This window comes from Molossus molossus, unplaced genomic scaffold, assembly GCF_014108415.1.
Source record: "Molossus molossus isolate mMolMol1 unplaced genomic scaffold, mMolMol1.p scaffold_m16_p_2, whole genome shotgun sequence".
In the NCBI taxonomy this organism is placed as follows: domain Eukaryota; kingdom Metazoa; phylum Chordata; class Mammalia; order Chiroptera; family Molossidae; genus Molossus; species Molossus molossus.
In genome coordinates this window covers 91,462,004-91,602,040 of record NW_023425355.1, presented here as the reverse complement: position 1 = coordinate 91,602,040, position 140,037 = coordinate 91,462,004, and the positions used below count along the sequence as shown (strand labels likewise).

The 140,037-nt window shown below is 51.3% G+C and overlaps 5 protein-coding genes across 7 annotated transcripts; 3 read left to right on the top strand and 2 right to left on the bottom strand.

Moving 5' to 3' along the window:
• Positions 1 to 32,777: 32,777 nt before the first annotated feature.
• Positions 32,778 to 41,726, top strand: DUSP9 (dual specificity phosphatase 9). The gene is made up of 4 exons (XM_036271545.1): positions 32,778 to 32,946; positions 38,408 to 38,809; positions 40,639 to 41,088; positions 41,401 to 41,726. The coding sequence occupies exons 2-4, from the start codon at positions 38,443 to 38,445 to the stop codon at positions 41,724 to 41,726; spliced, it is 1,143 nt and encodes a 380-aa protein (XP_036127438.1). The 5' UTR covers positions 32,778 to 32,946; positions 38,408 to 38,442.
• A 15,339-nt stretch (positions 41,727 to 57,065) lies between these two features.
• Positions 57,066 to 61,820, bottom strand: PNCK (pregnancy up-regulated nonubiquitous CaM kinase). Of its 2 annotated transcripts, none has more exons than XM_036270798.1 (11): positions 61,652 to 61,820; positions 61,323 to 61,454; positions 61,022 to 61,096; positions 60,799 to 60,937; positions 60,522 to 60,645; positions 60,251 to 60,326; positions 60,043 to 60,155; positions 59,870 to 59,948; positions 59,678 to 59,765; positions 59,414 to 59,558; positions 57,066 to 57,125 (listed from the first exon to the last, which is right to left on the bottom strand). In XM_036270798.1, the coding sequence occupies exons 1-10, from the start codon at positions 61,717 to 61,719 to the stop codon at positions 59,421 to 59,423; spliced, it is 1,032 nt and encodes a 343-aa protein (XP_036126691.1). In that variant the 5' UTR covers positions 61,720 to 61,820; the 3' UTR covers positions 57,066 to 57,125; positions 59,414 to 59,420. The 2 variants fall into 2 exon arrangements, with proteins under 2 accessions (XP_036126691.1, XP_036126690.1); XM_036270797.1 differs by lacking the exon at positions 57,066 to 57,125 and adding an exon at positions 58,719 to 59,073.
• A 10,524-nt stretch (positions 61,821 to 72,344) lies between these two features.
• SLC6A8 (solute carrier family 6 member 8) lies at positions 72,345 to 80,010 on the top strand. The gene is made up of 13 exons (XM_036271000.1): positions 72,345 to 72,643; positions 74,275 to 74,406; positions 75,444 to 75,693; positions 76,199 to 76,331; positions 77,302 to 77,436; positions 77,520 to 77,623; positions 77,718 to 77,842; positions 78,394 to 78,506; positions 78,595 to 78,732; positions 78,805 to 78,907; positions 78,997 to 79,097; positions 79,173 to 79,343; positions 79,675 to 80,010. Exons 1-13 carry the CDS (start codon positions 72,382 to 72,384, stop codon positions 79,813 to 79,815), a joined length of 1,908 nt encoding a protein of 635 aa, XP_036126893.1. The 5' UTR covers positions 72,345 to 72,381; the 3' UTR covers positions 79,816 to 80,010.
• Positions 80,011 to 84,905: 4,895 nt separating this feature from the next.
• BCAP31 (B cell receptor associated protein 31) lies at positions 84,906 to 110,821 on the bottom strand. 2 transcript variants are annotated; one of them, XM_036271727.1, is made up of 8 exons: positions 110,692 to 110,821; positions 109,615 to 109,750; positions 107,513 to 107,613; positions 101,669 to 101,816; positions 88,449 to 88,584; positions 87,494 to 87,611; positions 86,623 to 86,723; positions 84,906 to 85,299 (listed from the first exon to the last, which is right to left on the bottom strand). In XM_036271727.1, exons 2-8 carry the CDS (start codon positions 109,704 to 109,706, stop codon positions 85,261 to 85,263), a joined length of 735 nt encoding a protein of 244 aa, XP_036127620.1. In that variant the 5' UTR covers positions 109,707 to 109,750; positions 110,692 to 110,821; the 3' UTR covers positions 84,906 to 85,260. The 2 variants fall into 2 exon arrangements, with proteins under 2 accessions (XP_036127620.1, XP_036127621.1); XM_036271728.1 differs by having other exon boundaries at positions 110,735 to 110,817.
• Positions 110,822 to 111,159: 338 nt separating this feature from the next.
• Positions 111,160 to 135,837, top strand: ABCD1 (ATP binding cassette subfamily D member 1). The gene is made up of 10 exons (XM_036271441.1): positions 111,160 to 112,472; positions 115,531 to 115,711; positions 126,073 to 126,215; positions 126,304 to 126,472; positions 127,062 to 127,156; positions 130,351 to 130,496; positions 131,012 to 131,157; positions 133,924 to 134,008; positions 134,258 to 134,383; positions 134,573 to 135,837. Exons 1-10 carry the CDS (start codon positions 111,564 to 111,566, stop codon positions 134,778 to 134,780), a joined length of 2,208 nt encoding a protein of 735 aa, XP_036127334.1. The 5' UTR covers positions 111,160 to 111,563; the 3' UTR covers positions 134,781 to 135,837.
• Positions 135,838 to 140,037: the final 4,200 nt, after the last annotated feature.

The window sequence follows — 140,037 nt, the reverse complement described above, 5'->3', positions numbered from 1 at the left end:
GAACAAGTCACAGAAGGCACTGGGGTTGCATTTGGAAGCTACTTCAAGGCCTCCAGGTGCAGTGGGCTGGGCCCACATCTGTATTGAGGCCTTATTTTCTCCCAACTGTTTGGCATTTTAAGGATTTTTAAAAAACAAATAAAAGATAACAAAACATTCCTTTTGGGGCAGCTAGCTTTAATCTGTGTTTCTAGAGTAGTTAAAGTGGATCTCCGGGCCAGCTCCATGGTAAACAGTACATGGATTAACAGGCCTCCAACTATCTGAAGGACACAGCAGCCTTGCCTCATTTTACGTGAGAGGAGGATGGCGTGAGCTGCCCAGGGTCAGGAAGGGCCTTTGACAGCAAAGCCGTTGGGTCCAGAGGCCAAGAGAAGCCAGGAGGACACTCAGCACATTTTTTACATCTTCTGCTTGTCTTTTTCTATTTCCTCTTCTCTGGAACACGTGAAGGACTTTTTAATTTTTATTTATTTATTTGGTTTAAAGATCTTGTCCTAAGCTTGTTTTGTCCTATGCATATTATATTTTATTAAGATATGCTGCACATCGTTTTGTGTCTCCCATCCCCATTTTTCTTTGTGAATTCAATATAGCGAGACATGGCATGCACCTGGCTCCCACTGGGTCCTTCGCCAGCCAGAACCAGAGGCAGGCAACTCCGAGGCCAAGGGCGAAGGAGCAGCTCGAGAAAACGCTGTGACATGGAGGCATGTTTACAGCTAAATGTAGTCTGCCTTTGAGAGAAGAAAAAGAGCCCGGAGGAGAGCAAGTAACACCTAACCCGGCGGCAAAGCAGTCCTTGCAAACACACCATAGAGACAGAAGAGCCTTTAGTGAATTGGTTTCAAAATGCTTAATTTTTTTTTAATTAGGCAAATTGATCATTAGAGAACTGATTAAGCTGGAGTCACTGTTAGAATAAACGGTGAAAATAAGCTCCTTCATTTGAATTCCAAATTCGGGCCTGAAGGTGACCTGGTAATTAGGTGAATTGGTCGTTAGGCAAACTGGCTGTGGGTGGATGGGGTGGGTGGGTGGGTGTAACCTTCAGTCTTCTCTCCTCCAGGAGCGGGGTGCGGGCCTTGCTGCAGAGCAGGAGCCTCAGGAGGAAGCACTAATGTTCCTCACACTTGACCCCACTGGCCCAGCACACAGGCTGCTGAGGGGCCCCCAGCAGGGTCTCAGAGGGCCTCTGCTGGGCCCCATGTGCGCGCTAGTGACAGCATCAGGGTGGGGGAGGGTCGGGAAGGGGAGGCTAGGGCGATGGGCAGGTGGAAAGCACTGAGCTGCGGTAAGCAAACAGGTACCAGCCTACCCAGGGTACCAGGTGCTGTGACCAACACTGCAGGGTCAGAGCACAGGGCCAGGCTCCCTGGGCAGACACAGGGGCCCAAAGGCAACTTCTGAGGTTCCCAGCCACTATCTGCTCACAGTGTCTCTCCACAGGTAATTCAGCAGAACTCTCCGGGTTGAGAATTGTTTTTCTTAGAACTGAGAAGACATGAAAGAAATTTATCAAATATATGTAAGTAGAAAGAACAATACCACGAGCCCCTGCATACTCACCACTGAGCTTGGAAAAAGAAAGGTGACATTACCTGTGAAGGACCTTGGGTGTCCCTTCTGGTCCCCCACCCCACCCACACACAGCCACCACACACACACACACACACACCTCTCTCCACTTCAGAGGTGACTTCTTTCTTAAATTTTGCATTTACCACTCCTGTGCTTTTCTTTATAGTTTCGCTGCCTTTATTGTTGTTTTTTTTATTTCTCACTCAAGGATACCTTTCTATTTATCATCAGATAGAGTGGGAGGAAGGGAGAGAGAGACAGACAGACAGAAACATCGATGTGATAGAGCCACATCGACTGGTTGCCTCCCGCATGACCCAACCAGGGCCGGGAATGAACCACAACCAAGGCACGTGCCCTTGGCCGGAATCGAACCCGAGACTCATTGGTCCACGGGGCCAACGCTCTAGCCTCTGAGCCAAACCGGCCAGGGCGTTTCACTGCCTTTGTATGCATCCCCAAGCGATATATGATTTCATTTTGCCTGATTCGAACTTTACATAAATGGAATCATGTTGTTTGTATTCTTCTGCAAACTGCTTTTACATGGAGCATGGAATTCCCAAGACTCAGCAAAGCCGCCCCATAAGAGCTGGGATCCATTTGCCCTCCGAGCGGTCTACTCTGTTTCGGAACTCATCTCCATTGTCTGGTCCACTGATGGGCTTGATGGCTGGTTGGGTTGTTTGCACTCTCCGTGCTGTTACAAACAGGGTGGCTCTGCCCGTTAGGGGACGGGCGTCCTGATGCCCAGCACAAGTTTCTCTAGTGATCACATCCAGAGGGAACTTCCTGGGCCGCAAGAAACGTGCGTCTTCCCCTGTGCTAAGGAAACTACAAATCACTTTCCCAGGCGGTTTTATCAATTCCCAGGCCTACCTGCAGAATCTAAGATTGTTTGCGCTTCCCCAGCCTTGCCAGCAGCTGATGTTGTCAGACTTTATTTTCCATAAGAATAACTAATTGTCTAAGTATCATTTATTGAAAAAACATCTCCTTCCCCCACTGGCCTGCAATGCCAGCTTTGTCATAAATTTAATTTCTACATGCGGCTTGTCTGTTTTTGAATTCTCTATTCTGTCCCTTTGTCCATCCTTTGCCAATGCTGCATTCCCTGTCTAAATTCAGTACCTTTAGAATAATTTTTAGAATTTGCTAAAGCAACTCTCTCCACCTCTCTCTTTAGCAGTGTCTAAACTATTCTTGGCCATTTGCTGTTCCATAAAAACTTAAGAGCCACTTTCTCCAGCCCCATTTAAAAATGGCCTTTAGATTACAATTGCATTCAATTTATAAATCAAATTGGAAAGAATTGGCATGTTCAAAACATTGATTTTTGAGAGGAGAATTTTGGGTAGCCAAGATAATGGCAGCCAAGTAAATCTGGAACTCTCCACAGAGCTTCCAAATGAAAATCAATTTTTAAAAAAAGACTAGAACAAATAAAACCACATACAACCCATACCCTTGGCATAACTAGAAGGCAGAGAGCATCTGAACTTCAAATTATCTAAAACAAATAAAATCACAAGGATAGTGGAAATGTCCTAAAACGAGATACAAATGGAAACAAATGGACCAAGCCGCACGCCGCACATCCCGTAGCCACCCTGAAGCGGCAGAGAAGAGTCAACGCAGGGACCCTTCCAATTCGGTCCTGGACTTTATGCTCTCAGGCTACAGTCAAGGAACTAGAAACAAATATTGAACTCTAAAGAGTAGTTTTCTTTTTTGCAAAGACAGGAGTGGACAATTCTGAAACCACATTCTGAGTATTCTAGGGTTGAGCAGATACATAAATATATTGTAGATGATGGAAGCCAGCTTTCTCACCAACAGAGAAAAATTACAAATAAGCAAGTGGGAAGATGGCTAAAATTAGAGGTGCTCGTATGAACTCACGGTGATAGATAGATGAATGGATGGATAGATAATTGATAGATGATAGACAGATTATATATAGTAGATAGATACATAGATGATAAATACAGATGTGTGAAAGTGTACATACATATCTGTATGTACACATCTACATATAGGCATGAATGTGTGTCTGTATATTCATATGTAGGAGTATGTGGGCAATTTCCAAATAGGTTTCTGAGTGCAATTATCCACTCAAAATGAACTAGAGAGCCTGGGCTGATTCTAGGGATGGAGGACAGGGAAAGTCTGAAGGAGCTTAGTGCGTTTTGTTTTTCCAGAGGAACAGAAATCCTTAAGTCCATATTTATATAAATAAATAAGTAAATGGGGAGAAGAAAAGCTCCTCCCCACAGTAGAAAGCCAAATAACAAATATAGAAGGAGTGATAGAACTGGAAAATCACCATTTGGCAACCGTCATAGTAATGACTGATTCAAGCAAAAATGATTAATGGATGAAAAAACTAGTGGGTGAAGATTTAATAAGGAATAGTCTCAAAATATCTCCCCACAAATGAAAAATAACAGCAAACAACAACTTGACAGTGGAGAAACCTGGTAGACACCACCTTAACCAAGTGATCCAAGTTACCATCACCAGTGATAGGACAATCTGCCATGTGTGCCTATAGATCTCACTTCTCCAACACCCCTACCAAAACTACAAAACCTGAATCTACCAGTGAGGAGGCATCAGACAAACCCAAACACAGGGACACTCTACAAAATAACTGGCCTATACCCTTGAAAAATGTCAATGTCATAAAACACAAAGACAACTGCTCCGGATTAAAGGAGACTGAGATATGACAACTGAAGGCAATGCATGAAGATGTTCCTTCTCTAGAAAGGACATTGTTGGGACAACTGGCAAACTCTGGATAAGATCTGTAGATTATAGTATTGTATCAATGTTTATTTCATGGTTTTGATAACTGTAGTGTGGTGAGATAAAAGAATGGTCTTTGTTTTTAGGAAACGCATACTGAAGTATTTAGAGAGAGAGAAGAAGAATGTCTCATTGATTTGAAATATTCAGAAAATAATTGTGGTCTCATTGATTTGAAATATTCAGAAAATAATTGTGTGTGTGTGTGTGTGTGTGTGTGTGTGTAGAGACAAGAATAAAGCAAACATAGTAAAATGTCAACATTTGGGAAATCTATATGAAGGGTGTAGAAGAAATCTATCTACTATTCTTTTTCTAACAGCTATATTGAGATATAATTCACATGGGATGTCTTTCTATTTATTTAGATGTTCTTTTATGTCCTACAACTACTGTTGTAGTCTTGTCCTTCTTTTGTTACATTTATTCCTAAGTATTTTATTCTTTTAATGCTTTATAAACATAACTGTTTTCTTAATTTTATTTGGATTGTTCATTGTTGTGTGTAGAAACACAATAGATTTTTGGGCACTGACCTAATATCCTGCAACCTTGCTAAACTTATTAGTTCTAATAGCTTTTTAGTGGATTCCTCAGGATTTTCTATATATAAGATCATGTCACCTGTGACTAGGGATAGTTTTACTTCTTCCTCTCCAATCTGGATGCCTTTTATTTCTTTTTCCTGAATAATTTCCCTGGCTAGAACCTCCAGTACAATGTTGACTAGAAATGACAAGAGCAGACATATCTGTCTTATTCCTGACTTTATGGGGAATTTTTTTCTTCTTTCACTATTAAGTATGAAGTTAGCTGTGGGCTTTTCATACATGCCCTTTATCCAATGGAAGATGTTTCTTTCTATTTATTTTTACTATTCTTGCAACTTTACTATATATTTGAAATTATGTTTAAAAGAGTTAAAAGGAAAAACTTATACATTCCAATCCATGAACATAGAATAGATTTCTATTGTGTTTTTTTATCTTTCCTTTAATGTCTTTCAAACTATTATACATTTCTACATAATGTTCTTGCATGTCTTTATTAGATTTAGTCTTATGTGTTATGCTATTATAAATGTTATCTTTCTTTTATTTATAAATTCTGTCTCTGTTTATTTTTATGTATTGATTATGTATCCAGAAACTATGCTAGATTTTTTTTGTTTATTTGATTAACTTATCTGTAAATCCTTCAGGGTTTTTTACATAAACTATCATATCATTGGCAAATAGTTTCTAAATTTTTGTATTTACTACACTGGCCAAGAACTCACATACAATGTCAAATAAAATTGGTGTTAGACAATTACCTTATCTTGTACCTGATCTCAGACATAAAGCTTTCAGCATTTCACAGTTAAGTAATTCAGTTTTTAACTATTTTACCCCAATATTCCCAAGTGTGTATTTCTCTTTATTTATTCTGGATGGAGTTTCTAAGCCCCTCCTAATCTTTGGTTTGAGGTTTACCCCCCCCCCCCCCATTTTGGAAAGTTCTCAACCACTATGTGTATCTCTCTCTCTCTCTCTCTCTCTCTCTCTCTCTCTCTCTCTCTGAAAATTTCTTTTTGGTGGAGACAGGACACAACTTACTTTTTTAAACTTAAATAAATTGTTACATAATAAACTTTAGAAAATAAGTTACAAATTGTAGTAAAAGGCAACATTCCTCCCAACATTCCTCCCTCCCACAGGCAACATTCTTACCCCTCTCTGAATATGCCTCTCTCTGATGTCGCAATCTGGTTGTCCGTGGTGGCTCACCATCATGGCAGAGCCTGGCACCAGGTTACTTGCAGGGCTGGTCATAATGAATAGCATGGTGACAAAAGCTGGGGAAGGAGGTCCTTTAAGGACAGGGACATGAGGAACACCTCACCCCCTGCTTGGGAAAAAAGCCAGATCTGGGTCCTGTTTGCAAGGGGAGAGAAAAGATGGGGATGCCCAAACTACTCCTGACTGGAACATGGCATCAGCCACAATGTCTTTTTTTTTTTCTTCTTCTTCTTCTTTATTGATTTTTTAGAGAGAGAGGAAAGGAAAGGGAGAGAGAGATAGAAACATGGATGAAGAGAACATTGATTAGCCGCCTCCTGCATGTCCCCCACTGGGGATCAGGCCCACAACATGGGCATGTGTCCTGACCGGGAATCGAACTGGTGACCTCTTGGTGCATGGGTCAACGCTCAACCACTGAGCCACACTGGCCGGGCCACAATGTCTTTTAATATTGTTTATGCCCCATTCTTTCTCTCCTCTTATTCTGGGACTCCCAGTACACATTAGATCTCACTGTACCCTCTCTCTCCCTCTCTCTCTTTTTATTTTCCATCCCTTTGTCTCTCCATGCTTTATTCTGGATTTTTTCTTCTGGCTTATCTTCCAGTCCACTGACACTCGCTTTGGTTGCACGTGTTCTCCTCTTATGTCCATCCATTCATTTCTTAATTTTGGTTATTGTCATTTTTAGTTCTAGAATTTTCAAATGGCTCTTTTTTTTATAGCTTCATTTCTCTGCCATAATTATCAATATTGTCATTTACATCTTTGGTCGGTGTATGCTTAGTTATTTGATAACTCCAATGTCTGAAACCACTGTGGTCTTTTTCTACTGTCTGTTACTTCCATTCCTTTTCATTCCTCTTGCCTTCTCTTCTCATATATCTAGTTTTTCTTGTTTGCTGAACATTGTGATGGAAAAATATTTGTAGCAATAACTTGAGAGCAAGGATGATGTTATCTTTCCCCAGAGAAGATTCCAGTTGGCTTTGAGAACTTCTGAGGACACTAGCAATAGGGTCATTCTAATCCAGTTTCCGGGATTGAACAGAAAAAAGCTACCTAAAGTCCTAGGAAACTCTGTTTCAGGGTCACCTTAATCCTAGGGAGCAGCTCTTCGGGGCTCCAACTAAAATGAGAGTGATTCACCAGGGTGCCCTCTTGTCAGGCCCTGGACTACAATGCCTGTCCTTCTAGCCCCATGTAGCTGTCAATAGCCCCTATGGTCTCCAACCCGCCCATTCTAGACTCTGCAGACACCCTGAGAGAATTATCAGTTCCAAACACTGGCCTCACCTCCCTCAGCTTCTGTCCTTCTCTGCAACCTGGCCTGGAAATTCTTCATCTTTTTTCTCTGTGATGCCTTCAAGCAGATTTTTTTTTTATTTTCCAGTTTTTAATTTTTTTTTAATCCTCACCCGAATATATTTATTTACTGATTTGAGAGAAAGAGAGAAATGTGCGAGAGAAACATTAACTGGTTGTGTCTTGTACATGCCCGGACCAGGGATCAAACCCGCAACCTTTTGGTGTACAGGATGACACTCCGACCAACTGAGTCACCCAGCCTGGCTACTTTTTCACCTTTTCTAATTTTCTTCATCAGGTAGTATGAATTAACTAATTTACCACTATCAAAAGTGGAAGTCCTTCATTGAATTTTTTTTTAATTTCTTGATTTTACAGAGAAGGAGGAGAGAGAAAGAGAGAGAGAGAGAGAGAGAGAGATTGATTTGTTGTTCCACTTATTGATGCATTCATTAGCTGCTTCTTTGGTGTGTGGTTTTTTTCTTCCTGTTTTTTGGGGGTTTTTGGTCGTTGTTGTTGTTGTTAATCCTCACCCGAGGGTATTTTTCCATGGATTTTTAGATAAAGTGGAAGAGAGGGAGGGAGGGAGGAAGGGAGGGAGAGAGAGAAAAAAACATTGATCTGAGAGATACATCAGTTGGTTGCCTTCTGCATGACCCCAGTCGGGGTAGGGGATTGAATCTGCAACTCCAGGCACGTACCCTCAACTGGGAATTGAACCCGACACCCTTTAGTCTTCAGGCCAAGGTTCTAACCATTGAGCAAAACCAGCTAGGGCTCGCTTTTAGAAGTATTGTTTGATTATTCTTCATTTTTATTTCTTAGAACTTCATAGTGGGAACACTTTGAGACATGAATTGAAGGTGAATTCCTGCAGAGGGGATTCGCATCAGCTTCTGAAGATTTTCTGAGGATACTCCAACCCAGAACCATTTCTAACTAAATTCTCAGTTGGAGGAATTTATGGGCTACCCAGGTATTGTAATTCCAGCTGCAAATCCATGTGGTGCTGCCTTGTGAGTACAAACACGCAGCACAGATATTTCCCCCTCCTTCTTGTGGCGGGTTTGGAAATAAGCCATTCTCCTGGAGATCCGGTGGGTGAAGAGGCGGTATGTCTAGCTCACCCTTGCAATGATGACATACCTTGTATGTGTCACCTTCATGGAGTAGGGGGAGGGATTGTTTCTTATTACACATCCTGTTTTGCAAGCCTTGGGCTTTGTGGCCTGTCCCCACGATCCATGAGGCCATAAAATCTAAAACTCAAGGTCACCAGGGTCCACAAATGCCCTCAGGGTGAAGGTTAGCCTCAGTATTCTGTTTACCTCTCTGAGTTCCTGTCTTGACTTAATTTTCAGACTCTGGGATTCCTTTACTGTTTCACCATCTCATGGGAGCATTTAGGAGCATCTAAAAGATGATTTTTAAATCTTTTATTAAGCAATTTCAGTTATTTTTATCACAAAGGTTATTCAGAGCATCTAGTTTACAATACTGACTAGAGGAAACAGAACTCAAGTGTGTGCTTCGAAATGTCACAAAACCTACATGCACGCTGCCACAAAAACAGCTTCCTTCTTGGTTTTCTGATTACCAAAATCCGGATCATTCATTTAAGATGAACTTTTTCTCACTCTTGGTTTTTTCCTGAGGGGCAGCCTTGTGTTTTTCTATTGCAGATACTTCTGCAATAATAATAACATTCTTACTTATTAGATGTGTCACCAAATGGTAGCCCCCACATACACACACTAAATAACAGAGACCACATCTGTTTTGTTTTCTCTTCTGTCAGTAAAGATTCAGTTCAGGTACACCTATGAGAAAAAACTCTTAATAATAGTGATTTAACCAAGGTAGACATTCACTTGTCTTTTTTTTATCCTCACCCGAGGATATTTTTCTATTTATCTTCAGATAGAGTGGGAGGGTGGGAGAAAGAGAGAGAAACATCAATGTGAGAGAGACACATCGATTGGATGCCTCCCGCATGACCTTGACCAGGGCCGGGGACCAAACCGCAACCAAGGTACGTGCCCTTGACCAGAATCAAACCCATGACTCTTTGGTCTACAGGCCAACATTCTAACCACTGAGCCAAACCAGCAGGGCTCATTTGTCTTGTGCATTAATGAAGTCCAGAGGTAAAACATTTAGGGCTAGTATAGATATTCCACACAATCATTAGGGATCCAAGGTGTTTCCAGATCATTCTAGCTCACTGCTCCATAATTCCTAGAGTGTGGCCTTCATTGCCTTGATCCAAAATGGCAGCTAGAGTTCCAGCCAGCACACCAGAATGGAGATGAGGAAGAGAGCAGAGGAAGAGGGGAACAAGGAGTGTTCCAAAGGTGCTATACAAAACTCCCAGTTAAGTCTCACTGGCCAGAACTGGTCATGTGGTCACACCTAGCTACAAAGGCAGCTCAGAAGTGGTTTTTATTCAGTCACTCATAGGCCCAGCTAAGGTTCTGTCACCAGAGAAGAATGGGGAAGCAACCAGTGGTCTCCACCATAACCACTGTGTCCAGGGAGCCTGGCCCAGGGTCTGGCTCACGACCAGCACTCTGCATATATTGAAATAATTAAGGAAGGAAGGGGCAGGGAGTCTCGCAGACCTATCAAGAGTAGGTACTTATCACTAATAGCAAAAAATTGGAAACAAGGCACCACGCATAACTTGAGCCAAGCGGCATCAACTGTGTTAGGCCTGTGCCTTGAAGCTTTGGGTAGCTGGATGAAGGGATGAGGAAGAACTTTGCATACCCCTAGATTGACTCCAGGACATAATGATACGTCCAAAAGCTAGGCACAGCACAATATGCTATCTTTAATATAATAATTGGGGGGTGTAAATATATAGATACTGTTTCATGAAAAATGTTTCTGAAATTTAAAAAAGAAAACCAAAGCAATTCCTAAGCATCAAAAACAAACAGAAACAAATAAATGGAACCAGTTGGTGGTATAACCATACCAAAAAAAAAAAAAAAAAAATTTAAAAAGCATCTCAATTGTCTTGAAAACATGGCCTTTTGATTGCACATACATAATGAGATATACCTTAAAGATAAAAGAACTGCAAGGAACTCCTGAACTGTATTCAGCAATGCCTACATGTGGTCTCTCTGAATTTCCTTTTCTTCTAAAAGGAACTATAGAGGACTCCTTGGAGAAATGTCACAATCCAGGTCTGAAGCAGGAAAGTACAAGATGCGCCTGGGCCCTGGCCAGTTTGGCTCAGTGGTTAGAGCATCAGTCTGTGGTCCAGAGAGACCCGGGTTCAGTTTCCGCTAAGGGCATGTACCTCGGTTGCAGTTTGTCCCCAGCCCTGGTGGGTTGTGTGGGTGGCAACCACTCGATGTGTCCCTTTCACGTCGATGTTTCTCTCTCTTTCTCTCTCTCTCTCTCTCTCTCTCTCTCTCTTTCTCTCTCTCCCTCCCACTCTATCTGAACAAAAAATAAAAAAATGTCCTTGGGTGAGGATAAAAAAAAAAAATGCGCCTGGGACATCCTGCTATGGCCGGAAGTAAGGAAGCCCTTGGATCACTAGGACCAAGTCTGGGGGACACAGGCGCCACCTCGAAGAAGCTCCCATAGGCCATAGATGGGACCATCTGAGCCTCAAAAGGAAGGATGACGGCAATGGTTGAAGTATGTTCAAAATTTTAATGACTGTTCATTCTGGACGTTGCTAGGGAGCCATGTCATTACTCTGGCGGGTAGTAAACAGAAAGAAGATTCATGCACCGACCCTGTTTTTCCTGGATAACCTGTATTTCATGATAACCACAGAACTGATAAGGGAAAGTTCTTCCATTACAGAATTTCAACTAGGAAAGGTAGGAAGAATTACAGAGTCAGAAAATTGCCCTTTTGTAATCCTAAATAATGGACTTAGATGGTGGTCGTCAATGGCTACTAAAACCACTGGGTATAAGGTAGCTGGGGAATTTTATAAAGGCTGGATCAGGCTGATGCCGCCTGAATTTGCTAATCCACCTTAACATCTTTGAAAGTGGGCAAACAGATGAGCTGTGCCTCCTGGCATCAGAGGATGGGCAGTGCTCCACTCTACCTGGGGAGTCATCTTGTCAAAAATGTTAACTTGAGCCCTGGCCAGGTTGGCTCAGCAGTCAGAACGTTGGCCCTCAGGTTCCATTCCCCGGTCAAGGGCACTTTACCTCGGTTATAGATTCGATCCCTGGTCCTGGTCGGGTCACGCAAGAGACAACCAATTGATGTGTCTCTCTCACATCAATGTTTCTCTTTCTCTCTCTCTCCCTTTCCCTCCCTTTCATTTTCTAAAAGCCAATGAAAAAATATCCTTGGGTGAGGATTAACAACAACAACAAAATTAATTTGAATCTAATTGTACTGCTTGCTCTATCAGTTGATAGGAAATGCAGAGCATAAAGGAACATAGTAGACATTACCAGATGCCATCAGGCCACATTCAGATTGTGAGAAATGCTACAGGATGAAGGACTTGGCTTTTTCATCAAATAGATGGCATGAAAATGGGGGAAGGAACTGTTATAGATTTTGATAGACACAAGACATATGAACCCCATGCTAAGTGTGCACCTTGCTGACATTCATATCTGAGTAAACCATTGATTTAAAAAAGCGTCTTGGAGACAATCAAGGAAAGTGGGTACTAGGTGACACTAAGGGCTTACTTTTCATGTGGATCTGGGTGTGATAATGACTTTGTAGGGTTGTTTCTAGAAGCCCTTCTCTGTTAGAAATCCATAGGGAAGTGTTTTTGTGTGAAATGACATGATGTCTAGCTTTTGACAATACTCCAGCCTTGGCCAGGTGGTTCAGCTGGTTGCAGCATTGTCCCATCCTGTGTACCAGAAAGGTTTCGGATTTGATCCCCAGTCGAGGTGCTTACTGGAGGCAACCGATTAATGTTTTGTCTCTCACATCAATGTTTCTCTCTCTCTCTCTCTCTCTCTCTCTCTCTCTCTCTCTCTCTCTCATCAATATAAAATATATCTTTGAATGAGGATAACAAAATAAATAATAATACTCCAGACTAAAAGCAATGTGGGGTGTCCTGGATGGGATCCTGGAAGACAAAAACAACATCAGTAGAAAAACTGGTGAAACCTGAGTGAAGTCTGGGGTTGAGGTGCTAGTATTACACCAACGTTCATTTCTCAGTTTTGACTAATGTACTGTGGTCAGGGCAGGTGTTAGCATCAGGGGAAACTGGGAGGGTGCACGGGAACTCCGCACTATCTTCACAACTTTTCTGTAAAACTAAAATTATTCCACAAAGCTCTTTTTATTTTTACTATTCCAGAAAAAAAAAGGGGGGAGTATAAATTAAAAGGATGGGCAAAACCCAACAGTAAAAACACAGGCAATCCACTTAGAAAATGGACAAAAAAACATTTCACCAAAGAGGCCTTGTGGGTGGCAGATGCACACATGAAAAGCTGCTTAACATTATCAGCCATCAGACAAATGCAGGTCAGAACCCAGTGCAATGTCACTCCGAGTCTACCTGAAGGGCTGAAATCAAACGCAGGGACAATAGCAAGGGTGGGCGAGGACATGGAGAAATGGGACAGCAGCTCTGGAAAACAACTGATCAGTTTCTTAGAAAACTACGCGTCTATAAAAGGTAGCCCGAGGACATGTGTGGTGACGGCCAGGACTGCATTCTGATTGCAGGAGTGGCACATGGATCTACACAGGTGATGAAATTGTAGAGGCACACGCACACACACGCACACACACGCACACACAAATGCAACCCCGAGCCACTCTGGGACGACACCAGTCTCATCTGCTGGCCGTGCAAGACTCTGATGCTGGGGAGCGAGCACCAGCCTCCTGGCCCTTTCTTTGCAACTTCCTGTGACCCTAATTACAGTATTTCAAAATAAGAAATTCCAAAACCACTCCAGGAAATAAAAAAAGGGTATAAATGAAAAATACAAGCAAATTGTTGATCATTGTTGACACTGGCTGATGGGTCCCCCAGGCTTCATTAACGATTCTCTCTACCTTTGCTTTTGGTTGACATTTTCCATGATAAACAGTTTTCTTAAGAGGCACTGCTAACCCAATGTCTGTTGAATGAATAAATGAAGGATTAATGAATAACCCCAGTCTAAACCTGTGGTTCTATAGATAATGGAAGCAAGACTTAGGGAGGGAGAGGCCTGCTCAAGGCCACACTGAATAGCAGAGCCAAGCCAGGCATCAAAAGCCAAGGCTCCTGATCTCCAATTTAGCTCTTTTTAAACATATTTTTTAAACTTTACACAAGCATTACGTAAACACAAGCTTTAAAAAAAAAAAGACCATAAACTGAGGACTCTTGTATGGGGTGAGGGGTGGGAACTAAGGGCTCCAACCTGGGGGAGTCCCCAGTAAAAGGCAAAGGGAGACCTAGGGTGCCAGCTGTGCCCAGGGACAGAGGCACTGGCAGCTAGACAGCCTGCAGCTGGTCAGGGATCTGCCATAAGAGGTTTTCTTCAAGATGAAATCACTAGAATGCCTGGTGTGTTTGAACGTCTTGAAAGAACATTTACACACCAGGACGAGTCTGGGGTTGAATTAGTGATAAGTGCATGGGAAGCTAAGCAAACAGCCAGCCAAAGGACAATTATTAACTCCTGGGAAAACAAAATGCTGTGCAGAGAAGAAAAGTAACCACGCTTGCATGGCTTAACTGTGAATGGCCTTTACGTGGCTGCATAATTCTCAAGGATGGGGGATAGGAGGGAGCGGGGAGAACAGAACCCTCATCTTACAGAGGAAATACTGAAGCGGGCTGAGGTTGTAGGGGCACCAGCCTCCGGGTGGGGCAACCTCATGAGCAAAGGTTTGGGGGCAGGACAGAAGGAAGCTTACTTGTAGTTTCTCAAGATGTGGCTGGTTCCTCTTCCAAAATGCTCAAAGGTTCAGAGGGTTGTACGTATCTTCACCTTTCTCATTCGTCCCCCCAACCCGTCATCCCCTGTGCCCCATATTTTCCTGAGGAAACAGAACCCACCACCTTAGCTGTGCCTCTTGCCCCTTGTTTCTTCCTGTCCCTCCCAATGGATTGTCATTGCTCCTGTCTAAGGCCAACCCCTCTGCAAAGGCACCAGCCCTTCCTTACCGGCCCCCTCCAATCAAGGATTTGGCCCTCCAATGCCCATCCCTCTCTCAGTCACAGAGACCTCAAACACCAACCTGTGCACATGCCCATCCAGATACCCAAGCCACTCTGAAGAGGAGATTCCTGTTCAGCTTTGTGCTGGGCAATGGCTAGGTGATAGGGAGAAAGACGACACTCGGTTCCCCACAGACAGAATAGGAAAGGACTACAGAGCACTTGGCTTTGGCGGTCATCCCTTTCCCACTTTCACCCAAGAACAGCCACCCCACAGAGCAGAATACAGCCACAGTGCAGTCCCCATTCTCCAGTGCATCTGGGGCCACCCAGGAACCCCCACAAGCCATTGTCCTCAGAAGTGGGGGACCTGAGAGTGTGACTCACAGTGGGTGTGGTGGGGTGAATGGTGGCCGCAAAAAAATATGTCTACATCCTAGACCCTTGTGAATGTGACTTTATTAGGACAGAGGGTCTTTGCAGATATGATGAAGTTAAGGATCTAAAGATGAGATCATCTCAGATGACCCAAGTGGGCCCGAAATCCAATGACAAGTATCCTTATAGGAGACAGAAGAGAAACAGAAAGACAGTCATGTGACGGTGGAGGCAGAGATTGGAGTGGTGTCTACAAGCCAAGAAATGCCTGGAGCCCCCAGAAACTGGAAGATGCAGGAGGGATTGTCCCCCGGAGCCTCCAGAGGCACTCTAAAACCTTGATTTCACAGTCTGGCCCCCAGGGCTGTGAGAGAAGACATTTCTGCTATTTAAAGCCCCCCAGCTGTGGTCATCTGTTAAGGCAGCCCGAAGACACTCCTACAGTGAGAGAGATGGGGACATGAGAAAGAGCCTCTTTATGCACAGGAGGGTGAGGGCTACTGGCCGCAGAAAGCCCACCAGGCCTCACAGCGAGGTGCCTGGTTGGCCACTGAGCCATACAGGCTGGGGCCATGGGTGCTGCTCCTGACCTGAAGGACAAGAGCCCTGACCCTTTGATCAATGAGCGCCCATTCTCACTGACTCCGAGGCTGGGCCACAGGAAAGGAGGGGCAGGGGCGCATGCCAACCTCCTCTAGACACCTCCTCTCTCGCTAACAGGCCTCCACCCATTCAGTCGCTACCTACTCTGACACTGCTCAGGCCAAGGTCACCAGTGCCCTCTATGTCACCAAACCTGGTGGCCACATTTCAGTCCTCATGGCTCCTGGCCTTGAAACAGCGCATCTCCAGCATTTGTCCTTGGCCCTTTCCTTTCTCTCTGCCGTGATCCTCCTCCCTGCAGGCCTGACAGCCCATCCATCTGTCCCTCTGTCTGAAGCTTCAGTTCCAAGATCTCTGACCTTGAATGGGGGCGGGGGGAGCAGGAGAGACTGTCCCACAGGTCCATCCTCTGAGGTGTCCTTGGGTTTGCATGTCGAGATTGGGGGATGGCACTGTGGGCAGGAGTGAAGGTCATAGCCAAGTGAAACAGAATGTTCATTTAATCTGAGGCACAAGGAGGCACAAGAAGGGGAAGGCTGGGGGGTCCAGGTGGGGGCTGAGCACTGCAGAGGGGTACATGCTGGCCTGAGCCCCAGCACCTGCCTCGGGGGCAAGCAGGCTTACAGGAACCCAAACTTACCATGAAACTAGGTGCCCAGAGCTTCCAGACCAAGGATGGCCTCACAGCTACATGGGTGTAGCCACCAAGGCCCGCCAGTCACCAGAGAGCAAGGGGTTGGAGAGTCGGGGACCTGCCACAGCCACACTGGCTCTAAGGGGCTCTGGAAAGGTGCCTGGGCCCAGGTACACCCTGGGCTCTGGGCAACTTGCCCTATTTCTGGGCCATCTGGCTCCCATGGTTGAATGTCAACACCATGACAAGTCACTTGACTTTCTTCACTTTTCTATCAGTACCTAGCACAGCAAGTGGCCCATCATAGGCGTGTCACTATTTGATGAATGAATGAAGGGACCCAACACTCCCTGCAAGTACAAGGAACAGAGAGTGGTCTGGGCAGCCCCTACAATGGGCCACTGTCACCAAGGCATGGCTGCTGTGCTCTCACCCTCTTTGAGGGGTGGCTTAGGGATCAGGGATGTGGCTGACAGTGCCCCAGGCACAAGGGACCACCTGCTCAAAGCCACACAGTCTGGAGCTTGGGGGCCCCTGGGAACATGTCACCCAAGTCCTGCTCCAACTCCTCGTCGCCCCGAATCCAAGTCTCTTCCCTGTGGTCAGGTCTCTTGGGCCACCTGTAGGGGCAGTGGCCTCTGAGCTAATGATCACCAAGCACCAAGGCCACATATGAAGGGGCCTTGGCCCAGCAGACAACAGTCAAAGGAGTGAGACAAGCACTGGTAAATGTCCTCCTCCTGAGGGAACAGATGGAGCTGGGGTGTTGGGGGAGTGGGTGAGGAGTTGGGGAGGAAGGATGGGGTGCTGGCCCTCTCCCCATCTGTTTGGCCTGACCATTCCAGCTCCATTCTCCCTTATCTGAGGTGTCCCAGGAGGGGCAGATAAGGCAGCTGGGGTGCTGGGGGCCTAGCAAGGCCAGAGGCAGCTTCCTCCTGGGGCAGGTTGGCATCAAGGCACCAGCTCTGCAGCAGGTCCTAGGGACCCGAGCAGGAAAGGGGCCTGGAGAAGGGGTCCAGGATGAATCAGCAGTGGGGAAGCCAGGCCTAAGGAGGCCATGGGCCAACTTCAAAAGGGGCAGGGGCCTGGAAGGCACCTGCAGAAAGCGCACACCTCCCCCAGGCCACTGCGGGTGCCATGTGACCTTGGTGGATAGGAGAGTAAATGTTCTCCTGAAAGTCCGTGGACGCACCAGTCGGCTGTAGTCCACACAGGGCCATCCGGTCCATCTCTCCTCTGTCCACCTCCCTTTATTGTGGCAGGTGGCCCAGGACCATCTCTGAGAGAAGTGGCCTCACCTCTGCAGGCAGTGATGGCACCCCGAGGGCAGCAAGCCCGGATTCAGAATCTCAGCCCACGTCTGCACCAGTCAGGGCAGGCAGCTGGCCCACTCAGCTGGGGACCCACAGGGGTGCCCCAAGCTAGGCTCAGGCTGCTGGGGGGAGGGGTGTTGCCTAGAAGCTCTGAGTTCACAAGTCAGCCCCTGGTCCTCCATGGGACAGATCAAACCCAGTGTGGGTTGGAAGTATCTACAAGGGCCACATGAGGAAAGTAGGGTCCCCCCGGCTGGTGTGGCTCAGTCGTTGAGCATCGACCCATGCACCAAGAGGTCGCCAGTTTGATTCCCAGTCAGGACACATGCCCAGGTTGTGGGCCCGATCCCCAGTGGGGGGCATGCAGGAGGCGGCCAGTCAATGTTCTCTCTCATCCATGTTTCTATCTCTCTCTCCCTCTCCCTTCCTCTAAAATCAACAAAGAAAAAAAATTCAAAAAAAAAAAAAAAAGAAAGAAAGCAGGATTCTAGGGTAGAGGCAGGTCCAGACAGCAATTCCCTCAAGCATTTGCCCTAAGCATTTGCCCACACAGAGAGAGAGAGAGTCAAGGGGAGGCAAGGTCGTAACCAGAAGAGAGGTATGTGCGTCAACTCCGTGCAAAGGTCAGGTAGGCCTGGAGCTGGAGCAGAGGGCAGCAGCCAGGAGCCTCCAGGGGCTAGCAGGAAGGAATCCAGGTGCTGAGCCCAGGACACTCTCTCCCACTGCCTGCCACTCCCTGCGACCAGCCCAGGCTTGCAGCCAAGCCCCGAACCTATGGCCCAACTTCCCGTCTGCCATCTCATGGGGATGCTCTGGGAAGGCCTGACATCCTCCAGCCCAGACTAGCCTTCCTTGTACGGACCCCTCATGCACACCTCCACCGAGCGCTCTCACCAAGCATCTGAGCCATCCCGGGATTCCTGGCTCCCCTCCACCCGCTGTGTCTAATGCGGCTCCAGGAGCAATTGCTTCTCTTCTTCCCAGATACCTTCCAGGCCTGTCCACCTCCCATCTCTCCGCTCCCTCCTTTGAGTGCATACACACTCAGGCTGGGTGATGGCCACTGCATCCAAAACCCTGCTCCCGGTAACACAGATGCAAGCTGCTTGGGGATTTCTGGAAGGCTGTGGTTTTCTCCCCTCCAGCAATTCTCTGAGGAGTTGAGTGAAGGTTGGGGGACACATACACACATTTGCCTTTGCCTTACATGTAATGAGTGGAAATCATTTAATCCCCACCTCAGGCAGGCAGGGAATCTGGGCCCTGGAGCCCCAAAGCTCTCTGCACAACCAGATCTTGGAAGAGGACAGCTCCAAGGGGCCTGTCAAATAGTCACCCTCCTGTTGGCCCAGGATGGGGCTGCTCCCAGAGGTGAGCTTCCTGGGTGAGGACTGAACTGGTGGGGTCAGCACCAGGCACTGGGCACTTATGGCCTTGCTGTGGGTCAATGGCAGCCTCCCTCTCTCCTTCCCCAAGCAGGCCTGCTCCACGCCACCTCATCCGGACCAGGCCTGCTGGGCCCTGCTCTGCCTTGCCTGGCCTCCCCTCACCCAGCCCTTGGAGGGTCCAGAGAGCCAGGAGTCAGCATAAGAGGAGACAAGAAGAGGGGTTGCCCTGAGGCTGCCAGCTAAAAGGGGCCCATGTCAGGAGTGAGAGGCAGCGCTGAGGGGTACCCCCAAGGACAAACATGTCTGCTTTCAACTTGACTGACCTGAAGAGGCAAAGGGCTCTGTGTGTGTGTGTGTGTGTGTGTGTGTGTGTGTGTGTAACTGTCTGTCTGTCCCAGAGACTCCAGAAGAGCTGGCATTCAGGAAGCATCTTAAGGCTCTTGAACGAAGGGGACAGCCTCTACTGTCTCCCTTCCCAAAGTGTTTTCTGCTAATGTAGCAGCCATGTGGCCATGTATGTCCGGCTCTCCTACGCCTCCAACCTTATTTATACCCCAAATACACACACAGGCATACATGCCACAGGGAAAGCCCCTGAACAGAGTAAGCATTTTCATGCCTCCATGCTCTCACCCATGCTGTTCCTCGTGTCTGGTATGACTTCTTTCCCTGCTCCACCTGGTGAACTTCCATTCCAAGACTCAGTTGCACGGCCCATCTTCTGCGGAGCTTTCCCAGGTGCCCCTATCTGAGGATTTTGTGGGCCACTTGTTGAAGGCAGTCTTCCTCCTCCCAGGTCCTTAGCTATCATATCAGTAATAACCCCCAGACCTAGATTATCCTTGGAAACCAATTGAGTCAGTTAATTCATTCATTCCACAGACATGTGTTGGATACCAACTATATTATGCTTCCTCCCTAAAGATAAACTCTTAATTCATGTAACTAATCATCAATTACTATGTTGCAATGCATATTTAGGAAAAGTTGTAATTTAGAGCAGGGTTGAAAGAAATGCCATCAAGTAAGAATAAACTAAGGACCTGTTTCAATATCAACTATGAACAGCTGTTGCTTGTTAAATCTGGCTCTGTCTTTGAAGCAAACACCTCTTTGTGGAACTATCAAAACTCCAGCCCCATCCACACTTCTCTTGCGTTGGAGTTCCCAAGCAGGTGAGAATGGTCACGGGTGGCTTTCTCCCTTTTCCATGGTGAGGGGCAGAGGAGAGCACAGGCTGCCCTCCCTTTTCCTTAATCTGGGTCTAGAACATTCAAAGAAAGCAAAAATTGTCTCTTTTGGGTTGAGTTCCCTTTCCCTCCAAGACCCTCTTCTGCTGTTGGACCCCCTACAACATGAAAACTATAACTGGTAAAAAGAAAATTCATCTGCATAATAATAAAAAATTCATGTCAACAACAACTGTTCATGATAAAGGTCATTCCACCAAGAAGATATAGAACTCTTCATGGGCATTCACCAGACAACAGAGCTGCAAAACATGTGAAGCAAAAACTGGTAGGACTGAAAGGAGAAATAAATAAATCCACAATTATAGTAGTTGGAGACCTCAATACTCCATCCAACTAGAGAGAAAATCAGTAAGGATATAGGAAAACTCAGCAACATCATCAGCAAACAAGATCTAATAGACATTTATAGGGCACTCTGCCCAACAACAGCAGATACCTATTGTTTACAAGTACCCATGCTACACATACCAATATAGATCACATCCTAGAACATAAAACAAGCCTCAACAAACTGAGAATAACTGGAATCAATAGAGTGTGTTCTCCAGTCACAATAGAATCAAACTAGAAATCAATAACAAAAATCTCCAGGTGCTAGAAAACTAAACAACACACTTCTAAATAATCTATGGGACAAAGAGGAAGTAGGAGGAAAAATTTTTAAATACACCTAAATAAATAAAAATAAAACTACAACATAGCAAAATTTGAGATGCGGGTAAAGCAGTGCTGAGGAGGGACATTTATAGCAAAAAAAGAGAGATTGATTGTTTCTCTTCTAGAAAGGAATCAACTTATCAGAAGTAGGACGGTGCATAGAGTAAGTGTGGGCAATTTGCCTTAACTTACTCAATTGATAGTATCTGTCAGGCTCAAAGCTTGAGAAATATACACTTTAAAATAAAATTAAAACCTGTTGATATCAGGAAGTTGGGAAACCTTAGCGCTCTTACTTTTCATTGGATCTAGATTTAAAATCACAAGAATTGCACTGAACCTTGGGTCTACCTCAAACTGACCAAATTACTCTGAGCAAGTCATTTAAATGTGCTGAATCTTATTGAAATACCGAGCATCCAACTCATAGGACTAGCTTGGCATTAAATGATACAACAGATGAGAAAGAAAACTGTAAACCTCTGTATGAGCTTTCTGGGGCTGCTGTAACAAAGTACCACAAACGAGGTGGCTTAAAACAACAGGCAGTTCTGGAGCCCGGAAGTCTGGGATCAAATTGGCAGCAGGGCAGTGCTCCTGAAGGCACATGGGAAGGGTCTGCTCAAGGTGTCTCCCCTCACTTCTGGTGGTGTGTTGGCTTGATGTTCCTTGGTTTGTACAGCTCTGCCTCCATCTTCACATGGTGTTTGCCCTCTGTGTGTCTGTGTCCAAATGTCCCCTTTTTATCTTTTCATAAAGACACCAGTCAGATTAGATTAGAGGCCCACACCGCTCCAGTATGACCTCATCTTAATTACATCTGCAATGATCCTATATCCAAATAAGGTCACATTCACAGGTACAGGGATATTAGGACTTCAGCATATGACTGGGGGGATGGGGAGAGACAATTTAAACCATAGCAAGCTCTATACACATATAAGCTTGGGCATGTGTGTATGCATCTCAACCTTCGCAGGCGGCTCCCTGCCAGTCTGCCTGGATGGCTCGGGAGGTGTATTTACACCCTGTGAAGGTTTGTGCACACCCACGTGTAGATACTCTGTGACTGCCCTGGTTCCAGCTCTGTGCTGCCACAGCAGTGCTGGTAGTGCAAGCCAGCAAGTGCATCCAGCCTTCCCCCTTAGGCCTGCAGAGTGCACAGCCCCATCCTACTCTGGGGCCCCTGCAGAGCCCTGGGACTCAGCCAGGCTCCCAACACGTACGTTGTGTCCCCTCAGTGGAATTCTGTGCAGTCACATGGACACCATGTCCCTTGTCCTTCACAGAGGTGCTCAGCTTGTCTCCTTACTCCCAGATGACAAGCACTGACATGAGGCTTTGGTTTCTGCAGTAACCAAGGCCTGCGGTTCACTGGTCATGGAACCCGCAACAGAGGTATCCCAGGGATCACCAATGGGATTACATGGCAGCTCATTCTCCTCTGTCTCCTGTCCATCTTTCCTCTTAAGCATATGCCCAGCAAGCACCTCAGGGCTGGACGGGGGACAGCCAGCCCCATCCTTGGAAAGCAAACACTCAGCTCTCTGAGCAGAAACAAGGGTGAGCAGCCACAGGCCCCACCCGGCTGCCTGGGATGGGGTGGGCAGGTGAGGGGCACTGGGAAAGAAGGTTGGGGAATACCTGGGGCCAGCGGGGCATCATGGCCATCCAATAATGCCTGCAGGGGTGCACCAGAGCACAGAGGAAGGGCTCAAAGCAGCTAACTGGGCACTATCCCAGGAATTCAGAGTCCTCATGTGGAGGTAGGACAGGGCCACAGTAATGAGGAGGCTGCATGGCATGTGCCAAGAGTGAGGGAGGAGGGCAGCCCCAAGGCAGGGCAGGGCCCTGGCAAGCAGGAGGAGCCACAGGAGCCAACCAGGTGGCCAGACAGCTGTGCGCCAGTTCTTGGACAGTGGAATGCACTGTGAGTCCCACACGTGGGCATCTCCCAGAGGCAGGCCGCGTTCCCAGTCCCCTCTGTACCCAGGTGGACTAGCTCAGGGCCAGGCACAGAGCACAGTGCTATGAAGGTCTACGTGGGGTTACACAGCTGCCCCAACTCAATATCATTCATTCGAAAGACGTTTGTGGAGCACCTGTGGTACCCAGGCCCAGTGCCAGGTACACTGGAGCACAGAGGCACCTGCAGTGCCCCTGGGCTCGCCAGCTGGCCAGGCACAAAAGGAGATGACAGGGAAGCTCTACAATGCATGAGAGGGGAGCAGGGTGACACCTGAGGCATGTGCTCCAAGCTGTGGGACCAAGGGAGAGGAGGGGAGGGCTCCGCAGACAGGGGACACCCTGTGTACCAGGGCTCCAAGCCAAGAAGCAGTCTAGTGAGGGTAAGGACCAGGCCCAGTGCAGGCCCAAGAGGGAGTAAGGGGTCGTGCAGAGGCAGGAGGGCCCCTCTCACATCAGGACACCTCAATGATAACAACATGGGGTCCGAGTTCCTCCCTCAGCATGCACCTCCCTGAGGTCCCTGACCCCTCTGGTCACGGCCAGGTGCCTGCTGAGGCCCAGGGCTGGGAAGGGGGTGGGGGATGGTGAGGGAGAAGATGGGGGAAGTGGAGCTGGGTTGGGCTGGTACAGCCAGGGAGTTCTGCCCTGAAAGTTCATCCCTGAGACCCTCCCATGGGGGCAAACCTGACACTGCCTGGAAACTAAGGGGGCCTGATACCAACTTTCAAGAGAGGGCTGCCTCTGGCTCTGAAAAGGAGAGGGTCCAAGAGCCCTGACACTGCCATCCCGTCCCACCCACAGACACAGTCACACTGGCCTCCCTGGGGGACACCGGGGCCTTCAAGCCAAGGGCCACAGGAGAGAGAGAAGATGGGGTGGGGGTGCCCAGGACTGGCCTGTGTCCCTGTCCTTCCCTCTGGTCCTGCTGCAAGTGCTGGGACAAATCAGGTGGGAGCCTCCCTCCGACTGCAGGGGCCGCCCCCTCACAGGGCAGTGCTCAGGGTCCCCAGCAGCCTGAGGAGCCCAGACCGCCTGGCCCTGGGCCACGCGCTTCCCTCCCAGGCCCGAGGCTTCAAACCAAGACAGGCTGGTTCACCCCAGGTTCTTCCAGGAAGAACGAAGCCGAAGCCTATGTGGGGGTGTCAGGGAAGGTCCCCGGGACCTGGTGTGGCAGGTGGAGGTCCGAATTCCACCTGGGAAGCAGGTGCCCGGGCAGCTCCCCACACTGGGCACGGAGAGCACTGAGCACTTTCGGCCAGACCTGTGCACTGTGGAGAAGGGCCCTCCCTGTGCAGGCACGCCCCGTGCCACCATCCTGGCCTGTGCCAGCGATCATGTGGACGGTGGTTCAGCAGATCCCGCTGCTCCATGAGCCTCCATCCTGGTTCAGTGTTTGTGTCAAAATGCAGGCCTGCAGGATGCCCAGTGTCAGGAGAGTCCAGGGACTGACGATATTCCCAGGTCAGTCCGAAGAAGTGACCACCGTGGGTCTTCTGAATGTGCTTCAATCAGAGCAAGCCATAGACATGACTCCCAAAGGGAAGCAAAAAGACCAAAGCCCTGTCCCCTGACTCTCCAGTAGCTGCAATGGAGCCAGCCAGTAGTGACCCCACATCTCCCTGTCCCTTCCTCGGTGGCCAGCTTTGTTTTCCTGTTTCTTAATCGGGAGGGTCTGGCGATCCTGTTGAAGTTATCTAGCAATATGAGCCAAGCTCTTGGATTCATCTCCTGGGCCTACACATATTGCTTGAGCCCCATCCTGGAGCCAGACTGAGTTCAAAGTGCTGGAGACAGATGCCAAAATGACATGACCCCTCTCCTCCACACGTTCAAAGAGGTGGCTCCCCGGCCAAGGACTGCAGTGGTCCAGGGCTGGGAGGACACAGCCAGCCTATGCCAGGTTGTCCCAGCAAAGGGAAGAAAGTGACATACCAGGCAGATGGGGGTTACAATGGTAAGAGGCAAGAGGTATGACCGGTGAAGACTTTGGAGGATGGCAAACGGCAGGAATGGATTTTACACATGGACCAGACATGAACTGGGGGCAGAGAGCAGGCTGTATGTAGCAGGCTGAAGAGTAGCCACACAAAATATATGTCTACCTGGAAACTCACAACGTGAGCTTGTTTAGAATAAGGCAATGGGACACGAGATATCCTGGTACATTCTGGCAGCCACCCACAGAAATCTGGGGCTACAGGAGTGACCTGGGAGAGAAGGGCTGGAGATGCCACAGGAGATGGTCACACAGGGCGTGCGAGCTGGCCACAGTGCTTGGACTTTGTTCTCGAGGCCACTCAGAACCACTGAAGGGTGTTGAGGAGGGGAGCGCCTGATGGCCTCTGCTTCAGGACAATCGCTGTGTCCACTGTGTGGGGGATGGGCAAGAGAGCTAAGGTTGGAGGCTTTGGACAGTGAGGAGGGGGTAGGGCCTGGCTAGAGACAGAAGGTAATGCATTTGCAAGCTCTTTAGCTGGTAAACTCAGCAGAAACTGGCAATATAAACAGAGAGAGGGTAACTGAGTACAACCCCTGAGGTTGAGATTTGGGTGACAGGAAGGGAGACAGCGAGTTCCCTGTGGGACACAATTCATCTGAAGGGCCATGGCAGCCAAGTGGCAATGGCCAGCTGGCAGTTGGAGCTGTGGGCGTGACCCCCAGGAGACACTGATGTCACAGTCATCACCCAAGAGAACAGCTGAGGTCATCCAGCGAGATCATGTAAGGGAGATGAATGAGGGTTGTGCAGCCCGAAAGAGATGGGACAACTGGCCAGAGTGGCAGGAAGAAAACTGGGTACATGGGGCGTCGCGGAGGGCAGAGGGGTGAGTATTTCAGCGGGAGAGCACCGAGGGTCTGAGTGAGAGCAAGACTGCAGTGGGCCCTGGCGGGTTTGGCTCAGCAGTTAGAGCGTCGGCCCACGGGTCAAGGAGTCTCGGGTTTGATTCCAGTTAAGGGCACGTACCTCAGTTATGATTCGTCTCCAGCCCTGGTTGGGTCATGCGGGAGGCAACCAGTCGATGTGGCTCTATCACATCGATGTTTCTTTCTGTCTCTCTCTCTCTCTTCTTCCCTCCCACTGTATCTGATGATAAATGAAAAAATATCCTTGAATGAGGAATAAAAAAAAAAAGACTGAAGAGGGCAGCTGGGCAGTGACACCTGACTGGTGGTTGAGGCACAAGTATAGAAATCAGTTTGGCACAGAAAGAGGACCCCATCTCTTCTGAGCCTGGATGCTGGTGACAGGAGTACAGCTGCTGGGGTTTGGGAGTGAGGAAGGGCATGGAGTCCAGGCAGCTCTCACCTGATTGACCTGAAGGTTCTTGATGATGTGGGTGGCAAAGGTGCCCATTGGGAGAGACCGGCCTGAGCTGGGCTCCAAGAGACTGGCGGAGGTTGAAAGTAGCCACTGAGGATTGTGGGAAGGAAAGTGGCCAGGAGCAAGTAAGGGATTCTACAGGCAGAGTGGGGTTCCAAATGGAAATGGGGCCAGGGTCACCAGAGAAGCACTGAGAAACAAGGGCTCAGATGAACCATCACAAGGATGAGGGATGACATGGTGTGAGGGAGGCCGCGAGCCCAAAGTGAAGAACCCAGGAATGGACATGCAATTGGAGGAGGGGCGCTGGGAAGAAGAGCCTCCAAGACCCTGGAGTTTGACAGGAAGGTGGACAAGTCACCTTGGGAAGCTAGGTGGCCCTAACTGGTGTTGGGCTCTGGATGGTCGGTGTGGGAGAACGTGCAGCACCCGGAGTTTAGGAGAGAGCTGGACCACGGGGGTGTCTCCACTCAGAAGGCACAAGTGGCATGGGAGGATTTTGAGAGCCATTTAGGGATTTGGGTGGAAGTAAGGCTGGTGCTGGGAGAACAGGGGCCAGCAGTGATGAGGAGACATGGTGACGAAAGCCATGGGGGAAGAGTAGGCTTGGCTAAAGAGCATTCCAGGCACCACAAGCTCCCTACCTGAAATTCTGGATACTTCTTTCTCTTGTAACCTGCAGAGCCGATCCAGGCCAGCCACAGGGGACTGGGACTAAGAGCTGGATCACAGCAGCTTTGCTCTGATAATTGGCAAACCCACCTAGGCTTATAGCCTTGGGGACCCTAAACTTGACTCCACCCTTCCCACCTTTCCTCTCTGGGACTGTAGAGCAAAGGCAGCACAGGCCAGAATGCCATAGGGAAGCTGAGGTCACCATCACAGTTCCTGTGGCTCTGGCCAATTGTCCAATGGCAAGTTGACAAATGGGCTCTGTGTTACCCTCATGGTCCCACTCCATGCCGGCCCAGAGTTGGGGTGCAGTGACGAGATGCTTCCACTGCTAGAAGACCAGTCTTGGGTCAGTACTCCAGATGGGTGACAGCAGAGTCAAACAGGACCCTAGATCCATGTGATAAGAAAATGGCACTGGCAATGGGGGAGGGGAGAACCAGCTGGCAATACAGAGCATTCACCGAATGCTGAGTGTCACGATGAGACAGGAGTCAGTGAGGAGCTGACTTACCACACTGCCCTGGCACACAGTGACTGAGGAGTCACAGTCACCTACAGGCAGAACAGTGAGGACCCCTGCAAGAGGCTCAATTACTAATCACAGCCCCCACACTGGGAGGGCCAGTGTGGAGAGCAGGCTATATGCCTGACCCTGAGTGAGAGGCCTTGGCTGTCCTCTTTCCACTCATGGAATCTCTCAAGGGCTTCCATTGATCCCTCTGGCTTCGCTGCCACAGGGTCCTATCCGCCCCCTCCCTCTGCTTGCCCCCTTCTGCCCAGGAGCTGGCCCTTAGTTGCCTAGAATCTGTGCTGGGTGCTCTCAGGATGCAAATGAGTCACCAATGTGGGAAGCAGGTACTGTGGCAGGGTAATAGCTACTCTAAATTTAGATGGAAAATCCCCACAGAGTTGGCAGAAATATCCCGAGCCTTCCCGGTGGCAAGACTCTCAAGCAGGAAAGTGGGGAGGGGGTAGCAAGAGCTGGGGGGCTTCATAGACAATGGGGGCAAAGCTGAGAAGGGGTGACAGAGGAGAAGGCCCTCATCTGGACTGAAGCACATCTGCTGTAGAGGCCCAGCTGTCACCCTGGAGCCACAGATTAGGGCCCCATCCAGGTGGGGTTGGCCTGGACTCAAAGGTGGACCAGGCCCTCTCCACAGTCCATCCAGACTTTGCGGACAGCTCTCCAGGGCCCCTCTTGAATCAGGAGCTGCCTCCTTCCTTGCTCTGACTGGCTATTTGGCACCCTCTCCTGCTTGCCCCCAAGAGCAAAGGCAGTTCCCTTTGTGGAGGCTGCAGCCTGGTTGGGTCCTTGACCCTGTCTCTCTGTGCCTCAGTTTCTTCATCTCAAAGGTTCATCAAAGGCTGCCAGAATGGTTTAGTAACAGCATGGTGGTGCCCATTGTCCTCACATCCGCATGGTGACCAGGAGCTACCATTCTCATCACCCAAGGGTTCTAGGATGGGGCCTTCCCTGCAAAACAGGAGGGTCCCACCTGAGTCTCCCTCTCAGCAGCCAACCAGCTCTGTGTGCTGACCATGCACAACACCCTTCTGCGTCCTGGGCCCTGAGGACTCAACCACAGTACCTGTTTTTGTTTTGTTTTCATTCCTCACCTGAGGATATTTTTCTACTTATTATCAGATAGAGTGGGAGGAAGGGAGAGAGACAGAGAGAAACATTGATGTTATAGAGCCACATCGACTCGTTGCCTCCTGCACGACCTTGCCCAGGGCCTGGGACCTAACCGCAACTGACGTATGTGCCCTTGACTGTAATCGAACCCGTGACCCATTGGTCCGCAGGCCGACGCTCTAACCACTGAGCCAAACCTGCCAGGGCCACAGTGCCTGCTTTTGTCACTATCTTACTCCTGCCATAGAAGGTGATCCCTGCCACCTGCAGCTCTGGATTCAGGCTCCAACTTCACCAAGAGGCTGTAGGGCCTTGAGCATGTCACTGCTCTGGGCCTTAGCTCTCTCCTGCCCTCAATTATTTCAGTCAAGTGTGAGAGACTTACTAGGGCTTCCAGGCCCAGGGCTGGTGCCACTGAGATGATCCCAGACCAGACCAGAGGGTGAAGACCTCCCCCTACCTCAGGAAGGCTCCAGCAATTGGGGGAGAGGTGCAGAGAGGTGCTGGTGCACTCTGACCCCAGAGCAGCACGTGACCCAGCCTGGCATCGGGCCTTGGTCTGGCTGCAGGGAGCCAAAGGAGGCCCAGCCTGGGCCTTGCAGCATTGGAAGAGGCAGGGAAGCAGTGGGGGGAAGCAGCCAGGAGTCATCTGCTTCCTTCTCTCCTCCCCTTCCACAGTGTGGGGGCTGGAGGGGCTCCCCACTCTCTCCCCTCTTCTCTCTCACCTCCCTTTGCCTGTCCAGCCAATGGGCGGGGGTGTCTGGCTCTCTCCTTGTACCAGGATTATATCATCTGTAATGTATATCCAGATACACACTGCTGCTTGGGAGGACAAGACAAGGAGAAGGAGCCTGCACAGCTGGCCAGAGGGAGGTAATAACCAGGTTATTGAACCTGAACCTGAGCCCTCCTGGAACGGGGATGTTAATGGCTCCTGAAGACCTGGCCCGTTGGAAATCAATCGCTGTACAGGCTGGCTCGCGGCCTTTCCACCTCCTCTCACTCCCCCCTGCTCCTGCCTGGCACTGCCTCTCACCTTTTCACCTCGACTGCAAGTGCAGATCTGGGAGCTGCCACAGGGCCATTTGGTTTAAAATATCCTGATGTGCCCTGGCCAGTTTGGCTCAGCGGTTAGAGCATCGGCCTGCGGTCCAGAGAGACCAGGGTTCAGTTCCCACTAAGGGCACGTACCTCAGTTGCAGTTTGTCCCCGGCCCTGGTTGGGCTCTGCGGGTGGCAGCCACTCGATGTGTCCCTTTCACGTCGATGTTTCTCTCTCTCTCCCTCTTCCTTTCTCTCCCTCCCACTCTATCTGAACAAAAAGTGGGAAAATGTCCTCAGGTGAGGATATAAATAAATAAACAAGCAAACAAAATATCCTGATGTAGCTCCCCCGAGAGCTGCTGCAGGCAGGTGGGGTGCTCTGGAACAGAGTCTAGAATGTGCTTCTGAAGGCATGGCAACTGGTATCACGTCTAGAAAATGCTGGCTAAGGTCCCTCGAATGGGAGCAGGGCAGAGTGAAGCCTGTTACCCAGTGGTAGAGCCATGACAGCCAGGGGGCAGTTGTAATGCAAACAAATGGCTTCAGCTGCAGACATTGCTCTTGGTAGGACCAAATGGTTGCCCAGAAATAAAGCCTCAGATGTGGGTGCACCCAAGTGCCAGAGCCCCTCGGATGGGAGCAGGGTCCAGACTGGGTGGTGGGCCTCTCCTCAAAGCTACACTCATTTGTAAAGTGGCCCAGAATCAGGACCTGGAAAAGGTGCACCCGAACAGGGTCTGTGCCTGCAGCCAAAGGCCCACCATAGCACAGTGTATCAAAGCAGGGCCAGCAGCTGGCTTGGTCAGGCTAAAGACTTCTCTATCTTAAGGAGGGCCCAGCTCTCTGCCCCTCCACCTTGTGAAGGACTGGCAGGTCCTAACACCCTGCTGAGAGCCGTGGGGTTCTCTTGGGAAAGGGGCAGGGCCTCAGCCGAGAGGGTGAGGGCTGGAGCTGCCCAGTCACTCCACTCTGAGATTTCTGTGAGGAGCAGACAGGACCTGAGCACATGGACTTGGCTGCTTCCAAGATGGAAGCCCAGCTGTACCTTTAGAACAACCTCAGTTCTGACATGGTTGGCCTTGAACTCGTCTTCTTCAAGAAAGTTCTCCATTTTATTCCTGAGCAGGGCACAGGCCAGGCCTTGTTAGCCAAGACAAGTCTCTGGGGATGAGGAGGGAGGGCCCATTTCCTGAGGTGGAGCAGGCCTGTGCCTTCACAGCTCCTCAGCCTGGCGTGGCCATTGTGTTCGCTTTCTTTTCCCCCAGCACTGGTGGGTCTTGTTGCCTGGAGAGCAGAGGCGCTGTGGGAGGACTGGGTGGGAGTTTTGCAGGGGTGGGGGGCAGCATCATTCAATCCAAATATTCCTCCTCCAGCCGTTCAGCCCTGAGTCACTAAAGCAAAAGATGGTGGGGGTGGGGGGGGGGTTGGTTATCCAATCTTTCCAGAAACTCCTCTGTGAGTCAGCTCCTCAAGCCTTTGCCAAGGGCCAACTAAATACCCAGGCATGGGCATAATCACTCTATGTCTTCCCCAAATGAGAGGACCACCAAGGGGTGAAAGCCAACTCTATCATTTTTGGTCTCCGTGTATTTTCATATTTTGGCTGACAAAATGGCCCTCTTGCTGTATGGCAGAGCTTTGAGCATATGGTTTCTTAGCAAAGGCCCCAAATTTCAGGACAACTGGCAGTGCTGTCAGAGCGCCAGGTCTAGTGGCAGGGCCCATGCACAGTTTCATTTGCTCACCGGTGTGGTTTGTTTTGGTGGTCTGGCTCCACTGGACCCCAGAGCCTTGATGCTGAAGGAGAGGAGAAAGGACAGTCTGCCCCACCTCTGGGGTGGGGGAGGGGCTGGACCTCTACCTGGCAGATGCACCTACCAACAGGTGCAGCCCTGAAAAGCCTCAGCCCGAGTGCCCATCTGCTGAGGCTAGAAAGGCCAAAAGGCAGGGCAGGCATGCAGGCTAGTGGCTACTGCCCCGACTCACACGTCATGGATTAAAACTGCCATGAAGCTAGGAGAGCCTTTGGAGATCAAGAGGTCCCCTCTCCCCAAATGTACAAAAGGGAAACTGAGGCACCAGAGACAAAGCTGTCTCTCTCCTCTCTTTTCAAGGGGTAATGACTCAGGGGAATCCAGTGCTGCTGCAGACATGAGCCAGACAGCCAGGCCTCCCTTGGCTGCCCCTCATCCATGGAGTGGCTGGCATCCCAGCCTTGCCCGTCTCCTTCGAGATGTCATCTCATCCTGGCCTTGCCTCATTCTGATCTCCCAGGGCTGAGAAGGGAACCCCTAGCCAGAAGCCAGCCCTTGCAGGCCCAAGGCCTCACGCCGGTTCTCAGCATCCCTTATGACTCATTTCAGGGCTGAGTCCCAGCTCACCAGCTACTGGCTTGGGAACCCCAATGTGCTCCCCCCTATCTCCCCCTCCCCACAGGAACAATCCAGTAACCATTGAGCCTTCTTGGTTCAGCTATGGCTCTGAAACTCAGCGGTCTGAGCCCACTCGGGCTCTGCCATGACACTGTTGCGTGACCACCAGAAAACCACTGCCTCAGTTTCCACAGTTGTCGCATAAGAACAGTCTCCTCTGACTCCCAGATTTGTATAAGGACAAAATTAGTTCCTTGGTGGGGATGCTGTGGCCTTTAGTGCAGAGAAAAGCACACTGGGACCGATGACCCCTTCCAACCCCTCCTCCACGTCCTGGCTCCACCCTTTCCAGGCACCAAAGCTCAAATGCTATTACTATTTGCCAGATTCTGATATGTGAAAATTGGGAGAAGGCAGTGCAGGAGGACCTAGGGGTGGGGGCACTAGCAGTGCTGTCAGCTGGACCTTAAGCCCTCTCCTCTGTGGTGGCAGGACTTGGCCCTGGAGGCCAAGCTGTGTCCTGTCTTCTATGGGCCCCTTCGCTTCTCTTGCGGGAAGCAGGAGCGACAGTGGATTCTTTGGTGCAACCCTCCGCCAGCCCAGGCCTAACATAGGTCAGGGCCCCCTACCCCACTTCTGCACCCCATACTCGTGTCCCCCACCCTGCAAGACTGTTGGGGGCCAGGGGCTGCAGTAGGTATCCAGACAGGGGCTTCGGCAGGCTGAGCAGGCAAAGGCTTGCAGGTGGGAGGAAGGCGGAAGGGGGTGGGGGATGGGGGAGGTGGAGGGAGACGCCGGGCAGGCCGCGGCCCCTCCCCGCTACCTCCCTGCGCGCCGCCGGCGACAGTGCCCCTCCTGGGCAGGGGGCGGAGAAGACGGCGACGGGAGGGGAGGAGGCGGCGGCGGAGGCGGGATTTGGAGTTTCCCTCCGCAGCGGCGGCGGCGGCGGCGGCCCCTAGGCTCCAGACGAGGCCGCCGCCCGAGGCTCCGGTGGCGCTCGGCGGCAGTGGCGGTGACGCTTCCCGCCGCCCGGGCTTCGGAAACTTCCCGACCGCCACGAGCGGAGCCGGCGCAGGAAGCCGAGCGGAACGGAGGTGAGCGGAGGTGAGCGGAGCACGCGGTGCCAAGGCACCCACCCCCACCCCACCCCCACCCGGCCTGGCCGCCTTCCGACGTGTGCTCCTTCACCCTGCACCCCCAAAGTCTTGCCAACGCACACCCCACGGGGCGGGTGCACGCGCCCCTGCGAGACCGGCTTGGTCCTGCCACCGCACACCCCCCGCATCCCGCCCGTTCACCTCCCGTGTCCTCTGACACGCACACCCCCTGCCATGTATACGCGCGCGCACAAACCATGCACCGGGGACCCAGGTCCCTGCAGTGCAAACAACAGCAGCCCCTAACCTACCACCCACCACTATCCCCAACTCAGGCCAGCACCCATCCCAGACCCTGCCACGCCTCAATACACACCCAGGCACATACATATTCCCACCACATCCCTGCACTCTGCACTACCTTAGCTCCCCTCACCGTGCCCCCACCATCTCCGACTCCCCATATGCTCATTACAGACACCCCACCCACATTCCCAGCCCAGAGACACTGCAATCCACCCACCCCAAGCGAAGCCCCACCACTAATCCACACCCCAGTGGCTGACACTCCCCACTTCCCGCAGCCAGGCCCACTCCCCAGCACTCGCTCTCAGACACCCCAACATGTATGCACAGCTGCTGGACTCCCGCTCTCCAGCACCCTGCCCCGCCCCCGTCACAAATAACCCTCAACAGCCCCCCAGCACATCCCTGAGTCCCTCCTACCACCACCCCCAACACCTGGCACGCGGGCTCTAGAGGCTGCCGCATTTGGTGACATCCCTGCCAGGCTCCTCTGACTCGCCTTAGGCAGCAGCTTGCCATCCTGAAAGCCCCCAGGTGCCTCCCTAAACAGACTTTGAGTCTCCCCAGCGACTGGTTTGGGCTCTTCCCTAAGAGATAAAGAAGGCACTTGGGGCGCAAGGTACCGTACTTAGATATTGGGGCGCCTATGGGGGGCGGGGAGGAGGAAGCGAGAGGCAGGCACTGAAATGGAGGCAGTGCACGTAGTAGGTGAGTTCCACAAAGACAGAAATTCACGCAGTGTGTGTGCCTGTCTGTGTGTGTGTTGGGGAGAGAAATGTGTGTGCACATGTGCTTGTGCGTGGGGGCAGGGGGGAGCAGTGTACAACCCGCTGAGAGAAAAAGCAGGAGCAGCACCCTCCTGGGCTCTCTCGTGCAACAATTGGTTTCATTCATTCACGGCTTTGTTAACGAGCATTTCTTCCCTGAGTGCCCGGCTGGTGCCAGGCCCTGCACCGGGGGCTGGGGCTAGCTTGGGGTCGGGCACACCCCGCTCCTGCCTTGGAGGAACTTCCAGTCCCACGAGGTGACCGACCAGGAAAAGCAGAAAGCCATCCTCAGAGGAAAGTGTATTTGGTCGGAAAAGACACTGGATTTGGCAGGAACGCTGTCGCTGGGAGTTGTGCTCCCGGCCATGTGACCGGGCCGCGCAGCCGAAATCCTGCCACTCGGCCCGGCGGGAACCGTGCATTTCGAAATGGGGGGATGGAGGGGGAGGCGGGGCGCCGCTCTCCGGAGGCTCTGGGGACCAGAGGGCGCACGCGGCACGCTAGGGGCCTACTGGCCCCAAGGTCCCAGTGGCCTCCAAGGGGCAGTGGCCGGGCGGGGCGGGGACCAGGGGCGCCCGGCGTGGGCTGGGGCTGCGGGCAAAGCGCCCACCCTGCGGAGAGCGCGCTGCCTTGCTCCGCCCGCCGGAGGGGCCTGGAGAGGCCCAGGCGCGCAGCCCGCCTCCCCCTGCCCAGCCCGCCCGGGAAGCAGGCGCGGGGCAGGGTGGGCGCCCCGAGTGGGCGCCCAAGCAGGCGCTGCCGGGGGGCGTGAGTGCGGGCGGGCCCAGAGAGGGTCGGGGGAAGGGGGCTTGGCTGCGCTCAGCCCTGCAGTGCGGAGGTGGCAACAGGTTGCAGTTCGTCCTGCTGCTGGCGCAGCGGGCGCTGCTGGCGCTGGGCACAGAGCACTTGCTTTCCCGGTTGGAGGGCTTGCCAGCAGGATTGGGAGCAAGGTGCAGGAAAGCCACTCTTCAGGCTTTGGAGACAAAGGTCCCATCACAACCCCTCCCTGGGGGTTTTCTTGGAGTCTAGCTTCCTCTCCCTTCACTGTTGCAGAAGTTGCCTCCCTCATCATCATCTTCCCAGCCAGGCTCCCATCACCTCCTCCAGGAAGCCCTCTCCAGAAAGCATGCCTGGGCATCTCAGGAGCTCCTACCTCCCTCAGGGTTAGCGACCCTCTCTCCAACCACACTGAGCCCCCATGATAGCGTGGGTGGGAACATGTGTTTCTCTTCTTCCCTCTCAGGTGGACCTTGCCACTTCCACTGCCTACAACACAGCCAAGCCAGGCACCCCAGGCTGGTACATTGCAGAACCTCTTGGTACCTTCAACCCCTACCATCCCAGGGTCCCACCCACGGGTACAGCGGACCTGAAGGGAGCCCCTAGGCTTGGGCCCCATGGCCAGGTGGCAGCCTACCTCTGCCTCTGTGAGCAAGGATGGAGGGATAAGAGACACTAGAAGACAGAGTCCCTGCCCAAGAGCACGTGGGACAGGGAAAATGGGCCCTGCTCAGACCCCAACCCCGTCCCCGACTTCCCAAACTTCTGTTCTTGGGCATTGCAGCCTCAGGGAACTGAGGTCTGGAGCACAGAGGAGGGAGACCACAGACTGGCCTAGGAGATGGACAAAGGCTGCCTGGAGGAAGGCACCTTGTGGGGGGAAGGCTGAAGGAACAGAATCTGGACAGGATGCAGAGAGAGGCCTGGGCTGAGGGAAGGGGGACACAAACCAGCTGCCTGGGGCCCCTGGATGCTGTTGATAGGACTCATCCCAGAGGCCAGGACATGGTGGGCTGTGGCCAAAGATTAGACCCAGGCTGGTGACCCACCAGGCCAGAAAGGGAGGGGTGACTGGAGGCCCCTTTGAAGCAGCCTGGCTCTCCCCAGCATTACCTCCTGAGTCTTCTCATCTTACTCTGGTCTGCGAGGAGTCTTTAGTAGTTGTCCTGGGCTTAACTAACCTACATTTTGGCCTTCCAGTGGCTTTGAGCCCTTCACTCCTTAGTTACACGACTGTGATACCTGTCCTATCTGCATAGAGCTCAGCCTTCTTTTACTTGGTTCCTTAGGGTAGATTCCCAGAAGTGGCCAGAGGGTGTGAATCTTCTTAGCTCTGCGTGCATATTACCAAATTAATTTTCAAAAAGGGCCAACAGAATCCTCCAGCAACCAGCAATAGAGCAGCAGGCCGGTTTCACAGCACCCTTGCCAGCACTGGGTGTTCTCATTTTGAGAACATTTTACTAATGTAATAGGTGGGAAGTGTTACCTTGTTTTCTGTTGTTACCTTGGTTTTTAAATTTGTTTTCCTTCCATGCCTGATGTTGAAACTTCCCCCAAACCTCTTGTACCCAGTTGGGTTTCCTCCTTCATGCAGTCTTTTCTGGTTCCTTGCCCATTTATCTATCGGAAGCTTAACCTTTCAATTAATTTGTATGAGATTCATCTTATCTGCTGTACATTTGCTCTGCTATTTGCTTTGGATGGGTTTTAAGCAGAGAAGGAACATAGAACCAGACTTTTCAGAAATCTTCCCCACCTCATTTAATTATCTCCACACTGATCACACCTGGTATTATATTGTTTGGTCCCATTAATTATGGACCTGTCCTACTAACCTGGGAGCTCTGTGCAGGCAGAGATCCTGTGTGTCCTGCCTGTTCATCATCCTGTGTCCGTGGACGATCTGGAGGCCACTGGCCTTTGTTGAACGAATGCTTTGGTGCAGGGCAGGGCAGGGCAGGGCAGGGCAGAGGATGATTGAGGCAGACAGACCTGGAGGCAGGGAAAGAGCTTTGGAAGCTGTGACAGTGACCTAGTCAAGAGCTGGCAAATGCAAGCCTTTGGCCAGAGCGAGGCAGCGAGGAGAATACAGATGTGAGTGAGACTTAAGTAGAAACTACTTGGCTCTTGACTAGACAGGAGGCAGAGGGAGAAGCTGGGGTGACTCCCAGGATCAATAATGTGATAAGAGCAGAATGTCCCGGTTTGGAGCTGGGAGCTCAGAGCTCCTGGGTGCCTTTGGTCAGGCCTGTGTGAATGAAGCCATTTGGGGTGCCCCGAAGCTGCCTTCTGCCTGCCTAGCCCTCCAGCCAGCCTTAGGCAGAGTTCTGGGCCAGAAAGCAGCAATGGATTTCCTGTTCTGTTTCCTCCTCCCCTCCACGATTTCAGTGGCATCCCATGGCAGCCCAAGGTGGTGGCTAGGTTGAGCCCACTATATAGATGGGGCCACTGAAATCCAGTCAGGGGACATGATGGTAGAGGGTCATCAAGTGTATAGGGCTGGAGGCAGCCTCTGGGGCAGGGGCACTGAGCTGTTGTCCCCACCCCTCCCCCTGCCTCCAGGGGCCTGACTGGCGCCGGCCAGGGGAGTTGTGGCTGGTCCCCTGCTGGGCCCCTGACCTGCCCTTGGCCTCTGCCCTGGCCCAGTCCCGCTTGGGTGGAAGTCCCAGCTCAGCGCGCCACTTGCGGGGGGCCCACCCGACTGCTTTCGCTGTCACTGGTTGGCTGGCTGGACCCCGGAGCCCGCCCCGTTGCCCCGCCCCTCTAAACGGTAACTCCTGGTCCAAACGCAGCGGCTTCCAAGGTGGAAGCCAGGTCCTTCTGCTAGGAAGCAGCTAGCGCGCGGGCGGCTCAAGACTTTGTTTCCACGTGCGTGCCTGCTCGGCCGCACAGCCTTCTTCCCAGCGGCCCGACCCGGGGACACCCTGTCCGGGGACTGCGATCCGCGTCCCGCGGTGGCGGTGGCCGAGACATCGGCGGAAAGCCACCCACCGCGGGATCACGCCTCAGGTCTCTCTTCTTTCTCCGGGCTTGGGGGGTGGGAAGGACCAGAGCCGGGTCAGCTCGGAGAGGGCTAGACAAGGCCCATCACTTCCACCCCACCTTTATTCCCTGGGCCCACCTGACCGCGGAGGGGACCTTATTCTTGATCACCGCTCACACGCACACACACCCAAAGTCCGAAGCTGGAACTTGGGGAGTTATTTCGGGGAGGCCGATCAAGAAAAGCAGAAACAAGGTGTGAAGGAAGGCGGCCGTGGTCTTGGAACACCCCAGGAGGGTCTGGGAAGGAACCCGCGGCTCTCAAAGGAGCCGCTGGATACCCAGGCTTGCTCTTCTGGGGGACCTCTCACACTTCCTTTCCCAGGGCGGTGAACAGTGACAGGGCACCCAGGTGGCTGCCTCAGGTGTTTTTCTTGGGGCGCACAGAGTGCCTTCTGAGTGTCCTCACTGTGAGAGGGGCAGGAGAAGAGAATCGGGGGTAGAGGGTGTCCCTGCGGGTGTTCTGGGCGCCTGCTTTCACATCTTGACCCCTGGGCTGCGCCCTATGGCAGCCGGATACGGAGGACTCAGGCTCACGACACGTGCCTTCCCTCTCTCCGCAGCGCCAGCGGTCCGACGTGCCAGAAGCCGCGAACCCATGGAGGGTCTGGGCCGCTCGTGCCTGTGGCTGCGCCGGGAGCTCTCGCCCCCGGGGCCGCGGCTGCTGCTCCTGGACTGCCGCAGCCGCGAGATGTTCGAGTCGGCGCGCATCATCGGGGCGCTGAGCGTGGCTCTGCCGGCGCTGCTGCTGCGCCGCCTCCGGCGGGGGAGCCTGTCGGTGCGCTCACTTCTGCCGGGGCCGCCACTGCAGCCGCCCCCGCCCGCTCCGGTGCTCCTGTATGACCAGGGCGGGGGCCGGCACCGGCGCGGAGAGGCCGAAGCCGAGGAGTGGGATCCCGAATCGGTGCTGGGCACTCTGCTCCAGAAGCTGCGGGAGGAAGGCTACCTGGCTTACTATCTACAAGGTAGGCGAGAGCGGTGGTGCGGTGGGCACCGGCCGGGGGAGGATCCCAGCCCGGGAAGCAGGACCCCATCTTCCGAAGGGATTCGCAGTTCATTTGACCTTGAGCAAGCCCCGCTTTTCTGTCTAAAGTGGAGGTGAGATACCCTCCCCTGAGCATGACCTTGGGCAAGTCCTTCACCCGTGGGAGCCTCAATTTCTGAGTCTGGAAAATGGGGAGAATCTGGCTGACTTGACCTGGCTGGCTCGCAGGGTGCTCAAGAATGGCGAACACGTGCAGGCTCCTAGCCTTCCAGAGATAGTAATACCACCTCCTCTAGCTTCTCAGCCATGGACAAAGGAGACAGGGGACACAGAAGGACAAATCATGCTCTGCAAAGGCTCTGGAAGCGGGGAGAGGAAGAGAGAGAAAAGCAGTGAAGGCAGAAGGAGGCCTGAGCAGAAAGTAGAGACCTATTTCCCCCGTATAGTCATGGCGGGGTTGGGGTATGGAAGGGAGACAAGCTGATACAGGCTTGTTGGCTCCTTGCCAACAGACATACACACACACACCAGAGGTCCAGGGTAGGGACAGGGTTCTCATGAACCTGCAGAGCCGGTTGTCCCCACCTCCCCACTGAAGAGGGTCATTGGGCTGTGTTCCCTTGCTCCATTCTGAATGCACAGTGATATAGAAAGACACAAAGTGCTGGGTTTCCAGGCTCCCACCACAGCTCAGAGAAATAGAAGATATCTGTAGACCATGGAAATGCTTGCTTCTTGGGACTTTGGAACCATCCAGGTGGAATGTCACATTCTCTCCCAGGCTCCCCTCCTCTTGGGGTCTCATTTCATCCCTGAAGACAGCACAGCCCTGCCCGGTTTTGCTCAGTGGTTAGAGCATCGACCTGAGGACCAAGGAGTCCTGGGTTCGATTCTGGCCAAGAGCACGTGCCTCGGTGGCAGCCAATCAATGTCTCTCTCTCTCTCTCTCTCTCTCTCTCTCTCTCTCTCTTTCTCTCTCTCCCCCTTCTTCCCTCCCTCCCTCCCTCCCACTCTGAAGATAAGTGTAAAAATGTCCTCGGGTGAGGATTTTTTTAAAAAGAGAGAGAGAGCACGGAGATGGCTGTGACCTGGCCCCTGCCATCAGGGTGCTCCTGGTTGAGCAACACAGGGAGACGTCCAGGCAGAGAATTCACATCTGAACCTTTCTTCTTTTTTTTTTTTTTTTGTTAATCTTCACCTGAGGATATTTTTTTCCATTGATTTTCAGAGAGTGGAAGGGAGGAAGGGAAAGGGGGGAGAAATAGAGAGAGAGAAACATTGATGTGAGAGAGACACAGATTGGTTGCCTCCCGCATGCACCCTGACCCAGGCTGGAGATTGAATCTGCAACCCAGGTACATGCCCTTGGCCGGGAATCGAACCCGCAACCCTCAGTGTATGGGCCAATGCTCTAGCCACTTAGTAACATCGGCCAGGGCACCTTTCCTCTTTTTTAACTCGTGGCCGCCATCCTCCCCAAGATTAGCAGTACATCTAGACTCTATTGAGCCCTGGTGCCTGTCTCAGCTTGGCCCTGGGAGTGGCTCTGCCTGGGTCCAGCAGCCACAGTGGGTACTTGCTGTCCAGAAGAGTAGCCAACAGTACGAGGTGAGGGTGGCTGGGCTGCCCAAAGCGCACCACACGGTGACATCAGTACAGAACAGGCTGCCGGCTTTTGAGTTCCCTTCGGGAACATCTGCAAGCCCCCTCAGGTGTCAGGGCTGTCTAGGGTCAGTCCCCTATCCCCAGCTAGGGGCACTTGGCTGCTCGGGAGGCCAGATCAGCAGAACCCTCCCTCTCTCTTCCCAGGTGGCTTCAGCAGATTCCAGGCTGAGTGCCCTCACCTGTGTGAGACCAGCCTCAACAGCCGTGGTGGACCAAGCATGGCCATGGTGCCCAGCCCAGTAGTGGGGCTGGGCGGCCTGTGCCTGAGCTCTGATTGCTCTGACGCAGAATCCGAACCTGACCGAGATTCCATGAGCTGTGGCCTGGATTCGGAGGGTGCCACGCCCCCCCCATCGGGGCTGCTGCCATCCTTCCCTGTCCAGATCCTGCCCAACCTCTACCTGGGCAGTGCCCGAGATTCGGCCAACGTGGAAAGCTTGGCCAAGCTAGGCATCCGCTACATCCTCAATGTCACCCCCAACCTCCCTAACCTTTTTGAAAAGAACGGTGACTTTCACTACAAGCAGATTCCCATCTCGGACCACTGGAGCCAGAACTTGTCCCAGTTCTTTCCTGAGGCCATTGCATTCATTGGTGAGTCCACCCTGCCCTCCCCTTACTCCCTCCTTCCCCCAGGCCTGGCTCCTGGCCTCTCCCAGTTCTTCCCCCTCTCCCTCACGAGGGCTCCTCCTGGGTTTAGCTGCCATCCCCAGAACCCACAGCCAGGACTGCACTTCTGGGGTTAGGCAGTGTTGGGGCAAGAGTCCTCTGGCCGAACAGGGCTCCCAGGCAAACCTGGCCAGGGCCACCTGGCTTGGAGGGCAGGACAGGGTGGGAGCTGCGAGGGCCCCTCCAGAAGGCCACTGGCCTGCACCTCACGCTGGTCCCCACTCTGCCCCCACCTAGATGAGGCCTTGGCCCAGAACTGCGGGGTGCTTGTCCACTGCCTGGCGGGTGTCAGCCGCTCTGTCACCGTCACCGTGGCCTACCTCATGCAGAAGCTCCACCTCTCGCTCAATGATGCCTACGACCTGGTCAAGCGGAAGAAGTCTAACATCTCGCCCAACTTCAACTTCATGGGGCAGCTGCTGGACTTCGAGCACAGTCTGCGGCTGGAGGAGAGGCGTGCCCGGGAAGGGGGCAGTGGGGGGCAGGAGTCTGCTGCCTCCGACCCACCCTCCTTCTTCACCACCCCCACCAGCGATGGTGTCTTTGAGCTAGACCCCACCTAGGGCCCTGCCCCGCCCCCCCCAATGGGTGCTCCTGACCACCCATGAGCTGGGGGAGAGGGAGGGAGGGAGGGACTTACATGTAAGCAGGGGTGGGGGGAGGGGGGAGGGGGATGGGGGGAGAGCACAATACCTCATGCGGGGGCTGTGGGAAGAGGCAGAAGCTGGGAACCCCTCCAGGGTGGCCACCGGGAGGGAGAGATATTGCCCTGCCCACTTGAAACATCCTCGGGAATCCTATTAAATGTGCCTATGGGCCAGCTGGGACCACCAGCCTGACCCCTTGCCGCTTTGGGGCGGAACCACGCTCCAGAAACTGCCTCTTCTGCGACTGTTATTTTTTTCTTTGGGGGGGGGGTCCCACTCCTAGGGACCATTCCAGGTGACTGCCTGTTCCCAGCCCCAGGCCCTGTGCGCTCTGCCAGTGCAGCTGGGCTCCGAGCCTCCCTGTGGTTTCCCCCTTCAGGAAGGGCGTGTGCCTGCTCTAGCCACCTCATTTGCCGCAGGGACCTGCTCCCAATCCCATCCCTGTCCCCAAATGGCTGTTTATGGGGAGGGGTTCACCACCACCACCAGTGCAGTCACCTCCCTGCTTCTCTGCCAAGGGCTTCCCAGGGGGTGTGGACTCAGAGGTGCAGTGGCCACCCAGTGTTCATGGGGACAGCCCGTCTCTGGGTGGCTTCTTGCTGGGCAGCACCACTGGGGAGACTGCTGGCCTGAGAGCCATTGGGAGGGTTCCCAGCCACACATCTGGCGCCCTGTTTATCCACTTGACATTTGAAAAGATGCTTTTTTTCCTCTTTCCCAGATGTCTTGACGGGATCACTGGGGCTCTTTGTGACTGAGGGTGGTCAAACTGCCACAGGAGAAGATGGGGTCTCAGAGCAAGACTGGGGATAGGGGATGGGAAGAAGAAGGCCTGAATTTTGATGCTGCGGGTCCCACACAGCCACACACACAAACACACACACAGCCATTCACTGCAGTACACACCCCACGTGGGCGGTGGGCAGCGGGCGACGGCACTTACACACCCTAGCCCAGTGACCATCTCACCCTTGGAAACCCACCCCACAGTTGCTTTCTTGAATTGTTCCTGAATAAACGGTTTATGTAAAATACTGAACTGAGTGAAGCTGCTTCCTGAGCACCTTGGAGGGTTTGGGGGAAGGTGGGGAGGGAGGCCTGGGAAGGGGGGAAGATGCTGGGTTGGTCAGAAACTCAAGCACCACCCCACCCCCATGTCCTCATTTCCCATCTGGCGCCTGCACTGCCTGTCAGCCCAACCTCTGGCCAAGTCCCCCATTTACTCACGACCCATTGAACCCCTATCTACCACACACAACTAATGACCAGGACGGAGCAGTGAACTAAAGAGGCCTGCCACCTGGAGCCAACTTCCTGGAGAGGGAGGGAAGACACCAAGCAACAGACCCCATAAAGCAGTAAATGACACTGGGTGTCCAAAGTGGCAGAGAGATCAGGGGAGCAGGGACCCAGAAGTGACCCTGAGTTTGGCAGCTATGCCCCAAGACTTGGTGCAGAGTCAGACCCAAGCCTCAGTATGAGCTGATGGGAGCCACAGAAGGATCTGAGCTGGGGAGGGACAAGATCAGACTTGCATGTCCCAGGACCTGTCCCTCTGGCTGACAAAGTGTGGAATTTGGACAAAAAAAGGCCCAGGCTGGAGGCAGTTGGAACTTGCTCCTCCCTGGCCTCCCTGCCTCAGCTCTGAACACTTCCAGTGCTTTCTGCACACCATAGCTGGAGTGGTCTTTCTAAAGTCAAAATTCTCGCCGGGCCAGTGTGGCTCAGTGGATTGAGCGTCGTCCCACGGACTGAGAGGTCCCAGTCCAATTCCTGGTCGGGGCACATGCTGGGGTTGCAGGCTCGATGCCCAGCAGGGTACGTGCAGGAGGCAGCCGATCGATGTTTCTCTCTCACATCCATGTTTCTATCCCTCTCTCTCTACCTCTCCCTTCCTCTCTCTCTAAAATCAATTAAAAATATATTTTAAAAAATCAATAAAAACACATTTTAAAAATAAAGTCAGAATTCTCAACCACAAAGATATGGCAGGCAGCAGAAGGAATGCTGAAGGGCGGGTGGAGACAAGTGCAGTATGAGAACGCAGCGGCGACTTGGTGAGCAATGTGGACAGCATGTCCAGGGAAATCTTTGTGGTCCAGAACCCCTAAAACAGAATGAAATCTAAAAACACATTGAAATGAATGGCTGTGCTGGTGGGAAAATAAGAGAAAGCCTCCAAGGTCAGAAACTGTGAGGATACTTGTGTCAAGAAGAGCCCTGGCCAGTTTGGCTCAGAGGTAGAGCGTCGGCCCTTGGACCAAAGAGTCTCAGGTTTGATTCTGGTCAAGGGCACATACTTCGGTTGAAGTTTGTCCCCGGCCCCGGTTGGGGTCGTGCGGGTGGCAACCAGTCGATGTGTCCCTCTCATGTCAATGTTTCTCTCTCTCCCTCTCTCTCTACCTAAAGATAAATAGAAAAATATCCTCAGGTGAGGATTAAAAAGAAAGAGAAAAAGAAAAAGAAGCCCTGGACGGTTTTGCTCAGTGGTTAGTGTCAGCCTGCAGACCAGGGAGTCCCAGATTCGATTCCATCCAAGGGCACATACCTCAGTTGCGGTTTGTCCCTGGCCCCGGTTGGGGTCGTGCGGGTGGCAACCAATCCATGCGTCTCACATCAATGTTTCTCTCTCTCTCTTCTCTCTCTCTCTCTCTCTCTCTCCTCCTTCTCCTCCTCCTTTTCTTCCTCCTCCTCCTCCCACTCTGTCTGAAGATAAATTTAAAATATCCTCGGTGAGGATTTACAAAAGAAGAAGAGTGAGCCCAGCTCCGGGGCTAGCACCTGTCCATGGGGAACCTACATCCAGGAGCCCAGGGCCACCCCTTCTTCCTCTGGCTTTTCAGACACCACTCATGGGAACTGAGATACAACACCTGGACCCCCACATAAAACCTGTACTTTATTTTTTATTTTATTTTATTTTTTTATCCTCACCCAAGGACATTTTTGCATTCATCTTCAGATAGAGCAGGAGGGAGAGAGGGAGGAAGAGAGAGAAACATTGACGTGAGAGAGACACATCAAGTGGTCCCCACCCACACGACCCCAACTGGGGCCAGGGACAAACTGCAACCGAGGTTCGTGCCCTTAGTGGGAACCGAACCCGGGACTCTCTGGTCTGCGGACTGACACTCTAACTGCTGAGCCAAACCGGCCAGGGCAAAGCCTGTACTCTTGAAGGGCAATGCTCTCAATAAGTGTGGTTGGCAGAATACTGGCCCCGTGAAGATGGCCACATCCTAATTCCAGGAGCATGTGAATATGGTTCTTTAAATGGCAAAGGGGACTCTGCAGATGTGATTAAGACAAGGATCTTGAGGTGGGGGACTGTCCTCGACTATCCGAGTGGGCCCTAAATGCCATCACATGCATCTTTATCAAAGAAAGAGAGAGGCAGGAGAGTGAGACAAGGAGGTGTGGTGATGGAAACATAGGCCAGAACCAGAGAGAGATTGGAAGATGCTACACTGCTGGCTGTAAAGATGGATGAAGGGGCCACAAGCGGAAGAAAGTGGGTAGCCTCTAGATGCCGGAAAAGGCCAAAAAAAAAAAAGTTTTTTTCCCTTCAGCCTCTTCAAAAAATGCAGCCCAGCCCTGGCCAGGTGACTCAGTTGGTTGGAGAGTCATCCCATACACCAAAAAAGGTTGCAGGTTTGATTCCCGGTCAGGGCACAAACCTAAGTTGGGGGTTCAATTCCTGGTTGGGGCGTGTAGGGGAGGCAAGGGATCAATGTTTCTCTTTCTCTCTCTCCCCTTCCTCTCTCTCTAAAAGAATCAATAAATACATATCCCCAGGTAAGGATTAAAAAAATGCAGCCCTGCCGACATCTCGATTTTAATTCAGTGAAATCTATTTTGGATTTCCATAACTACGATAATAAATTTGTGCTGTCTTAAACCACTAAGTTTGTGATAATTTGATACAGCAGCCACAGAAAACTAATACAATTGGTGACCTAGAAAAAAATACCCCACCAAAAGAGGCGAGGATGTTTGCGTATCTTGACCTTGGATCTGGGTGGAAGTGGAAAAAAAGGAAAATGTTGACCCTGAGAATTTATAGCCACAAGCTGCAATTTTAGCTTAGCGTGGTCTAGGCATAGAGTAGAGGAGGCACCAGCAATTCTCTATTGCAGGGACTCAGGCAGAGCAATCTGGTTGGGGGACAGCTCCTAGATTTGTCTTGAAGCTGCATCTGATTAGCTTGCACACAGATTTTACTTAGACTGTGACAGTCCAATAAAAATAGAAAAGTTTAAAAATACATTTTTTAAAAGTTCTAAATGAAGTGGTCCAGAGGGAGTATTGCCCGGGAGTGCCTGGCATAAGCAAAGCACAAATCCTCTGTGCACGGACGTCCTTTAAACACAGGCCTCAAAGAAGCCCTATAGAAAATTCTGAAATATATAATGGGGGAGGGAAATCACAAAATGTACAAGGAAACACGTCACCGTGTATGAGAGAAACATATAAATTTAAGCATCAATCCTGCAAAGATAGCACATTTTGAAATTTATATTTTTTTCACACAAATATAAAATAAGTATGATCAATATATTTGAAGAAACAAAATGAAGTATCAAAAGTATAACAAAAGAACAAGAGACTATAAAATGACCAGGTACTCTTGAAAGATGGACCAAATAAAACTTCTAGAAATTAAAAATATAATAATTAAAATTAAAAATTTGAGAAATGGGTTATACAGTATGTTAAACATAGCTGAACAGAGAAATCAGTGAAATGGAAGATGGATTTATATAAATTATCCAGAATGCAGAACAGAGAGATAGATTGAAGTCACACAAATATTTAGCTGAATTTCTAGAAGAAAACAGTTAAAGAGAATAAGAACTGAGCAATAGTAAAAGAGACAATGACTGAGAATTTTCCAAAATTGGTGAAAGACACCGTGGAAGAGAATGCTAGTATCCCCAGTATGTATTCACCCCTTCCTCCTTTTAGAAATAAAATCCCCAAAGGTTTATAGCGCATCTGGCTTCCCAGCTAGAAACCTCATTTCACATTCTCCCTGGTGGCTAACTGTGGCCATGTTCTTACATGTTGTCTACTTTTTCCATTAGAGCCCTTAGCATATTAACATTTTAATCATAGTATTTTAAATTGCTGATCTGATCATTCCAGTAACCCTGTCATATCTGAGTCTGGTTCTGATGCTTGCTCTGTCTCTTCAAGCTGTTTTTGTTTTGTTGTTGTTGCTGCTGCTGTCTTTTCCTTCAGTATGCCTTGTATTTCTTTTTTTAACCCTCACCTGAGGATATTTTTTCCATTGATTTTTAGAGAAAGTGGAAGGAAGGGAGGGAGAGAGAGAAAGAGAGATAGATTGGTTCCCTACTGTATGCACCCCAACCAGGGCTGGGGATTGAACCTACAACCCAGGTACATACCTTTGATCAGGAATCAAACCTTCAACCCTTGGGTCTGTGGGGAGATGCTTCACCACTGGACCACACCGGCCAGGGCTGCTTTGTACTTTTTTGTTAAAAGCCAGACATGATAAACTGGGTAAAAGGACCTGTGGTAAACAGGCTTTTAGTGATGTGGTGGTGAGGTGTGAGGAGAGGGAGCATTCTATAGACCTATGGTTAGATCTCAACCTTTTAGTGAGCCTGTGCCTCCATACTATGAACTTCATGGTGCTTCTCAGTTTCCCCTCCTAAGGTGGGACAGGATGGCCAGGCGGGGCTGGAGGAGGGTATTTACCTTCTCTCAGGTCTGTCAGACTCTAATAAAACTTCAATAGGTCAAGCTCTGAGATAATAGTTTGTCTTGAGGGTGGGCCTTGTTAAGAACAGAGTACTCTGGTGTATTTCAAAATATCTACTTCCCGCTCCCCTAACCTCAGAACCATGAGATTTTTCTCCAATCTTTATTGTGAGAACCTGGTAGGGCTCCTGGAGGTAAAACTCACAAAATTACGAGAGCCTCCCTAAGACTATTCCAGCCCCCTGGAGTTTTTAACTCTCAGACTTGTCCACAATGAGCCTCCAGCAATTCATCAGTTACAGTTCAGGTTTTCCTGCCCCAGCACTATTCCCAGTTGTGGGTTTTTGCTCTGGTAAATTGTGGTTCTCTGTATTCGCCTGTCTCTCTAGTTTTGGGGGCAGTAGTTAGTCCTGTGACCTCAATTCTCTGATGGATGGATGAAGAGCTGTTGATTTTTCAGTTTGTTCAACTTTTTACTTGTTGTTAGCATGGAGTCATGACTTCCAAGCTCCTTACACGCCACACCAGAAACAGGAACTTCCCTGGGTCTGCTGTTTTGAGTGGCTAATTTTTATCATTATGAGTTACATTTTTATGCTTCTTCTACTTCAGTCAGAAAGTCTGGGTGGTGGAGTTCACCTATGTGTTTCCTTTCTTTCAGACATCATGGAGTCTTCACTGTCCACCACCTAAAAACAGTCGATTCAAACATTTTGCTAAGTTTTCCAGTTGTGTATGGTAGGAAGATAATTCTGGACCTTGTTATTCCCTATTGTCCATGTCAGTATTGAATGACTTTAAACTTTGTTAGGTAAATAAGCATGCTAAACTTTCTAGAATAACTCCTAAAAGAATATAGAGTGCACTACTTCCAAACTAGTAGAGAAAAAATATCAAATAATGAGAAAAAAAATCTCAATCCAAAAGAAGTCAAAAGAGGAAAATGAGGAAACAGAAACATTGGAATAAGTAGAAAGTATAAAATAAGATTTTAGAAATTAATCCAAATATCACTAAGCAAAATAAATAGACAAAATTCTCCAGTTAAAGACAGGATTTTAAAAAATCCAGCTATAGTCTGTTTGTAAGAGATACATTTAAATGATAGGACCAAAAGAACAGATTAAAAGGTCAAGACTTCCAGCTATGGCCAAATGAGTATTGACAAAAACAACCCTTATGATCTGGAAAGCAGCCAAAGGTATATCACAAACGAAGAAGCTGAACTTTGGGAATTTGTGTCATCCTGGCCTAGGGCTACTCACGTCCTCCCAGCCTAGTTGGCGTGGAGGTTCTGTATGAGCAAGGCAGCCCATGAAGACCAGAAGCTTCTCCTCCTAGTTTTGAAGGGGGCTAACTCAATTTGTTTTTTGTTTTGTTTTGTTTTGTTTTTTGTTTTTGTTTTTTTTATCCTCACCCGAGGACACTCTTTCCATTTTTTTGTTCAGGTAGAGTGGGAGGAAGAGAGAGAGAGAGAAACATCGACGTGAAAGGGACACATCGAGTGGCTGCCACCCGCACGACCAACCAGGGCCAGGGACAAACTGCAACCGAGGTACATGCCCTTAGCGGAAACCGAACCCGGGTCTCTCGGGACCGCAGGCTGATGCTCTAACCGTTGAGCCAAACCAGCCAGGGCTGGGGCTAACTCAATTTGAAGTGTTGGGCAATACTCACACCCAAGGGCATTGTCAGTGGAAGTGACTTCTCAGAGGCAGGGAAGGACAACCCTACTAGACCGAGGTTGTGAGTGTGGTTGGGGTAAGCATATTCCTGTCTAACCAGAAAATGGAGAGGTCCCAAGCTATTCACCCTCTCCTGGATTACTTTGAGGCTATGCACATGTATATAGGAGACTCAAAAGGGCCCAGTGGAAAGAAAACCCAGGGCAAACTTTAAAATAGCTTAAACATTAAAAGAACCCCCCTACCCACACACAGATCCATCAGCAGAGTACACAGGCCTTGCTGGCTCAAGATGTCTGAGCACAGTTTCTGTCCAATTATTGGCTGGCCACTAAGTTAGGCAGATACAGGGGCAGGGGCAGCCCCAAGGAAACCAGGCTTAATATTTTAAACTAGAATTAAAAAAAAAAAAAAAAAACTAAGCAGAGACACTAGTGACTGCATACTGCAGGGAGATAGATTTCAGAGATTTCATCCAGAAAAGTTACACAACAAAGAAACAAACAAGTTACAAAACACACACAGCAAAAATAGCCTCTAGGGGGTAAAGGGAATATCAGAATCTAGATCTGCTAGAAAATATTATCTAAAATGTTCAATTTTCAACAAAAAATTATATGACATGCAGAGAAATAGCAAAGTGTGACCCACATTTAGGAAAATAGTCAATAGAAACTATCTCTAAGTGTTCCCAGATGTGGGAATTAGAAGATTAAGACTTCAAAGCAGTTATTAGAAATATGTTCAATAGCTTGGCTGGTGTGGCTCAGTGGTTAAGCGTCGACCTATGTATCAAGAGGTCACTGGTTCTGTTTTCAGTCAGGGCACATGCCCGGGCTGCAGGCTCGATCCCTGGTAGGGGGCATACAGGAGGCAGCCAATCCATGTTAATACCTCTCTCTCTCATCAATGTTTCTTTTTTTTTTTAACTTTTTAAAATATATTTTTTATTGATTTTTAGAGTGAATAAGGGAGAGAGATAGAAACATCAATGTGAGAGAGAAACATCGATCAGCTGCCTCCTGCACACCCCCTGCTGGGGGTCGAGCCCGCAACCTGGGCATGTGCCCTGACCAAGAATTGAACCAGGACCTCTCATTCCATGGGATGATGCTCCATCTAATAAGCCACACTGGCCAGGCTCTCTGATTGATGTTTCTCTTTCTCTCTCCCTCTCCCTTCCTCTTTCTCTAAAAGTTAAATAAAAAACATCTTAAAATAAATAAATAAATATGTTTAACATACTAAAGGAAACCATGTTTAAAGAGTTAAAGAAAAATATGACAACAATGAATTAACAAATACAGATTTTCAATAAGAATAATGAAATTATGAAAAAACAACTAAATGGAAATCATGGAGTTGAAAAGTATAACTGAAATGAAAAATTCTCTAGAGGTATTTAAGAGGAGGTTCGAGATGTCAAAAGAACATATTAGGAAACTTGAAAATAGATCATCCATTCCAAAGAACAGAGAGAAAAATGAATGAGCCTCAGAGACCTGTAGTACAACAAGCATACTAAAATATGTATAATGGGAGGTTTTGAAGAAGAAAAGAGAGAAGAGGGGATAGAATAAATATTTGAAGAAATAATGGCAGAAACATCCAAAATTTTATGAGAAACATTAATCAGATCCAAGAAGTTCAATAACCCCAACTAAGGCAAACACAAAAGAGCTAGTTGTAGATATGTCATAGTAATACTGTTGAAAGCCAAAGATAAACAATTTTGAAAGCAGTAGGAGAAAAATGGCCCATGCACAAGGGAACCACAATAAAATTAACAGTTAACTTCTCATCCTTAGCAATGGAGGCCAAAAGACAGTAGCATGATATAATCAAAGAGCTAAAAGGAAAACAAATACTATTCATCAAAAATTCTATATCTAAAACTATCCTTTAAAAATTGGAGGTTATGCCCTGGCCGGTTTGGCTCAGCGGTTAGAGCGTCAGCCTGCGGTCCTGAGAGACCCGGGTTTGGTTCCCGCTAAGGGCATGTACCTCGGTTGCAGTTTGTCCCCGGCCCTGGTCGGTTGCTCGGGTGGCAGCCACTCGATGTGTCCCTTTCACATCGATGTTTCTCTCTCTCTCTGTTCCTCTCTCTCCCTCCCACTCTACCTGAACAAAAAATGGAAAAATGTCCTCGGGTGAGGATAAAAAAAAAAAAAAAAAAATTGGAGGTTATAAAAAAAAAAAGACATCCCCAGATAAACAATGACTGATAGAATTTGTTGCCAGTATACTTCCTTACAAGAAATACTAAAAGAAGTACTTCAGGTTGACAAACAGTTAGTAACTTGAATTCACAGGAAGAAATGAAGAGCATCAAAAATAATTAATATGTGGGTTAACATAAAAGTCTCTCCTAATATATTTTCCTCATTTCTTCCCTTAACTTCTTTAAAAGGTATAAGATTGTATAAAGAATTAGGTGTAACACTGTATTTTGGGGGTTATAACCTATGTAGATGTAATATACATGGCATTAATGGCACAAAAGAGGAGGGAAGGAATGAAGCTATCTTGCAGCAAAGTCTCTACATTTTACCAAAATTAAGTCAGTATTAATATGAAGTAGATTGTGATTAAGATGCATACTATAGCCCTGGACAGTTTGGCTCAACGGTTAGAGCATTGGCCTGCAGAACAGAGAGTCCAGGGTTCGGTTCCCGCTAGAGGCACATACTTCTATTGCAGTTTGTCCCCAGCCCCGGTTGGAGTTGTGTGGGTGGCAGCCACTCAATGTGTCTCTCTCACGTCGATGTTTCTCTCTTCCTCCCTCTCTCCCTCCTGCTCTATCTGAAGATGAGTGCAAAAATGTCCTCGGGTGACAATAAAAAAAAAAAAAAGATGTATACTATAATGCAACTGCAGTTAAACATATATATGTATATATAGTTAAAAAGTGAGCAGAGGAAATAAGGTGGTACATTAAAAATATTTAACACAGAGAAGGCAGTCAAGCAAGAAGAGAGGAACAAAAAAGACAGGAGATATACAGAAAACAGCAAAATGGCTATTATATTACTTATAAAAGACAAGTCTTAGATTCAAAGATACAAATAGATTGAAAGTAAAAGGGCAGAAGATCTTTCATGCAAACAGTAACCATAAGAGAGCTGGAGTGGCTATATTAACATCAGATAAAACAGACTCTAAGACAAAAGCTATTATAGAGAAAAAAATAAACATTTCATCATGAATTAATTAGGAAGATATAACAATTATAAACATATACACATCTAACAACACAGCCCCAAAATACATAAAGCAAAAACAGACAGAATTGAAGACAATTCAACTATGATAGTTGGAGATTTCAATACGCAACTTTCAATAATTGATAACACTAGAAAGAAAAGCAGCAAGGATATAGAAAACCTGAACAACACTAACAACAAATTTTGGCATAACTGGAATCTATAAAACACTCCACTCAACAAATGCAAAATATTCACTCTTTTCAAATACATATGGAACATTCTCCAGGATAGAACATAACCTAGGCCATAAAACAAGTCTTAATACATCTAAAAGGATTGATATAATATAAAATCTGTTCTCTGACCACAACAGAATTAAATTAGAATTTTTTTTAAAAAGAAAGAAATATAGGAAATTTAAAAATATTTGGAAATTGAACATCAAATTCCTAAATAACCCACAGGTCAAAGAAAAAACTTAAAATGGAAATTAGAAGATACTTTGAAGAGAATGAAATGAAAATACAACATGTTAAAATTATGGGATACAGCTAAAACAGTACTTAAAATGAAATTTATAGCTTTAAATGTCTATATTAGCAAAAAAGAAAGATCTCAAATCAATAGCCTAATGATCCACCTTAATAAACTAGAAAAAGAAAAGTAAACTAAATCCAAAGCCAGCAGAGGTCAGATTAGTGCAGAAATAAATGAAATAGAAAACAGGAAAACAATAGAAAACATCAATTCAAACAAAAGTTAGTTCTTTGATTTACCTGGAATGATCAAGATAAAGATTATCAAGATTAACAATAAAAGGGGGACATTACTACTGACATATAGAAATTTAAAGAATTATAAGGCAAAGTTTTAAACAACTTTATGCCAATAAATTAGACAATTCAGATGAAATGGACAAATTCCTAGAAGGATACAAATGATCAAAATTGACTTCAAAATAGAAAATTTGAATAGATTTATAACAAGCAAATAAATTGAATTAGGAATTGAAAATTTTCCCACACAAAAAACCCAAGCCCAGAAGCCTTCACTGGTGGATTCTACCAAATAACACAACTGAAAACATATGTCCACACACAAACTTGCACATAAATGATCATAGCAGCATAATTCACAATAGCCAAAAGGTGGAAACAACCCAAATGTCCATCAATGGATGCGTAGATAAACAAAACATGGTCTATTCATACAATGAGACATTATTCAGCTATAAAAAGGAATGAAGTACCGACATATGCTACGATGTGGATGAAAACATTATGTAAAGCATAAAAAGAAGACACAAAGGGACACATATTGTATGGTTTCATTTATGTGCAATATCAAAATAGGTAAACTCACAGAGATAGAAAGTAGATTAGTGATTGCCAGAGGCTGGGGGTGGGATGGGAAAACTGTTGAGTGACCACTAAATAGGTACAGGAATTTCTTTTGGGGTAATGAAAATATTTTGTAGACTGTGGTGATAATTGAATAACTTTGTGAATATACTAAAAAACAATACATTTTACGTTTTGAAGGGTGAATTTTATGGAATGTGAATTACATCTCAATGAAAAACAAATTTTAAGTTTGACAGGAAAAGGATTGAACAAGATATACCAGGCAAATATCAACCAAAAGAAAGTTATAGTTGCCATGTTACTCTCAAAGTAGACAATAAGGAAAAAGCATTACCAGTACCAATGTATGTTACTACATTTTTTATCAAATGTTTCAATTCTAAGCTCATCTGCCCTTAATAACTTCACTTGAAAATACATAAAGCAAGAGCTGAGAGAACTACAAGGATAAACTGAGAGAAGCAAGACCTCTACTGGAGTATTATATGAGGCAGGCTTGGCTCCCTGGTGTGAGGGGAACTATCAAACTCTCTATGGAGCCTGGGGAGGGGACCTGGAGATGAGGTTTTTATATTTATCAAAAGGGGACAGATAAGGTTGGGAAATACTGAAAAACTCTCCTAAAGCAAAAATATGATCCTGTCACGGTGCTGCCTAGAATCCTCCAGTGGCTCCCCAGTGCCCTCTTGAAAAAGTTCACTTTTCAGGCTGATCTCTAGCGACTTCTCACAAAAGATTTCAATCAACCAAACTGGATTGTTTGTTATTTCCCAAACATTCCATCTGAGAAGACAGGAATGTAATGGAGACATCAGGGCCTGGACAAAGCTGGGGTTGGGCAGAGAACCTGACTGGAAGAAACTTGGCTTAGAGTCAAAACAGGGGCCTGGCTTGGCCTCTTCATGTCCTGAACAGGCCTACTCTCCTGAGTTCTGGAGCCCTGGGGGTGGGGGCATCCTTGACTCCCGTATAGCCTCTCCCTGCCATTCATTCCACCAAGATTGATCTCCATCTTTCCAGTCCCACTTCATTCCTTTTGTTGTTGTTAATCCTCACCCGAGGATATTTGTTCATTGATTTTTATAAAGAGTAGAAGGGAGGAAGAGAGAGAGAGAAAAAAACATCCATGTGAGAGAGACATATCAATTGGTTGCCTTCCCCACAACCCTACGGGAGCTGGGGATCAAACCTGCCACCCAGATATGTGCCCTTGACGTGGAATCGAATCTGAGACCCTTTGGTCTGTGGGCTGATGCTCTCTAATTGCTGAGCCAAAGTGGCCAGGGCCCAGTCCCACCTCAGCAGCCTGGGCACAGGCTCTCTACATCTCTTGCTTTGCCCTCCACGTGACCCACACACATGTATACCTGACACCAGCCCTGCCCCACTTCCCGGCGTCCCTCACACTGAACTCCAAAGGGGTCTTTCGAGGGCCCAGGTGCCACACCCCACCTCCACCACCTTGGAAAGACCTCCCAGGTTCTCATTTCACTGGAAATTTAAATAAATGAAACTGAGGCACAGAAGACTTGAAAGGTGACAAAACCTCCTGCAAGGCCCAAACTCAAATCCAGGGCAGTTCCTCCAGCCTCGTGTTCTTTCTCTTTCCTCACAGAGTTTACATTCACAGAGAGAAGGCCCGAGAACTCCCTCATCCTTTCCTCAAGTCCCTACACAACCTTCATGTTCCCAGCGAACCCTCCTCACTTGCACCGAGGCACAAGGCTGTGTGGCCTTGTCCCCCAGTTACCTGGTCACTCTATGCCTCAGTTTTCCCAGCTGTAAAGTGGGGCCAATGAGAACCAGAGTGGCTACTTCCCAGTTGAGGTGTGAGTGACTACCTGGAAAGCTTTCTGGAACAGGGCCTGGCACACAGTGGGTTCTCAATAAGAGCTCTCACTGAGCTAAACATATGAATCTGCTACAAAGCCAGATCCATATTTGCAGAGAGAGGGTATGAAACAAGTCTCTTGCTTTACTTCCACTTCAGATACCTCCAACTCACCATGTCCAAAACCAATCTCACCATTGACTCTCCCCAAACCCACCCCAGGTGAACCCCTCTTGGTGAATGGTTCTACAGTCTTCCCAGAAATGCATGGACCACCCCAGATCCCTCTCTTTCATTTCCCACCTCAGTGTGGCCCCCCCAAGGTGAGCCTCCCCAAAACACCTGACACCTACAGGTTTGCTCCGAGACAAAGTGTGTGACCAACCCTGTATGGTCCAAAATGAGGGAGACAGCCCTGGCCAATTTGGTTCAGCGGTTGGAGCGTCGGCCCGTGGACAAAAGAGTTGTGGGTTCAATTCTGGTCAAGAGCATGTACCTCAGTTGCAGTTCATCCCTGGCTGGTCGGGGATCTATGGGAGGCAACCAATCGATGTGTCTCTCTCACATCGATGTTTCTCTCTCTCTCTCCCTCCCTCCCAGTCTATCTGATGATAAATTAAAAAATGTCCTCGGATGAGGATTTTTTTAAAAAAGAAAATGAGGGAGACAGCTTCCTCTCAGGACACCCACATAGCTCCCCCCTTGTTCTGGTCTGGTCCCCAATGCCCAAGAAGGCGAGCCTGCTGAACTCTGCTCCTGAACCACAGCACCTGAGTTTTCCAGCCACCCCCAGCTCAGTACCACAGACTAGATAGGGCACTCTCCGCTCCAAGCCCTCCAGTGGCTCGCCATTGCTGACTCTTACCCTGCCAGGCTCTGATGCCTCCAGTAGCCAGCCTTAGCGCCTGAGCACGTTGTTCCCTGAGTGTGAAATGCTTTCACGGGGACCCCAGCTTCCTCGTTATCCCACCCCCCACCTCTTGCTTAGGCTGAACCAGTCCTTTCTCTCTCCCAGGCCTCATCCCACAGCCTAGCTGACCCAAAGCTTTCCTCTCACAAACTGCCTCCTTGGATGGGAAGGGCTCAGAGGGATGAATGAAGGGTCCCAGTCTCTTCCTGCACCCAGATAGGCAGGGCAGGACCTCTCTCCCAAGTGAGGACTTTTCTGAGGCGGGATCTTAGGAGACTGGGTTGAGTAGTTGCCCCAGGTGCTGAAGAACAAGGGTGGTTGATGGATGTGACCATGGTGCCGCCTTCTGGCCAGAGGCCAAACTGCACCCTGGGTCTGGACAGCTGGAGACCAGGCCTCAACTCTGCAGCAGGCCTGGGCTGGAAGAGCTGGCCCCCTCTGACCGACTGCGATTCCTTCTCGAAGGCTGGTTGTGACGTTGCTGCTCCAGAGCAGCCAGCATGCCGCGTTCCCCACGCAGATCACTCCTATCCTCCGAGTAAGCCCACCCCTCCTCCGTGAGGGCGGGCACCCTGATTGGTGGGCTCAGCACCTGGCACAAGAGTAGAAGCCCAAACAATGTTTGACAGACATAAGAATGAGGCGGTGTCGCAGGGTCTAATGTGAATTGGAAAGAGGGGAAGGAGAGCCAGCAAAGGGACGCTGGTGAAAATGTCTGAGGTGACAAGACAGAGACAAGACCTCAAATGCAGAGCTAAGAAGAGGCAGAACAGGTCGTTGGAGGTAAGAAGGTCAAATTGTTGAGACCTGACCGTGGCATTAGCTACCTAAGGTCCCCTAGATTGTGTGACCCCAAAGCCTGGAGTGAAAAATGGCCCAGAATTGGCTGTGGGGACAGAGGAGAAAGCTGCCCACCCTCCTCCAGACTTGCCCCCAGGCTAAGGGACCTGTGGGAGGGGTGTGCATGGGGCAATGTGGAATAGCAAGGTGGTGAGAAGACGCTGGGAGGCCACAGAGGGGCTTGTGGGACTGGGAACCCACAGGCGGGCATGCCCACCCTGGGCTATGCCGACCCCTGGCTAACCGGGGGCGTGCTGTGCATTGGCTGCTCTCCTCAGTAGAAGCCAGGCTCCTTGTTTCCAACCCCAATCCTGATCTGGTCCCCACCCCTGAGACCCAGGCCAGCCCTGCGTTGGGTCTCATTGCCCCCCATTCCAGTCCCAAAGGTTAACAAGAAGGTTCTTCTCCATCAATTTCCATGATGGGAGCTGGCAGGGGTCACAGTGTGGAGGAAGGAGTAGCCAGTTCACCCAAAACTCTGAGGGTCCTCTCTCTGCTCTGGCTAGGGCTGAGGAGTGGCCCCAGAGGACTTCCCCTGGTGGGCACCGGAGAAAGGCCTAGTGGAGCCAGGAGAGGCTTGGGCCACTCCAGAATTGGGGTGTGAGGGGCAGGGACCATGCAGACTGGAGGACCGGCCACCACCCTTCACACCAGAAGCCATAACCAACCAGCCTGGGTTCCCCCAAGCCTGGAGCCCATGGGTTCCAAAGCTGAGCACAGCACAGGAATTGAGGCCCCAATGACGCCCTCTCCTGGCCAAGGGGCTCCCCCTCCACTCTCTGACACTAGTCTCCCCCATAGGAAGAAGGTGTGTCCTGGACATGCTGTCTGGCCACAGGCACTGGGAGGGGTAATGAGGAGAGGTTAGAGCAGGCCAGGACTCTGGTTGTCCTCCAGGCTACAGACCTCCACTTGCCTGTGAGTCCTTCCGGGCCTGGCCCTGAACAGCAGGGGCACTGTAGCCTATCCCTGGGGTCCTGGACACTTGGGCCCCCATTAGGCCTCCCGCCACCCCCCTCAGCTGGCAGCCCAGCCAGGAGCCAGAGCCACACGCACATGCAGGCCCACCTCTAGGCTGGCAAAGCTGGCCGCTGGGTTGCCTCTTGCTGGCACTTTGGGGGTGGGGCAGGAACAGAAAGTTCTTGGACAACTGGGAATTTGTCTGCCGTGATCCAAGGGAGCAAAAGTTTGGGTGGCAGTGGGCTAGATGGGGTGGTGTGGTCCCATGGACAGTGGCTCTGCCTCTTTGGTTTCTTTCCCAGAGGTGATACCCATCCCCTCCACACTCATCCCCCATGCCTGTCCCTTACCCCTCCCTCCAGCTCACCACTGTCCCATTGCTCTGTCTGTCTTTATTGATTTGGGGAAAACTGGAGGGAAGCTGGAGGCCACCACACAAGCGGGACCACTACAGTCAGCGAAGCGCAGAACAGCGTGCAGGAAGGACAGTCCCTGGAGCCTCTTCAGCTTCTAGAGGGCTTGTGGCGGGGACAGGAGAGGGGAGCCCCTGTGGACATGCCCCACCAGCCCCTGGGGGGCAGAGCCTCGGGGGTGCCCCACTCCCACCCTAGTGCCGTGTGCCACACCCACACATCTCAAACTCTCCAGCAGAGGCCAGCCCCGGGGCACAGGGGCTGGGGGAGAGGACTGAAAGGGTCCATGGGAAGAGAATCAGGGGTCAGTGCACTCAGCCTCGGCATCTGCCAGGGGTGGAGGGGGAGAGAGAATTGCACAGGGAAGGGGAACAGTCAGGAGGCACCCCTGGCCTGCCCTGTGCCCGAGCTCCCAGTCAAGGATCTCAGCTGTGGTACCCACTGGGTCTTGGCACTGGGCCCCTCCCGGATGCTCACATTCCCTGCAGTCCCCAGCCCCTCTCTCACCTACTCCTCCCAGAACCCTGGATACTCCCTACCATCTGAGCCCTCAGCCCTCTGATCTCTGGGGTCCACCACACTTAGCTCTTGGCCACATGGTGCTCGACACCCTCTAAGCTCACCAAGGATCCACCTCCCAGGGGGTGCAGAGCCCACCCCCACGCACCTGGGCATCACCAGTTGGGGGGCTGGCCAGCTCGGAGGCCTGGGTGGCTGTGGCGGGCCATCCTCCGCTCTGAGGCATCCTCGCCCTCTGGGCTCTGACCCAGCTTTTGGATGTGGCGCAGGAAAGAGGTGGCATTGAATGCTCGCTGCGGGAATACAGGGGTAACAGGCTATGCCCAGGCCATCCCAAGGCTGAGGGACAGAACAGGTGAGGAAGGGAGGCAGCCTCAAGCTAAAAAGCTCCATGGGCTCTCCCCATACTGACCTTCCAGTGGGTCCGTGCAAAATTCTTCTGGATCTGCTCACTGACTGAGCCCAGGATGTCTTTGTCAAAGGCAGCATCCCCAGAGATCCTAGCCGGAGGCCAAGGGTCAGTGGGGTGGTGGGGGGTAGGAGGTCTCTGGAGATGTGGTCCCTCCCTCTGGTCCTAGGACAGCTAGGTAGGGGATCTACTTACCAAAGATGTTGTAAGGCCTGCTGGCAGGTGAACCTCTTTTGGGGGTCTCGCTCCAGAAGGTGCCGGATAAAGTCTTTGGCTGGAGCAGGGAGGCCAGGTGAGCCCAACCCACCCCCACTGCCCTTATCACTCCCCCCTCCCTTCCCTGAGCTTGGGGCCAGCCTCAAATTCACCTGATTCTGAGATGTCATCCCAAAAGGGAGAGTCAAACTCGTAGCTGGCCCTCAGGATCTGGCTGAAGAGTTCGGGGTCGCTCTCGTCGTAGAAGGGAGGGTACCCACACAGCCTGGCACCCACATATGAATCACCCAGCTGTCCAACCCTCCCCAACCCAGCAGGGGGCACGCAGGCAGAAGAAGAGCCTTCCCAGTGGTCACTCACAGAATGTAGGAGATGACACCCAGGGCCCACACATCTACAGCCTTCCCGTAGGGTTTCTGCTCCAATAGCTCCGGGGCTGGGGGGGGCCAGAGACAGACAGACAGACAGACGCACACCCGTGCACGCGCACACCAGCCTTCAGTGCCGCCTGGCTCAGCCTAGTCAACCCCAGGGATGGCCCGCCACCTACCCTGCCCCTGGCACCACAGCTCCCACAGGGTCCCCCAACCCTCTGGCCCACACTGAGCTTCAGGAAGCCCCCTTCACATACCCACATATCCTGGGGTCCCACAGGCAGTGCCCAGCATGTTGCCAGCCTGAATCTTGGAGAGGCCAAAGTCGGAGACCATGATCTTGGAGTCCTCAAATGGCGTGGCATAGAGGAGGTTTTCAGGCTATGACACACCAGTAGCCAGAGGAAGCGCCAGGTCAGCCCTGGCGTGGCCCCCGAGGCTGGAACAAGGGGCTAGGCCCCTTCAAGTCCCCCACACCCTTGGTACACAGGGAGGCTGGATAAGGCCTGAGCAGGCGGGCAAGAGGGCAGGCACCTTGAGGTCACGGTGCACGATGCCCAAGCTGTGCAGGTAGGAGACAGCACCAAGAACCTGGCCCACCAGGTGGCTGGCATCCTTCTCTGTGTAGGAGCCACGCTCCATGATTCGGTCGAACAGCTCACCCCCTGTCACCCTGTGAGGAGCGGATGCTCATTTGACCCAGGCACCTCGGCCCCCACTCATCACCCAGCCCCCAGCCTGCCCCTGCCCTCCTTACAGCTCCATGGCCAGGTAGAGGTGGGAGGGGCTCTCATGGACATCCTCCAGAGCCACGATGTTGGGGTGGCTGACCCTACAATCGCAACAAAAGGCACTTATAGGCCACTGTATCCCCCTCTGGGCCTCAGGGCCTTCCACCTCTGCCCCCTTCCCTACTACAGGCCCCCTCTGCCAAATCCAGCAAGGCAGAGCCCCATGCCAGGACTTCCTGGGGACACAGAGGAGGCAGGGTACTCCACCCCAGGGCACTGCCCCACAGGCCTTAAGAAACAGTAACCTGGCCAGGGCCAGACACGCACCTGCGGAGCACTGCAATCTCGTTCTCCACCAGGGCCTCCTTGCCTCGAAGGGCCTTCTTGGAGATGCACTTGAGGGCAACAAGGTGTGAGGAGCCCCGCTCCTGGGCCAGCACCACCTCAGAGAAGGCACCCCTGCCCAGGCAGGAAAAGAAGGGGAAAGGTGAAGAGGAGAAGGAGAGGAGGGGGAGGGGAGAGAGCAGAGGTGGTGAGAGGGAAGGGCCCCCCTAGCTGAAGCAGAGGGAGAGCCCGCTCCATCCCATGCCACTCATCCCACACACACACACTCACTGACACACATGCACACATATCACATTCACTGACACACTCACGAGCCCAGCTTCTCCCGGATCTCATAGACGCTGCTGATGTCCTCCGTCTGTTTCTTGAGCAGCAGCATGTCTGGGGGGCAAGGGAGAGTTGGAAGGAGGTGCTCTGGGTGAGAGGTAGCCCTGTCCCCCACCCCAGGCCCAGCAGTGCTTCAGTCACCCTTAGCGACAGCCCCACTCAGGAACACATGTCTCATAAGGACCCATACACCCTCCCCCAGCCGGAGTACATCTCGCCCCTCCCCCACCGCCCAGGTCAGCACTCCCAGGTAGATGCCTCCCAGTGAAGCCACCGCATACACTCCTTCTAGCTCCCCCCAGATACACCAACACGATCCTGAACTCCCCCCCACACACACACACAGATGGCGATCAGTGCCCAGACATCTCTCTGCCGCCACACAACCGAGTCAGCTGCAATAGGCCGCCTTCCAGAAGGCTCCATGCACCCCCACTCCGGCCCCTCCGAGCCCACCCCCATCCACAGCGCCCAAAGGGCCCCCCCTCGCCCCCAGGTCTAGACTTGCCACGGGTTGCCCAGCGCCCACAGGACACGCCACCCAGGCCACCAACCCGCCCAAGATGCACCTGCGACCCCAGGGCATAGCCACCTGCCACAGCCACTGCCACCCACGCGGCTGCCCAGGCGCACCCCGCTCTCGGCGCCCCCCCGGAGCAGGAGGAACTCCGCAGCCTGGGCCTCCCGCGTCTGGAGCTGCGTGGGCAGCGCGCGTTCAGGCCAGGGTTGCGCTGAGCACGACAGGTATGCGTGGGGACGGGGGGGGGGGGGGGGGGGCGTACAGCGCCTGCTGTGGACCCTGCACGCCCCCGCCTGTAAGCGCTCGGTACGGACCTGGATCGGGAGCTGCAGCGTTGCCTCACGCAGTGGCAGCAGTGCTGAGCCCCCAGCCCGCGCCCCGCCGGCCCCGCCCCCTCCGCGCGCTCCCGCCAATTGCTGGCAGCCAGCCCTCGGTGGCCACTGCCCTGCAGGGAGCCTTGTAAGGCAATCAGCGGGCGCTGGTTGCCATCTCCCTCCTTGGTCATTCATATTGGTTCCCACTGGCTTCAGCCCTCTGGCGCCTGGCTGAGCCAACCCCAGGGCCTTTGCACCACCGATGTCCTCCATCCCAAAGTCTCTTCACCAACATGTTGACGTGGCTCTGAGCCTTCAGGACTCTGACCCTTCCAGGCCATCTGATCTAAAACAGCCTCTTTCCCTAGCCCAGCCCTACCACTGCCACTTGGCCCCCCTGGCCTGAGCCCCATCAGCACTCAGTTGGACAGCCACAGCCTCCTCACTAGGCTCCCTCTGCCCTCTGAACCCAGCCTTAACCTCTCCTACCCCAGTCTCTTCCCCACCCAGCAGCCAGAGCATTCCCTTTATTGAGATCATGTCACCCCTGAGCTGCAAACCTTACCATGGCTTTCCATGTCATTCCAAGTCAAAGCATGAGTCCTCACAGTGGCCTAATGATTGGTCTGTATGATTGGTCCCCCTTTCCCATCACTACTCTGGCCTATCTCCACACACTTTCCCCCTCGCTCAAGCAGCAACAGCCAACTCCAGCCACACTGGCTTCCTAACTGGCCCTCAAACACACTATCATGCACCTGCTCCAGGGCCTTTCACTCGCTGCCTCTCTGCCTGGAATGCTATTCACTCAGATATCTGCTTAGTTTGCTCTCTCACTCCATCGGGTCTCTGCTCAAATGTCACCTCTTCAAATAGGCCTCCCCTGGTCCCTCCCCTGGCCCTGTCTTCAGAATACCCATCACTTTCTGTGTCTTTTCCTCACCAGAACATCCACTCCCAAAAAGTGTCTCTGCTGACTCAGCCCAGGAGAAGTGCTCAGGAAATAAGTGCTAGGTGACCAAATTCAATCCTTCAACAACTAGTGGATTCCTCCCACTCAGTCCCATGGGTTCTGGCACACTGCCCAGGGGATCCAGGCCTCGCCAGGGATGGGGGTATAGGTGTTCTGGCTGTTGACAGGAGCACATCCACACAGGCCAGAGCTGCAGGGGCTGCATAGAGTGGAAGGGCCCAGGAGTGACCTGCTGACTCCGTCTCACAGGGGTCTGCAGGCCCCTGGTTTGATACAAATCTTTAAAAGGGTCCATGGGGGCAGGCAGAGGTTTTTGTTTTGCTTTTTTAAAAATGTTTCCATTGATTTCAGAGAGAAGAAGGGAGAAGGAGAGAGAGAAACATCCATCGGCTGCCTCCTGCATGCCCTCTACTGGGGATCCACACCACAACCCAGGCATGTGCCCTGACCAGGAATCGAACCAGCAACCTCCTGGTGCATGGGATAACACTCAACACCTGAGCCACACCGGCTGGCCGGCAGAGGTTTTGAAAAATCATCTTTCCAGATTTCAACTCCATGTACTCTGTCCAAAAATTGGTAAGTCTGAGAAGGCCCCCTCCAGTTCTCATCCCCCCACCCTTTCCCAATTGCCCCTCCCAGTTCACTCAAGAAGGTTCCAGGGGCCGTGTGGGTGGGCCTCACTTCCAACTGCTCATCTCTCCAAACAGGCTTCCTAGGGCTTACACCTAAAAACATAAAAGAGGAATGGGACTGACGGTGAGCTCCATCTCACACTGTCAAGTCCTATATGACACAGACTGGAGCCCATCCATCTTGTTTGTTTATTTGATGATTATGCCAGAAGAAACATGATCAGAGCCCCATGGTCACGGGTTATAACAAGAAATGTAACTTACATACATTTGTGTTTCGGAGAAGTATGATGGAGGAATAACAGAAGACTGCCCACATGGAAAAATGGCACATGGAGAACTCTCTGAGGGACAGCAGATGAAAAGTGGAGGCAGGAATTAAAGGACCTTCTTCCAAAGTGAGCCTGGGAAAGAAGAGCCAGCGTGTGGAGTTTGAGATGGACACACGTATCAGCAGATGATTTTGATGCCATTGGCTTCGTGTAAAAAGTGATATCACAATTTTTGTTTTAAGTCAGTATTTACAATATACCAGAAATTACACCCTTCACAGCTATTTAAATATCTGTTGAAATATTGTAGATGTGGCCCAGCCCGTGTGTCTCAGCGGTTGAACATCAACCCATGCACCAAGAGGTCACCAGTTCGATTCCAGGTCAGGACACATGCCCAGGTTGTGGGCCTGATCCCCAGTAGGGGGCATGCAGGAGGCAGCCAGTCGATGTTCTCTCTCATCAATGTTCCTACCTCCCTCCCTCTCCCTTCCTCTCTCTCTCAAATCAGTAAAGAAAAAAAAATTTAATAAATTTAAAAAAAAAGAAATACTGTAGATGTGAACTTCAAAATGTGTGTGTGTGTTAGGTGGTGGGAGATGAGCTTTCAAAAATCCTTTCAGGGAAGACAGAAAAATCAACTCAAAGTGTCTCATAGACCGAAATGTAAAATGCCAAACTTCTAGAACAAAACACAGGAGAAAATCTGTCTTACCTTGGTTTGGTGATGAGTTTTTAAACACAATATGAAAAGCATGGTCCATGAAAGAAAAAAAAGATAAATTGGACTGTATCAAGTTTAAATGTTTGCTCTGTGAACCGCACTGTTAAGAGAAAGAGAAGACAAGCCACAGGCCAGGGGAAATCTTGGCAAAACACACATCTGATAAAGGACCGGTATTCAAAACATACATGGAGCTCTTAAAACCCAACAATAAGAAAACAAGCAACTCAATTAAAAATGGGCAAAAGATCTGAACAGACATGTCACCAAAGAAGAATTACAAAGGGCAAATAAGCACATATAAAGGTGTTCCACATCAAATGTCATTAAGGAATTGCAAATGAAAACAATATATCACTATATAACTATGAGAATGGCCAAAATCCTAACATTGAGAACACCAGCTCTGGCCGGTTTGGCTCAGCAGTTAGAGTGTCGGCCTGCGGTCCAGAGAGACCTGGGTTTGGTTCCCACTAAGGGCACGCACCTCGGTTGCAGTTTGTCCCCGGCCCTGGTTGGGTCGTACAGGTGGCAACCACTCGATGTGTCCCTTTCACGTCGATGTTTCTCTCTCTCTCTCTCCCCCTCCCACTCTATCTGAACAACAACAACAACAACAAAAAAATGAAAAAAATGTCCTCGGGTGAGAATAAAAAAAAAAAGAACATTAAATGCTGACAAGGATGTGGAGCAACAGGAACCCTCATTCAATGCAACATAGTGGAAATACAGCCACTGAGGAAGGAAGTTTGGTTTCTTACGAAACTAAACATACTCTGTATTTTTTGTTAAATCCTCACCTGAAGATATTTTTCCATTGATTTTCAGAGCAAGTGGAAGAGAGGGAAGGGGAGAGAGAGAGAAAAAAACATCAATGTGAGAGAGACACATAGATTGGTTGCCTCCCACACGGCCCCGACTGGAGCTAGGGGTCTTACCTGCAACCCAGGTACATGCCCTTAACCGGAATCAAACCCTCAACCCTTTGGTCCATGAGCTGACGCTCTAATAGCTGAGCCACACTGGCCAGGGCTAAACATACTCTTATCATATGATCCAGCAGTTGTGCTCCTTAGTATTTACCCAAAGGAGTTGAAAACGTATGTCCACACAAAAACCTGCACCCAGATGTTTACCACAGTTTCCTTCATAATCAGCAAAATGTGGAGGCAACCAAGATGTCTGTCCTTCATTAAGTGAATGGATAAACTGTGGTGCATCCAGATAACGGAATACTATTCAATTATAAAGAGGAAAGAGCTACGAAGCCATGAAAAAAAATGAATGACTCTTAAATATATATTGCTAAGTGAAAAAAGCCAGTCTGAAAAAGGCTATATACTTACTGTATGACTCCATGTATATAACATTTCAGAAAAAGCAAATCTATGGAGACAGTAATTGATCAATGGTTGTCAGGGGTTTGACGGGTTACTGCTGGAAGCCCAGGGGTGATTCGGACCATGAAATTACTCTGTATGATGCTGTAATGACACATGACCCTCTGCATATGTCAAAACTCAAAACTGTACAGAAGAAAGAGTGAATCTTAACGTATGCAAAATTTAAAATAATATTTCAGGAGGTTGAAGGATGCCAGGAAGGAATGGGAACTATGACCAGAGACACTGCATGTATTACAAATATCCTGAAGGGGGTCGGGGGAAAGGGGCTGATCTAAGTCACATGAAAATGAATGGAGTCTGCAAGACCTAAGGCGAAGGAACTGCTTGTGAACACTGCACTAGAGTTAAGAACATTGTTCTCCGTGGGGGTACAGGTTAACAGTTCTGAAAGCACCCTACGTATGCACTGGAATGAGACAATTAAGGCAGATGGTGGGAGCCAGGTTTCCTACCATTGAAGTGGGAAGAGACAGACAAGCAAGAGGAGGTACTAGAATGATCCATGTGGTAATAGATCAGAATTGGAGACATCAATATGAATTTATGTTTACCTTAATATAGATACAGATGCATATCTGTATGTACATACTATTTATGTCTGTCAGCTGAGTGGGCCTACAAGCAATGATATTCCAGTAACAATGAGCACACTAGAGCCCAGACCTTGGTTTCTAACACCATTCTCCAATAAAGGGCTCTTTGGAGAAATGGCTGATTCTAGGGCTGGGGCAGAAAATAGACAAGATAAGCCTGGAGCACTCTGTAGTGCCAGAAAGGAAAGAAGTTCATTTTCACTTTCTCTCCCCACCCTGCCACACACACACACACACACACACACACACACACACACACGCACAGTGATTGGGGGTATGAGAAAGGGACACAAGAGCCAACTAAAAGAGTTCCCATTGGCTAATGCTGGAACAATTTGAGCCACAAGATAGAGTAGTATTGGATTATAACCAAAAGTATAAAATATTCAGTTATAAGTAAATGACTAAATAATAAATAAATAGGGAAAAAGAGACAAGCTCTGTGCAGATAATTCAAAATAATTTATGTAGATACGTGCCCAACCCTCAAAGGAGAGCACAACCCCTGTCCTCAGGTGTGGGCTGTGTACTGTGACTTTGGCCCAAAGAGGACAAGATGCAGAGGTGGGAAATTACACTGAAAGCGGAGACACCTGGTGAACAAACGCAACCTCAGTCAGGTGACCAAGGTTGACGTGGTCAGAGGCTACGTCATGTTGAGCACCTGGAGCCTTGCTAGGATGTGATGGGAAGGGTGCTTCACCTCTTCAGTCCTCCTCTCAATAGCCACCCACCCCCACCCCACATCTACTCAGAACAGAAACAGCAGACAAAGCCCGCAGAGCAGTCACCCATCTGAGAGGACAGCCATAGCCAAGAGGAGTCTAAGGAGACATGACTAATGCAGTGTGAGATCCTGGGACAGAAAAAAGGACCTGAGGGAAAAGCCAAGGAACTCTGAATAACATTACAGACTTGAGTTAATCACAGCATACAATATTGTTTGATTATTGTGACAAATGTGCCATACCAATGTACAATGTTAGGTGTGGGTGTGTGGGAACTCTCACTATCTCTGTAATCTGTCTGTACATATAAAACTATTCAGAAATAAAAAGTTTATTCAAAACATCAAAACAGCCCTGGCCAGTGTTGTTCAGTGGTTAGAGCATCGGCCTGCGCACCAAAGGGTGTCAAGTTCCATTCCCAGTCAAGGCGGCGCGTACCTGGGTTGCAGATTCCATCCCTGGCCCCAGCCCATCAGGGTGTGTGAGGGAGGCAACCAGTTGATGTGTGTGTGTCTTTCCCTCCCCCCTCCCTTCTCTCCCACTCTCTAAAAATCAATGGAAAAAAATATCTTTGGGTGAGGATTAACAAAAAAAATAATTTAAAAAAACCCATAAAAACAAATTTACAAATCCTTTCAGGGGCCTGTGTGGATAAGCACAGCTAGTGAACAAGGGGTGCTGTGCAGGGGTAGGGGTCAGGTTGTCCCCTCCCAGACCCCAGGCCTGGTGGGCAGCCTGGTACCATCCTCCCCTCACCAGCTGTTGGAAGCACAAAGCCCTTCGAGGTGGACTCCGGCCTTCCCTTTGTTCCCAGCTAATTCTAATTGCAAAGCTCCTTGTGCTGGCAGCCTATAGCAGAAGAGGCATCCCCCAGCCTCCAGCTGCCCAGGCCCTCCTGGAGTTAACCCATTGCCCCAGGGCAGGGCGCCCTCCCACCCAGCCCACTCCAGTGAGGCCTATAGCCCCAGTCGCAGCAGGCACTGGGTCCAATTCCCAGACCTCCCTGGACAATGGGAGCCCTCCTTCCAGTGCTCCCCTCCTCCCCTCACGCTCCACCCCCACCCCACCCCCACTGGCCTCTGAAAAGCTGTGCACCATGGCTGCTGCCTGGAGAACACTGCTTTTTACCAGTGCACAGTCCATACTTGAGGACAGTGGGTTATGCTCCCCCTTGGGGGTTGAGCAAGTATCTACAAGTATCTCACCCACCCCTGCACATGCTCCAGAACCAGCCTCACAGGGCCATGAACACAAGGACCTGGCAAAACAGATGGAGGTTTAGATGGGGCTGGCAGGGACAGGCCCTTAGCTGGGGTCCTGGGGCATCCACCGCATTCCTCCCCATCAGCTGCTGCTGGGGGTGGGGTGGCAAGGTACACCTTACCAAACCCTGAGAACACGCCAAGAACCTGAGGGCTGGAAATTCCTCTGCCTTTGTTTGGCTCATGTGCCAAGCACCCTATGGGAACCGCCCTCAGAACATCATTACTTGGATGTTCCCACAAGCTGTGGGGGTCAGCACACCAGAAGTTATCATTATGGCCTCCAGTTCCCACTTGGGGAAACTCTGGCCTAATCTGGCCCGAGAGGATGGGTTCTTGAACTTCGAGTACCATATGAGCCCAGCTGCCCTGGCGGGGCTCTAGTGCAAGCCTGGGTCACTGGGTCGCCTTCCTCTCTAGCCTCCTGGAACAGGTAGCAGCTGAGCTGAGTCCTACAGAATCAGAAGGAGGTCAGCAAAGAAGAGGTGCCCCAGGCAGTGGACCTGGTAAGGGCAGAGAGGGCAGCTTGGGAGACGGCTGCTTTTCAGTACTGGGGAGCCCAAGGGCCAGCTGGTGCCCAATCTTGCAGCCTTGAAGAATTGAGCTTGATCTCTAGTGTGAAGAAAAGCCTAAAGAAGAGCAGATGGGGAGGGACTGGTCAGTTTGTGCTGCTAGAAAACTTGGGTAGGGCGGGCGAGGAAGGGAATGTGTGGCCCTGTCTGGTCTGGCAGCCTGTTGCAACTCCCACCCTGACCCCAGATAATGAGGCCCCTGCTCCAGCATCTGGATACACCCTTTGAAGGCAGCAGTCCCTGGAGCAGTGGGATCCTCTGCCACTGGAGTCCCAGAGCTCACACAAGCCATTGTTAGCAGCCACTCTGGCCCAGCCACCTCCCTCTCAGCCTCTGATCCCACAGAGGCAACGGCAGCTCCCTCACATTCCTGCCACCAACCTTAGAACCTGCCTCCCTTCCCAGAAGAGTGGAGGAGGGCCCCACCCTTGGCTCCCTTGGTTCTTCTCAGGCTCCCTCCACCCTGGTCTTTTCACCCCATGCCTTCCTGGAAGCTGTGGCCACTTCCCCAAAACACCAAGGGCTCGCCCATGTCTTTCTCCAGTCACTGCTTTCTCTTTCCACCACGCTCCTTGGACAAGTGTGATCTTGAGTCTCCTGCACCCAGACACGTCCTCACTTCCCCCTGCTTCTCTCTGTGCTGTCTGGCTTCTGTCCTCGCTTCTCCATGGAAGCAGCCCCCATCCAGGGGCGAGCTTCTCCACACCATCTATGGATAACGTAGTTCTCTATCACCTCTTTGTCTCCAAACCAGCTTCAGTCCTAAGTTGAGCCAGAGAAGGCTCAAGTTAGGGTCTTCTGATGAGCACTGTGACCCTACCAGCTCAAGGGTCTCCAAGACCCCCTCAGTCCCACCCATCTCTCCCACATGCTTCTTGAGGCTCCTCCAACCAGCCTGGGTGGAGATGCTGCCCCTCCCTCACCTAGCAGGCTCAATCTGGCTCCAGCCGGAACTGCTTTTCTTCTTAAAGCCGCCGGATGGCTGAGGGTTTAGCTTAACGAGATGAGCCATCTGGGGACTGCAGCGAGCCTGGGACTTGGGGGGGGGGGTACACTTCACATACCCAGCCAGGACAATGATCCCTTCCTTCCCCACCCCATGGCTGCTCTTGGCCCTGGAAAATTCCAAATAGGCTGCTCAGCTGCCAGTGGAGAGGCAGCTGAATAACCTTGCTCTTGCTGGGGAGGCCTGGAGGTCCCTGGGGAGAGGAGTGTCAAGAGTGGGGAGTTGGGACCTCGCAGCTGAGGCCTTTGAGGAAAGGTTTGTGCACCCACTAGGCACCAGGGGGCAGCCTTACCAGATTCCTACTTGTGTCTCCGGCAGGTCTGGCAGGGATGGGGACAGCAGGGGTCCCTACCACTCCCCACCTTGGTGACAAACTGTAGCCTTGAACCTCAGCCAGGCGGGCTCACCTCTGCCCCCTTAAAAGACTCGTAGAGACCTATCACCCCAAACGCTGAGACCCTGAACTCCAGCTTCCAGGGCTGCACCCCTTGGGGAGGGCTGAATGCCAGGAGGAGGCAGGGCGGTGCCTGTGGCAAAACACGACCGCACACCTGGAGGCAGACATCTCCACCCCAGCCTTTCTCTTTTGGCCAGCTGGGCCCAGCCCTTCAAGAGGCCAAAGCACCCTGCACCCCTCTAGTGCCCAACACTGCCCCAGCCCCTACATGACAGTCAGAGAGGGCCCAGAGATGGGACAGGCTGGAAGGAAGGGGAGAAGGAGAAAGGGAGCTAAGGATGGCTGGAAGGCAGCCAGGGAAGAGGCTCTTCTAGAACCGGGAAGGGCAAGTTAGGAGTGGCCATCTGGGCAGGGGTACGCCCAGGTGAACCTGGGGACAGGGGCGGTTCGGCCTCTGGGAAGGAGGTGCTGACGGGTGCTTCAGGTAGCAGCCATCCTGCTTTCCGCGGGAGCGGCGTCTCCTCCTCGGGAGGAGGGCAGGAGGAGGTGGGAGGAGTGACGGAGAGGGCGGGAGGGAGGGACGGGGGAGGGGGAGCAGCCTAGTCGTGGGGGGTGGGGCGACAGTGACATCACCCGGAGTCGGTTCTTAAGCAGCAGCCGGTCAAGGCGAGGAGAGAGACGGTCGGAGCGCGGTGGCGAGTCACTGAGTCCGCTGCGGCCCAGAGAGCGGCCAGAGCCGCCGCCGCCGGGAAGGAGGGGCGAGCGCGCCCGGGGCGCCGCCGGAGCCGGAGCCGGAGCCGGAGCCGGAGCCGGAGCCGCGGGCGAGCCAGGCAGTTGTACGGGCCGGGCCGGGGCGGGGGGCGCGGGCCGCAAACCCATGCTCCGGCCGCCGCTTGCAGACAGTGGGCGCCCGATGCCGCCCGCGCCCCGCTAGGCTGAGCCTCGGGCCGGGCGAGCCGCCGCCGCCGCCGCCCGAATCGCGCACAGGCAGAAGCCTCGGGAGCCGCCGCCGCCTCCCGAATCGCGGGCAGGAGCCTCGGGAGCCGCCGCCGCCGCCCGGCCGGGCCCCGCCGCCGCCCGCGCGCCCCCGGGCCCCCGACACACATGAGATTCTTCAGGCTCACTTTCAAGTGCTTCGTGGACTGCTTCTGACCGCGCCGCCCGCCCGCCCCGCACCCCACCCGCCACCCGCCCGCCCGTCGCCCCGACTCTGGCCCGGCCGCCCCCGGCCGGCCCGCGCCTTCGGGGCCCCCAAGCCGCCGGTGCCCCCCGCTACCCGTTCCTCGGCCCGGCCGCGCCTCCCGCTGGGACCATGGCGAAGAAGAACGCCGAGAATGGCATCTACAGCGTGTCTGGAGACGACAAAAAGGGTCCGCTGATCGCGCCCGTGCCCGACGGGGCCCCGGCCAAGAGCGATGGCCCTGCGGGCCTGGGGGCGCCTGGCGGCCGCCTAGCCGTACCTCCGCGCGAGACCTGGACGCGCCAGATGGACTTCATCATGTCGTGCGTGGGCTTCGCCGTGGGCCTGGGCAACGTGTGGCGCTTCCCCTACCTGTGCTACAAGAACGGCGGAGGTGAGCGCCCCCGCTCCTCCGCGCCTTAGACCCTCCCCCGCTCGCCGCCCGCCCCGATGGGGCGCACGGGCGAAGTCCAGGGGGTGGGGAGGGCCCCCCAGGCAGACGGGGCCAGGGGCCGCCCATCGCCGGCGGTTGCCACTCGGTGGCCCAGCCTGGCAGCGTCCACCCCCAGGCCAGTCATGTGCCTGGCAGTGTGTGGGGGGAGGGGGCCCGCGAGCCTCTGGCCCAAGCCCTGGGGCTGCCCGCTCATACTCCCTTCGCTCTGGGATTGGCCACCGAGGTGGGAAGGCGAGGCCTGCCCCCTGGGGGGGGGTTCCCAGAGGTGAGGAGCCCTGGCTGCCTCCGCTGGTCAGGCACACAAGTGGCACATTGTGTGGGCCCCCCACGTGTGCACACACGAACACACACACACACACAATGGGCCACTCTGTCCCTCCCCCTCCCTTCCCTTCCCTTCCCCTCCCTTCCTTTCCCCTCTCTCCCCTGCCCTCCCCTCCCCATCCTCCCTCTAGCCTGGGCCTGGAACACTGGGTGCCTGAGCCAGGCATGGGAAGACTGCAGCCTGGGCTGCCTGGCGCCGCCGCTGGACACACTGCATGCACACCCATGCCCGCTTGCCCGCCCCAGCCCAGCTTAGCAACAGAGATGGGCACGCATGTCCTGAGACTGCAAAGCAGCACGGGGGTTGGTGGGAAGCCACGATGACTGGTGGGAAACTGAGGCCCAGAGTGAAGGCCTTTGCCCAAGGTCACACACAAGAAGAATGCGGGGACCAAGAGCCAGGCAAGCTGCAGTGAAGCCCAGCTTCTGAGTAATGGAGAGAGCTGGGCCAGGGGCAAGGGTAGGGAGCCTGTGGATGAGTGAGGAGTGCACAGGGGCTAGTGGGGCCCAGCTCCCACCCACCCCCACCCCTGGCTTGTGGTCTCTGGCCCTGCCCTGCATGCTGCCTCCAGAGCTAGGTGGCTTCCCCCATGATGTCTCCCTCTGTCCTTGCTCATTGACATTTTGAGACACCCCCCCCGCCCCCCCCACACACACACACACTGGCAGAGGACTACCACCCACCCACCTTCTTCCCTGGACCTTCCCAGTGTGAATACAGGGAAGGCAAGTGCTACCTGCCCTCGCCCAAGCCAGGCAGGCCCCTAGTCCTGAGTGTCAGCCATGGCACACATGCACACATGCACGCACATACACACATGTACGCACATGCCCTTGCTGCCTTTCCTTCCTGTACTGCCTGGCAAACAAGGAACTGTGACACGAGGGATGACTTGTGTGTGCAAGCACGTGTGTCTTCCATACCCATTAGGTCACCCTAGGTGACGGTGGAGGTAGAAGCCTTGTGGGCTTAGGACACCCCCTCAGCTCAGGGAGCTGGGCCAGAGCCCCCCCTACCCCCACCCAACACTCCAACCTCCTCTAGGGCTGTTCACCTGGGGCTTCTGAGTCAGTGGCCACCCCCTGCACTGATTCACCCAGTGGGAAGTTATGATGGGGCTGGGGTGGAGCCTGGAGCTGGGGCTTCACCCAGCCTCCCAGGGCCTCTGAAAGCTGGACTGGCCACAGCCTACATAGCCTGGTTGTGGAGTTTGGGTCAAGTCCCTGGCCTGTGTGTCCTCCCTCAGGTGTGTTCCTTATTCCCTACATCCTGATCGCCCTGATCGGAGGAATTCCCATTTTCTTCTTGGAGATCTCACTGGGTCAGTTCATGAAGGCCGGCAGCATCAATGTCTGGAACATCTGCCCCCTGTTCAAAGGTGAGCAGCCCTGGGCCAGCTCTTTTCTGCCCTCTCCCTCAGGCATTCTTTCCTTTCCCACAGCTGGGGCAAGGCTGACACCCACTTGAGAAACCTCATCCTGTCTGAGCACCAGGCCTAGGGCCTATTGATGGCCCCCCCAAGTCATGAGGGGGAAGCTGGAGACCATGCAGACCACCCAGTGACCTTGGGCAGGCTAGGGCTAGAGGGGCAATTGGGCTTCTCTACTAGGGTGAGAATGCCCAGGCCCAGCAGGGCTGGGAACAGGCTCTGCTAAGCACACTTGGCTCACTGAGGCTGAGTGGAGGGTGACTGGGGAAAGAGACTATGGTGGGAGAAGCTGCCCGGGGCCAGCTCTCCCAATGCCAGAGGGCCAGGCTAAGGAGCCTGGATGGGAGCCATTGAAAGTTCAGGGTCTGAATGGAAGAACTAATAATGGCAAAGGTCACCTTAGAGCCCTTTCTGTGCATGGCAGTGTTCCCCATCATTTCTCAAGGCCCTAGGAGGTAGGTTTTACTGTTACTGTCCCCAAGGAGGCTGGGACATAGGTGAAGTGACTGAGACTACCTGCTGAGAGGTTGACTGTCTCCCACACTGCCCCAGGTCACCAGAAAGCCTCCCAAGCTGCTGAGTATTGGAGGCCACTGGGGGGCCAGGTAGAGGCTTGGCCTGCCTTCAACTGCCATGGTGACAGTGAGGCCCAAGAGAAGGGGCAGGTGTTTGAGCCTAGGGAATCAATAGGGCTTAATGCTTAGATGGAGGCAGGATGGGAGGGGCTCTACCTTGGGTCCGGGGAGGATCAAGTGAGGCCAGGAGCAGGGGCTGATTTTTGGCCAGAGACAGATTGAGGAGTTAGTCTAGCATTGGGACACTTGTGCAAGGGATAGTCCATGGGGCTCTGTCTAGAGCATGACATTGAAGGACCTGGGGGATGGATAATGGGAAGCGGTAGGACGGCAGATGCAGGGAGCAGGATGCTAGGGGGCAGTGGGAAGTTGGCCAGAGGAGAGCCTGAATAGAAACTGCCCTCGTCCTAGGCCTGGGCTACGCCTCCATGGTGATCGTCTTCTACTGCAACACCTACTACATCATGGTGCTGGCCTGGGGCTTCTACTACCTGGTGAAGTCCTTCACCACCACGCTGCCCTGGGCCACGTGCGGCCATACCTGGAACACTCCCGACTGCGTGGAGATCTTCCACCATGAAGACTGTGCCAATGCCAGCCTGGCCAACCTCACATGTGACCAGCTTGCTGACCGCCGGTCCCCTGTCATCGAGTTCTGGGAGTGAGTCAGGCGCCTCTGGAACAGGCCCAGCCTGTGCCTCTCTCTGGGCTCCACACGTAGCCTGTGGCCCATATCTGCATGGGTTAGGTGGGACCCAACCCTGGGGGGATTCCCAGCAGAAGTCACTCCTGGGCCTGCCTGCCCTTGGGGACCCCGCCCCCCAGCCCAGTCCCTGGGGGAGCCAGGATGGATGGGCCTTGCCCCTTCAGCACCATTTCTTACTTTGGGCACTGTGACTCGGTCGTACCTGCCAGCCTAGGGGAGGAGGAACTACCACAATGTGTGCTGGAGGTAGCCACTACCTCCATCACCTGTTCAGGGGCTCCTAGGCTCCTGGCACATACACTGTGATGTTTCCAAGTGACAGGCTTAGGCGGGCTGGGCCCAGGTGCTCAGGAGGGACCAGTTGGACACGAGGGCTGCAGGAGTGGAGCACCAACCCTGGGCAGCTCCCAGTGCTTTGCCCTCAGTTGGCACAGCCCTCATGGGGGCTCTCCCTTTCCAGGAACAAAGTCTTGCGGCTCTCCAGGGGGCTGGAGGTGCCAGGGGCCCTCAACTGGGAGGTGACCCTGTGTCTGCTGGCCTGCTGGGTGCTGGTCTATTTCTGTGTCTGGAAGGGGGTCAAGTCAACAGGAAAGGTACAGCTGGAGGCGGGCAGTGCTGGGAGTGACAGCAGGGCTTGGGGGCAGCATTGCCTGGGGGGAGGGAGGGCTCTGCCAGGAACCACTGTTGCAACAGGAGGTGACTGGACCTGGGCCTGAGGAGGGGTCAGGTACTTCAATCCAGGCCACTTGATCCCCATCCCGTGGCTGGGTAGTCCTCCCCACTCTCCAAATCCAGGTCTAACAAACAGCCGCCCCTCCCCAGTATTGGGCATCCCTGTCCCCTCCCTCCTTCCTCATTTCTCTCTATTCTTCACTCTCTATCTGAGTCTGTTTGGACTGTCTGGGTTGACCTGCCCTATGGCACTCTCTCTTGCCTGCCTGTCTGGCCCAGGGTCGAGTCTTAGACACATGCCTTCCCCAGAAGCTCTCTGTCAGGTTCAAGAGACAAATGTGTGAACAAATGCATAAGCCAGTGTGCCGAAGGGCTGTGGGACATGGCCAGGTCCCTGGAGGGCTGGCTCATTCCCCAGCAGGGTCTGAAGAGCACCAGCTCCCGTGCTGGCGGTCCCACTTGGATGGAAGGCAGAGGCCTTTGCCGTCTGTCTCTCTCTTGCCTGTCTCTGGCCGGCCCACTTCTAATCCCAGCTACCAAGGACCCCACCTCTCTGCAGAGGATGACCTGGAGTCAGAGACATGGGATACATAGGACCTGCCTCCAGGCTGCTTTCCCACTTTCTGCCCAAAGAGGGCCCTGTCTCTCCCCTCCCTCTGCAGCTGACTTGTGCTTTCCATGGGGCTGCTAATGCCCCAGCCAAGCACCTGGCTTCCTTTGGAAGGAGCCATGGGTCTGAGGAGTATAAGGGAAGGCTGCTGGCTGGCCTCATTCCTGACCCCTGGACACACTGTCCAGTGGCGGGGGGCCGTGGCCTGCGCTGCTCAGGCTGGGGGCCTCTAAGTGGGAGGTGGGCGCCGCAGGGCCCCTCTGAGCAGCCTGGCCCCCTAGATTGTGTACTTCACTGCTACGTTCCCCTACGTGGTCCTTGTTGTGCTGCTGGTACGTGGAGTGCTGTTGCCTGGCGCCTTGGATGGCATCATCTACTATCTCAAGCCTGACTGGTCAAAGCTGGGGTCCCCTCAGGTGAGGTGGAGGTAGTGGGAGGTAGAGCAGGGGGCCAGCCCAACAGGGCTCCTCACATCTACTCTTTCCTGGCCCATCTCCAGGTATGGATAGATGCCGGGACCCAGATTTTCTTCTCTTATGCCATTGGCCTAGGGGCCCTCACAGCCCTCGGCAGCTACAATCGCTTCAACAACAACTGCTACAAGTAAGGACACCTGCCCTGCCCTGCCCTGCCCTGCCCACCCATGGGCAGCAAGGAGGCAGCCTAACTAGCTCCCTCGGTCCCCTGTGCCCCCCAGGGACGCCATAATCCTTGCACTCATCAACAGCGGGACCAGCTTCTTCGCTGGCTTCGTGGTCTTTTCCATCTTGGGCTTCATGGCTGCAGAGCAGGGTGTGCACATCTCCAAAGTGGCAGAGTCAGGTAAAGACCCTTGGGCCCCAGCCTGGCTTCCGGAACAGCAGCTGCTGTCCAACATACCATGTACGTGAATGCACATGCACATACAAATCAACATTCTGAGAAATGAAAAAAAAAAAATTCAAACTCAACTTGTCACACTGCTATGGGCCAGAGGTAGGCCTGGATGAGCAACTGCAAGGCACAGCTGTTCCAGCCAGCTTAGGGCTAAAGCCCTGTGGGCCAGGCCACCTGGAGCCCCAGGCTATCCATCCCCTCAGGGACCTCAGGGTATGATTTCATATTTGCCAGTGTTGCAGAGGGAAAGAAAGACCTTTCCAGGGTCAATGGTGACCAGAAGTCTGAACCAGACCCCCCATTCCTATGGGCAGAGGTTTACTGAGCACACCCACAAAGGAATTGAGCCATTCAGAAGTGCCTTGACATGAGGGGAAAGGCCCTTGGCTATAGGGTGCCCTGCCATCATCCACAGTTCTGGTACCAGGGAGCAGGGGTGGGGGACAGGAAATGGGCATAGGCCACAGGTGTCCACATCCTGCCCCTTTCCCCCTTAGGGCCTGGCCTGGCCTTCATCGCTTACCCCCGGGCCGTCACGCTGATGCCCGTGGCCCCACTCTGGGCTGCCCTGTTCTTCTTCATGCTGCTGCTGCTGGGCCTGGACAGCCAGGTTTGCAGAGGGGACATGACAGAGGGAGCTGGGAGCAGGGAGGAACTGGCGGGTGGGCAAGGGACATGGCCTGAGCACCTAGCCACAGTTTGTAGGTGTGGAAGGCTTCATCACAGGACTGCTGGACCTCCTCCCGGCCTCCTACTACTTCCGTTTCCAAAGGGAGATCTCTGTGGCCCTCTGCTGTACTCTCTGCTTTGTCATCGACCTCTCCATGGTGACGGATGTGAGTGAGGGTAGGGTAAGGGCTGCCTCTGGCCCGTGGCTGCCACCTGCCCTGACCTGGCTCTGTCCCCAGGGTGGGATGTATGTCTTCCAGCTGTTTGACTACTACTCGGCCAGTGGCACAACCCTGCTCTGGCAGGCCTTCTGGGAGTGTGTGGTGGTCGCCTGGGTATATGGTAGGTCTGGGCCAAGGGGCGAGTGGGGCTGTGGTGTGGAGCAGGGTGGTGGGTCTCCAGTTTCTAGCCCTCCTGCCTCCTCACCCCAGGAGCTGACCGCTTCATGGATGACGTGGCCTGCATGATTGGGTACCGGCCTTGCCCCTGGATGAAATGGTGCTGGTCCTTCTTCACCCCACTGGTCTGCATGGTAAGGGCCAGGAAGGCTGGACTGGGTGGGGCAGGGCACCTGGGACCACTGGCTGATTGTAGATTCTCTCCACAGGGCATCTTTGTCTTCAATGCTGTGTATTCCGAGCCACTGGTCTACAACAACACCTACGTGTACCCATGGTGGGGCGAGGCTATGGGCTGGGGCCTCGCGCTCTCCTCCATGTTGTGTGTGCCCCTCCACTTGCTGGGCCGCCTCCTCACGGCCAAGGGGACCATGGCTGAGGTCAGTTCCCTGACACTGCCCCTCCCTTCTTGTGGGTCAAAGCCTTAACCTCCCACTGTCCGTTCCACCCACTGTACCAGAAGCCTCTGAGCCAGCTGGATGAAAGGAAAGCTGGCCATCCAGGGTCGTGGTACGGGGAGAGGTCTGTCCCTAGCTTCCATTCTCACAGCCACACGGCCCTGTCTCCCTGCTGCAGGGAGTAGGGCCTGGTCCGTGTCCCGGGAGGAGCAGCCCTGGGCCCTGAGTTGGTGGCAGGTGGTGGTAGTGGAAAGAGGCCAAGGACAAGCAGGTGTCCCTTCCCAGGGGCTCACCATGTCCCTTTCTCCTGCAGCGCTGGCAGCACCTGACACAGCCTGTCTGGGGCCTCCACCACTTGGAGTACAGAGCTCAAGACTTGGAGGTCAGGGGCCTGACCACCCTGACCCCAGTGGCCGAGAGCAACAAGGTGGTGGTGGTAGAGAGCGTCATGTGACAGGCAGCCGGCTCCCAGTGCCAGCTCTCCCTCTTGTAGCCATAGCAGCTCCTGCTTTAGCGCCCCCAACCCCTCCAGGGGGCTTGCCTTTCCCTGACACTTTTGGGGTCTGCCTGGGGGGGGAGGGGAAGGAAGCACCCATGAGTGCTTATAACTAAAATAACTTTTTCCATTTTTAATAAAATGCCAAAAATACCACAACCCACCAAAAATAGATGCCTCCCCCCACCAACCAAGCTGGTGCCCACGCTGCTTCCCAGGCCGTCGCCTGCCCTCCCACTAGTGCCCCTGCCTCTCCAGGCTCTGCCCAACACACCCTTGGGTGGCTCCTTACCCCAGAGGCAGCAGTGGCAGCTTGGGGAACAGCAGAACAGGAGAGGGGAGGAAGGTGAGGGAGGGGCAGCAGAACCAAGGTGAGTATTTCAACTGGGCTAGACCCCTCTCCCCATCCCTAATCTAGAAGCTTAGAGAGCCAGCCAGCAATGGAACCTTCTGGTTCCTGCGCCAATTGCCACCAATATCAATTGTGTGAGCTTGTGTATGAGTGCATGTGTGCGTGAGTATGTAGGGCATATACAGATCTCTATCTCTTAGCAAAGGTGAATACCAGGTGTGTAAACTGTGCCTGTGGGCAAATGAGGCTTGTATTTTGCACATTTTATAAAAACTTGAGAGAGATTTCTGCTTGTATATTTCTAAAGAGAAAACAGCCCTGAGGTCCCTCTCCTTGCCACTCACAGTCCCTTTCAGCCCCTCTTTATTCCTTTGCCCCAGCCAAGGAGTGTGAATTTATAGATCTAATTTTCATAGGCAAAACAAGAGCTTCAAGCTGTTGAGTGTGCTAGTCTGTTGTGTGGGTATGCATGTGTAGTCCCCGGCCCCAGACTGAGGTGGAAAAGTGCAAGGTAGGGGCCTCGAGGGGTGTCCCCACACTGCCCCTCTGTCCACAAGTCATGGGGTATGAGTAGGTGTGGTGTTCTGCCCCAGGGATCTGGGGCTGTTCACCTGGCATGCTCAAGCTTACCCACACCCTGCCCCCTGGGCTGGGCAGACTGCAGGGAGCTGAGGTGGGCACCAGCCAGGGAAGGGATCCGAGTTTGGCTCCCACCTGCGAGCTTAAAGCTGATGCACTTTCCACATCTCAAGTCTTCCATGTAGCAGCTTTACTTAACCCACTCCGTGTCACATCCAATCCCGGGATAGCTGAGTGGACCCTAGAAAGACTTCCCCCACACCCTGACATCAGCTGGAGGGGAGGGACTAGGCGGGCGGGGGAGGGTGGGGGGGAGCGGGGACATTCTTACTGTGCTAAAAGCCACTGCAAACATAGCAATAAAAACATGTCATTTTCCAAAGCTGGTTCCTGTTCCACCTCTGCTTGTCTGGGGGTCGGGAGGGACTGAAGGTACAGGGGAGGCCTCCCTACCTCGAGCTGTTTACTTAGGCAAGAATTTGTTCTGGGGGTCTCCATACCTGACAGTGTTCCAGGAACTGGGAATTATACAACCGGGGAAGGAAGCCTGCAGAAAGCCTTTTCCCCAAGGAGCTGACACACTTGGGGAGAAAGCATTACAGTATGCTAAAGAGGAACACTGAGCAGGGCAAGTGGGTGTGAGGTCACGGAAGGTGGGTGGGAAGTCACGGGTGCAGATTTTCCAAAGGTTGCCCAAATGCCACACTGAACAGAACACTTTCCAAGATGCAGGCAGTGAGGGACAGGGGAGGTGGAGAGGTAAGGTTGCAGCAGAGCCTGGGGAGGGGTTTACCAGCCAGGGCACTAGCAGTGCAAAGTCTGGATTAGAGACCAGTTTGCAAAGCAGAAAGAATAGGGCTTGACCACTGGGATGCAGGGTTGAGAGGAGTTAGGAAGGCCTCAAGAGATTAAGCGTGAGCACCACAAAGGGTGGTGGTGCCAAGGACATGAAGAGGTTTGAAAGGGATAGTAGTGTCATCTGCGTGGAGACCTCTAGACAGCAGCTGGATAAGAATTCTGGAAAGTCTGAACTAAAGAGACAATTTAGGAAGTTCTCAGCATATAAAGATGGCCCTGAAAGCTCTGAGCCTGGATGAGTTTAGCAAAGGGCAGACAAGAATGGGTGTAGAGGGAGAGGCAGCCCAAGCACTGAGCCCTGGGGGCCTGGGACACTCAGAGGTGGCTGAGAAGGGGAACAGGCAATGAGAACAGGATGGGGTGGCCAACCGGTGGGACAGACTCTAAGAGTACAGAGCTGATCCTGGAGCATGTCTGAGGAACACCTCCCTCTCCCAGTGAGGGTCCAGGAGAAGAAAGTGCTCGGCTGTCAGGTGCTGCTGATGGTCAAAGGAGAGGGGGCCTGAGAATGCTTGCTGGGTTTGGTGACAGGATCATGGAGACCTGGACAAGAGAGGTTTGGTTTGGGGGCGGTGGTGTACAAAAGCCTGACTGGAGTGGGATTAAGAAAGAATAGAAACAACCCAAGTGTCCACTGACAGGAACAGATGAACAAAACATGGTCTATTCATAAAGTGGAGTATTGGTCAGCCTTAAAAAGGAAAATCTGACACATGCTACCATATGGACGAACCTTGAAGACATTATGCTGAGTGGAAGAAGTCACACAAAAGGACAAACACTGTATGATTCCTTTCTATGGGCCCCTCGGGGAGTTAAGATTCATAGAGACGAAGAGTGGGCTGGTTGGTGCCAGGGGCTAGAGGTGGATGGGGGTGAGTGTTTAATGGAGGCAGAGTTTCAGTTTTGCAAGATGGAAAGCTCTGGGAATAGATGGCAGTGACACACAACGATGTCCTTGACGCCACTGAACTGTAATCTTAAAAATGATTAAAATGGAAGTTTTAGGTTACATATATTTTACCACAACTTAAAAGAAAGGGTGGGAAAGAACTGGAGACAATGGCTCTATTCAGGTCCTTGTGTGCAGGACCTCAAGCACAAGAGGCTTCAGCCTTAGGTGAGAGCAGGGCACTCGATCCAGTGTCACGGGAGGGAAAGCAGGATAAGGCATGGGCCCAGTCGTCAGCTGAGGTAGGTCTGTGGAAGGTCAAAGTTTAGGAACCTGGTGCTCTGGATGCCAGTCTGGGCAAAAAAGGCCGTCAGAAAAGAGTTTGCTCCTCTCTGGGCCCTCCCAGGCCAGTCCCTGCTCTTTATATAGCAAGGCATGTACCCTTTAGTGAGGAGGGGCTTTAAGCCCCAACTGTACAGCCAGGGCTGGCTCTGGCTTGTGATGTTGTCATCAGCCATGCTGTGATGGTCACCAAGAACCTGGACAGGGAGCAGTTCCCTACAGACCTTGGGAAGATCTTTATAGAGCCTGTGCTGGCACATGGGGAGGTGCCTCCCCAGCAGGCCAGCCCCTGTAAGATGCCTGACAACCTGTTCTTCCAACCCAACCTTTGTCCCACCCTTCTCTTAAAGGCTTCTCATGTTATAAACCCTCAGTTCTCATCATGCCTGCACTTCCAGAACCCTGAGTGCTGGCAGCTCCCAAATCTCCAGCATGGCTCTCCTGGGGTGATAAGCTCCTCATACCAGGTCCTGCCCCCTGGCAACTCCTATCAGCTGGACAGAGCCTGGTATCATCCTCAGACCCACTCCTCCCCACCTCACCCAGGCTCACAACAACTCAACTTTTCCACTCCCCCAACAGTGGCTGTGACTCGACTCAGTTCTGTCACCTCTTGCCAAATGGCCTCTAAGCCACCTGCCACACCACCACCAAAGACTCAGAAAACATCAACATCACAAAAAGAGAACCAGACAGAGGTTGGACTGCTTGGCTGAGGCCAGGAGAGCTGTGGGCAAGCACCATTTACTCAGAAAGCTACTCCCTGAGGTAGGAGCTTATGACAAAGGGACAGGCAATCTTAAGTGAGACACAGGGAGGAAATGGATCAGCCAGGTGGCGCAGCTGAACCTCCAGTCTAGACTGGGTTTGTGCCTCACTTTCTACTTCTAAGAGTCTGTCAGGCCCAGCTAGGCAGCCATCCCCTCTATGCCTAGCCCAGGGCCTGACATCAAAGGGGCTCAGAGGCCACCTGGGGCTGGCCAAGGAAGTACCCAAAGCCATGCTCTTTGGACTCTGGACTCTAGAAGTTTGAGAGGTGAGTTCAGGAGGCCATTGCCATCAGGGAACATTTCCTGGAAAAGCGGGACCAGCCTTCAGCCTTGGCATATCAACCACAGGGTGTCACCTGGGGGCCCCTCCCCAGCAGGCACCACCCTGGAAGAGGTGGGAAGACACAGACACTGGAAAAGGGAGCCAGCGGCCCAGGCCTGGCCAGGGCAGGAGGAGGGGAGCATAAGGCTGGTCATTAGCACCATCATCTTCAGGGAACCCCCCAATATCAAAAGAATACACCCCCTTGTTCCCACAGTCCCCTGCCCACTCCTCGGGGCTGGCAGCCCCAGTCAACCCTGCCCCAGGCCTCAGGCTGACCCTAAGTACTAGGGCATACTCAGAGGAGGCCACCTACAGAAGCCAACCTAGGGGGATGCTGAGGGGCAGCAGGCTAGAAGAGCAGGCTCTCCAAGCTGACTGACACACCCAATACTCCCAGAGTTGCACCAGACCAATCCTGAGCCCCTCCCCTCCTCCTAGTTCTGCCCTGGGCCAGCCATAGGTCACTGCCAAGGGCGAGTCTCCTCTCTCAGCCAGCATTACTCAGAGGTCATCCTGCAAACCTTCGGGGGGGGGGGGGGCGGCGAGAGGGAGTGACTAGTGGCACTCTGCCACATTCTATCTGTCCTAAATGTGATGAACAGGACCTACAGGAGGCAAGCAAATACGCCACCAGAAAGACCCACCAGTTTACCGAGTCTAACAAGCTTCTCTGGGCCCAGTGGCCAACTCCTAAGGAGACCAACAGGACAGGCATATCCCAAGAGGCCATAAAATGAAGCCTGGCCAAGGGAGGCAGGGGGGCAAAGAGGGCAGGTATGAGCCTGGGCCTAGCCTGGGGTGGGGGGGAGCCTTTAAGGATTAGAACAAGTTGAAAGTACCCGGAAGGGCAAAGACTGGGGGTCTCTGTCAGAGATATCACTCCAGGGTGGGTAGCCTCAGTTACACGTATGTACTACAGACATATCATAACAACCTTTATTGCCAAGAGAAACTCTACTCTGCCTGCTCCACCCACCCTCCTGCAGGACCAGAGAAAAGGGGCCTTGGAACCCCAAACATCAATGAACAACACAAAAAGGGGCTCAACCCAGCAGGAAACAAGCCCCACCACAAGGGTTCCAGGTGCCCACCTTGCTCCTGGCCGGCCAGGCCGGCAGCAAGCTCATCCTGAGTGGGTGAAAATTGGTCCCCATGGGGGTGCTGGGAGAACAAGGAACTGTAAGCAGTGTGAGGGGGCAGGAAGTACAAGTGGCAAGGGAGGCCTGGCTCTCAGGAGGCAGCAAACTTGGGCCAGGCCACAGCCACAGTTGGAGAGGAAGAGTCCTCACTCCTCCTTCTTGTCCGTGGGACCATCTATCTCCACCTAAAAAGGGACAAAAAAAATCAAAGCACTGGGGTGGCGCACTCTCCACTTCGCCCTCTAGCCCCACTACCCCAAAGGCCTAGCATGGCACCCCCTTTCCCCAAATGACAGGTATCGTGAACAAAGGTCCCCACCCTCAGCAGTACCCAAAGGCCTCCAAGAGTGGGAGTAGCCTCACTCTACTGAAGGCCTCGACCCTAACACCAGCTGACCCCAAACCAACCCCTCCTCTTGGACCCCACCCCGCCCCTGCTCCCATGTCCACAACAGCTCAACTTTCCTGTCCCTTCTAAGTCCCAAGTCAGGATCTTCCCAATTCTGCACACCTTTTATAGTTCCTGCCGGTGAGCCTGCCCTACACTGAGGCTATTGGCCTCCTCTCAGGGCTGGCCCCACCCTCTTCAACCACTGTGGTGCCCAAACTTGGGCCAAGTGCCAAGGCAAGCTATCAGAACTTGGGAATATTTACCTGGCCCTCATGCCCGATTCCCAGGCCACCTGAGCTTGCAGGTGCAGCTAGTCTGGGGGCTCAGACCATGCCTGGGGGCACAGGTGATAGCAGTGAATAGCACATGCTGGGGGGAGGGGTGGCCTGCAATGCTCCGAGCTTTTTGCCCCCACATCACCTTGCAGCCCCTACAGAGTGAAGGCCAGCAGCTAGGCCTGGAGCTTCCCCTGTATGCCTGTCTGGTTCTTTTTTTTAATCCTCACCCAAGGACATTTCTCCATTTTTTGTTCAGTTATAGTAGGAAGGAAAGAGAGAGAGAGAGAAACGTCGATGTGAAAGGGACACACTGAGTGGCTGCCACCTGCACGACCAACCAGGGCCGGGGACAAACTGCAACCGAGGTACATGCCCTTAGCAGGTACCAAACCCAGGTCTCTCGGAACCGCAGGCCGACGCTCTAACCGCTGAGCCAAACCAGCCAGGGTGGGTGTCTGGTTCTTGATGGAGTTCCTTCAGTGAACTCGGACTCAACTCAGAGGCCCCACACCACAGACCAGGGGTGGGGGGGGGGTCACATAAGGGAAAAAACTCCTCTCAAAGGCACTGATGCTCAGCATGAGGCCAACTCTACTGCTGAGACACCTTAATTAAGTGGCTGCCATCTGCCAGACCACACCCCTCCGACCCAAGAAAGGGTTCTGTCTGCTAGGCCCAGACTCAGCAGCAATGGAGAAAGAAAGGGGGAGCAAGAGAGAGGGAGCAGACCCCACTGCCAGGGCCTCTTGAAGGGTCTAAAGCAGGAGGGCAGTGTACAGGGATAAGGTGGCAGGGTAAGAGGGGCCTCCCATCCAACAGAGCAGCCGAGGCATGCTGACCTGCAGCTTCATGTGCTCCTCCAACAGGCGGTCATACTCCTTGGTCAGGCCCTCGGCCTGCTTCCGCATGGCCAAAGTCTCGTTTTCAGCTTTCTCTAGTTCTGGGGATGACACAAGTGATAAAAAGATGGGGATTAGCAAGAAAAACCCCACTTGGGCTGACACCAGATATGGGCCCTGAATATGTCCCCAGTGAAGTCCAGACCACTCCTCTCAAGATAGCTCCTCTGCCAGCTGCCTTGAGAGCCCCCCAAATGGGGAAGTTGGCCAACAAAGCTGGGGGCAGTGGGAAAATACCGAGGACCCCCAGCCCCTTTAATGATGGTACCCTGAGTGGCTTTTGGCAGGGGTGATTTCAGGAAGTCTGAGGGCATAGAACAAACATTCTGAGAATGTTAGGAGTGAGAGCAAGAGGCAGGGAACAGAATCCCAGCCTGGAAGCTGAGAACAGAAGAGGTATGTTGGAGAGGCCTTCAGGAAGGGAATGTCTGGGAACTCATAGAGGGGTTTGGGGGAACATCTCAACCAGCTCTCATTTAGTCTCCTGAGTTCTTTCCTTCCCTACCCACAAGCCCTTGGTGACAACAATGCCCACAACTCCATGCCTGGCACTGAGTGAGATGCTCTGGAATTAGTTTACAGGACTCCAGGAATCCCAGGGCCCTCCTCAGCGGGACCCCACATGCACCACTAAACCACAGAGCCCCACAGGCGGTGTCTGAGCTGGATGATAAGGGTGCCACTTGTTTGTTTTCACCCAGCTCCTGAGCCTGCATGCTTGTTATTAATACTTTGGCAGGAGAGCGGTGGTAGCCACCAGTGGAGGCTCCCGACTTATGGGGGCCAGGGAACACCCGAGGAAAATGCTCACTTTGCTTGTTGATGGCCAGCTCATCCTTCAGCTTCTCCACTTCAACCTTCAAGTCACTGTTCGCTAATTCCAACTTCACCTCCCTGGCAGTCAACCCGCTTCCACCACCAGCAGCTTCCTAGGAAGAGTGCCAAGGGCATGGTTACTTGGGTGGGAGGGAGGGAGGCACTCCAACACCGTCCTCCCCACTGAGCTGTGATTCCTCAAGCTGCCTGGGCATTTGCCCCTTCAGAAATGTCAGCACGGAACTGGGCCACTGCTTGTTCCTAGCCATCAAGCAAAGGCCAGAGCCAGCAGGGCCACCTGTTGCAGCTCACAGGCCACACACCCGGCCCACCCTGGCCCCCAGCCCTGTGTTCTTTCTCAGCAGCTCCTCAGAGTTTACCAATCCATCCAGTGAGTCAATTTGCTGTCATCTGGGGATTGCTGCCAGTCACTTCCAAGTGACCAATGCTCCTCCTTCCTCCCCCAGGCTCCACAGCTCACTCTGGCCAAGGAGCCCCAAACTCGCCCCGCCTGTCCAACTCTATCCTGCCTCGGAATCCAAGACCATCAGCCTCCTTCCCAGCTTGGCTCACACCTCACCTCTTCTCACAGGCCTTCTAGGATTGGCCACACCCCATCCCTGCCTCATCCCAGCTGATAGCAACGTTCTTCTGTGCTAACTTGCCTACAGGTCACAGTACAGGGCTGGGCTCACTAGGAAGTCAGTTTTATTAGGAAACAAGTCTGGCCTCAATATAGCAAGTAGTGGTGAGAGAACAACAAGAGCACCCCCCTCTCTCCCAGTCCCCCAGACCCCTCCTGTATATGCTCCCACTGAGAACTATCCCCCTTTGCCCCTCCACCCAATTTCTCGGCTTGTTCAACAACCACAGTGTCACTGATAGGCTCACGATGCCCACTGTGGCCCATAAAGAATGTCACATGGTGGGGTCAGGCAGGCAGAACTCACCTTCTTCAGCTGGTCATTCTCTTCCATATACTTCTTGGCCGCCTCACTAGCGCTCTCTGCCTGCTTTTTAAAGGCTTCATTGGAGGCCAGCAGTGTGGCCTGCTGGGAGATGAGAGTCACCAGGCGTCTAAGCAGGCTGTGGTTGTTTACAAAAAGGGAGAGGTAAGCAAAAGAAAGAGAGAAAAATGGCCGACATTAATTTCTCTTGGATGCTCCCGCCCCATGCCTGCCTCCAGCCTAGACCTGCCCTCTTGGATTGCCAGAGCAGCCACGTGAGATGCTGCAGGTCTAGATCTGGCGACATGAGGGGAAAGGTGGACCAGGAGCTATCCTCTGCACCAGAATGATTAACACTGTCCCCAAACGGCAGGTACACAAAGCAGGAACCTGACAGGACACCCAGGCAGGGGCCTGGAACCTGGCGCTTTTCAGGTCAGGACCTGGAGCCTGGGCCCTAGCAGAACCACTGTCAGAAACAAGTATTTAGAGTGGAGCAGATTCCAGGAGACATGAGATACCCACCCTCCTTCCTGGTTTGGGGACAGGTTCTAGAGGACCCTGGTAGTACTGGAAGAGCCAGGCCGCTGGTTCCTGGCAGGAGGGGAGAGTTTCCAGTGACATGTGCTCTCTAAAATTAGCAGCCGGGACCTCGTGGCCCAGGTCTCAGGTTTCCCTGTCTCAGCCCCTGCCTGCCCACCAGCCTGCCCCCCACTGGGCTGGAGCCCTGGAGGTGGAGGGAGCTCCCTGGTACCCCACAAGCCAGAGAAAAGCAACATACCTGACTCACAGAGGCAGTGAAAGTCACTGGAGGGGTCCAAAATGAAAGGCAAGTGTGACTAAGCCCTAACCTCCCAACACAGAGAGCTTAGGCCAATCCCCAGCTGGAGTAGGGAGGAGGGAGGGCATGTGTGCCACCTGGTGGACCCAGCAAGCAAAGCTGGAGAGGCAAGCCAGAGGGTGACACTTCCCCCTAACCTCCCTACCAACAAAACTGGGCAAGCAGCTGACTCAGGCAGGACTGCAGCAGTGCTGTTCACCCCAGTTACCCAGGGAGGTTGGGTCCAGGGTGGTGGTAGCATTGATTACAACAGCAGCACAGCAGAGGTCCCCTTCTCCTCTGTGCCCTCCCAGCCCATCCCCAGCTATGGAGAACAAGGGTTGCCAACAGAAGCCGGAACAAACACACGGAACCCAGCACAAGAGCCATCCAGGGTCCCCCTCACCTCAGCTTGCAGCTCTTAGGATCTCCCCCTCAGAGCAGGGCAGGCACCCCCCAGCCCCTTGTGTCTCATGCCATCTTTTGTGCTATCCACGTCCTCTACCTCACTTCTTGTTAGACCTGTTCCTCCAACCCAACCCAGATTCTGGGTAATTCCCTCCATGAACCTCACTCCTCACCATTCTCCCAACTGCCAACCAAGCCACACCCCTCTCCTCCCTCTATTCCTAAACCTATGTCAATCCAGACCACAGCCTGCCCAGTGCCATAACCCCCCAATCCAAGGAGCGCCCTGGAGTCCTGGCAGGGGCACTCATTCTGCAGCACTGGAGCAGCTGACAGGTCTCCCTTGCAGAATCCTCCCCTGCCCTTGATTCAGGCAACCCTGGCTGCCTGCCAATCTCCTCCCTGACAGGGTTTATCTAAGCCCAGACCCTCACACCCAACTGCCTACTAGATTGCAGCTCCTGAGTGTCCCCAAGACACACCCAATGCAGCCTGTCCATGAGGGCCAGACTGTCCCTACAGATCCCAGATCCCAAGCTCTCAGGCCTGTATCCACCTTGCCCCCCCTCCCAAGCCATTGTCTAGTCCTATCCATGTTAACTCCAGACAGACTACCCCACAGTCATCCCCATCACTGCTTCTGTCCTGAGTGGTTTTAACAGCTAATGGGCCTCCTCCCTACCTGTTTCTACCTGCCACTGTACAGCTTTGCAACCCATGCTCTGAAGGAAGCCAGAGTGATCTTTCTCCAAGACAATTTGATCATGTTACCCCTCTGCTTCCATCCCTCCAATGCTTGCCCTCAGCCTTAGGCTGGCACACAGCTCTCTGCTCTAGTAACACCAAATCACTAGCCCTTCTTGGAACACGCAGGGTTCACACTTGCCTTGTTTCCATGCCATTGCACACAGCTCTCTGGTCTGCAATTTGCTCCTCCCCTTCTGTTTTCAAACTCTTGCTGATGATTCAAGACCCAGATCAATCACTACCTGCCCCCAAAAAGCCTCTCCTGACCCTCCCCTGTCCCCATCTGGCTGCATTCTTCTCCCTTGTTCTCCTTATCACCTCTCTGCATCATTCGTTCCTAGTTGGGCTGCCCAGCTGCCAATGCCTTCAGGCGAGGGACTGCACCTTTGACCTCTAGATGGATCCCCCAAGGACCTAGAGATGACCTCCCCACTCTCACATGTGTGAGACTACACCTCAGGTCAGGCTGGATGCAGATCTGGAGCCCTGGTTCTTTCCCGACCCAGATGCACTGAAGGGGACACGGGACATGGAGCTTGCCTGTGCAGAAACAGGGTGACAGGAAACAGGCAAGAAAGCATGTCAGACTCATGTGAATGAGCAAGCCAGGCTTGTGACTACAGTGGTAGCTGAGAAGGCACTCAGGGAAGCACTCATCACCACGGGGGGGGGGGGGGCAGAACCCAGTGTCCTGGACCATGTCCTCAGGGTGTTTCCACAGGGCCCCAAGCTAAGCCAAGAGCAGATGCTCCCTAAGAGGCCAAGTAGGCCTGTCCAGGAGCTAGCCTTCTAGAACTCTCACTGATCCACACACACTACGCCTCAGGCTATTGGGACTGCCCTACATTCAACCATCAAGATCCAGCTCCCACACTCCCCCTGTGACCCTCTATCACCCAGCCCCTCCCAAATACATCAATGTGCCCTTGTGTGTCCCCTTAGCACTGAGTCTCCACCAGACCCATGGTGGAAGGCGCTGAGCTTCAGATTCTCCAATTCTCAACAGCCCAGGAGATGTCAGCCTGGAGAAAACATTACCGTTTCTCCCTCTCCTGCTGGTTAGCCTCCATCATTCTCTGCTTTACTACCCAAATAGTTATGGAGGTAACTGCTCTTAGCTACCCATTTCTGGACAATAGGTCAGACAGAACTCAGGAGCCAAAGGAATCTCCCAAAAGTAAAGGGGTGACAGAGGGGCCCAGGTTCCAGGTTAAATGCACCCAGTGACAGAGAAAGAAGCCAGCACATGAACCTTGAGAATCCAGATGGGTCCTTGGTAGACTAACACCATCTCCAAATACCTGAATTCAACATATGTTTCTTGGTAAGATGTTTTTGGACACTGGGCAGGACTCTCGTGCTTTTATAAAAGGTTGAATAAACAAGAGAAGGCAGGAGAAAGCCAATCTCTGTATGGACACTAGAGAACCAGGGCCAACCATATCAAGTGGGGGAGACGTGCTTCATATCCTGTCTCCCTGCTGTTGGCTTAACAAAAAGTGGGACAGGAGCAGGGGGAAGGTCATTCCAAGTACTGACTGGAATATTCTATGGTTACAGTGGACCCCCATCCCTGTTGCTGATCCTGCCCATTGGATCACTCAGTCCTCAGGACCTCACCAGAGCACAGGTAGGCAGGCAGCTCCCCTTCATCCCGCTGCCCCTATGCAAGTGGGAAGCTGGTATCACAGTGCCACCTATTGACTCTGCAGGCCGACTATAGCCTTGCCCCAGGCAGGGCTCCCCAGGGTGGGTGGATTCTTGGTGAACCTGTCCCAGCTGTCCAGGAAAACAGGAGGCTGACCTGGCAAGGAACCAAAAGCCAGGCGATGCCCCAGGAAAAGGCTTTGGGCATAGAACTGGAATAAGAGAGCAGAAGCCACCCCAGGAAACACTAACCCTGAAGAGCCTGGAGTCACAAAAATACAGCGAAGTGAAACTCAAGAAGATCCAGGGACAGTCCTCCCACAGGGCTTCTGGAGTAAATCTCAGCATACCCATTCAGCCTTCCTCTTAGCCCTGGAGCAGAGGTTGTAGAAAATGGGGAGAGGGAAATGCACCTATAGCAACTCCAGATAAAGACCCCGGTGGCTGCTAGCCACCCTGACAGACAACAAAGACAGCTAGGACAACAAAGACAGCTAGAAGAGGAGGGGAGGGGGCAAAGGTATGCAGTCAGTCCTCCCAGTGTCTGTCCTCCACCCTCTTGAGCTGAAGAGAAACAGTGGACAGGAGCATACTGTTTCTGGGTTTTTGTAATGTGCCTTCTCGAAACCTACCAATGGATTTTGTGTAAACTGGGGGACAGAGAACTGAAGGTCAGACAACCTAGGCAAAAATATTCTGAGACTAGCTGACTCCAACTAAAACATGCTGTTAGCCCACCTGGCTACAAAGAAAGCAGTGGCAAGGAGGGGGCCGTCACCCCTGGATGTGCCCTGCATGGGCCTAGAGTCCAAAGGAAACAAAGCAGTGCTTCCATCAGGAGGCCTACTGTGCTCGAAGCCTGGGGGTGGGGAATAAAGTAAAGGACAAGAAGTGGCTTCAGCTATACAGTCCACTATAAAGGCCACCAAATCCAGCTCCTCAGTGACACAAGCCACACTCCTCACAGTGTTTCCATCTTGCAGTGATGGGTTTATAGGAGCCCGTTGGTTCCTTCCCACCCAGAACCCAGCTCTCCACTCCCCCACCCTCTGCTTTTACACTTCAGGGGCTGGAGTCCTCAAGCTGAGACAAAAGGGCCTTCCTGGAAGAGTAAGCTTTCGATGAACTTGGAATCAGGAAAAAGGAACCCTTGCTTGCTTGGCACCCAGCCCCAAAAGTCATTCACTGTTTGTGTTTAGTGTAAGGAAGAGAATTATTCAGCTCAAATCAAGTAGCCGAGCAGACAATCTGTAATTTAAGAGAAGTCAATGCTCATTCTGATGTAGGTCAGATGGTCGGTCCTTCATGGACTCTTCACAGGGTAGACCCTCCCCACTTTACAGCAGACCCCCTTCATCAGTGCCACTCCTAAGCTCAGCACCCACAGGACACTGGCACACCACTGTAGATGAGGTGAGTTTGGCTTGGTGGGGACTAAAAGTCAATGGACTTATCAGCCCAGCTGATGTGGCTCAGTGGTTGAGCGTCAACCCACACACCAAGAGGTTGCCAGTTCGATTCCCAGTCAGGGCACATGCCCAGGTCATGAATGGGGGGCAAGGAGGAGGCAGTCAATTGATGTTCTCTCTCATCAATGTTTCTATCTCTCACTCCCTCTTGCTCCCTCTCCCTCTAAAATCAACAAAGATAAAAAAAGTCAATGGACTTATCAAAAAGGCTCTTTCCATGCCTGGCTGGTGTGGCTCAGTTGGTTGGAGTGTTGTCTCAAGCACCAAAAGGTTGCAGATTTGATTCTCAGACAGGGCACCCGAGGCAACCAATTAATATTTCTTTCACATTGCTGTTTCTCTCTCTCCCCCTTCCTGCCTCTCTAAAAATCAATTTAAAAAAAAATTTTTTTAAAGGCTCTTGCCCTGCCCTGGCCGGTTTGGCTCAGCAGTTAGAGCACTGGCCCACGGACCGGAGAGTCCTGGGTTCGGTTCCCGCTAAGGGCACATACCTCGGTTGCAGTTTGTCCCCGGCCCCAGTTGGGGTTGTGTGGGTGGCAACCACTCAATGTGTCTCTTTCACACTGATGTTTCTCTCTCTCTTCTCCCCTCTCCCTCCCGCTCTATCTGAAGATAAATGCAAAAAATGTCCTCCAGTGAGGATTAAAATAATAATAATAATAATAAAATAAATAAATAAAGGCTCTTGCCCTGACTGATTTGGCTCAGTGGTGAGAATGTCAGCCTGTGGACCAGAGTCGCAGGTTCGTTTCTGGTCAAGGGCACATACCTCTGTTGTAGTTTGGTTCCCAGCCCTGGTCAGGATCGTGCAGGAGACAGCCAGTCGATGTGTCTCTCTCACATCAATGTTTCTTTCTCCCCCCACCACCACCACTCTATCTGAAGATAAAAGGAAAAAATATCCTCGGGTGAGAATTAAAAAATAAAAATAAAAAGGGCTCTTACCAGTGCCTAGATCTAAAGTGCTATCACCTTTGTATTCTTAGAAAATGATGGCACCCAACAGATGCATGGATCAAGTGGAACTAAAGGCCAGAATTCCTCTGCCTGGCCTTCTGCCTGGCATTATTCCTCTACTTAAATCACTATCTTTGAGTAGGCCCAAGCACCGGGATTTAAGAATACCTTAATTAGAGAACAATATAAAAAAACAAAAACAAACCCTGCCCTGGTCAGTGTGGCTCAGTTGGTTGGGCATCGTCCCATGCACCAAAAGGTTGCTAGTTTGATTCCCAGTCAGGGCACATGCCCAGATTGTGGGCTTTATCCCTGGTAGGGGACATGCAGGAGGCATCCAATTGATGTTTCTCTCTCACATCATTGTTTCTCTCTTTCTCTCCCTCCCTCTCCTTTCCTCTCTAGAAATGAATAAGACTAAATAAATAAATAAATAAATAAATAAATAAATAAATTACCTGCAAGGTAATCAGGGAAATGTGAGCAGGTACTCATGAGTTTATGTTATTAAAGAGCTACTGTAAAGTTCCTGTAGGTGAGGTATTAGTGCACTGATTTGTAAAAAACATTTTTCATTGATTTTTAGAGAGGAAGGGAGAAGGAGAGAGAGAGAAACATCAATCAGCTGCCTCCTGAATGCCCCCTTCATGGGCATGTGCCCTGACTGGGACTTGAATGCAACCTTTCGGTGCATGGGACAACACCCAACCATCTCATTTCAACCAAAATATTATTTTGTGTGCAAACATGAAATCTGGATTTGCTTCAAAATAATCCAGAGTCAGCCTAGGCCAGTGGGGCTCAGTTGGCTGGGCATCAACCCATGCACCAAAAGGTCTCAGGTTAGATTCCTGGTCAGGGCACATGCACAGGTTGTGGGCTCGACCCACAGTAGAGGGCATGCAGGAGGCAGCCGAGAGATGTTTCTCTCACCTCAATGTTTCTCTCTCCCTATTCCTCTTTCTAAAATCAACATTTTTAAAATAAAAATAATAATAATCCAGAGCCAGAGGATAGGGGGAAACGGGGGTAGATAAAACAAGACCGCCTAGGCAACATTTACTACTAAAGCTAGGTGACACTTACAGGAGACTGTTCTGTTCACCTGTATATGTGTTCGCATTTTCTACATTGACTAAGCAAGCAGCCCACCCTGGGCTGAGAACCCTATAGCATCACCCAACTGGATGCCCAGTGCCCTGAAGACAACTTAGCTTGCCTGCCTCCAACTCTTTTTCCTTTTTCTTTTTAATGCCTCCAACTCTTGTTTGGCCTCTGCCTGGGAAAGCCATTCCCTCGACCTTCTGCTCTTGCTACAGTACTGTCCTCTCTGTGCCACTCTACTCTGCCACTACCCCATGCCCAGCCTCGGACATAAGACCCATAAAAATCAAGACTAGTCCTTCTCTCCCTTTCCCTACTTGGGCTGGCATAGCCTACCACACAAGTGGAAAAAATCCCACAAAACTCTGGAACTACTTGGGATGATACTAATAACAGATACTATTTATTAAATACTCCACAACTGCTGGGCACAATGCTTCAACCATGACTTGAATCACCTTGATCCTTACACTAATCATCTAAGAGGTATCCTCATCCATGCACTACAGGTAAAGGGAAAGGCTCAGAGAAGGTAAGTGACTTACCCAAAGTCACAAAGCTAGCCAGTAACAGACCCGGGATCCCAACCCAGGCCCAATTCCAAAGCCCCACCACAGCAGTGGTTGCCAGGACACTGAGAAAGCACTCCGGGGCTTCCGGTCAAGATGGTGGGTAGGTAAACACGGTATTGCATCGTCCCACAACCACACCAAAGTTACAACTAAACTATACAATAACCATCATTCAAAACTGCCTGAAGTCAAGCTGAATGGAAGTCCTACAACTACGAAATTAAAGCAGCAGCCACATCGAGACTGGTAGGAGGGGCGGAGGGCTGGCAGACAGGCTGGCCCCACACCCACATGTGGCGGATAAAAATCAGGAGGACACCTTGGCTGGGAAGGTCCTCCCTGAGGACTGAGGAGTCCCCGTCCCACACCAGGCACCCTGCTCAGGGTTCTAGTGCCAGGAAGAGAAGTCCCATAACTTCTGGCTGGAAAAACCAGCGGGAACTGAGGCTCAGGGAGGCTGAGGCGGCTGGAGCCCCAGGCAGCAGCTCCACTTAAAGGGCCCGCGCACGAGGGGCGCCAGAGACATACAGGGAAGAACTGAGCTGTTTGGCATTGGAGCGAGGGCTGGAAAGGGGGCTTTCTCCAGGACAGAGGTGCTGTCAGAGGCCTTTGTTCCTTTGGCGAGCCGGTCCCTGGGGCTGGGGCGGCAGACAGCTGCCATATCTGGGACTCCAGCAACCTGGCTCACGCTGTCTGCCCCACCCTGGTGATTCCCTGAGGCCCTGTCCCACCCAACTTTCAAGCCCATCCAAGCTTTTGCCAGTTGCTTTACCATAGGATCGGCCTGTCTTGAATCCCACTTCAGGTTTTCCTAAATTCTTTCAAACAAGCAGCATCTGGTCTCAGCTAGCCCCATACCTCTCGTTAAGTAATACATAGAAACAAACACAGGGAGGCAGCCAAAATGAGGAGACAAACAGGTCTCAAATGAAAGAACAGGAAAAGAACTAAGCGAAATGGAGATAAGCAACATAATAGATGCTGAGTTCAAAACACTGCTTATAAGGATGCTCAATGAACTTAGTGAGAACCTCAGCGAACTTAGTGAGGGCCTCAAGAGCATAAAATCGGACCAGTCAGAAATGAAGGAGGCACTAACTGAAATAAGGAATAATTTACACAGATTCAATAGTAGAGTAGGTAAAGCCAAGAAGCAAGCCATCGATTTGGAATATAAGGAAGCAAAAAACACCCAATCAGAACAGCAAAAAGAAAAAAGAATCCAAGAAAATGAGGATAGTGTAAGGAGTCTCTGGGACAACCTCAAGCATGCCAACACTCGCATCTTGGAGGTGCCAGAAGGAGAAGAGAGAGAACAAGAAATCGAAAACTTATTTGAAACAATAATGGCAGAAAACTTCCCTAACTTGGTGAAGGAAACAGACATACACGTCCAGGAAGCACAGAGTCCCAAACAAGATGAACCCCAAGAGGCCCACACCAAGACACATCATCATCAAAATGCAAAAGGTTCAAGACAAAGAGAGAATCTTAAAAGCAGCAAGAGAAAAGCAGTTAGTTACCTACAAAGGGAGTTCCCATAAGGCTGTCAGCTGATTTCTCAAAAGAAACTTTGCAGGCCAGAAGGGAGTGGCAAGAAATATTCAGAGTGATGAAAAGCAAGAACCCACAACCAAGATTACTCTATCCTGCAAAGCTATCATTTAAAATACATGGCCATACAGTTTCCCAGACAAGAAAAAGTTAAAGGAGTTCATCACCACCAAACCGTTATTATATGAAATGTTAAAGGGTCTTTTTGAAGAAAAAGATAAAATTATATGAACAAATGGCAATGAATACATATCTATCAACAACTGAATCTACAAACAAAATGAACAGGCAGAAGAGAACATTCTCATAGATACAGAGAACATTTTGTTGGGAGGGGGCTTGGGGGAATGGGTGAAAAAGGTGAAGGGATTGAGAAGTACAAATTGGTTGCTAGACTGACAAACCTCAATGGGAAGGGGGTTGGGGGTTGGGGGTTGGGAAGAAATAAACCAAAGAACTTAAATGTATATATGCATAACCAATGGACACAGACAACAGTGTGGGGAAAGGCAGGAGGAGGTCGGGAGTGGGGAGGAGGGGGGTCAATGGGAGAAAAATGAGGAACATCTGTAATACATTCAACAATAAAGATAAAAAAATAAAATAAATAAATAAATAAAAAAGAAAGCACTCTGGATGGGAGATACCTAGGCTGTGGAACTGGGGCAGTTTCAGTTTTACAAGATGAATTGAATCCTGGAGGTTGGTTGTACAAAGTGTGCATGGACTTAACTCTACTGACCTGCACACTTAGAAATGGTTCAGAAGGTCAATTTGATGTTATGTGTATTTCACCACAATTAAAAAACAAAACCATAGGAGCAGGGGAGCACATGTGAAAAGACAGAAGGAAAGGCAGCCTCGAGCTTCTGGGATGCGACAGTGTGCCATCCTGGTGACCTTCCCCTCCTCTACCCCTGTCTCTTCATTCCTTCTGGCTCCCCTCCCTCCCATGTATGCGTGCATGCAGGTGGTCCTCTGGCTTCTGCCACAGCTGCCACTCTACAGATGTCCACAGCAAAATTGCTACCACATCAGCCTTAGAGGCTTGGTGTCCCTGTTAGCTCTTCCCCTATCTCCCATCAAACCTGTCCCCTACTCTCAACTCATGCTACCACACCCTGGTTCAGGCTACCGGTATCTCTTACTCCAGCGACCCCCAACTTGGTCTCCCCGCTCCTAGGCTGCTCCACTCCATCCTATGCACTGTCGCCAAATACGAACACACAGCTCTGATCCCAGTGCAGCACCCCTGGAAAAACACAGCAAGCATTCTACCACATGGAGGCTGGGTACAAACTCACTCAAAACCCTCTAGCCTATCTCCCACCAATCCTGACCCATCCACCCTGCTTTGCCTCCCCCTTTCCCAACTTAGCCAGTACCTACAGAGATTTAGGTACTGAGTCAGTGTCTGCCAGTGAGATATGTGCAAACACAAACAAGGAAGAGACAGACAGTAAGAGGGATATGGATGCTTGGAACAGGATCAAGAGGCCCACAGAACTTGGCCTGGTGGTCCCAGGCCTCACTAAAGGGCATTAAGGGTTCATCAGCTCTCAGCTGCAATCAACCACAACCACAAGTCTTTCAAGTTCCTGTTTGGCCCTATCTCCACGGTCCTTTATGAACCTACACACACGTTTACAAATGTTCCCCCTTTAAAAACTCAAGTCCCATTAGAGTCAACCCCACCTAGACAACCATGGATTGAGAGGCAGCTAACTTATCTGCTGTTCACTTCCTCCTAGCTTCCATATCTCCCTGCATCTGCTCACCATGACAACCATTCTCAGCAGAGAACAATGAGCAGGCCAGGGGTACAGCACAAGCTCCTAAGGCCTCTATCTGGATGGAGCTGATCCCTGGGGGAGCCACTCATGGGAGTTAAAACCCCACCCAATGACACTGTTATGCCTGCACAGAGCCCACACTTCAGCACCTGCTCTGTAAGAATTGAATTGGAACCTGTCAATCATTCAATTGACATACACTAGCTCAACAGAAAGCAGGGACAGACTGAGAGAACTAACTGGCTCTCTAGGAATTCATAGTCGCCAACGATGCCTCTTTTCTCTAAAAGCGCACAAGCTATTTTTTCTAGAATATGGCTTGAATCAGAATCAGACCCTCACATTCCAGTTATTATCTTACCTACCTTCTCCCTCCTTTGGAAATTGGAATGCTTGCCTGTCTGTGGTCTTCCAGAATCTCTCCCACCCTGCAATTCCATCTGCAAACATTTGCAAAAGCCTCTGGACATAATGTCATCAAGCCCAAGTGAAAGCTAGGTCATTCTGAGTAGCTGGGCACTCCAGAGTACCATTGTCCTGAAATTTCAATCATCTCATCCCAATGCTTCCTTGACCTTCTGCCAACTATTCTTACTTGACACAAAAACATCAAGGGGACTATCTTCTCCCCAAGTCCTGCACCATGTTTCATGATTCAGAACTCATGGCAGGCTTCTGCCTTCCTAACACTATTCTTAAGCTCTGTGTGCTCTTCTGGCGCAGTCTTTGTTTTTCTTCCTGTCTTTCAGATGAGATGTGAGCTGCCTGGAAAGCCCTGAGTGCCTCTGTGGTCCCTCAGACTTGCAGTGCCATCATGCCCCCCCGCCCCCCGGCTCTTGTGCAGATCGACTCCGAATCCTGTTTTTGAGACCTGGTCCTGCCTCCCTTTCAGTCTTAGCCTACAAGATCATCACCTTTTTCAGAGCTTCCTAAAACTCTAGGGTCTGTGTCTGACTCCTCCCAGGTTTCTCACTTCCCAACTCTGTGATCAAACGGCTCACCTTGAAGAGCTGTCTGCCCTTTCCAGCATCACCTCTGCCACTTTTCCAACTTTGATCCACGAAGGGTAGGCTCACCTGAGCAACTTACTGTTTTTCTGAAAAACTAAAACCCAGACAGCCCAGATAGAAAAAAACTATGTCTAGGTGATGGGTGGTGGGAGATCCCAGCCCAAGGATCCACATAGTGAGAGTCTTCCCAATACCTCTAGAAGCCCTGGCCTGAGTGCTATGTCTACCTCCTGCCAGTCAGCATACTTGAAAACAGCCACAGCCCCAATCAGAAGCCCTGTGAGCAGGGGCAGTAAACCAGCCCTGAGCTCAAACAGGTGCTTTCTATCAGTCTAGTCTTGCCCAACTAGCTACCTCCATGGTCCTGATCAAGGCATTCAATCTTACAAAACAAACGAGCCGGGCCGGTGTGGCTCAGTGGTTGAGTGTCACCCCCCCCCCCCCCCCCCCGCCATGCACCAAGAGGTTGCCGGCTCAACTCCCAGTCGGGGCACATGCCCAGGTTGTGGGCCAAATCCCCAGTGGGGGCATGCAGGAGGCAGCCAATCGATGTTCGCTCTCATCGATATTTTTCTGTCTCCCTCTCCCTTTCTCTCTCTCTAAAATCAATAAAGAAAAAAATAAATAAAAAACAAACAAACAAAAAACAACAGAAACACTCAAGACTGCCATGGAACAGGATATGCTCCCACAGGTCTAACATCTGGAAAGGCCCTGGGGACAGAATCGGTCTCAGCCCCTTCATGCCATTTCTTTCCACTCCTCCCAGGGTAGGACTCCATACGCAAAAAGTCCGTTTAATTGATTCCTTTTAAATTGGGTTCCAAAGGGCCTCTCCCAGAGAAGGGAAATACCTCACTTCACACTATGTACAGAGAGCAAGCTGCTAATGTGTTTGCCCTAAGACAGCACATGGCAAATTGAAGCATAGCCAGAACTTGAGTCTTCTGACCTTCCAGTCAGTCCTGTCTCACTCTTTATGCTGCCTTTGGAGATCAGGAGGAAAATCAGAGGCCTCTGGGGAAATTGTGCGGCTCCCCTAACATAAACAGGCCTCCAGTTCAAGGCCATGAACTAAGAAGTCAAAGTCACAGGCTAGCCCAGGAGTCCCCTCACAGCCCCTCACACCCCTCCTCACTCACAAGGACAGAAGCAAGGAAAAGCCAGCAATGTAGAGATTCCTCTGGGCACGGAAAAGCTTCATGTGGAAGTGTTCCACTGCCCCAGGGTTGTTCTGGAGGTTCACCTTCTCTGTCACGTCATCATACTTTGAAATCTCACGTACAGCATCTGCAGTGGAACAGAGAGGAGACACAGGGTTTAACTCCCCCTGGAACAAGTCTGGACTGTCCAGCTGCAATAGACAATGTGAGTCGAGGAGGCCTTGATTCCCTCAAACCATTTCCCATTATCACCCCTTCTACACACACCTCAGGGAATGTCTGTTGGAACTCTGCCCCCAGACCCTCTCTATACTCCAGCTTTTCTCACATCCCTCACTGACACATTCCACCCAGGCCAAAAGCTTGCTCTCTGTGTCAAGATGCTAAACAAGTCTGCGGCACTGCTAGCCAGGAACAACCTCCCTTTCCGATGGTCCTCCCCAATGTCTGGTTCTGTTTATTTCAAGTCAGGCAGGCCACCAGCCACCCCACTGATAAGCCAGGGTAGTCCTGCTTATGGAAATGTTCACTAAGGAGACATAAGCTGCCTAGGAGGCAAGAACCAGATGATGCCTGCTAAAGATTCAAGGGTTTTCATTTCTAAGCTTTATAATGGGTTTTATTACTTAAACCATTTTATTTGGATTAAAAAAGGAATCTGTGCTCATCAAAAGTTCACATTCCAGCCCTGGCCAGTTTTGCTCAGTGGTTAGAGAGCCAGCCTGCGGTCCAGAGAGACCTGGGTTCGGTTCCTGCTAAGGGCACGCACCTTGGTTGCAGTTTGTCCCCAGCCCTGGTTGGGTCATGTGGGTGGCAGCCACTCGATGTGTGCCTTTCACGTCAATGTTTCTCTCTCTCTCCCTCCCACTCTATCTGAACAAAAAAATGAAAAAATGTCCTCGGGTGAGGATTTAAAAAAAAAAGGAAGTTCACATTCCAGAAATGTGGAAAAAGAAAGAACCTCATAACACAATCACCTCCAGCACGGTATACAATATGTGGCCATCGTATCTAAAGCTGTCACTTTCATTCACATTACCCTATGTTAGGTTCCTGTTAATACACATCTGTATCTGAAATTACCTTAATTACAGGTTTATTGTCCGTCTCTCCCAAATTAAACTACAAACTCCACGAGAGCAGAAATCTTTTCTACTATATCCCCAGGGCCTAACACAGTTCTGGGTACACAGGGGGCATGAAAATAACTGCTGAATAGTAAACAGCCTCTGCTCCTGAGAGCCACTGTTAGATGTACAGTCCTCTAAATTACAAATATTTGTACCTATGTTTGTAAAGTAAAAGTGGAATGAACCATGCCATACCTACTGCTTTCTCCCCCACTCCGAGATATCTTTTTAAGTCAGTACATAAAAACCTACCTAAAGAGGGTCCTTAATAGACCCCCATATAAGAGGGGGAAAGTATCACTGTATGGATATTGTTTTGATTCTGAATTCCTGGTTTAAGACTGCTTGGTTTTTAAGTTGATCTTACATTATAAAACTCTGCCTTCTGGTGCCTTTGTGTTAAATCTGTATCAGGTGGCTGGTGTTGCTCAATTGGTTGAGTGCCTTCCTGTGCACTGAAAGGTCACGGGTTCGATTCCCGGTCGGGGCACATGCCCAAGTTGCTGGATAAATCCCTGATCGGGATGCGTGCAGAAGGCAACTAATCGCTGTTTCTCTCTCCATTCCTCTCTAAAAATCAATTTAAAAAAATTTAAATCTGTATTGTAGCCCTGGCCAGTTTAGCTCAGCAGTTAGAGCGTCGGCCTGCGGACCAGAGAGTCGGTTTGGTTCGGTTCCCGCTAAGGGCACGTACCTTGGTTGCAGTTTGTCCCCGCCCCGGTTGGGGTTGTGCGGGTGGCAACCAGTTTATGTGTCTCTCTCACATCAATGTTTCTTTCTCTCTCTTCCCCCACCCCCTCTCTCCCGCTCTATCTGAAGATAAATGCAAAAATGTCTTCTGGTGAGGAAAAAATAAATAAATTATATCTGTGTCGTAAAGTGAGTACTCTCCAACACTATTAGTAAGGGTATAAAGTGGGTAACTCACCTATTTGTAATGGACTGCATGTTCCCGTCTCCCCACATTCCTATGTGGAATCCTAATCCCCAATGTAATGGTATTAGGAGGTGGGGCCTTTGGGAGGTGATTAGGTCATGAGCACAGGCCTTCATGAACAGGATTAGTGCCTTGATAATAGCGACCCCAGAGAAATCCCTTACTCTCTTCTGCCGTGTGAGGACACAGCAAGAGGGCAGTCATCCATGAACCAGGAAGAGGGCTCTCGCAAGACACCAATTCTGCTGACGCCTCGATCCTGGACTTCCAGCCTCCAGAACCATGTCTATACTATTTTTGTTGCAGCAGCCCAAACTAAGACACAATTTAAAATGTTCATGCGCCCGGCCGATGTGGCTCAGTGGTTGAGCATCGACCCATGCACCAAGAGGTCGCTGGTTCAATTCTCGGTCAGGGCACAAGCCCAGGTTGTGGGCCAAATCCCCAGTGGGGGGCACACAGGAGGTGGCCAATCGATGTTCTCTCTCATTGATGTTTCTAACTCTCTCTCCCTGTCCCTTCCTTTCTCTCTAAAATCAATAAAAAAAATTTTTTTTTAAATAAAATGTTCATGCCCTTGGATCCATCAATTCCATGTCTATGAATTTATCCTACAGAAGCATTTACATAAATGTAGATGCCTAAAAGGAAAGAGCTAAATTAAAGTATAACTACATAATAGGATACAAGCACCTTAGAGATAATGAGTTTTCATCAACACTGAGGCAAAACCCTCCACCAACAAAGAGATTATGACTCACTAAAGGCTCAGTTAGAATTTATACCAAAAAAAAAAGAAAAAAGTTTTTATAATCCTCACCCGAGGATATTTATACTGATGAGAGAGAAACATCAATGTGAGAGAAACACTGATAGGCTGCCTCCTGCACGCACCCCGACGGGATCAAAACCGCAACCCTGGTTTATGCCCTGACTGGGAATCGAACCCACCACCTTCTTTTGGTGCACAGGATGACACTTCAACCAACTGAGCCACCCGGCTAGGTCACAATAAAACATTTTTAATTAAGGCACGTATATTATTTCTATAGGTATAATGCTATTACACACTTAACAGACTACAGTATAATGTAAACATCACTTATATGCACTGGAAAACCAAAACATTTGTGTGACTCACTTTACTGCAGTGGTCTAGAACTGAAACCACAGAATCTCTGAGGTCCGCCTGTACAGTAAGCCCTCCATTTCCGTGGGTTCCACCATCCATGGATTCAACCAAGTGTGAATCAAAAATATTTGGGAAAAAATGTTGCATTGTTGCTGACTTGTATTATGTAGTTAGGACTATGACGGTTATGTCTGTAATGAACACGTACTTACTTTTTTTGGTCATTATTCCCTAAACAATACAGTATAACAATTATTTACATAGCATTACATGTATTAGGTATTATAAATAATCTTGAGATGATTTAAAGTATACGGAAGGATGTGCATAGGTTATATGCAAATACTACACCATTTTTCATAAGGGACTTATTTCTACTTTTTTTTTTTTTTGGTGCGGAAACTGAACCCAGGACTTTCTGGTCCACAGGCCGATGCTCCAACCACTGAGCCAAACTGGCCAGGGCTCATAAGGGACTTGAACATTCATGGAATTTGGTATCCACAGGGGTCCTGGAACCAATCCCCCACGGACACCAAGGAACGATATTATACAATCTTTAAAAAGAATGAAACTGCTGTAAAAAGATGTCTAAGACATAGTAAGTGGAAAAATGCACAATCAAAAATAGTGTGTAATATATTAATAAAGATATCAGCACAGAAAATGCCTATGGAAATGTACAATAAAGCATTAATGATGGTTAGCTGTGAGACATGAGACTTTAACTTTTTAGGTTAAATTTCTGAATTTTTTAAAATGTTACTTTTTGTGATATAAAAGCATCTTTCTACACTGTCATCTGCATCTAGAAACCCCACCACTTTAAGGACCACCTTGGCCTATGGCAAAGAGCAAACTGGGGATGACAGCATTAGGCCATACTAGCCCAAGTCATGCAACAGAGTGCTGCCCTCCCTATCTCGGGCCTCTAGCCCAGGGCAGTTGACCCTGGACCCTCATCAAGCCCACTCCCCAGTCATATCTGCCCTTCATCCCTCTCAATGAAGACTAGGAGCCAGCCAGGACTGCAGCTCTAGCTGGTATGCCCATCACCTTTCACTAGTATTTGCTACTAGCTAACACTTATATTTGTAGAAGCCTCTACAGACCTCCCTAGATTATGATTCTGACTATTAGGGTGGGAAGCAGCCTGTCTTCATGGCTGGATGTCTCTCTAGAACCTCTGAGCAATTCCCCAATTCCAAAAAAGAATGGCACGCCTTTGCTAACTATTGGGTTCTCTACAAAGGGCCTCCCTGGTCCACTCAGTGTTAGAAAATGGAGAGCTCCTACCGTCTGCTTTGCAGAAGGACAAGGCCCAGAGGAAATACCCCCAGCACAGTCCCTCCCCACACCACAATCAAAACCAAAAGCACAAGAAAAGCCCAGCTTTTCATGCTCAGTGGATGATGTGCATATTCCTGACCCCTTTAGCTTCAGAGGCCGCTCAGAAAGAAGACCCTGATTGGAAAGAGCTACCTCTGAGTGGAGACCTGCCAAACATTTCAACAAGGTATGCAAACAGCTGGCACCCACTCTACATGGCTGGGAATGAGTAGGCCACACCTGGCCTGTTCAGAAGCAGTCCTGCCTGAACATATCCCGTCAGGCCCTGAGACATTATGAAGGAGACATGCCTAACACAGCAGCTAGTGGGTGGGGCCGTTCAAGTTCCTCTAAACTCTGGCCCTCTGGCCTCCAACCCCCTGTCACATTTCTGATGTGGACTGGGAAGAGAGGAGTGCTCTGAGCTTAAGCAAACATCACACCTGGAGACAGGACCACTGTCTGTGGCAGACCTAAGCCAATACTATGGAGTCCAAGCAGGGGGACATATTGATCACTAACCATAGCAAAACGTACAAGCAAAACGTACATTTAACAGCCAGAAGAGAGCTTCACTAATTCCACTGGTCTCTGAATAATGAAGCCACCAGCACATCATAAAATGTTTGCCTTCCATCTTAGCACCACCTGGCCCCAGGCCCCATCCCTGAACATACCCAAGGCCCAGATTATCTTTCAAGCCCCTACTGGTGTGCACCTCAATGTAGGGTTTATAAAACTTCAGAGCTGGAAGAATCTGGAAAGACCTGAAGTTTGACCCAGTCCAGAGAAGATCTGCTCCCTAGGTATGCTGTCAGACCTCTTGTTTACCCCTATACTACAGGACATAGCAGCTTCCTACCAAGCTAGGCTCCCTGTCTACTTGGTCACTCAGTCCCCTAATCATGCCTATTTCAAGCATGGAGGGAGAGACTGATGCAACTATCTAAGTGACTGGAAAGCAGCACTACTTAGACCAAGGTCAGAATGAGCCAGTTAAGTTTCTCTTGGTTTCAGTTCTGGAATGACCCTAAGGAGCGGTCCCAGAGACCGCTGAAGTGGTCATAACAGGGTCCACAAAGACTGCTGGTCAAAGTGTAGGCCCTGCCAACAGTACCCTCCTTCGTAGATTAAAAAAAAAGTCTCTTTCCTGGGAAAGACAGGAACACTTAAGCAGTCTGTGTCTAAAAAACCAAAGCTGTATGCTACACACAGAACATGGCACAGGGTTTTGCAGCAAAGGCCATGGCAAAGGGTCTAGATCAGGTAGCCACCCTCATCCACAGCTCACTCACCAATGACCAGCAGCACAAGGATGGCAATGAGAACCACAAAGAAGGTGTTGCTATAGGTCACTACCAACTCCACCAGGCGGGACTTGAAAATCTTCTGCCATCTGTGAAGAAAAAAAAGACAGAGGCTGTAGAGAAAGAACACACTTGGGATCTGGGCCTTGAGAACAGAAACCCAGTTTTGCAGTCTTCTCCAATGGCCCAATATCCCATACAAACTCAGCCTCAGCTGCTTGCATTTTTCCAATTCATGACATCCATTCAAGAGTGTTTAAGAAAAAAACAGATGCTTGTCCATAAATAGAAATTTCTAGAACATCAGTCCTAAACACTGGTAGTCTCTGGGGAGGTAAATAGGAAACTTACTTTGCAATGCATTCCTCTATGTAGTATTCAAAATGCTTGCTACATATACATTATTTCTTTTTTTTTTTAATCCTCACCTAAGGATACTTTTTCCATTTATCTTCAGTCAGAGTGGGAGGGATGGGGAGGGAGAGAAGGGGGAGAGGGAGAGAGAGAGAGAGAGAAACATTGATATGAGAGAGACACATCAATTGGTTGCCTCCCGCATGACCCCGACCAGGGCTGGGGACCGAACCACAACCAAGGCATGTATTCCTGACCAAAACTGAACCTGCAACAATTGGGTACTCGGGCCCACGCTCTAACTGCTGAGCCAAACCAGCCAGGGCTACACATTATTTCTTTAAGTTGTTTTTCCACACAACCAATCTTGGTTCATCTAGAATCCCCCACCCTGGATTATTATGAAGCAGACCCAACCTCCCTTCATTTCCCTCCACAAATACTTAAGGACGTAGCTCTACCAAAGAGCCTTCGAAAATGATTAATATAATCACCAAACCTCAAGAAAACCAGTAAGAATCCCTCATCATCAGAGCCAGAATCCCAAAGACCAACTGTTGCATTTTTAAATAGCTGGTTTGTTTGAATTCAGAGAGACAAGGTTCCAAATCTGCATTTAGTTGAAAAGTATCTTAAATCTCTCTTACTCTCTGAGCCCTTCCCTTGCCCTCTTAGTTTTCTTTCCCAAACTACTTTATGCAGAAACCACAGTTTATCCAGTTTATCCTACAAAGCTTCCCAGGCTGCAGTTCCAAGGGGGGTTTCTGTCTCTGTATTTCCTCCAAAACTCCACGAGATGTGAAGATTCAGATCTGGCTTTTGGCAAGAATATTCTTTAGGCAGTGTTGTATACTTTCTATTGTATCACATTAGGTTTGTCTGTATTTTTCACTAAAAACTTTAAAAAATATCTTTGGAGCCCTAGCTGGGTGGCTCAGTTGGTTGAAGCATTATCCCGTACACCAAAAGGTTGGGGATTTGATTCCCCATCAGGGCACATGCCTAGGGGTTAACGCTAAGAGTTCGGTCTTGGGTCAGGCGTGTAAGGGAGGCAACTGACCGATGTTTCTCTCTCTCTCCCTTCCTCTCTCTCTAAAAAAATCAATAAAAATATATCCTCCAGTGAAAATTTTAAAAATATATTATCTATGGAGAGTCAGCCTCATCTGTAATGTTCTAATTTAAGTCAGAATGTGTTCATGTTATTTGCAATTAAAAATTAATTTCCAATGAATTTTTATTAACAGGTCCTCTGTTCACTGAAAGGGAATATGGCTTCACCCTGCATAGGCTGAGTAATGCTCATAAGGCTACTAAGCAATGCCAGTGAGACTAGTTTAGTAGGACAAAAGTCACCAAATAGGCAACAACTTGACCCGGTGGTGCAAGTCTTCCAGATCCCACAATGCCATCCTCTGAACCCCAGGGACCCAAGGGGAAGTAGGAGGGCATCAGTCCCAGAATCGTAACTAAAGCTAGGTGTTCTCCCCTTTGGGGCATTCAGAAGAGCAGAAGTCAGGGTGCACAGGAAAGAAACTCAGCAAAATATGACAAAGCAGAACAGAGTGGAAGATTGGCAAAAGTAAACACAACCCCTGCCACCCCCACCCCAGACACGTTCTACCTATTTCTGTCTAGCCCCAATTCCAGGGTCCACTGACTTTACACACATAAGCGATAGGGCTTGGCAACAGTCACCTTCTTGTTTGCCTGCCTGCTTGCTCCACAGGCCATACCTTTTGGGTGAAATAAAGGGAACGCAGAGAAGCAGCACAGCAAAGACCTCTGCATAGAGGAAGGTGGCAACTGCAGTCCACTGCAGACTCATCCTGTTGCTAGAAGGTTTCCAATAGGGAAATATGAGCTTGTTTCCTATAGGGCACAGAAGGAACAGGAGTCATGAAAACTGGACAGCCATGCTACCCTGGAAAAGGGATTCATCGCAGCAGGGAGACTTGAGCATTAATGCACAAAGGCCTGACCAATTTCCACCTGCCAGGGCGGAGTTACTTTGCTGCCCCCTTCAGTGTGTGCTTTAACACGTCCAGAACCACCTTTCTGGGCAATTACTTTTCCCATGGGGTCTACCTTATGCCTGTTTAAGTAGGAACGTGTTTTTAATTAAACACAGGAATACAGACGAGAAAATTCTCAACATCCATCAGGTCCGCTCCCTTCCCAGCCACAGGGAGCTCTTTGGCGGAGACTCCCAGCAAGCCCCGCTGCGGCAGTATTTCAGTAACGCACTTTCCCCAAAAGCCCCCCGCCCCGGCCCCAGGGAAACCAGGAGGCCCTTCCCTAAAACCAGCAACTCCCTCTGGGGCTAGAGCGGAGGCTAACAGGCTTTCCAACTGCCGCGACTGCCTCTGATGGGGCTGGAGGACTCCGAGTACCTCAAAAAGCCCACAAGGGCGACTCCTAGAGGGCGGGAGTCCAGCGGCTCCAAGGGCCAAGCCCAAATGCAGGTCTTGACTAAGCACCTCACGGCCCCGTCCAAAGAAACTTCTAGAATCAGCAGCTGTCTCCTCAGAAGCCAGAGGAGACCCTCCCGGCAGTCCCGGTCGGCCACAGCTCCCACCAGATTTGGGAGGCCCCTTGACTTGGCCCTGGCCCGGCACGTCTCCCCTAACCCCCACCCCGGAGGCTGCTTCGGAGGGGCTTGATCACCGCCCCCCGCCCCCGGAGCCCAGCTCCACCCGCCGCCGCTCCGACTTCCCTCCGCCGAGCTCTGCCTCCGCATTCCCGGCTCGGCCCTCAACCCGGGGCCTCTCCACGCTGCCCACCACTCCCCACCGTCGAAGCGCTGAGGGTACCTCGGCGGTCCCAGAGCCGAGTCAGTCGCGCGGCCCCGCTCACCGAGTTTCTCACAGACCGAAGCACGTTCCTACGCTGCCGCCAAACTCTCCCACCAAGGCCCTGGTCCCGCCCCTTCCCCCGCAGCCGGAAACCGGAAGCGCAGGCAAGGCCCTGCCCCTCCCCCAATGAAGCGAAGCTCCGTAGGCTCCGCCCACGGCCGCTTTCCGCCCGGCCCCCCCCCCCCCCCCCCCGCCAATGCGCGGAAGCCTAGGGCTAGGGAAGAATCGGAGCGGGAAGAGGAGAGGTCGGTTCTCTAGCCCGCGCGGTCCTCCTATGTCTCTTTGGTCCGGGAAGGGGGCGGGGTCTGACCGTGGGGCGAGAACGGGGTGGGGCGGTGCGCCCGGGCTCCGCCTCCCGCCCCTCCTTCGCCTCCTCCCCTTCCCCCGACTCGCCCCTGGGGAGGGGTAGGTGGGTGGGGATACTGGGCGGGTGGCGGAGTCACTGTCGTTTCAGCCAGGCTGTGGAGAGGACGGACGCGCCTGGTGCCCCGGGGAGGGGCGCCACCAGGGTAGGAGGAGGAGGAGGTGGAGAGCAAGAGACTCCCTCTGAGCTCGAGCCCTCTCGAGGTTCTGACCCCAGGGGCTAGGAGATTGATAAGTTCCTCCACCTCCACTGCCTGAAGAGGCCGCGACCCTGGAGGGACCTGAGCCCACCGCACTAGGGGCCCCAGCACCGCCCCAGTGGCCTAGAGCAACAGTCTCAGGGACCACAGCAAGGTTTCCAGTTGCCTAGACAACGAGCCGGGGTCAGAGCAACAACCCTTCCAGCTACCTGCCTCAACTGCTGGCTCAGACACCAGTCCCAGCCCCGTGCATCCAGCCCAGGTGACATGCCGGTGTTCTCTACTCCCAGGCCCTCGCGGGTGACCACGCTGAAGCGCACAGCTGTGGTTCTAGCCCTCACAGCCTATGGAGCCCACAAAATCTACCCACTGGTGCGGCAGTGCCTGGCTCCTGCCAGAGGCCCCCAAGTGCCTGCAAGGGAGTCCACCCAGGAGGCCTCTGGGGCCACTTCGGCCACAGCGGCCAAAGCCGGTGTTAACCGAGTGTTCTTGCAGCGACTCTTGAGGCTCCTGCGGCTGCTCTTCCCCAGGATCCTATGCCGGGAGACGGGGCTGCTGGCACTGCACTCAGCTGCCCTGGTGAGCAGGACTTTCCTATCAGTATATGTGGCCCGCCTGGATGGACGGCTGGCCCGCTGCATCGTGCGCAAGGACCCTCAGGCCTTTGGTTGGCAGCTCCTGCAATGGCTCCTCATCGCCCTCCCAGCCACTTTCATCAACAGTGCCATCCGTTACCTGGAGGGCCAGCTGGCCCTGTCTTTCCGAAGCCGTCTAGTGGCTCATGCCTACAGCCTCTACTTCTCCCAGCAGACCTACTACCGAGTCAGTAACATGGATGGACGGCTTCGAAACCCAGACCAGTCCCTGACGGAGGATGTGGTGGCTTTTGCTGCCTCTGTGGCCCACCTGTACTCCAACTTGACCAAGCCACTCCTGGATGTGGCCGTGACCGCCTACACCCTGCTTCAAACGGCTCGCTCCCGTGGGGCTGGCACAGCCTGGCCCTCTGCCATTGCTGGCCTCGTGGTGTTTCTCACAGCTAACGTGCTTCGAGCCTTCTCACCCAAGTTTGGGGAGCTGGTGGCAGAGGAGGCACGGAGGAAGGGGGAGCTGCGCTACATGCACTCTCGCGTGGTGGCCAACTCAGAGGAGATCGCCTTCTATGGGGGCCATGAGGTGGGGCAGGTTGGGGTACTAAACATGGAGGAAAGCATGTGGCTGGGAAGCCCAGGGGCAGGCAACCATGAACGGTGGGAAAAGCCCAGGGCTGGCTGGGGTTGATGCCAGAGGTGTGGGCAGGCCATAGGAAAGGGAGACCTGGGATGGCCAGGGCTTTGGGTAGCCCAGACTTAGGCACAGAAATGGAGAAGCAGGAAGGCTGGGTGGGGACTACCCTAGGCCCTGGCCACTTCTGCTTCCTCTCCTCAGCGAGGCTGTTCTGGCCTTGGAGCTGTTTGGAGCTGTGGATCCTAGCGGTTTGAGATGCTAGTGCTCCTGGCTGGCCCCATTCCTGCAGTCAGCTAGAAGGAGGCTCCTGCTGTCTGGGATCAGGCCGGTGGAGCGGGGCCTGCTGTCCAGCCCCTCCTGGGCCCCAGGGCCCTTTGAAGGACGGCGTCCAGCTGAGCTGGCCGGCCAAGCAGGGAGGCATTATGGGCATGACTCAGCCCAAGCGGAGGTTAACGAGCAGCACCCAGTGCGGCGGCCGCAGCAGTGGCAGCTCTCAGCACTTTGGGTCAATGGCTTCTCCGCCTGAGCTCCAGGGCCAGCTGGGCTGCCGGCTCGCCGCCTCCCTGAGGCCCTGAGCCAGGGATGCAGAGACCAGGCCGCCACCTCAGCGGGACGCACTTCCTGCCCGCCCAGTGGCCACCCTGCCCCCCGGTGTGGCCCTCCGTCCTTCCGCCTGTGTTCCAGGGCTCAGCTTCCCAGTGGGCCAGGGTGGGGGTAGGGGCAGGGGCAGCCAGAGCTGGGAGCTTGGTGCTGGGAAAGGTTACTGCAGGCCAGTGCTCCCTTTATCTCACCCCGGCCCCTCCCCTTCCTCGTGCCTAGGGTTGCAGCTGCCTCAGGCCCTGCTCCCTGCAACTCTGGTTTCGGTTCCGAGTATTTCTTGGGGGAAGGGTGAAATGGCATCCACCCCCTGAAGGCCTATGTGTCTTCCCTGAGTCAGATGGCCTCTTGCCCCTGGACCTTGTCTTACTGGCTGTGCATCAGACTCCAGATTAGGAGAAAAGCGCCTGGTCTGCAGCCTCAACCCCCTCTAGTCCTCTCGCGCACGCGGGCCGCGGGGCTTTGGCAGGCAGCCGTGGCCTTGGGTGAGGCACTTTGGCACATTACCCGCAGCTACATTGTCAGCCCCAGCTGGCACTCCTGCCAGCTCCCAGCACGAGTCAGGATTGCCAGGGTGCTCAGGAGAGGCATGCTCACTTCAGGAACAGGAGATTGGGCTTGAGGCAGAACCACAGGATGCAGAGGACCTGTATGATGAGGGCAGAAAAGAGATCACTGGCTCTTCGAAGGACTTCCTCTGGGCTAGCTTCAGGAAGTAGAATGTTCACCAGGAGGGTTCAGTGGGGGGTGGGGGAAGGCAGTATATATTCACAGTCTGTCTCTTTAGGCCTCTGCCAAAGGGCTGGAAAGCAGTGTGGGATAACAGGCCCCCATGGGTGGGTTGATTTTCCTTATTGTGCAGGTATGTGGCTCATCCCAGCCCCACTGGCTGGTGTCCCAGTGGACACTGGCCCAGGCTCAGACTAACAGGTTAGGGCAGAGGTGACTGGCTGGCTGTCAGGCAGACAGCAGAGTATTCTGTTCTTACTGAGATTTCAATGAGGAGGGTTATTTAGATACACACACATCTTGTTGGCTTGAGAGCAAGGTAAACCTTTCTTTGTTTTGTTTTGTTTTTTATCCTCACCTGAGGACATTTTTCCATTTTTTGTTCAGATAGAGTGGGAGAGAGGGAGGGAGGGAGGGAGGGAGGGAGGGAGAGAAACATCAACGAGAAAGGGACACATTGAGTGGCTGCCTCCGGCATGACCCAACCAGGGCTGGGGACAAACTGCAACTGAGGTACGTGCCCATAGCGGGAACTGAACCCAGGTCTTTCTGAACCACAGGCCAATGCTCTAACTGCTGAGCCAACCCAGCCAGGGCTAAACCTTTCTTAATAAGTCAAAGCATCATTTACAAAAATCTGGTTCTCCTGATGGCTCTGCCAGTGTGGTCCAAATTCCATACTTCTTGCTACCTTCAGGCTGTATGAGCTTGGGCAGGTCACTGCCTCTCTGGGCTTCTGTAGTATCCTCCTGTGCAATGGAAACAAGAATACAGGTAGAGTAGCATGGGGTGAGAATCAAATGGAATCAAGTGTGAAAGCACTTGGCAAAGGAAATGGTGCCAGGCTGCGCAGCTGTTGTCAGCCAGGGGTGGGAAGGCAGAGAGAGCTGAGATGCATGCTCCTGCACTGAGCCAAGAAATCCATGACCCAGTGGCCACTTTGCTGTGACCACTTCCTGACACCTCCAGCCCCCTGCCTATCTGGACGCTGCTGCTATGGGAGAGCCTCTTTTTCTCCCACTCCTTTTTCTGCTCTCTCTTCTTCAGGCCTGTACCCATTCTGAGATGGCAGGTGGTGGCCAATGCAGGAAGGGAGAGGGGAGGGGAGGGCAAGGGAGGCCCACCCCACTAAAGTCCTCAGCTGGCTATTAGGGGTGGAGGCCTGTGAGGTTGGCTCAGGAGCATGCCCTCCAGGTTTCAGTGGGAGAGTGCAGTGGAAGTTTCTCACCCAGAGGATCCCTGAGGAAGGTAGCAGAAGGCAGGGCCTAAGTAGACTGTTGTACCAAGTTCTTCCAAATGAAATACTGCCTTGTGCTGAGTTCAGGTTAGTCCTCCAGCAGTTACACAAAGAAACAGGCAAGGTGGCTACCCTTGGCCCATGTGCAAAAGCTGCCCAGGGCAAAGAGGGGCATGGTGAGCTTCCCAACCAGAGAGGTAGTGGAAAGGGGGCACCGGAATGGGCCTTGGCAGGTGGGGTCATGAGTCCTTTCTTCACCACTGCTGCACTCCATACTGCCCCCCACCCCGAGTTTGAGACCTTTCTACTGTAATCCCCAGCTCTCAACCTTGTCCTGGCCATCAGATGGCATGGCGTGTGTGCACTTGGTGATTGGGACCTCTTGCTGTCACCCCCATGTTACCACAAGGTCTCTCAGGCTCTCTGTTGCCCCCTCCCTGGCAGGTGGAGCTGGCCCTGCTGCAGCATTCCTACAAGGCCCTGGCTTCGCAGATCAACCTCATCCTGCTAGAGCGCCTGTGGTATGTCATGCTGGAGCAGTTCCTCATGAAGTACGTGTGGAGCGCCTCAGGCCTGCTCATGGTGGCAGTCCCCATAATCACTGCCACCGGCTACTCGGAGTCAGGTGAGAGTCAGCACTCCCAGGGGATGGGGGCAGGGCCCTGTCCTGGACCACTGGATTCTAGGCTCTGGAGGGCCCAGTGCTCAGCTGGCCTATCTGCCCCTTCCACTGCTGAGGCTTTCTGGAGATCACCACAGGTCACACTCTCCCTTGCTGCCTTCCACTCTGCATGAGTCTCCCCTTTACAGCATCTCATGCTTCTTGGTACAGCTCAGCTGAGTCTGGGGACTGTGACTTAGGAACAACACATGTCCCCTCACCAGGTGCATGCACCCTCACCCAGCTGTGCCTGTCCTTGGCCCAACAATGACTCGAAGGTGAGAGGTTGGGGAAGTACCTTGAGTGAGCCTTTCATCCTTGGGCTTTGACTTTCCCAGGCCGCAAACGACTCTGGCCGGTTTCAGAGACTAGAAATGTCTGCTCTAAGGCCTGGGGGAATTGGAAGCCTGTTTTAGCAATTGGATTATTGCTAAATAATTCTCATTTTGTTTCTCTACCAGTTTGCAACATATTCCTTCTATTTGCAGTCTTTTCATGGTTGCCCTTACAAAGGTTAACTCGTGTGCACACTGAGAACAGTCTAGGTCAGCGATTTTCAACTGGTGTGCCGCGGCACACTGGTATGCTGCAAGAATTTTTAAAACATACAGTACCTGACTAGTCAGGGGCACTGACCTCATTTTCCTTAGATTGTCAAATTAAAAAATGACAACAGCCAACACAACAGTAGCCATCCGTGTGAATGAGTCAAAATTATACCTATTTTTTTTGTCAGATCAGCAAAAATATATAGTATATTTTTTGGTGTGCCGTAGAATTTTAGTAATTAGTTTATGTGTGCCATGAGATGAAAAAAGTTGAAAATCTCTGGACTAGGTTGATTGATGGCTCCTCCTCCTGCCCTTTAGAACACTTTAACATGAGGACCAGCCCCAGGTGATGTGTTGATGTAGCCCAATGTCACATTTGCTTTCCTGTGTTGTTATACTTGACTATTACTATCGGCTGATACATGTCTAAATTCATCCCCATGTTTACCGATTTTCTGCTCACCAGTCCTTTCCCACAGCCTAGTCACCTTCCTCCAGATAGACATCTTTCAGAAATTCTTTCTGCAAGGCTTTTATCAGGGACACCTCACAATTACTTTGTTGTCTGAAAATGTCATTATTTTACCTTTTTTCCCCCCGAACTAAATATTAGCTGGGTGTGGAAGCCCAGGAGGATAGTTATTTGCTCTCAGCCCACTGTCAATATTCCATTGTCTCTGCTGGAAAATCTCTTATCAGCTTAACTCCACACAGCAGCCTGCATTGTCTCTCTGGTTGCTTTTAGACTTTACTTTCTCTGATATTCTGCTGTTTTGCTTGGAAGTTTTAACCTGTGGGTTTCTGTTTATCCTGCTCGAGACTTGTACGACCTTCAAATATTCTGATTTTTTAATCGTTCAGGAAAATTCTCAGCTGTTATCTTTTCAAACATTGGCTCACTCTTGTACTTTTACTCCTTCCTTCTAGAACTCTTGCTGGACTTCTCCCTTTCTCCTCTGTGGCTCTTCCACTCTTTTCATTATTTCCCATCTAGTGCTATCTGTACTGAATCCTGGGAGATTTCAGATCTTCTTCCTCATTTGCCAATTTTCTCTTAAGCCAAGTCTAATTTGAATTTTTTTAAAAATTACAGTGACTATTTTTATCTATTTCTATTTGATTCTCTTTCAAATAGAAATTTTCGCCTTGGCTAGTTTGGTTCAGCAGTAAGAGTGTCAGTCCACGGATTGGATGGTTGCAGGTTCAACTCCCAGTCAAGGGCACATACCTACCTGGGTTGCAGGTTTGATCCCCTGCCCCGGTCGGGGTCATGCGAGAGGCAGCCAGTCGATGTGATGTTTCTCTCTCTTCCCCCCGTCCCCTTCCACTCTGTCTAAAAATCGATGGAAAGCCCTGGCCAGTTTGGCTTAGCGGTTAGAGCGTCGGTCTGCGGTCCGGAGAGACCCGGGTTCGGTTCCTGCTAAGGGCATGTACCTCGGTTACAGTTTGTCCCCGGCCCTGGTTGGTCGTGCGGGTGGCAGCCACTCGATGTGTCCCTTCACGTCGATGTTTCTCACTCTATCTCCCTTCCTCTCTCTCCCTCCCACTCTATCTGTACAAAAAAAATGGAAAAATATCCTCGGGTGAGGATAAAAAATAAATAAATAAATAAATAAATAAAAATCGATGGAAAAATATCCTCGGGTGAGGATGAACCAAAAAATTAAAAGAAAATAGAAATTTTCGTGTTCAAATAGAAATTTCAGATTGTTTTTGCAAGTGTCTGATTTTCTCATCTTTTGACTGTTCCTTTTATGCTATATATCATATTTATCATACTTATTCCACAGTCTCTATCCTACTATTGAGTTATCTGAATTCTCGGGGGTCTAAGCCATTGTCCATCTTCCAGTCTTCACTCATGGTGGATTCTTTCCTTGTGCGTTTTTTTTTTTTCTATCCTCACCCAAGGATGTGTTTTTTATTAATTTTGAGAGAAAGAGAATGAGAAACATCGATGTGAGAGAGAAACATCAATCAGTTGCCTCCCATACGCACCCCGACTCAGGACCGAACCCACAACCTAGATACCCTGGCCGGGAGGCAAACCTGAAACCTTTTTGGTGTATAGGAAGATGCTTCAACCAACTGAGCCACCTGGCCAGGGCTCCTTGCAGGCTTTGCAATCCGACTTTCCTGGGAACCCTGTATGGCCTAACAGGAGTGTACAATTCCAAACTGCATGTTGGCTTTTGTTTTGGCCAAGCACTCCTGGTAATTAATCACTTGGAGGCCATTTTCATGTTTACTTCTCAGTTTGGGGAGGAGGGGGTTCCTGAACTTGACAGTAGTATTCACTTGAACCCCAGACATATAATTACCAATTCTTAGAGGTGACCTTTTGCTTCCTGCACCTAGAGCTCTGGCTACATGACCTGTCTTCTCAGTCTCTAGGGATTTCACTGGTGCACCTGGCTGCTGGCTTCTCTGTGGGCTCCTGGGAATTTGCTTTGCTTTCCTATGAGCACAGCACTGCTTTTTTGTTTTGTTGTTTGTTTTTATTGATTGGTTTTTGTTTTTTTTTAGAGAGAGAGAAAGAAACATCGATTTGTTGTTTTCAATGCATTCATTGGTTGATTCTTGTATGTACCCTGACCAGGGATGGAACCACAACCTTAGTGTATGGGGACGATGCTCTAACCAACTGAGCTACCCAGCCTGGGCTATAGCACAGCTCTGCTTTCAAAGGTGTTCCATTTCATGCAGTTTGGTAGTAAGAGGGTTTTCAGTTATGTATAGAAAGAACCTGACTTGTTTCAGAAGTCTCTCTCATTCTCTCCCTGTTGGTGGCTCTACCTTGGGGCTTCCCTACCCTCAGCTGTATCTTCCTCTCTGGATGAAACCAAGAAGAATCTAATTGGAGGGGGGTAGTTCCTTTCCACCAAAGGACCCACATAAAGAGTGGCCCTGCCCTGGCCAGTTTTGTTCAGTGGTTAGAGCGTCGACCTGTGGACCAGAGAGTCCTGGGTTCGGTTCCCGCTAAGGGCACGTACCTCAGTTGCAGTTTGTCCCCGGCCCTGGTTGGGGTCGTGTGGGTGGTGACCAGTCGATGTGTCTCTCTCACATCGGTGTTTCTGTCTCTCTTCCCCCCTCTCTCCCTCCCGCTCTATGTGAAGATGAGTGCAAAAAAGTGTCCTCTGGTGAGGATGAAAGAAAAAAAGAGTGGCCCTGATTTTTTTTCAAGCTAACAAGTGAAGCTTTATTGAAACATTTTAACTAGAGATGGAAACAAATGGGAACAATGAAAGATTGGATCTGCTATTAGCTATTCAAAATAATTGCAGATAATTTGTATGTGGATGTAATGGGAAAGTAGGCATTAAGAAGAGTGGCAGGCATTAAAAATAATAGAAATCAGTAATTGTTGTACAAAGATATCAGGTGGGAGCTACATCCCTGGACAGGGAGTAAGTAAGTGGGCTGGGTCAGGTAGAGTTTTGCTGTGCTTCTTAGAGATACTGCTGGGAAGAGGCTGAATCCCAGTAGCCGACTCCACCACCACCTCTGTTACTGGGGGTGGGGAGGTCTCCCCTCCAACTCTGGCAGTGAGAACTGAGAATTCTGAGGGCACGTGACCAGAAGTATCAAAGGAGGCCTGCAGAGCATATGACCTGGAGCACGGGCCATCACACCTTCTGCTAGTTCCCTCCTTCCCCTGTCAGTTCTGCCTGTTTCATTTCCTCTTGCTGAGTTCAAGCCATGAAGGGTCCTGGAACCCTGGCTGGCTCACCCCTTTGGTCTAGCACTCCTCCCACCCCAGTCGGCATTTTGTCATCCAAGAGCGGTCCTGATTTAGGCACAGGTGCCAGACCCAGTTAGCATACCTGGTCCAGAGCATGGGGAGAGACCCATGAGGAAACAGACCTTTGGTTTCTGGGAGGAGGCGCCTGCAGCCACTTCCCTCAGTGCAGCCTGGCACTGGGCACAGCTCGGCCTGCCTAGTGCCTGAAGCCTCTCCCTCCTCTGAAGCCCTAGGACTCTTTGGATCCTCTGCTATACCAGACTTCACTGTGATTTAAGAAGCATGAGCTCCTGTCCCCAGCCTCATAGCTTTTATAGTCAGTTATCTGTGAAAATGTGAAATTCTCCAGTCCCCCTTGCTCATTTCACTTCCATCTTACTGGCCTCCTTGTTACTGCCCCAAAACACCAGGCAGGCTTCTGCCTCAGAGCCTTTGCCTATGCTGTTCCCTCTACTAGGAATGCTCTGTCCTCTGAGGTCCCACCCTCCTATCAGACTTTTACTCACAGGTACCCTCTAGATGAGGCTTGCCCTACCCATCACCCCATCTCTCTCTCCTCCTTCTGCACCTTCCTGCTCTCCCAAGCACTGAACACCCTATCTAGTCCATTTATCTCTCTGGTTTATAGTCCCTCTGCTTCTTTAGACTGGGAGGTCAATGAGGGCAGGGATTTTTGTCTATTTTGTCCCTTCTCCAAGTGCTTCAAGGAGGCTGAGAGCACAGGGAGCCAGTGGGAAGATACAGGCATTTATCAATTAGGAAAAATTTAGATGCCTTTGCCCTACTTGCCTGCTGGCACTGCAAAGCTGGAGGTCCCAGGAGAAGAGCAACCTTTATAGGAACAGATGCTGGGTGTCCTGCTCGGGACCTTGGTTTTAGCTGCCCAAGGGTAGTTTATTCTGTCTCCAGGGAGGTGCCAGCTATTACCAGGGTGCCCCAGGCACCTGAAGACCCTTTCACTTTATGCGTAGGCACTGTCTAGCTCTCGGGACATTCTGGGAGGAGGGCTTGTGTGTCCCTTCCTGTTGGTGGCTGTGTCCCTGGGGACACAGTGGGAAGAAAGGCCCAGGACCTTAGACTGTCATGATTAATGACCCCCTCCCACCCAGTTCCCCAGATTCCTGGGCCAGGCCCCAGAAGGTGGTGTGAGGCACTCTAGCCAGCCATCGCATCCCCTTTCTACCCTACACAGCACCCTTGCTGCTCTGGAGGCCATCTGCTCTGAGATGACTTCCCACCCCTTCCTGCCCCACCCCATCACCACATCCCTGAAGTATTTTTTTTATTGATTTTAGAGAGAGAGGAAGGGAGGAGAAACATCAATGAGAGAGAACATTGATTGGCCACTTCCTGCATGCCCCCACTGGGAATTGGGCCCACAACCTGGGCATGTGCCCTGGCTGGGAATCAAACTGGCAACCTCTTGATGCACGGGTCAACCACTGAGCCACACTGGCTGGGCCCCTAAGGCTTCTTGCTCTGACCAACATATGTCCCTGGATAGAGTCCTTCCCACTACTTCAGCCTCAGGAGCCCCAGCGTCCCCTGGATAGCCCCAGTGGGGACTGCTCACTCACCCACAGCTAGTACCCTCAGAGTCAGCATTCCCCTTGCTCCTTATCACCATTTCTAGAACATTCCTTGTGTAAAAGCCCTGCCCCTTTGGGTTTTCCAAGGATCAAGAAAGCCGAGGCCATTGACAAAAGAGGATTTAAGTGAGCAACTATGGTGTCTAGACTGAGACAGCAAAACAGGTCAAGACAGGAGCAGGCTCCAAGGAGAAGTCAGGGCATCTAGGATGGTGGTTCTCATGGAGGCCCCAGGGGGAGGTGAGGGAGAAATGGGGTCAGTAGTGGGGGTCTGAAAGGAGATAGGCACGCATGAGAGCCTTGCAGTTGCAACAACTCTGGGCGTTAGAGGACAAGGTGCAGGTGTGGCCCCAGGGGGACTGCTGTGAATAGTATAGGACACAGGGCAAGGGCAGTCCAGGGAGAAGGAGCTGGGTATGCCAAGATAGAAAGCCAAATGCCTGCCCTGGCCGGTTTGGCTCAGCGGTTAGAGCGACGGCCTGCGGTCCAGAGAGACCCGGGTTCGGTTCCCGCTAAGGGCACGTACCTCGGTTGCAGTTTGTCCCCGGCCCTGGTCGGTCGTGCGGGTGGCAGCCACTCGATGTGTCCCTTTCACATCGATGTTTCTCTCTCTCTCTCTGTTCCTCTTTCTCCCTCCCACTCTACCTGAACAAAAAATGGAAAAATGTCCTCGGGTGAGGATAAAAAAATAATAATAATAATAATAAAGAAAGCCAAATGCCTAGCGGCTCATTTTTTATCTACATTACTGAGATGTCATTAAAATACCATACAATTTTAGCCTTTTAAAGTATTCAATTCAGTGGTTTTTATTTTTTACTTTTTTTTTTTAAATTGATTTTAGAGAGGGAGACATCGATGTGAGAGAGAGACATCAATCGGTTGCCTCTCGCACATGCCCTGACGGGATCGAATCCACATCCTAGGTATGTGCCCTGACCCAGAATCCAACCAGTGACTTTCTGGTACACAGGACGACACTCTAACCAACTAAGACACACTGGCCAGGGCAGTGGTTTTTAATATATTCACAGTTGTGCAACTATCACCAGCATCTAAGTCCAGTACATTGTCATCACCCCAAAAAGAAAGGCCAGACCTATTAGCAGTCACTCCTGCCCCACCCCTAGCTCCTGGCACCCACTAATATTTGTATCACTATGGATTTGCCTCTTATGGACACTTCATATAATGGAATGACACAATATGTGGCCCTTTGTGACTGGCTTCTTTCACTCAAGAGAATGTTTTCAAGGTTTATCCACGTTGTAGGATGAATCAGTGCTTCCTTCCTTTTTGTAGTTAAATGATATTTCTTTGTATATGTGTACCACAATTTCTTTATCCATTCACTGATGGGCATTTGGATTGTTTCCACTTTTTGGCTGTTATGAAAATGGTGCTACGATCATTTGTGTGCAAGTTTCTGCATGGACATATATTTTTGTTTTTCCCAGATATGTACCTGTGAGTGGAATTGCTGGGTCATATGGTAACTCTATGTTCAACTTTTTGAGAACCTCTCAAACTGTTTTTCACAGCAGCTGCACCATTTTACATCCTCACCAGCAGTATTTGAGGAGTCCAATTTCTCCACTTCCTCACCAACACTTGTTATCTCTTTAATTATAGTCCTCCTAGTGGGTGTAAAGTGGTATCTCACTGTAGTTTTGATTTGCATTTCCCTGATGACTAAATGTTGAGCATCTTTTCATGAGTTTATTGGCCATTTGTATATCTTAGATACACAATAGAATGTCTATTAACATATTTTGCCCATTGTCTATTTGGGTTATTTGTCTCTGTTGTTGAATTTACAAAGTTCTTTATATATTCTGGATACTAGACCCTTCTCAGATATATGATGTGCAGCTATTTTCTCCCAGTCTATAAGTTGTCTTTTCACTTTCTTTTCTTTTTTTTATCTTTACTGTTGAATGTATTACAGATGTTCCTCATTTTTCTCCCATTGACCCCCTCCTTCCCACTCCTGTCACCCTCCTGCCTTTCCCCACACTGTTGTCTGTGTCCACTGGTTATGCATACATGCATATAAGTTCTTTATTTTTTCCCACCCCCGAACCCCCTTCCCTTTGAGGTTTGTCAGTCTAGCAACCAATTTGTACTTCTTAATCCCTTCACCTTTTCACCCATTCCCCCAACCCCCCTCCCATCTGGCAACCAACAAAATGTTCTCTATATCTATGAGAATGTTTCTGTTCTTGTTCATTTTGTTTGTAGATTCAATTGTTGATAGATATATATTCATTGTCATTTTGTTTGTTCATATTTTTAATCTTTTTCTTCAAGAAGACCCTTGAACATTTCATATAATAATGGCTTGGTGGTGATGAACTCCTTCAGCTTCTCCTTGTCTGGGAAACTCTTTATATGGCCATCGATTTTCAATGACAGCTTTGCAGGATAGAGTAATTTTGGTTGTAGGTTCTTGCATTTCATCACTCTGAATATTTCTTGCCACTCCCTTCAGGCCTGCAAAGTTTCTTTTGAGAAATCAGCTGACAGTCTTATGGGAACTCCCTTGTAGGTAACTAACTGCTTTTCTCTTGCTGCTTTTAAGATTCTCTCTTTGTTTTGAACCTTTTGCATTTTGATGATGATGTGTCTTGGTGTGGGCCTCTTGGGGTTCATCTTGTTTGGGACTCTCTATGCTTCCTGGACGTGTATGTCTGTTTCCTTTACCAAGTTAGGGAAGTTTTCTGCCATTATTGTTTCAAATAAGTTTTCGATTTCTTGTTCTCTCTCTTCTCCTTCTGGCACCTCCAAGATGCGAATGTTGGCACGCTTGAGGTTGTCCCAGAGACTCCTTACACTATCCTCATTTTCTTGGATTCTTTTTTCTTTTTGCTGTTCTGATTGGGTGTTTTTTGCTTCCTTATATTCCAAATCGATGGCTTGCTTCTTGGCTTTACCTACTCTACTATTGAATCTGTGTAAATTATTCCTTATTTCAGTTAGTGCCTCCTTCATTTCTGACTGGTCCGATTTTATGCTCTTGAGGCCCTCACTAAGTTCGCTGAGGTTCTCACTAAGTTCATTGAGCATCCTTATAAGTAGTGTTTTGAACTCAGCATCTGTTATGTTGCTTATCTCCATTTCGCTTAGTTCTTTTCCTGGGGTTTTGTTCTGTTCTTTCATTTGAGACCTGTTTCTTTGTCTCCTCATTTTGGCTGCCTCCCTGTGTTTGTTTCTATGTATTATTTATCGAGAGGTATGGGGTTAGCTGAGACCAGATGCTGCTTGTTTGAAAGAATTTAGGAAAACCTGAAGCAGGATCCAAAACAGGTCAATCCTACGGTGAAGCAACTGGCAAAAGCTTGGGTGGGCCTGAAAGTTAGGTGGGACAGGGCCTCAGGGAATCACCAGGGCGGGGCAGCCAGTGTGAGCCAGGTTGCTGGAGTCCCAGATATGGCAGCTGTCTGCCGCCCCAGGGACGGGCTCACCAAAGGAACAAAGGCCTCTGACAGCACGTTTGTCCCGGAGAAAGCCCCCTCTCCAACCCTCGCTCCGAAGCCAAACAGCTCAGTTCTTCCCTGTATGTCTCTGGCGCCCCTTGAGCTGCCTCCCCTCCGAGCTTAGAGGGAGTGAGTCTGATAAGTCCGTGCGCGGGCCCTTTAAGAGGAGCTGCCTGGGGCTCCAGCTGCCTCAGCCTCCCTGAGCCTCAGTTCCCGCTGGTTTCTCCAGCCAGAAGTTATGGGGACTTCTCTTCCTGGCACTGGAACCCTGAGCGGGGCACCTGGTGTGGGACGGGGACCCCTCAGTCCTCAGGGAGGACCTTCCCAGCCCAGGTGTCCTCCTGATTTTTATCCGCCACACGTGGGTGTGGGACCAGCCCGTCTCGCCACCCTCCCTCGCGCCTCCGCCCCTCCCGCCTCCGCCCCTCCCACCAGTCTCGATGTGGCTGCTGCTTTAATTCCGTAGTTGTAGGACTTCCATTCAGCTGGATGTCAGGCAGTTCTGAATGATGGTTGTTCTGTAGTTTAGCTGTAATTTTGATGTGGTTGTGGGAGGACATGATACCGCGTCTACCTACGCCTCCATCTTGACCATAAGTCATCTTTTCACTTTCTTGATGGTTTCCTTTGGTGCCCTGAAATTTTAAATGTTGGTGAAGATTATGTGTCTGTTTTATTTTGTTGCTTATACTTTTGGTGTCATATTTAAGGAGCCATACCTAATCCCAGGTCACAGAGATTTATCCCTGTCTTCTTTTAAGGGTTTTATAGTCTTAGCTCTTACATGCAGGTCAGTGTCCCCCTTTGAATCAGTTTTTGTGTGTGGTGTGAGGTGGGGGGGGTCATTCATTTGCACGTGGATACCCATTTGTCCCAGCATCATTTTCTGGATAGACTTGTCTTTCCCCTAGTGGGCCCGTTTTAATTTCCCACTGTCCCCGCTCCTCCCCTCCATTGTGCTTCACAGATTCAGAAGCCGTGAAGAAGGCAGCCTTGGAAATGAGGGAGGAAGAACTGGTGAGCGAACGCACAGAAGCCTTTACCATTGCCCGAAACCTCCTCACAGCTGCTGCAGATGCCATTGAGCGAATCATGTCATCCTACAAGGAGGTACCCCACCCCCAAGAATCCACCCCTACCAGGCCCTCCATCTCACCCCCAGATGTCAGGGGCTGAGCCAGGGTTGCCCTTCCCACAGGTGACAGAGCTGGCCGGCTACACAGCCCGGGTACATGAGATGTTCCAGGTATTTGAAGATGTCCGGCACTGCCGTTTTAAGAGGCCTGGGGAGCCAGAGGATGCTCAGGCAGGGCCCAGGCCTGTGGTCAGGTCTGGTGTCCGTGTGGAGGGTCCCCTGCAGATCCGAGGTAAGGGCATCCTCCCTAGAAAGGCCCCACTGGTCCCTGCCCTCCCACCACTGGCACCTCTCAGTGCCATCTGGAAGACAGGATCTTTGAGTTGTGTCCCCAAGGAGAGCTTCCTGGGTGAGATGAGGCTTCCATAGCTTCCTTCCCAGAGTAGTCACTGCTGACCAATCTACTCACTGCCCAATTCCTTCCAGGTGCCCTGGCCAGGATTTCTCTTTACAAAAGAGGGGGCTGTGATTCTTGAGTGGAGGGAGTCAATTACCCATAAGGGCAGCAAGAGAAAGTTGAAGCCAACAGTAGGGGCCAGGATGTGGCAGAGGAGCTGCAGTGTTTGAGCCACCTCTAAGATGGTGCCAGGAGGGGAGGGCTTTAGAGCAGGAATGGACTCCATGCCTTGGATTCCAGAGACCATAGAAATGGTTTTGCCCCTCCCTACCCAGAGCATAGCCTCAGACACTGGGAAGGGGGATCTGCTTGTAGGAGGACCCTCTGTACTGCCAAGGGGGCTTAGACCACACACTGGCATGCTACCAGGAGGCAAAGGGAATGCTACTGCTGCCTAGCTTCCTTCCTTGTGTTCTCTCTCCAGGCCAAGTGGTGGATGTGGAACAGGGGATTGTTTGTGACAACATCCCCATCATCACACCCACAGGAGAGGTGGTGGTGGCCAGCCTCAACATCAGGGTAGGTTGAGTGGGCGGGGTTGAGCTGAGCTTGGCTGAGCCTTGGGTCCTGGGGCCTGGCCTTCTGCATCTGCAGGCCTCAACCTTTGACATCCAGCCTGGCTAGCCTGCCCATGTTGTCAACAGCCATTGTCCCATGATCTATGTGGCAGGCGAGCAAAGGTAAAGGTGAAAGACCAACATGTCTCAGCCTGTTAGCTATGGAGCAATGGAGACAAAACTGATAAAAGAGACTAGAGAGGACCAGGATTGGGCAAAAGTCACCTGAAGGTTCCTGGCCTTATAGTCACCAGCCCCACCCCCAACCCGCCCCAGTCCCACAGAAGCCCAGGACTTAGGGACTCTGGTTCAACTCCAGCTGTGGTAGAAGATTGCCCTCCACTGACCTGGACTTGGGGTCCCACCCATCTGCTTCAAAAAACACCCAGTACAAATGTGCATACTGGGTGCAGCCTGGCCTTCCATGAGGGCTCTTAGCCACTACACAGGTCATCTGTGGAAAGGAAGCCTGGTGGCTGAAATCTTCCAGTCACCTGTATCCCCAACCAGAGCTTTGGTTGGGGAATGATGGCGTGAAGGAGAGGCCTGGGGGTAGAGGTCAGGTAAAGAAGTGAGAGGGCGTGATTTGTTCATTCATTTATTTGTTCATTCATTTATTTGTTCATTCATTCAACCAGTATTTTTTTTTTTTTTAATCCTCACCCGAGGATATTTTTCCATTTTTTTGTACAGATAGAGTGGGAGGGAGAGAGAGGAAGGGAGAGAGAGTGAGAAACATCGACGTGAAGGGACACATCGAGTGGCTGCCACCCGCACAACCAACCAGGGCCGGGGACAAACTGCAACCGAAGTACGTGCCCCTAGCGGGAACCGAACCCGGGTCTCTCCGGACCGCAGGTCGACACTCCAACCGCTGAGCCAAACTGGCCAGGGCTCAACCAGTATTTTTTTAGCTCCAGGCTGGGCACTGGAAACCAGAGGTAAATCAGGGAGGCCCCTTCCCTCTGGGGGGCCCCACTCTGGGGGGCCCTAAAATGTTACAAAGATCCCTAGTTAGACAGCTGCCCAGGCCAGCAGGGGTCGTCCTGGGGGGAGCAGAGGTCAGATGAAGCTTCATCCAGGAGCTCACAGGCAGGTGGATAGCATGGTGAAGAAGGCCTCTTGAAGAGAGCAGACAGAGAAGAGGCAGTGGAGTGACAGGAGCAAGAAACCGGGTCAGCAGGAGCCATGGTTGGGCAGGGAGTAAGTGGAAGAGTCGAGTGGAGGGACAGTGCCTGGGGCTCCTTTCCTTGATCTACTGAGAAGGGGCCCTGAGAGCCAATTGGAGGCTGGGAACATGTCATTACCTCAAGCAGCACAGGACAGTGGTGTGATCCCCACTGACCCCAGCAGTGGTCACTCTTGGGGATGTAGGTGATGCTGCCGATGGCTGGTTTATCCAAGGTGAATGGTTTCCAGGCAGGCCCAGTGGAATCCCAACTAGGCAAAGACCAGAACCCTGGTGAGCAAGGGCTTGGCTTGGGTAGGAAGCAAGGCCAGGCCAGAAGGAGGTGACTGGGGTAGAAAAGCAGGGGTGGGGGCCTGAGCAAGAGCTCTGGCCTGGCAGAGCTGATGTTAGAGCTGGGCTCTGGGGCTGAGAGATATTGGGGAAGGGGAACAGTTCCCAGCCATGATAGGCCAGGCAGTGGGGTGAGAAAGACAGCCGGAGAGATGCAGGAAAGGAGATGAGGGAGGCAGCCATGGCTCCACCTGAGGGCCCAGGCCTCTCTCCCAGGGCTTGGCACCACAGGAGCCCTCGTACATCTGGAAGGAGGGAGGCCCAGGCCCCACCTAAGGGAGTTTATAGTCTAACAAAGGACCACGAAGTGAGGGACTCAAACAATGGAGGTGGAGTCTCTTCTAGTTTTTGAGGCTAGAAGTCCAGACCAGGGTGTCTCCTGAAAGTAATAAGGGGGAATCCATTCCAGGCCACCCAGCTTCTGGTGATTGCTGGCCGTCATTGGTGTTCGTTGGCTTCACCATCTTCACATGGCGTTCTTCCTGAGTTCATGGCTCTGTGTCCAAATATCCCCTTTTTATAAATAAGGACACCAGTTACATTGGATTAGGGGTCACCACACTCCAGGATGACCTCATCTAAACTGAATTAATTACATCTGCAAAGGCTATTTCCAAATAGGGTCACATTCTGAGGTCCTGGGGGCTAGGACTATAACACATGAATTTGGGGGGACACAATCCAACCCCTAATGCTGACTGAGGTAAGCCAGGGAAGGCCTCAAATGGGCCACAATCTCAGATCTTCTGAGGACTTTGGAGGCCAGAAGGTAGCCTAAGGACAGCAGTCTCCCTGCCCTCTGACCCCCTCCTTCCCACACACCTGTCTCCCCCCAGCTCGACTGGCCTTCTTTTTTTCCCCTTTATTGATTTCAGAGAGAGAGGAAGTGAGAGAGAGAGAGATATAGAAACATCGATCATCCGCCTCCTGCTTGCCCCCACGGGGGATCGGGCCCACAGCCTGGGCATGTGCCCTGACCGGGAATCGAACTGGTGACCTCTTAATGTACGGGTCGACGCTCAACCACTGAGCCACACCGGCCAGACTCGACTGGCCTTTTTTCACTAACCAGTGGGAATCGTGTGATTGGCCAGTTGGGGAGCCTGAGGCCTTTGACACTTAGCCTGGGGGTTACAGCAGCATCTCTCTGGCTTCCTAGTATCCATGGGGGCAGTGAGAGGGCTTTGGAGAGCAGCTGGAATTTACTGTCCACTAAGGACTCTAAAGAAAGCACCTTTCCTGGGACAGTTCCTAAAGGGAAAGCAGTTCTGCTGGGGAGGCCAAAACACTTGGATTCTCCATGAAGTAGGATGGAGGGTGATGTTGACTTTCTAGGGCTTGCACCCATTCATATGGCTGTGGCCGAATAGGCCCTCCTCCTGCTAGCCCCATACTCTCTGGTGTGTGTTGGGGCCTTGAAGGACAGGCTGGGGTCCAAAACAGGCATTTGATTAGGGCTCTGGATGCTGGACCTCATTGTCCAGGCCCTTCCATCCCTTACCAAGAGAACAGGAGGGCCTACCTGCTGGCCCAGCATGCACCTGGTTGCAGGCAGCTGTCAGAGGCTGTCAGGAAGGCCACAGGTGAGAGGAAAGAGGCCTCACCACTCTGAGTACCACATGGTGCTGCCTCCACAGGTGGAAGATGGCATGCACCTGCTCATCACAGGCCCCAATGGCTGCGGCAAGAGTTCTCTGTTCCGGATCCTAGGCGGGCTCTGGCCCACATATGGTGGTGTGCTCTACAAGCCCCCGCCCCAGCGCATGTTCTACATTCCTCAGAGGTGAGCAGTGCAGGGGAGAGGGAGGGAGCCAGGGCCCCCAGCTCTGCTCCCTGCCCCTTCCGACCCGTGGCACCTGACACCTAGAAGATGGCAGAGCTTGGGGCCTCAGGGGAGGACAGCCAGATGCTGCCCCCAGAATCAGAGGAGCTATGGAGCCTTCACTTGTTCCCTCCCATCCCCCCTCACCTGATGACTTTACAACTGTGTAGTGTGCATGTGTGAGGGTGCACACGGGGGGGCATGTGTCTGTCTGTATATGGTGTGTGTGTGCATGTAAGCATGTGCGTGTGTGTGCTGTGTCTGTGCGTGCAGGCTGAGTGTGTGTGTGCATGTGTGTGTGTGGGCCTGGTGTGCACAGGCTGGTGTGAGCACTGCCTGGAGCACTTTGTAGCAGGGATCTGTGGGCTTCGAGTTCACCCCACTTCTGGCAGCCAGGGCTCATGGAGGAGCCTGAAAAGACACAGGGCGTGGGCAGGGCTGACCCTTCCCTTGGTGGACATGCGGCTTTCCCACAGGCCCTACATGTCTGTCGGCTCCTTGCGCGACCAGGTGATCTACCCTGACTCAGTGGAGGACATGCGAAGGAAGGGCTATTCAGAGCAGCACTTAGAAGCCATTCTGAACATCGTACACCTGAACCACATCCTGCAGCGGGAAGGAGGTATGGGGTGGGACATCTCTCCTCTCAGCACCAAGGAGTGAGCAACCAGCAACCTGATTCTACCCCATCCCCTGCCTCCCTTTTGGCTCCCAACATCCAGGAGGCCAATGTGCTAGGTGCCCCAAGAGCCCCACCTAACAAGGAAGACTGACAGGCCAGTGGCTCAGGCTACCGGAGGGTGCTAGGGAAGGGAGGCCAGGTTTCCAGGCAGGGGTCCTCAGGGGGATACTCAACATCAAGTGAAATGCTCACAACAGGCTCTGGGGCTGGAGGGGGATGGGCAGGGGGGAGGGAGGGCCCTGACAAGGAAGGAAGCCCTTGGAAGGCTTTAGGCAGGGAAGTTACAGGTCAGTTTTTTTTTTTTCCGCAAGAGGACAGACCTCAAGCATGGCAGGTGGGGAGAAGCCAGCACTGGCTGTCTGTGCAGAGGGCCTGGAGGGTGGGAGGCAGCAGCAGAGGTGGAGCGGACACCAGGTTTCTGCCTGGAGCCTGGGAGGAGCCATCCCCTGAGAAGGAGAGGAGGGAGGGACAGGCTGGTGGCAAGAGAAGACATTGGTCAGGGGCTTACCTGGTTTGTCTGCGAATGCCTGTTGGGCCTGGAGGTGAGGCGGAGAGGGCGGAACCCAGGGCGGGGCTGAGAGATTTTCTTAGTGAAATCTGAGCGGCAGCGTTCGCTTCCTGCCTCTGCCACTTAGGGGCAGCTTGACCTTGAGCAAAGACCTCACCTCTTGAGCCTCCACCTGTAGAAGAGGACAGGTACTAGTCCTTCCCTCAGCACCAGCATTAAATGAAATCACTCCTGCAGACTCTTCCCAGGTGGTGTAGCCTGCACAGGAAGAGGGCTGCAGGCGGTGGAGTCCTGGTTGTCACAATTATGCTGAAACTTCATCCCCAGCTTCCTCCTAGCCTAGCCTGACCTCTTTTGCTCCAGCCACCCTCCACCTGGAAGTGTGCCCTTCTGTCCTCCAGGCACCCCTGAGTGTCTGGGGCCGCTGAGGCTGACCATCACAACCTATTAGCATTGAGTTCAGCTGTGAATAACAGAACTCCCCCGCACACAGTGGCTCAAATCACTCACAGGTTTTTTGGTTTTCGTTTTTTTTTTAATCCTCACCCGAGGATATTTTTACATTTATCTTCAGACAGAATAGGAGGGACAGAGAGAGAGAAAGAGAGAGAAAGAGGGAAACATCGATGTGAGAGAGAACACATCAACTGACTGCCACCCACACGGAGACAAACCACAGCCGAGGTACGTGCCCTTAGCTGGAATTGAGCCCAGGACTCTTTGGTCCGCAGGCTGACGCTCTAACCGCTGAGCCAAACTGGCCAGGGCTTGTTTTTTTAATAAAATTTTTTATCCTTTATTGATTTTAGAGAGAAAGGAAAGGAGAGGGAGAGAGAGAAGAGAGAGAGAGAGAAACATCGATAAAAGAGAACATTGGTTGGCTGCCTCCTGTATGCCCCCCACTGGGGATTTGGCCACAACCTGGGCATGTGCCCTGACCAGGATTCAAACTGGTGACCTCTTGGTGCATGGGTCGATGCTCAACCACTGAGCCACAACGGCTGGGCACTGACAGGTTTATCTTACTATAACAAAAGTCCTAAGGAAGGCAGGCCACAGTTGGTGGGGGCAGCCCTGCTCTGTGTGGCCTCTGTTCCCAGTCTCACCCCATGGTCCAAGATGGCTGTTCTGGCCATCACATCATATCACAGGCCATAGGATGCAGGAAGTGGGAAGAAAGAGCAAACGGTATATGCCATCTGTTTTGTTTTGTTTTGTTTTGTTTTGTTTTAAAGAAAGTTCCAGAAGCTGCCACATATGTAACACTTAAACCCCATTGGCCAGAATTCAGTCACGTAATCATATACCTCAAGACAAGCTAGGAAGTATAGTCTTTTTGAGGGTACCATGCGCCCTACCAAAACTTCTAGCCCTGTGGGAAGGCAGAGTGGCAGGAGGTAAGGAGCCATTTCTGGTGAATCATCCACACATCTACTCATTCAAGCAGCTGCCTGAGCCTTGCCAAGGGTCTGGCACGAGGCAGTGATACAAAGGCCTGGTGCCTACAGGTGAGAAGCCTTCTGAAGAGACCACTCCAGCCTTCTCAGGGCTGGCTCTTCACTGGCACCCTGCTAGGTCCTGTATGAGTTTGCCGGGGCTGCTGTAACAAAGTACCACAGGCTGAGCAGCTTGAACAACAGAAATGTATTAGCCCCCAGCTCTGGAAGTCAGAAATCTTAGATCACCGTGTCAGCAGGTTTGGCTCCTTCTGAGGGTTGTGAGGGAAAATCTTTTCCAGGCCTCTCTTTGGCTCATAAACAACCATCTTCTCTCCCTATGTCTCTTCACATAATCTTTCCTCTTTGTATATCTTTGTGTCCAAATTTCCCCCTTTTTTAAGGACACCCATTATATTGGATCAAGGCCCACCCTAGCAACCTCACTTTAACTTGATCCCTTCTGTGAAGGCCTTTCCTTCAAATACAGTCACCTTCTCAGGTCCTGGGAGTTAGGATTCCCACATATCTTCTTTTAGAGGGGAAACAATTCTGGTCTCAACTTCTTTTTGACTATTAGTGTCACCTACAGACAGACAAATTCCCAGAGCACACACAGCCAGCAGTTGATCTTCTCCGGAGTCAAATGTGCTGCCATCTTCCACTGTCACTTGTTCTCCAGCTTCCTTCCACCCTGCCCACCATGCACAGTGCATCTGGGCCCTTGTTGACTTGACCAGAGCCCCCTTGTCCCCTGCTTAGGTTGGGAGGCCGTGTGTGACTGGAAGGATGTTCTGTCGGGGGGCGAGAAGCAGAGAATCGGCATGGCCCGCATGTTCTACCACAGGTGAGTGGGCTGTCCAGGGTGCTAGGGCTCCCTCAGGCACCGGCTGCTCTCCAAGCCAGTGACAGAGACAAAGTCACAGCTCAGCTTGCATACTCCCTGGGGCCTCCTTAGGGGGAAGGCAGTACCATTAGGAGGCCACATCCAGGCCCCAGCAGAGATTGGGCCACAAGGGATGGGGTTCTTGGGGCCAAACCAAGTCAGCAGCAATGGAAGGTCCACAGCCTCATCCACTCTGCTCCTACTCCCAAGGCCCAAGTATGCCCTTCTGGATGAATGTACCAGCGCTGTAAGCATCGATGTAGAAGGCAAAATCTTCCAAGCAGCCAAGGATGCAGGCATCGCTCTGCTTTCCATCACCCACCGACCCTCCCTGTGGTAGGTGCCCTCCCTGCCTGCCTGGAGTCAAGGGGAGGGTGTGCCTTTTCCACATCCTACACCCCATGGCTTTGCAGCTGGGGAGGAGATGGTGCTGCCATCAGAGGGGCAGGGGACCCTGGTAGGCCCAGCCTGCATCTCCTGATGATCAGCCTCTGCATCTCTGTCCCTGTCCCTCTCCTTGCCCAGGAAGTACCACACACACTTGCTACAGTTTGATGGTGAGGGTGGCTGGAAGTTCGAGAAGCTGGACTCAGCCGCCCGCCTGAGCTTGACTGAGGAGAAGCAGCGGCTTGAGCAGCAGCTGGCAGGCATTCCCAAGATGCAGCAGCGTCTCCAGGAGCTCTGCCAGATCCTGGGCCAAGGCCCCAGGGTCCTCCAGGGTGCTGCCACCTGACAGAGGGCCGTGAACCTGGGCCCTCAGCCCCTGCCCCTCCCCAAGCCCTCCGATCATATGAAGGAAACAGCAGTGTCTGCCTACCAACTCCCCTACCAGCCAGACCTACCACAGGCCCACCCTGCATGATTTTCCCTCCTCCCAGACCTCCCTGCCACTGGCCTTCCCTGCCTAGATGACTGCCCTCAAGCAAGGAGACATGGAAGGTCCAACCCTGCTGCCCTCCCCAACCCTGCCCCCTTCCCTGCCCCATCGTAACTGTGACCTGGACAGGGTAGCCAAGTCCTTTCTTTTCTTTAGGGAGGGGATGAGAGGTGGGAGGTAAGCCCCAGCTCACACCACCAAGGCAGTCCCGTGCTGAGCCTCAGCATTTGTGGGGGACTGCAGTCCTGAGACTAAAATCCCCCTTGTTTCTTCCTTTTTAGTCCCTCAGAGACCCCATGGTCCATCCTTCTATTGCCACCACCCAAGTGGCCGCCGAGGCTACTGTCCCACTGGACACCCTTCCTGCCATACAAATGGCCAAACAGGACCCACTGCCAAACAGGACTTCTTATCTGCGCCCCTTCTCCCCACCAGTTGTCCCGAAGAGCTCTCGGGAGAAAGAATTGCACAGCATTTCTTAGCAAGTGATTATAAGAATGTAGTCCCTGTCCCTCTCGGTCCCTACAAACTAATTTATTGGATTTCTGTTTGTAGCCTTCTCTGTTGCCAATGTGAGCACGCTGCTAGCGGGGGAGGCAGCCCGGGCTGCTGTCCTTCCACAGGTGGCCCAGCCTCTGAGCCAGCCCCAGCCAGCCTGTCACCCCACCAGCCTACACTGCCAGCTGCCACCAGGGGAGCCCAGGCCAGCCAGAGGGGGAGATGGACACTGTGCTGCCAGGAGTATGGCACCAGTGTTCCCAGCTCAGTGCCAAAGAGGGGTCAGCCGGGGAAGCTGTCTCTGCAAAGCTAGCTCCTGCCTGAGAGGGAGACCCCACCACCGCCGTGTGCCTTTCGGGGGTGGAGGGGGGTTCAGCCCTCAGGCCGGGAAGCCTCCCTCAGTCCCTCAGTAAAAACCTCCCATGGAAAGTATGTTCTTGCCTCCTGGCCTCTTTGTCTGGTGTGGCTTAGGGGAAACGGATGGGCAGCAGGGTGCCTGGAGAAAAGGAATAACCTTAGCCCCCACACTCCTCCTGAAGACACGGCTCAGCACATTCTGTGGCTGACATGGTGATGAGAAGGTGGATTCAGCAACAACATCTCACAAAAATATTGGCTGAGCCCAAATAGGACTCTGGACCAAGCCTAGACCTGGTGCTGAGGTGGGGAGGAGGGCACCGATGCCGGGTCCCTGCATGAGGAGCCTCCAGAGAGAGAGTACAGGAAAAACAGCTGCAAAGTGGGCTGGTTGGGGGAACAAGAGGAGGAAGTTTCTTGACCCAACCTGGCAAGGAGCAGTGGGGAAGAAGTGCTTCTAGATCTAGGAGGACTGAGCACTTGTGCAAAGAACCAGAAGTGAGGCAGGAGCATGATGGGGATATTGATGCTGAGTGCAGGGGACAGGAGGGGCCAGGGCCACCCTAAGGAGCCTGAACAAGAAGCCACTCACTGATGAGTTTTCAGCAGGTTGGAAACCACATGGAGTTATGCTTAAAGCAGGCTGTGAAGGGTCTGGAGGGAGGCACACCACTATAAAAAGAATGAAGTTCTGACCCATGCTACAACATGGATAAACTGGAAATGTCATGCTGACTGAGTGGAAGGAGCCAGTCACCAAAGATATATCGTGAGTCCATTCATATGAAATGTCCAGAATAGGCAAATCCACAGAGACAGAAAGGGGATCTGTGGGTGCCAGGAGGCAGAGAGGTGGAAAATGGAGAATGACTGCTAATGGGTACAAGGTTTCCTTTGGGGTGATGAAAATCTGAAACGATGGGGGTGATGGTTGCACAATATTATAAATACACTAAACACCACTGCGTTGTCCACCTTAAAAGGATTAACTTTGTGTTATATAAATTTCACCTAAAAAAACATCATAGATTGATTACTTGACGATAGAGGATAGGTTGATAGGTGATAGGAGAGAGAGGCACAGATGAGAGAACACGCCACCTAAAGCAGCCCAGACGATGCGCTGAGGCATGAAATCCTGGACAGATTAGAGAGAGATTAGAAGAAAGTCAATGGGCATGCAGGTGTGTGTGTGTGTGTGTGTGTGTGTGTGGCGGGGGTGGTCAGACACACGGGATGGGGAAGGGAGGAAGGAAAGTCAAGATGACCCCTGGGTTCTGGCTTGGGTGGCCTGGTGGGTGATGGCACCTTTCACTGAAGGAGGGTCAGGTTGGAGAGAAGTTGTCACCCAGTTAGCACTTGCTGGGCCTGCGCCTGCAGCCCCCTAGGAAATGATGAGTAGGCAGTGGCCAGAGGAGTTTGCAGCTTGGATGAGCTCTAGCCTGGAGATCCTCCGAAGGGGCCTGTGCCAGCAGAGAGTCAGGTGGTGGTTGAAGATGTGCCCAGTCTGGGGAAAGGGGGCTTGGTCTCATGGTGGAGAATGAGAATTAGACTGTTTTATCAAAATATTTTTTTAAACAACTTTTCTTTATTGATTTTAGAGAGAGAAGAAGGAAGAGGGAGAGAGACAGAGACATCAATGAGAGAGAACATGGATTGGCCGCCTTCTACATGCCCCCCACTGGGGATCAGGCCCACAACCTGGGCAAGTGCCCTGACCGGGAATCAAACTGGCGACCTCTTGGTGCATGGGTTGCTGCTCAACCACTGAGCCACACCAGCCAGGCTATCCAAATCTTGAAGTTAGGATTTGTTCCTGATTCCAGGGAAGTGGTGAATTAAAAGGTGAGGAATTGTGGAGTCATTCCTCCATCTCTTCCCAAGATTGTGTAAGTCATCCTTACCTGATCATAAGTCCCTTTTTTAAAAAAATTTAAATAGCTAGAATGGTTCTGTGGCCTGCTACCAAACCCTAATTGTTATGGATGGAAAGAGACAAACAGGCAAACACCGTCCAAAAGGAAGTTGTGAAGAGAAATTAATATCAAAATAGACCTCAGGGCACAAATCATTTTAGGAATTAAAGAGCTTGCTTCATAATAATTAAGGAAATAATTCATTTGGGGCATTAACCATTCTGAACAGGTGTGCACCTGCCTAAAGGCAGAGCCTCAAATGTATATTAAACAAAAAAGTAGCAGTAAAAGGAAAAATTAATCAGTAAATTCACCACAGTAAATTACACCAACTCTCACCACAATTGGCAGCTCAAGCAGACAAAACTAGTAAGAATATAGGGGGAAAATGAACAAGTTTGATGAACGGGCACTCCAAAACTAGAGACTACACATTCTTATCAAGTTCACCTCGAACATTTATTATAACTCACCATGTCCTTAGCCACAAAACAAATCTCAACAAATACTAAAAGAATTAGTATTGTACAGATCATGTTCCCAAGCTGCAATAGGATAAAATCATAAATCGATAATAACTAAAATTAAGTCCTCCCAAATGTTTGGAAGTTTAGATTTACAAATTCAAATTTAAAAATACACTTCCAAATGATTCGTCCAAGAAGAATTATAATGGAAATCTAAAAACAGAACTGAGCAACAATGAAAAAAACTACATATGAAAACATGGGATGTAGCTCAAGCAGTACTTAGGAGGAAATGTATAGCCTTAAAACGAATAAGACGAGCACCAACTCAAGAAGTTAGAAAAACTACAATAGAATAAACGTAAAGAGAGTAAAAGGAAGGAAATCACAAAGAGACCAGAAATTAATGAAATGAAAAACAGAAAGATCAATAAAAGCAAAAATTGATTCTTTGAAATTACTAAACTAGGCAAGCCTCTGACAAGGATCAAAGGAGAGAATATACAAGGATCAAAGGGGAAAAGTTACACAGCCTGGCCGGTGTGGCTCAGTGGCTGAGCATCGACCCATGCACCACAAGGTCGCCAGTCCGATTCCCGGTCAGGGCACATGCCCAGGTTGTGGACCAAATCCCTAGTGGGGGGTGGGGGGGGGCATGCAGGAGGCAACCCATTGATGTTCTCTCTCATCGATGTTTCTATCTCTCTCTCTCCCTTCCTCTCTCTCTCAAAAAAATCAATAAAGAAAAAAAAACAAAAAACAAGAGTCAACTGATTAAATTTGAAGATCTAATTGGCTTTATTTAAAAGAAAAAAAAGACAATGCACAGAAGCCCTGGCCAGGTAACACAACTGGTTAGAGTAACTGCCATGGAAAATGGTATAGAGGGTCCTCAAAAAATTAAAAATAGAACTACCATAGAATCCAGCAATCCCACTTCTGGGTAAATATCCAAAAGAATTGAAAACAGAGATATTTGCATATTCATGTTCATGGTTGCACTATTCACAGTAGCCAAGAGGTAGCAGCAACCTGAGTGTTCACCTACCAATGAATGAATAAGCAAAATGTTGTATATTCATACAGTGGAATATTATTTCTCCTTAAAAAAGGAAGAAAATCCTGCCATATGCTACAACATGGATGAACCTGGAGGACATTATGCCAAGTGAAATAACACAAATACTGTATGATTCCGCTTCTATGAGGTATCTAAACTATTCAAATTCATAGAGACAGAAAGTAGAAGGGTGGGTGCCAGAGGCTGAGAGGGGGAAAAGAAGTGTTGTCTAATGGGTATAGAGTTTCAAATTTGCAAGATTTTGAAGAAGTTTTAGAGACCTGTTTCACAATATGGAAGTGTATTTAACACAATTGAACTGTACACGTAAAAATGGTTAAGATGATAAACTTTGTTATATATTTTATACCACAATAAAAAAAAAACTAACTCAATAAGATACAGACAACCTGTACAGTCCGATAATTTTTTTTCCCCTCACCCGAGGATATTTTTCCATATGTTGTTCAGATAGAGTGGGAGGGAGAGAGAGAGAATCATCGATGTGAAAGGGACACATCGAGTGGTTGCCACCCTCACGACCCAACCAGGGCCGGGGACAAACTGCAACCGAGGTACGTGCCCTTAGTGGGAACCGAACCCCGGTCTCTCTGGACTGCAGGCCGACGCTCTAACCGTTGAGCCAAACCGGCCAGGGCCCGATAATTATTAAATAAATTGAATCAATAACTTAAAATGTATGGATAAAGGGACAAGAGGCTGCAAAAACAAGAAAGGCCTAGATACTTTTACAAGTGAATTCTAACAAATCTTCAAGGAACTGATCAGTCCTCTCTTAAATTATTCTAGGAACG

Coding starts and splice junctions, on each gene's coding strand:
- DUSP9 (XM_036271545.1), top strand. CDS start 38,443: ATGGAGGGTCTGGGCCGCTCGTGCCTGTGGCTGCGCCGGGAGCTCTCG. Junction 38,810..40,638: donor CCTGGCTTACTATCTACAAG/GTAGGCGAGAGC, acceptor CTCTCTTCCCAG/GTGGCTTCAGCAGATTCCAG. Junction 41,089..41,400: donor TGAGGCCATTGCATTCATTG/GTGAGTCCACCC, acceptor GCCCCCACCTAG/ATGAGGCCTTGGCCCAGAAC.
- PNCK (XM_036270798.1), bottom strand. CDS start 61,719: ATGCTGCTGCTCAAGAAACAGACGGAGGACATCAGCAGCGTCTATGAG. Junction 61,097..61,322: donor GAGATTGCAGTGCTCCGCAG/GTGCGTGTCTGG, acceptor TTGCGATTGTAG/GGTCAGCCACCCCAACATCG. Junction 59,949..60,042: donor GGATGACATCTCAGAATCAG/GTGAATTTGAGG, acceptor TCCCTGCTCCAG/CCAAAGACTTTATCCGGCAC.
- SLC6A8 (XM_036271000.1), top strand. CDS start 72,382: ATGGCGAAGAAGAACGCCGAGAATGGCATCTACAGCGTGTCTGGAGAC. Junction 76,332..77,301: donor GGGTCAAGTCAACAGGAAAG/GTACAGCTGGAG, acceptor CTGGCCCCCTAG/ATTGTGTACTTCACTGCTAC. Junction 79,344..79,674: donor CCAAGGGGACCATGGCTGAG/GTCAGTTCCCTG, acceptor TTTCTCCTGCAG/CGCTGGCAGCACCTGACACA.
- BCAP31 (XM_036271727.1), bottom strand. CDS start 109,706: ATGAGTCTGCAGTGGACTGCAGTTGCCACCTTCCTCTATGCAGAGGTC. Junction 87,612..88,448: donor AGAATGACCAGCTGAAGAAG/GTGAGTTCTGCC, acceptor CACTCTTCCTAG/GAAGCTGCTGGTGGTGGAAG. Junction 85,300..86,622: donor AGGAGCACATGAAGCTGCAG/GTCAGCATGCCT, acceptor GTCCCTTTTTAG/GTGGAGATAGATGGTCCCAC.
- ABCD1 (XM_036271441.1), top strand. CDS start 111,564: ATGCCGGTGTTCTCTACTCCCAGGCCCTCGCGGGTGACCACGCTGAAG. Junction 115,712..126,072: donor CACCGGCTACTCGGAGTCAG/GTGAGAGTCAGC, acceptor TGTGCTTCACAG/ATTCAGAAGCCGTGAAGAAG. Junction 134,009..134,257: donor GCCCGCATGTTCTACCACAG/GTGAGTGGGCTG, acceptor CCTACTCCCAAG/GCCCAAGTATGCCCTTCTGG.